Here is a 144,179-nt window from a genome sequence, read left to right as displayed (position 1 = left end):
TTTCCGATGCTCGTGACCCACAGGTTGAGTACCGCTGCTGTGGGGTGTAATATGAAATAAACCCTCTCTTCTCCAAGTTGCTTTTGATCATGACATTATCACAGCAACGGAAAGCCAACTAGGACATATGGCAAACAATTATACCTCAGCATTGTTTCTGGGTCCCATTTATTCAAATTCATGCTCCCATGGTGTCCCCCAACCTGTTCTCATGATGACATTCACCACACTGCTTTAGACTTGTTTATGTACCTTAATTCCTCTTAGATTAGATGCAATGAGAACAAAGACTATGCCTCACTCATCTTTGTCCCCTCTGCTCTGTACATAGTGGCCTGCAAATGTAGGCAGAGGACCCCAATCTGGAAAATCTAAGGCCAAGCTCTAAAGTCCAAAACATTCTGAGTGCTGACAGAACATCGCAGTGAAAAAATTCCACCCCTGACAGGTCACAGGCAAAACAGTGGCATTCTGAAAACACTGTACAAAATCATTTTCAGGCTATTAGAGACAGTGTATATAAAACCTAATCAAAGTTTGTGCTTGGGTTTGTGTCTCATTCCCAAGACGACTCATTATGTTGCTTGTAAATATTTCACAAATCTTTAAAAAATAACTAAACTTCTAATCAGTTCAGATGAAGGATACTGATCAGCATCAAAGTGTAGATTTCTCACCAGTGTTTCGTGAATGATCAAATATTTCACTCCTGGGACTTTGGGAGTATGGAAGCTTTGATTGCCTTTGAGGAAGTAAACCAAACTCCTGACTACTCGTGTTCAGTATCTAAGACAGAATTTAGCTTCTGCTTACGATAAAGATAGTTGAAAAAGCTATCATTCCCACCTTAGCAAGACAAAGAATCCAGGCAATCTACGAAACTGTAATCGTAACTTTTCTAGAATGCATTAGAAAGCGGAGATTACAAAGCACCGCAGCATTCTCAACTCTGAAGAGGGGCAAGTCTGGAGAAATGGCTGACACACACTGTATCTCCTGTGGAAGGGCCTGCATGAGGGGCTGGAGGGAGGGGATGAAGCTGTCTTCAGAACAGGGTGAAGGAAAATGGCCAAAAGTTCAGCAAAGGCATCATAAAGGTGAGGCACAGGCTAGTACCCTAGGTAGGTTAGAGCACTGAGGACCTTCAAGGAGATTGTGTGTGTGTGTGTGTGTGTGTGTGTGTGTGTGTGTGTGTGTGACTGTGTGTGTGTACCTGTGATTCTGTGTGTGTATGTGAGTGTGTGTGTAACTCTGTGTGTGTGTGTGTGTGTGTGGTATATTTATCCGCTTGCTATTTTCCAGTTTTTTTGTTGCATGTTCAAGAGCAATATTTGAGACAAGACAGGAAACCGTCCATCCACAATTCCCTGGCAAAGGAATATTTTTTTTTCTTTTGCTTCTAAAAGAAAAGCATGATGTTTGTTATAGAGGAGATGCTGTAAAATATACAGGTATAAAAACTCTTTGCTGCCACAGGCACTGGGGAGTTTTTTTGAAAATGATACAATACAGATGTATAAAAACCTCATCAGCACCATGGCACTTGAGCACCCATGGCACTGGAGGAGTAAGAAGTGCCTTTGTCACCAGGCTTGCCAAGGTGTCTCTGCTCCTCTAGTCTCTCCTTGGTGTGGCCCATGTTCTCTACCTGTCTCAAGGAGAGTGCCATCAGACCTTAGCTGCAAGGGAGTCTAGGAAGGACAGGTATTACGATTGTCATTGGTGGCTTTTCTTTTGTTCCAGATGAACAGGCATTCAAGCTATAGTTCAGAACTCTATAAGTGAGTAAAAATTGGGAGTCAAAAATCCATTTGGTAATACTGTTAGTTTACCATTCAACTAGAAACAGAACATCAGATCCCCGTTTATTTTTTCATAGTGACAATACAATTTTACCAAAATAAAAACTGTTGTTCTTTTGTTTGGTGTGCCCCTGCCCTCTTTTATTTATATATCCCACTCAAGCCTTGCTTTGTGTTCCTTTGTTCTTCTGGGTGGGTGTCCTTGTTGTAAGTTTGAATAGCATAGAGTTTGCATTTGCTAAGATTATTTAGTAAATGATCTGATTCTGAGAATTCAGCAAGTACTAAATTAAAAATTATTATTCTTCCCATGGAGAAGCACATACATGTTTATGTTTACCTTTCTGAGACCTGTAGGAGGAAAGTGCAGGAGTGATATGTAGGTGGTGCAGATATTTTGCATGTGCAGTTGTTAAGATATATGTGGCTCAAAATATCCTTTGTGACAGAGGGAGAGATAGAGGGGGGAGGGCAGAGACAGAGATTGATCTAAAACATCACAAGTTCCAAGCCTCTGCATGTGTGGAATATGTGTTACTGGAAACTCACTACCCTAAAAGTACAAGATACGATCTAGAACCATGTTTGGGAGTGCCTGGCAGCCTGTGAAGACTGCTTGGTATATCTCCAGTCGGCATTGCCCAAATTCCTAGAACCTGTGCCAGCTGAAAAAACAAAACAAAACAAAAAAACCAAAAATCCAACAACCAAGGTCTTAGAGTGCATTTTTCTCATTCCCTTTCTACAGCTAAAAAGATGCTAGAGGCTTAGAGGATAATTTGTAATTGCTGAATAATAGTCAAGAAGGGAGGTTAGTTAGCAAGAATCCTTCCAGAGCTGCGCTGGTCTTAGTTGGAACAAGAGAAGAATTCTGTGCTCTGTGCTTCCAACAGCCTAGCTCCGTGGGTATGACCCACCACTGAGCTCAGGAGGTCCCTGGGCCTCTTTCTTTCTCCAAGAAGGGACTGAGGTGGGGGGGGGGGCTTGTCTGAAAATCACACTCCCTCCAGGATCCTGGAAACAGAGCAGGATATCACAAGGCAGTCTGGTTGGAGGAAAAAGACCAGGTTTGCTTGCTTGGCTCCCTTCTGCTTACCCCTGGGGAACAGTAAATCTTCTGTGGCTGCTGAAAGACTTCAATTTGGCACCAAGGAAAGCTTCTTCTGGTGATTAATGTGTTAGATGGTTTCTGTATTTCAAAGGCAAGCCAGCAGTAGACAGCAAGTGAATAAAATTGTTCCACATTCTCTCTACTTTCTGATCTCATTTCCTTGGAGAATGTTGTCTTATGACCTTCTCTTTTGTACAATTCTGTAATCTCGCCAAATTAGCATACCATGAGCCTGTTTTCCCCATGACAAGGGGCATGAGGGACCTTCCTGAAGGAGTGAAGTGGGGAAAGATTGGGGAATTTTTCCTTATATTCACCTCTCTTTGTGTTTGGGGTGGTTCATAATGAACATATGTTTTAAATGCATTCCTTGTCGGGTATAGGCCAATTTCCTATACATTGTAATGTCTTGGATACCCCTGTCTGTTGAAGTGGTGGGCTTTAGTGTTCACAGGTGCAGAAGCTGAGACAGTGCCCCTCCCGCCCCCCGCCACACACACACACACACACACACACACACACACACACACACACACACACGGGGGGGGGGGGGGAGAGAGAGAGAGAGTGCTCTGGTAATAAAGATATCAGAGGGCACTGTACATTAGTCGGCTTTGTATTCCTATGACAAGATAGCTCACCTATTCAAACAAAAAGAAGAAACACTGAGGCAGGAAGTTGGTTCAGTAATAAAATTCTGGACATGTAAACATGAGGACCTGAGGTTGGATCCCAGACTGACCTGAAATACAAGGTGCAGGAGTACACATCTATAGTCTGAGTTGGGGTGGTGTGTGTGTGTGTGTGTGTGTGTGTGTGTGTGTGTGTGTGAGAGAGAGAGAGAGAGAGAGAGAGAGAGAGAGAGAGAGAGAGAGAGAGAGGGAGGGAGGGAGAGAGAGAGAGAGAGAGGGAGAGAGAGAGGGGAGTCATCTCCCTGGAGCTCACTGACTAGCCACCCGGGCCAAATCTGTGAGCTGCAGGCTCAAGTGAGCTCTGTCTGAAAACTTAAGGGGGAGAACAGTGGAGGACCACACCGGACGCCAACCTCTGGCCTCTGTATGCAACTGCATATATATGCACCTGTAAGCATTCATGCTTGCACACACAGGAGCACACACATATGCTCAAAGAAAGAGAAGAAGAAAGGCTCATCTGGGTTCCAGTTTCAGGGGCTCTGTTTCTTCTGAGCCCATGGGAGGTGGCACAACATGGTAGAGGAAGCAGTCCACCTTGGGGTAGCTGAGAGGCAGAGGGATGAAGAGGAGAAGCTAAGAACGCACTATCCTGTTCATGGACTTAAATCCCTTCTACTAGCTGCCATCTCCTAAGAGGTCATTATCTCCCAAGAGCACCACAGGCTGGGGAGCAAGCCTTCAACAGATGGGCCTTTGGCAGGGGGCAGTCAATACCCAAACTATGCCCCTTGAGGAACAGCAAATGCAAGGGACGACTTAGTCTGAACTTTTCTCATATGTCAAAAAACAAACCTTCCAAAAGGAAGTCACTTGTTCGCAGGAATCTCTTCAACAATGAAGATGAACAGAAGAGGATGGCGGCTGATGCCACTTCCAGGCAGACATTGTCACAGACTACCACCTAACCTTCTGAGGGCCTCTGTGTCTTTACTTCCAATCATTCACTCTCCTCTGATTTGCCTACAAGCCTATTCTCTTTTCTTGGGGTATGGGAGCTTCTCGATGTTCCTGAGTTGGAGGAAACTGCCTCTTTCTTTGTACATAACAAACTTCTAGTTCTTTTTCCCGTTGTCAGTTAATTTTGTAAACTCAATTATCACGCCCCCAGAATATAGAGGGTGAATGTTTCACCCAGTCCAGTCCAGTCCACACAAAACATAAATATGTAATAAAATAGAAAGTGTGAGATTCTAACATATGAACTTGGAACACATATTCAAACCATAGCACTCAGTATTAAAGAAATTGAGCATTTGCTAAAAGAGGGAATTTTAAATTAATAAGTCATGTCGAATTAAGTCTTGATCCATAGTCCTACCCTATTCCCAACTCCAGGAATCTGAATCCAGTGAGAAGCTGTTCGTGAAGAACGTTGTAAGTTGTATCGTCTTTACATGACTGACTTGGAGGTGAGCCACTTATAGCCATCCATGTCATCAAATGTATTCGGTGCTATGAGTCTGTTTTATCATTGGACTAGCCCAGTGAGAGGCAAAAGGAGAAGGTGAATGAACACAACACGGGAGATCATATGGAGACCCAGGACTCTTCTTACTGTTGCTATAAGGAACTGGGGGAGTAGCCATAGTCAGCATGGCCACCGTGCACATCAGGGACCCCCTAGCCTCTCATCCGCACAAAATGACAGAGCTTTTGTCAGTGACACCAGTCAGCCTGGTAAGTTCAGCATCTGAGTCTCTTTCCACTTAACCTGAAATGACTTTGGTTTGTACGAATGAGCGATATGTCTACTTCCAACGTTTGACGTTTCCGCTTGAGCAGCCCTAGGCTTACACGGACCAACACATCTGTCACTATTGAGTTCCCATCTGACTCCTCTGCTGGGAAGGCTAGAGGACAGAACCAATATGAGAAGACGGACTCAACAAGGAGAACTGAGCAAAGCATCTAAACAGAAAGCTACCGCCCTCTCTAAAGACCATAAACCCACGACAAAGAGTGTGGAGGAAACTGATAGTTGAATAGGCAAGAAAATTCAAACATCTAAGTACATTTTATTTCATTTACTGAAACAGCATCCATAGCCGCAAAGATTGCTGCATATATACAATTGTTTTATTGATTGTACACTCCCCCGCCCCTGCTTTCTTCTTATTTTTTTTTAAGTTAGCATGCAAAGCAATGGGTTCATTATGGCTTTGTTACACATGTGTGTCATTAGGTTTTCCTCTCTTCCTATCTCCACCCCACTCTGTGCTCCTCCCCCCTCCATCTGGGTCCCTGTCGCCCATGAAAGCAGTCCTCCCTACCCTTTTCATGGGACATATATTTCATTACCTCTCTCCCCATTAAGATCTCTTCTCCCAAGTGTCACTGTGTCTGGATTCTGGTCAAAGTACAGAGAATGTCAATGAAGTGCTCAGCCATGGAGGTGACACCTGTGTCGCCCCACCCCCACCCCCACAGTTCAGGAACTGTCACAAAAGAGGGGGAGGAACAATTCTAAGAGCCAGAGGTTGGGAAGGACCAGAGAGGAACAGTGTCTTCGGGACCTGAAGGACCCCTGCACTAGTGAACTCACCTTGGGCACCAGGTGCACCAGAGGCACCAGCCTGGAGGGGGAGTGGCCTTAGCCTCGAGGGGGCGGGGCACAGTATGGAGGGGGCGGGGCACACAAGACCCCACCTCTGTTGAAGAGTGTTTTCTTAAAGAGTGTGGCCCCTGTCAGGTCAACCGTACCCTAGGAGATGGCCTCACACTCATAAGCGGCACAAACTAGACTTAATGAGTTCTTAAGAAATAAAATAGGACAACTTGGAAAGGGGTAACGAGATGGGGAATATCTGGCAAGAGGTAAGGGGAAGAAAAGGGCGAATTTGACTAAAATATATCATATGAAATTCAGAGAATTAATGAAATATGTTTTAAAAGATCTCTTCCCCTATTACACATAAAATTTTAATAGATAGAGCGATTTCCATTTTTCTTTGTGGTGCATCCCCCTTCTCCTACCCTCAGAAGTACAATGCTTGTAATGATACATAATAATGTTTTAGAAAAATAGGTATTTCTAGTTTTCCCCTTAACTAGCACTTAAACACTTACCTATTTTTATTCTTAAAATTTAAATTGTTACGAAAATGTTTAAGGATTGAAAACTTTTGTTGGTGGAGTTTTAGAGACAGGGTCTCACTATATAGCCTAGCCAGTCTGGAACTCACTCTTCAGGCTGGCCTAGAACTCAGAGATCCACCCGTCTCTGCCTCCTGAGTGCTGGGATTAAAGGCATGCACCAGTAAGTTCAGATTGAAAACCTTTTAAAATTATAGCAAAGTTCAATAAATAATTTATAACTATACAGTTACTTTCCAAGATCTCAAATCATTGTGTGTGTGTGTGTACATGTGCAAGTGTGTGTGTGTGTATGTTGGTAAAAACCAAACTCAAGACCTCACTCATACATGCTAAGCATACTCCCTATCAATTAGCAACACTACCAAGTCATTTATCTTCAAATATTAAAGTCACATATGCTTATATATGTATCCAACTTGAATGTGTCTGCATTTTGGGAGAAATTTGCTACTGAAATTTAATATAAACAAAATGAGCAGGCAGAGGACTGTGGGTAATGCCATTGGTTAGTCATTAGCATGTAGAGTAGAGCAGCTACCTGCTGTCCATTGTCCCTTTGTCGTTCTTGTGCTGAACATCCAAACTAGGGGCTCTGCCCACCCCAATTAAGTACTGACTACTGACCCACACACCAGGAACCAACTTCTAACCCCGTATATATGTTATGTGCATTTCAGATCACTGATCCTAGAGACAATGCTTCCAAAATGTTTGTTTGCCTAGTCCTTCCTAACTGCGTACACTCCAATTTCTGCTTTATTTTTATAACCTTGCTACTCTGGTTCAAGTTTTATTTGAGGATTGAAGAGAACCTAAATCTGCCACTTTAATAATAAATATCACATTCGGTCCATTTTGATGAGTAGAAATATAGTTCATATAAAGAGGTAATATAGAAAACAAGGTATAAAACACTAGCCATTAAAATGACCTGGCAAGACATAACCGTACAACAGAAGGATTGAATCATATATAATGGAGCAATTTAAATACCCTTAAATTCAATTACCAACAAAAGACATTTAAATGATAAAAAACAATTAAATAGTAAGAGGTGAATATAGGAAAGAAAACACTGGAGATTGACAAGATCAAGGAAACTAATCATTCATTTACTTACCAACTTATTCATTGACTAAAGTGTTGATTTAGAATAGTGGTTCTCGATCCTGCCCCCGACTTCCCTTCTGGACCAGAGGTGAGTATCCGGCCCAACCCGGACCCCATCCCTGGGCACCAGCCACTCCGGGAAGACCTGCCCAACTTGGCCCCAGGTTCTGGCCACTGGGCAGGTCCCCTTCTAGCCCCACCGGGAGGGATCCCCTTTTCCAAGCCCCCGGCAGCCCCTGCAATCTCCGTGCCCTGCCCCCACGCCCATCTGCCCAAGACCCCAGCCACTTCCTGAGACTTAGAGACCGGTCCCCAGCTCCCATCCTGCTCCCGACTTCCCTTCTGGACCAGAGACTTCTGATCCAGATAAGAGCTTCCATCCTGCCCCGGAGTTCCCATTTGGACAAGAGAACTCCCATCTGGACAAGAGAGAGAGACTTCCTGAATCTGTCAGCTCTTTCTGAACCAAGTACACTGATAAGACCAAGAAGGAACCACAAGGAGATGGGCAGACGTCAAGGCAGAAGTACATACAACAAAATGAAGAGCAATACAACATCACCAGAACCTAGCCCGCCTCCAACATCTAGACCTGAACATCAAAAATTGGAAGAAGCAGAAGAAAATAGCCTTATGAGTAACATCATGAAGAAGGTAGAGGCTTGTGTAGAGGAAAAGACAAGAAAATGGGAAGAACGCTGTAAACAACTAGAGGAAAGGGCAAACAAATTAGAAGAAAACAATAAAGTCCTGCAAGAAAGCAATAAAGCCCTCCAAGAAAACAATAAAGCCCTCCAAGAAAACAATAAAATCCTGGAAGAAAACAATAAAGTCCTGCAAGAAAGCAATAAAGTCCTGGAAGAAAACAATAAAGTCCTAGAAGAAAACAATAAAGTACTGAAAGAAAACAATAAAGTACTGGAAGAAAACAATAAAGTACTGAAATAAAATCATGAAAAAGCAATGAAACAAACAAAGGAAACAGTCCAAGACCTGAAAAGGGAAATTGAAAAAATAAAGAAGACACAAACAGAGGGAATGCTGGAAATAGAAAGCCTGAGTAAAAGATCGGGAACTTCAGATGCAAGTAAAACCAACAGAATGCAAGAGATGGAAGAGAGGATCTCTGGCATTGAAGATACAGTAGAAGAAATAGTTTCATCAGTCGAAGGAAACACTAAAGCCAACAAAGCCATGAACCAAAATGTCCAAGAAATTTGGGACACCATGAAAAGACCAAACCTACGAATTACAGGGATAGAAGAAGGTGAAGAATACCAACTCAAAGGCACAGAAAATATATTCAACAAAATTATAGAAGAAAACTTTCCCAACTTAAAGAAGGAAATGCCTATGAAGATACAAGAAGCCTATAGAACACCAAACAGACTAGACCCCCCAAAAAAGTCCCCTCGACACATAATAATTAAACAACTAAATGTACAGAATAAAGAAAGAATATTAAGAGCAGCAAAGGAAAAAGGCCAAGTGACCTATAAAGGCAAACCCATCAGAATAACACCCGACTTCTCAATGGAGACTTTGAAAGCCAGAAGGACCTGGACAGATGTAATGCAGACACTAAGAGACCATGGATGTCAGCCCAGACTAATATACCCAGCAAAACTTTCAATCATCATAGACGGAAGGAACAAGACATTCGAAGACAAAGCCAGATTTAAACAATACCTATCCACAAACCCAGCCCTACAGAAAGCACTAGAAGGAAAATTCCAACTGAAGGAAGTCAGATACACACTTGAAAGCACAGGCAATAGATAAAGCCACAACAGTAAACCCCAAAGAAGAGAAGTACACACACACTACCACCAAAAATAACAGGGATGAACAATCACTGGTCGTTAATATCCCTTAATATCAATGGACTTAATTCACCTATAAAAAGACATAGACTTACAGAATGGATACGAAAGCAGGACCCATCTTTCTGCTGCATACAAGAAACACATCTCAAATTCAAAGACAGATACTACCTAAGAATAAAAGGCTGGGAAAAGACTTTCCAATCAAATGGTCTTAAGAAACAAGCGGGTGTAGCCATCCTGATATCCAACAAAATAGACTTCAAACTAAAATCAATCAAAAGAGATCAAGAAGGGCATTACATCCTCATCACAGGAATGATCCACCAAGATGAAGTTTCAATTCTGAACATTTATGCCCCAAACACAAGGGCACCCACATATGTAAAAGAAACATTACTAAAGCTTAAACCAAATATAAAACCCCACACATTAATAGTGGAAGATCTCAACACCCCACTTTCACCACTGGACAGATCTTCCAAATCAAAACTTAACAGAGAAATAAAGGACTTAACTGATGTCATGACCCAATTGGACCTAAAAGATATCTACAGAACATTCCATCCTAACAAGAAAGAATATACCTTCTTCTCAGCACCCCATGGAACTTTCTCTAAAATCAACCACATACTTGGCCACAAAGCAAATCTCAACAGATACAAAACAATTAGAATAACCTCCTGTGTTCTATCAGACCACCATGGTTTAAAGTTAGATTTCAACAACAACAAAAACTACAGAAAACCTACAATCTCATGGAAACTGAATAATGCTCAGCTGAATCACCAATGGGTTAAGGAAGAAATAAAGAAAGAAACTAAAGACTTCCTAGAGATCAATAAAAATGAAGACACCACATACCTAAACTTATAGAATAGTGGTTCTCAACCTGTGGGTCATGACCCCTCTGGGGGGGGTCAAACAGTTCTTTCACAGGGGTCATCTAAGACCACTGGAAAACACAGATATTTATATTATAATTCATAGCAGTAGCAAAATTACAGTTACGAAGTAGCCACGAAAATAATTTTATGGTTGGGGGGTGGTTCACCACAACATGACGAATTGTATGAATGGGTTGCAGCATTAGGAAGGTTGAGAACCCTTGATGTAGGACAAACTTTGCAGAATGTTATATGACATTTCAGAGAATAGAAAGAGAAACAAGGGAATAAGAAGTTGTAATTGGAAGCTAGTAGGTTTTCTGTTACAGGAAAGTGATTCCAGAGGTAGGGTTCAATGTGTTTCTTGCACACGTGAGAGAAGGCATTAGAAGGTGTCCTCTTCTAGAAAAGGGAGAGATCTTACAGGCAAGACTGCAGATTAGTGATGGCGCCAATGACTAGAATAAACACACACGGTCACATTCTTTCACTTGACACACTGAGAAGATGCGGAAAGACTCTGAAGGCAGATTGGCCAGAACCTAAAGCTTTCTAGAACCTAGAAGACAGGAAGTCACTCCGTATTGAACCCTTTATCCACACCAGTTGAACTAGCAGTTGTCCTTCCGCCACCCCCCCTCCCCGCCTCCCCCCTCCACCTGGCCCTTTGTAGCAGGCTGCAGGACCCCAAAGAAGGAAAATGAGACAACAAAGAAAACAATGAAGAGGATGGGGAAAGAGATGTTCTACATGACTTGACTTAGGCATCTAATGTGACTTTGTCAGTACAGTATCCAAACTTAGGGGACTACTAAAACGAAGGGGGAACATGATCTCTCGACTCCATCTAGTGTTACAGTTTGAAATGGCATCCGTCTCAGGCAATTCTCACTTCCCAGTTACCTAACCTGAAACTGAATGAGGAACAGGATCAAATCAAGTTCTCTGTGGGCAACTGTGAGAAGCGCTGCTACGAAGCAAAAGATGCTAATTTCCTAGCATCAAGTGAATCTCCTCGAAGCTGTTAAGGCAATCCTTACATCTAAGGCAAGACAGCAACTATATCGTGCCTTGGAAGCAAGCCTCTGGCTGCCAAGAGAGTGAGAATAAACATGGCTTAGATGGTGGCCTTACAAGTCAACTTCAGCATCAGGTGATTGTACGCATTCTTGTGTGATTCTAGAGGTAGGCGTGAAGGGCAGGTAGAAAGAAGGAAGGAAGAAAAGGAAAAGAAGGCAGGCATGGTGGGACCAGAGGATAGAGAGGTATTATATCTGTTAGATCACAACAGACCCCCTAGCTGCCTTTCTCTCTCAGAAGCCAGGCCATGTTTCCTCTGCAGCTATGGTCTGCACCTCCCCTGAAGCTCTGGTCTCTATCACTCATGGAGGTAACAGGAGTTTGTAAACAAATGTTCTTCCTTAATTCCAACAACTCTGATGTATATTCAGAAACTGGCTTTGAGCTATGCCAAGCTACTCCCACTCCTGGGGAAGCATAGAAATAAGGGATTTCTGCCTCTCTTTCTGTCTCACACATTCTTACAGTCTCCCTTCATTTTAGGTCCCCTGCCTCATGCTGTCCATGGCAATCAGCTCTTAATCTTTCACCCTAAGCTGTCTTCCCTAATGTTCTCATAATGGCTAAAATTCCCTTGCCATCAGGGTTCCACCATTTTGCTTCTGGTGTGATGTACTGTTTTCATAACGCTCTCATACCTCTGGGCCCAATTTTGGCCTTCATGATTTTAAGGCTGTATCTCCTAATACAGCTCATGTCTGAAGGGCAATTGTGTCTGCTCCTTTCCCGAACCTGCTGCTCCTGTTTCTAACAATCCATATAATCATATCTAGTGAAGACAAATGGATAGCTTCAGTAAAATACATTGCCATAAGTCCACTTTATTAGAGTAAGTTTGATGAAACTCCATTAAACAGGATAGTAACAATGGCAATAGTCACTGGTTGAATATTTGTCATATGCTAAACATGTCCCTATGCTATTTTATTTAATCTGTGCAATGGTCCTCTAGGGTAGATATTATCATTATCATTTTTCACATGTGAATAATGAGGCTTCAGAGGATTAGTGACCTTCCTCAAGGTCACATAGTCATTAAACAGCAAAATGATGATGTGATTCTCTACCTTTCTCATTATAAAACTCTGCTTTGCTCTAACGGATTGTATGTTTCTTTCTATCCAAATGCTTTGAAGTCAGGACCAATCACAAGTCCATACTTGGGATGCTTAATCAGTTTCCTGTTGCTTTCATTAGAGTAGTATTATACAATGCAACAATGGTGCAAGAAATTGGGTAGCTGAAATGGTCATTTAAAATGTGGATCCCAAGTCATAAAGCCATGGTTCTCAGCCTGTGGGTCATGGCCCCTCCAGGGGTTGAAACAACCCTTTCACAGGGGTCATCTAAGACCATCAGAAAACACAGATATTCACATTTGATTCCTAACAGTAGTAACATTGCAGTTATGAGTAGCAATGAAGTAAGTTTATGGTTTGAGGTCACCACAACATGAGGAACTGTATTAAAGGATCACAGCATTAGGAAGGTTGAGGACCACTGTGATAAAGCAAAGAAAAGTTAACTCTGTGCAGCATTTCTAAATGTCAGGATATAATTAGCCTCTGTCGATCACATAGACCAGCTAATACCAAAATATTCACTATGTGACAAGCATGCACTCCCAAATTGTCTTTTCTGCAGAAACTCTACAACAATATCAATTAAAGTTTCAATGAATACATGCAGAAGACTGTTGGTCAACACAGTTTTCTTTTGAGGTCTGCAAAACATCCTAGAAAGGTTTGATTTGGGGCAAAAATATCTTTTATTGCTGAAGTTGTTCAACTTGACAACATTAGACCTACTACATAGCACAATATTGAGATATTTCACTTACTTTTAGAATGTTCTAGTTGATTTTTCTTTGTCAAAAATTAAGGAGACAGTCATTAGTAAATAGCCCACAAAGAATGAAAAGTATATTTAAGATCTACTCTGTTATATGAGAGACCATTTTAAGAGTCTAGCTAGATAATAGGTTTGTATATCCTAGGTGACAGCTGGAGAACACTGGAGATGGGCCTTTGAATGCCTCACCCATTCCCGGTTCCAGTCCATTCTTTCTGCTTCCTGTTTGTTCCCATTGTCTACAAGTGCCTGCCACCACAGACGGATGCTTTCTGTGATTTCTTCTAAGCCATAATGAACTGAAATCCCTTTGAAACCATGAGAAAAACATTCCTCCCTTATTTATGTCAAGTCCTTTGGTCTGTGTGATGCCAACATATTCCTAACTATATTCACCCTGCAGGACACTGAGCTGTAAGTCTTCTTACCCAATAATCATGTCACACATTGATCAGTCTCTCTCCTCACCATCTCCTCTTACTCTCCCCATCACTGGTAATCATCGTCCTGCTCTTAACTGCTAGGACATCAACTTTTAAAATTTGCCTTTGATGTGGTCCACGGTTTTTGATTTGACTATCCAGTTGCTCTGTCTTGTTTCTCCTGTGGCAGCTGCTGCTGTTTGCACATCTTCAAAGTCCAGCCATCTTCTCATTCATTTATTAGGAAATTGCACACAGACATGACAAGTATGGAATACTACAGAAGCGGTCCTGAGAAAACGTAATCTTCCTTCCACCCAGAGCTTCCCAAACTGCTTAGAAGCAAGTACTGCTCATGGAGTCTTACATGGCTTTCTAGACATTTACTAAGAATGTCAGAGAAGACAGATCTTCAAACATACATGTTTTTCCTTCCTTCCTTCCTTCCTTCCTCCCTTCCTTTCTTCCTTCCTTCCTTTTTTAACACAAACCAAGTCATACTTTATATCATTCTTTTCTGTAACTTGATTAAGTTATTTGATACTATGATGTAAAATCTTTCTGAAAAGAAAAATATAAGTCCAGTTAATTCTATAACTGCTCGAAAGGGTATTCTGCTTATTAAGATAGCATAGGCAGCCACCTATTAATATAATAGAAACATTTTAGCATGATTTATTTTCCTTGGTTTCCAGAGTCGCATCTATGAGACAAATTCTCTGAAATGAACTTTCTAAATTAAAGTCATATTGTAGGAACTCCTTTGTAAGCACAAAACAAAACTCACTCTGAACAGATGAATAAAATATGGTAATATTTGATAGTTCAGTTTTGTGTGGTTAAACCCAACACTCAAAAATAACAAAACAATAAACCAGGCAAAAGGATATCTTATGGGACAAGGGTAACTTATTACCAGAATGAAGCTGTAGTTCTATGCTTGCCTAGCATCTATGAGGCCCAAGATTCAATTCCCAGCACTGTTGGGGGAAAATGACGTCTTACTAATTATAGGGGAGTGGATACTAAAACAGTAAAAACTGGGCGGATGACACAAGCAGGCACTCTAGTGAGGAGGAAATACAAATATGAAAAAAGTATTCTGCTTCATTCAGTTAAAACAAGCAAACCGCAATACGCTATTTCCCAGTTCCCGAGCTGTCAAAATGTCAGTCTGTTTAAGAATATGAGAACAGCTCTCAAGACATTGTGGGACAAATGACATTCCTTTGAAAAGCAACCAGGTAGTCAGCATAACAGATCTATGAGATCCAGAAGCTTGCTTTGAAGTCTCAATTTTTCAAGTCCCTTAAAATCTTCAGTGAATACCCTGTCAGTAATATCTCTGACAAATCTCCTTCTAAATGTACTGAAATTATTTCATGACATAGGGGCATCTATCTGTTACACTACAGCCAAGCTAAAATCATTTGCTATTTTCCTATCTATTATTACTAATAGTATCTATTATTACTTTGTGAGAAACACTGAATTGTTAATCTGATGCAAAGTTTTGTTGTTGTGTTGTTTTGTTTTGTTTCATTTGAGATAGTCTATCTACATGGACATGTCTGCCCTAGAACTCACTGTGTAGACTGGGGTGGCCCCAAATTCATAGAGATCTGTCTGCCTCTGCCTCCTGAGTGCTGGTATTAAAGGAGTTCATCAGCACACTCAACTGCAGTTTTTAAGATGGTCACAAACTATGCTACCCAACTGACTTGTTTCAAAATTTGAGTACCATCTTTCTAATTCACCTATTTGAATAACGACAACAATTTACTGAGGCTATTCTGTATGCTAATATTTAGTTTAATTGTCCTTAACCCTCACAAGCAATTATGCAACTTGGGTAGATTGTATCCAAATGACAGGAGAAAATTCATGCTCAGAAAGAATAGAGAATAATATGTCAAAAGTCATAACCTACTTAATCACTGAGGTATGGCTTGAATTTTGTTTTGCTCAGTTCCAAAGGTCATGCTATTTCTATGACTCATCTTCCTTTCTTAATAGTCAGATCTTATAATTTATATACAGAAAGATTACTTTTACCATTGAGTCGCTGCAACCAAACACAGTGGGTTTATATCTTGGTGAGTGCAAAGGCAAAATCAGCATAGCAGGACATAGAGCATAGAGAAAGCTTTATTACCCAGAGCTGGCAAAGAAAACACAAGGCTCACTTTCAAAGCAAAGCCCTCTTCAAACAAGGAAGCATGGAGATTTTATTTAGGGAGCCTATACATATCCATGCACTGTTGGGCTCATTCCTAAGCACCCTCAGCTCATCATTTCAACAGAAAAGATAGTAGACAGTTTTCTGTAGCTAGAGTTTTCCTGCTTTGCCCACAGTCAGGACAAATCTTTGTTACCCGCCAGTCCCACAGCTGCTCAGACCCAACCAAGTAAACACAGGGACTTATATTGCTTACAAACTGTATGACCATGGCAGGCTTCTTGCTAACTGTTCTTATAGCTTAAATTAATCCATTTCTATAAAACTATACCTTGCCACGTGGCTCATGGCTTACATATTCACATGCTGCTTGTCCTGGTGGTGGCTGGCAGTGACTCCTTCTGCCTTCCTGTTCTTTCTTTTCTCCTCTCTGTTAGTCCCGCCTATACTTCCTGCCTAGCCATAGGCCAATCAGTGTTTTATTTACTAACCAATCAGAGCAACACATTTGCCATACAGAATATCCCACAGCAGTTTTCTGTTGTTGTTGGGTTTGGGTTTTCTTGTTGTTGTTTTGTTTTGTTTTTCCATGCTTACCTCAAAGTCAGGGAGCTCATACATAAAGGATTAGAGTGAGGCACAGAATTGTCTCTGGGCATACATAGCATTCACCCAAAAGTATTAGCTGAAAATGAAGGAAAGGCTAATTAAAGGTACATTAATTAACACAAGAGTCTACTCCAGAAGGTACCTGCCTTGCGTGGTAACCTATGACAAAATAGGTTTATGTCAAAAAGTATTATTGAAGAAAAGAAGACATGGTATTCTTGAAAGTTCAAAGGTGGGCATTTGGATTTTCTTTTTCTTTTTTAATTATATTTTTGGGATTTTATTTATTTCTATTTTATGTATATGAGTGTTTATCTGATTATATGTCTTTGCATCTCATATACAGTGTTCCAGGAGGCCAGAAGAGGGCATTGGATTCCCTGGAACTGGACTTATATAGATGGTTGTAGGCTGCCATGTAAATGATTGGGAAATGAATCAGGGTCCTTTGGAAGAACAGCCAGTAATCTTAACCACTAAGTAATCTCTCCATCCCCAGTAGAAAATTCTTTTGAATTGAATTTCCAAATCACATAAATAATAAGGATGTTGAGACCATCCCTTAAAACCTTTGACAATGTAGCCTCAGTTTTGTTATAGTCAACACTGTATGATGACCACTCCCATAATTTTTAATGGACATTTTAAAAGGTTTTGGCTACAACAAATATACGTAACATAGAGCTTGACCTTTTAACCATAGTCGGTGCACTATTCAGTGTCATTAGCACATAATTGTGTGACCATCAGCACCATCTGTCTCAGAGCTATTTTGCCACTGAAGACTGACATGTTAATGAAGTTGTGTTGCCTTATGCAACCAACCACTGCTTCCCAATTCTATGAATTTGACTATTCTAATCAATGAGGGAACTATGCAGTAATCTTGGAGTCAGCTTTATTTCACTTAGTATAATAATGCTTTCAAGGTCCATGCATGTTGTGGTGAATACAACATGAGGATTGCATTTCCTTTTCAAGCAATCTGACTTATATACATCCTACATCTTGTTTATCCATTTATCCATTGATAAATGTGGGGTATTTTCACCTTTTGATTATTATCATTAATGTTGTTATAGTCACCACTATTCATACATCTGCTTAAGCCCTTTTTTTATTCTTGCAGGTATATCTAGACATTGAATTTCAGAATCATGCAGTAATCTTGAGACCCTAAGATATCATTTTCTGTGATGATGCAATATTATGAAAATATCTCTTTCATGAATGTGACTCCAGACCTCACAGCCGTAGTTAAGAGTGCACCTTGAAGTCACTGAAGACTTAAGGGCAGGTTAAACAAACAGTCTGAATACACAGTAGAACAGCAGCCTTAAGTCAAATGGATGGAACTAGAAAATATCATCCTGAGTGAGGTAACCCAGACTCAGAAGGACAAACATGGTATGTACTCACTCATAAGTGGATAACTAGATGTAAAGCAAAGGATAACCAGACTGCAACTCACAACTCCAGGGAGACTAGCTAGCAAGGAGGACCCTAGGAGGGATATATGGATCACTCTGGGAAGGAGACATAGATGAGATCTACATGAGCAAACTGGGAGTGAGAGGGGATAATGGAGGGCAAGGGATGGGGGATGAGATCATAGGGGGATAGGAGTTTCGAGCTGGGAGAGGGACAGAGCGGGAGAGCAAGGAAAGAGATACAGTGATAAATGAAGACATCATGGGAATAGGGAGAAACAGAGTGCTAGGGAAGTTCCCAGGAATCCACAAGAATGACCCCACCTTAGACTACTAGCAATAGTTGAGAGGGTGCCTGAACTGGCCTACTCTGGTGATCAGATGGCTGAATACCCTACTTGTCATGATAGAGTCTTCATCCAGTGAGTCCAATCGATGAGAGGGAGGAGGGATTCTATGAGCAAGGAACACTGAGATCATGATGAGGAAATGTACAGAGACAGTCAGCCAAACTAGTGGAAACACATGAACTGTCAACCAATGGCTGAGGAGGCCCCATGGTACTGTACTAGGCCCTCTGGATAGGTGAGACAGTTGTTTAGCTTAAACTGTTTAGGGGGCCCCCAGGCAGTGGGATTGGGACCCATCCCTGGTGCATGAGCCAGCTTTTTGGAACCTAGTGCTTATGGTGGGGCACTTTGCGTAGCCTTGGTATAGGAAGAAGGGGATTGGACCTGCCTCAACTGAATGTACCAGGCTCTGCTGACTCCCTATGGGAGACCTTGCCTTGGAACAGGTGGGAATGGGAGGTGGTTGGGGGGAAGGCTGGGGGGTGGGAGAGAGGAAAGGGGGATCTGTGGTTCATATGTAAAAGGAATAGAAAATTTAATTAAAAAAAATAAGCTGTGCCTTTTCAGTGACTACTCTCAATAATCCAACACCTATGTCTCATTGTATTAAGAAGGCAAATCTGTAAATAAATTGTTGGGAGCAGAGTCATGGACTGTCTCTGTACATTTTCCCATCATGATCTCAGTATTCTTTGCTCATAGAATCCCTCCTCCCTCTCATCGATTGGACTCACTGGATGAAGACTCTATGGTGACAAGTAGGGTATTCAGCCATCTGATCACCAGAGTAGGCCAGTTGAGGCACCCTCTCAACTATTGCCAGTAGTCTAAGGTGGGGTCATCCTTGTGGATTCCTGGGAATTTCCCTGTCGAACAGTATCTGAATAGGGGAGTGAGGATTAACAAAGAAAGAGGCAGAAGACAGAATCGGGAGGGCTCTTAGTGAATACTGCAGCATCCCGAATTTATTTCTCATAGCCTTTTTATACCCAAAGCAAGGTGGGCAAACGACCTCCTTACCATGGTTCAAGAAACAAACAAGCATAAACACCTTCTTAATTCTCACAACATCTAGTAACCATGCCTTTAGCCAATCATCCTGTTATTCTGCTTTGAGGAGCAAAAACAAGCTTGAACTCTCTGACCTTAAGTTAAGATGGAATCAAGCCATGAGCTGGAGTTACTGTGGGCTCCCACAACAAATAAAAAGGATGGAAAGATACTAGTTAAAAAAAAAAAAAAAGAATTGACATGTGAAAGTTAAAACATTTGGACATTTCCAGATGGAAGAGAAAGGTGAAAACTGGTAGGCCAACCCTGCCACTGCCCAGGAACCAGGGTTATGACTTGGCCCACCCCAACATCCACCCCATCTGTGATCTGCTGGAGCACGTGTAGGGGCCTGACTCTCAGACCCAAAGGTTCAGGATCTCCACCACACAGGGCAACAACAGGATATCCAAGAGGAGCCTCAGTAAGGGCCCAGCATTGATGATGTAGTAGAAACCAGAGGCCTTGAACCAGACCAATGACTCTTTGCAATGAACACTTGCAAATAAAGATGTACAGACAAAGGGGTTTACTGCGTGACTTACTGTGTCACACTGTAGCTTCCGTGACATGATTTTTAATTTTTTCCCTTTTTTTCTTTTAAATTTTGTTTTATTGGGGGAAAGTTTGCAGGGGCAGAGGGCAGATGTGAAGGGACAGGAAAATGAATGGATTAGGCTGCATGATGTAAAAGACATGTTGAATAAATAAAAAGAAAGGGGGAAAAAGATGGTTGGGTGTTTCCAGAACGGAAAGGAGAAGCAGAAGATTCACGCAAGTTGTGAGGGTCTGAGTAAGTGATTTAAGGTATGTGGAAAGTGAGAGTTAGAGAAAATGCATATAATAGTAAATTTCCCAAGTCCAAAGTTCAACATGTCAGTGTTAAACCTATGCTTAAAATCAATGACATTTTCCTAAGTTATTAATCTACTACCTGTGACAGTTACAAGTGCTGGCTACTAAAGCTTGACCAACACAATAAAAAAAAAATCAGACACAGGCTCAAAAAAGATTAAATTTCCTTTGGTCACCTAAAGTTTTCTCACATTCATGCTGATAATTTTTCAGGCTCTATTTTTGGCTCAGTGGAACACACGTCTGATTAAGCTGTGTAAGGACGGCTTTCTCTATGATGAGATCGCAAAATTGATTCAAGTGGACGGTGGTTCTGCTTATATACCCAAAGCCTCCGTCATGTTTTTGTCAACTCTAAAAAGCTCATGTGTCTCATGACATTCTCTACAACTCTCAGAGGACATGTTGTGATTGAGCAAGCTCACTTATTACTCAAAAATCAATCACACAATCAGCAAAGGGGGAAATAAGATAACAGCTCAGGAGCAACTAGCCAAAGGAGTTTACCCTTCAAATTTTAAAAATTGTTTCTCTTCATCTTTCCTTCTGACACCTATTAAAGACAACATCAAAATACAAAAAGCTTTATCTAAGCTCACGACTTCCTGTAAACTCTCATAAGGACCTAAGGAAGGTCTGGGTCCAAGGTCTGAGTCCTGTTTCCTTCAAATCACTTGGAGCTGTGCTTTCTCCTGCAGATTTTCTCTGGATACCAACATGATTGGTAAAGCCACTTGGTGAGCTGGCACCAGGGGACTACAAACTGGTAATAAAGAGGAACACTGCTTGAATATCAACTGCATGCAAACAGCACGGTGGGGGAGTGCTGAGGGTATCCTGCTCCTGCAGGGAAACATGTTGGGCAGTGGTGGGCTAGGCAGATGTATGCCATGCGGGCATAGTGGTGGTGGTGGCAGCTGCCAGTAATACACAGTCCAGATGCTGCATCTATGTGGAAAGTTTATTATAATAGAGAGATTAAAAAATAAAAAATAAATAAAATAGAGAGATAAAGAGGCAGAGAGACAAAAAAGGGAAGAGGGGGAGGGGGAGAGAGAGGGAGATGCACACTTCATGGGAGGAAAAGCAGAAGGAGAGAGAAAGGGGCAGAGTTTTTCCTTAAGAAGAAACTTCCACATCAGGATGCAGGGTGGCCCCCAAGGGGTAGTATCAGAATATTAACACGTCACTTCTAATTCTTACCCCCTTAGCCAAACTTCCTCTCTTTAAACCATATCTTCAACTCCTGGCTTTAAATCTAAGATAACAAGTCCATGGCTGGATTCCTGCCACTCTGACTTACCAATGACATGGAGGGAATTTGCTTTAGAATAACTTAAGTATGACATGGGACACTACACACAGGAAGATTCATCAGAATGATTATTGCAGCTCTCCCAGATGTTACCACTACCACAGTAACCTTATTCAACCTCCTAAAACTACAGCAAATGTCAGTTTCCATCTTCAAAATGCCATGACTAAACTACAAAAACAAGCCCATATCGGTCAACGAATCCCTAAGAGTTTTAATGCCCTGAAGCTGCTGCCATGTGGCTGGGAAACCATCAAGAGCACCAGGCCTTGGGGACTGCTTCTCTTGTCTTCACCTCCCCAAGACTGGAAGTGCAGGTGCGCGCCTTCTGCTAGCTGTTTGAATGGAGGTACTTGGGATTTCATGACCTCAAGTCCTTGTGGTTGTGTAGTTGTCAAGCACTTTACCACCCATCCCAGTTCCACGGCTCTTATGCCTACTTTTTAATTGGATTTTTTTTTATCGTTGGATTATAGTATTCTAGATATTGATCTGTCATCTGATATTTTTGGAAATATTTTATTCCATTCTCTGGACTGTCTTTCAATCTCTTGAAAGTATCTTTTGGTATACAAAGGTTTTACTTTGGATGAAATCCAGTGTATCTTTATTTTTTTTCTTTTGTAACTAATGTTTTGGTGTTTTATCCAAGAAATAATTGTCAGATCTAATGCCATGAAGGTTTACCCTTGTGTTTTCTCCTAAGATTTTTTTTATAATTTTAGCTTACATTTTTATTGCATCTATTAATTTATTTAGTGTGTATATGTACACATGCATGTATGCATGTGTGTGTGCATGCATATGTATGTACATGCATGTGCATGTGTGCGTGCCATAAGGCACACACATAAGAAGGCCATAGCAAACTGGTGGGAGTCAGTTCTCTCCTTCTACCTTCTCCTGAATAAGTCTTGGGGATTGAACTCAGGTCACCAGGATCGGCAGCAAGCATCTTAAGTTTAAGAATTTGAGTCACACAGAATGGGAAAATTTTTTTTTTATCAACTATACATTTTCTAGAGGGCTAACATCAAGAAAACAAATAAACCAATTAAAGATATGGTATGGATATAAACAGAGAACTCTGAACAGAGGAAGCTCAAATGACTGAGAAATGCTTACAGAGGTGTTCAACATCCTTAGCCATCAGGGAAATGCAAATCAAAACTACTTTCAGATCTTACACCTGCTAGAATGGCCAAGGTCAATAAAACAAATGACCTATACCCCAGAGATGCTTCATCTTACCACAAAAAAATGCTTAAATATGTTCATTGTTGCTCTATTCATAATAGCCTGAAATTGGAAACAATGAAGATGTCCAGTAATGGATGAACAGAAAAAAATGTAGTACATTTACACAATGGAATATCACTCAGTCATTAAAAAAATGAAATCATGAAATGTGCAGGAAAATGGATGGCACTAGAAAAAAAAAAAATCCCGAGTGAGGTAAACCAGACACAGAAAGACGAATGTGGTATGTAGTCTATGTAGTCTATATATGTGGATGTTAGCTGTTAAATCATTGATTAATAATATACCACTGAGGCTAGGTATAGAGCAAGGGACTAGGAGGGAGGGAGAGCTGTCCCTAGGAAGGGGAATGATAAATAGATAGTTATGGATGAAGGAAGGGTACGACTAGAACAGGAATATTAAATAGGAAAGGGGAGGGAAGAGGGGACAGGGAAGCTAATACAGGAAGAGACAGCTAAAACTAAGGCCACCTGTGTTGTATGGAAACTTAATATAGTAGAAACTTTCTAAAACATATACATATATGAAGCCAATCTAAACGAAATCTCCAAATAATGGGGGACACAGAGTCCCAACTGGACATCTCCAGTCATCAAATGAAGCTTCTGGTAGCAAAAAAAAAAAAGTTGTACTTCAATTTCTTGGCCAAAGTAGTCCCATGGGAACTCCCAAACACCCCAGGATATTGCAAAGGCTATTGGTGGCTCTCTCTACAAACTGACAGTAAGTCCTATTGCTGAAGACAACAACTCATCAAACATGAAAAAGTCAAGGTGGTACCTATCTAGAACCTTCCCCCCATGGACTAGTTTTTATTGTACTGAGAAGTACTCTACATGCTATTAAAGGAGAAAGGTAAATACCAACCCAGCCACAAACACATCGATCTACAAAAGTGCCTTGCCTGTAGCATATGCTAATGCAACAGTGGCCCAAAGCTTATGGGAGCAACCAACTCATATTTAATTTGAATTAAAACCTATTCCATGAGATGAAACTCATACCCAACGCTGCTTGGGTGGCCAAGAACCCGAGACTAGATAGAGCAAAGACCCAGGGGAAAACCGAATACTACTGTTCTGGTAAAGGAACATAGCAATAAATTGGCTCCTAATGATGGTCTGTTATAGTTCCTTGCCTTGCTCATTCATCATCAGAAAAGCTTCTTCCTGCAGCAGATGGGAACAAATACAGAGACCCACAGCCAGACAATATGCAAAGTGAGAGATACTGGAACACTCAATCCTAAAAGAGAGGTCTCCATCAAACCCCTCTTCTCAGAGCTCAGAGAACTCTGAAGAAGAGACAGAAAGAACACCAAGGAAACAAGGTCCTCTAGACACATCAGAGCTGGCACACCTATGAACTCACAGAGAATGAGGCAGCATGTACAGGGTTACAAGGGTCTGCCCCAGATGAGGTCTTAAAGCTGAAAGGAGAAGTGGACAGGTGCCCCCATCCCTAATCCAGAAGCTATCTCCAATTGATAGTCGCTTGCAAAAGAAAATTTAGTTTCCTCCAAGCGAGTCTCACTGGAGAAACAAACCACTCTTAAGGGTAGGCCCATACTCAGCAGTAGATGGTCAACACAAAATGGATTGAGCAGCATCTTGGAGGTTCTTTGTCTCATAGTGTTGTCAGACCTTTACACACACACACACACACACACACACACACACACACACACACACACACCTACCTTACAGGCCCTTTGAATATATATTATGACCTCTGGTTTTGGATTGTTATGGGGTTCCTGTGTGGGAACATTTTTTGTCTCTGCATCTGTATATTTCTTGTGCTTTTCCTTTCTCTCTTTTTCTTGTTTGGCTGTTTTATCTGATTATGATTGTTTTGGTTTTAAATTTTATTTTATTTTAATATTATTCTTTACATGCCTGTTTTTTTTTTCCTCATGATATCTTCAGGGTTTCCCCATGTAAGATCATCTCACGGGCAGACAGAAATCATTTTACTTCCCCTGTCCCAATTTGGGCTATTTTTATTTCCTTTTTTTCTTGCCCAATCATACTGGCTACAACTGTGTAGACCAGTGTATCGAAATACACACAAGAGAAGATCAGGCTCAACCACAAGTTCTGTGTGGCAGACACTGGTTTCCTTTCAGAAGGGAAGTTCAAATGCAACTCTGTTTAGTAGCAGGAGTGAGAGTGAAGAGGGAACATGCCATTTCCTCTCTCCTTGAAAGTCTCGCTAGGTTCATGGCTTTGGTTGAGCCAACTGAAGTGTGATGGGCAGAAAAGGAAGTGCCTCTGTTGAGAGGAATTGTATCTTTACCCTAGATCAGTGGTTCTCAACCTTCCTAATGCTGCGACCCTTTAATACAGTTCCTCATGCTGTGGTGACCCCCCATGCATACAATTATTTTGTTGCTACTTCATAACTGTAATTTTGCTGCTGCTATGAATCGTAATGTAAATATCTGATATGCAGGCTATCTGATGTGTGACCTCCAAAGGGGCTGGGACAGGTTGAGAACTGCTTCTGTAGAGAAAGGCCTTAGAAAGATGTGCCCGCACAGTCTCAGATGAGGGGAGCAGGGCAAATCCTTTTTGAAGAGAGACTCTGAAAGGGAGCAGCAAACACCATTGGCAAGAATGGCCTAGCTGTTTAAATTCCTGGTTAAGGGCACGGTGATCACATTAATGGCCATGGACAATTTTAATGTTGCTGAGGCACAGTTTCATGCTGGCTTTCTGCTTACAAATCAATGAATCTCTTGATTTAACCCCGTGTGACAGGCTCAGGAAAGTACAAGTGTGTGTGTGTGTGTGTATGCAATGAATTGAACCTATGGCCTTGTACAGACTTGTCCAACACGTGACCACTGAAATCCAACCCTAGTCTGTTACTCTTTTGTATTAGCCTGACTTTTCACATTTCAATTCCTTCCATATGTGGTTAAGTGCCACAACGATGCAGTCATTTTTTGGTGCTGGTTGGGACCAATCTCATGGGAGGAAGCATTGTCAGAGTTGAGTCTTTCCCTTTGGAAATGTCTGATTTGACCCATGTACAAGATTGAAAAGATTATTCCCTCAAGTGTTCACAAGTCTAGACCAGTATAGACATACTGCTTATGGAAAACAAAAAGGATAATCAAGTCTCCCCTAAAATGTTTACAATACACTTATCACATTGACCGATTTAGAAAAAATTCTGCCTTTTTTTTTAAAAAATTTTCTTGTGGTAAGGGGTTATCAAATCATTCTGCTATCATGTTACTTAATATGTAAATTTTATTCCTATACACTGTCATAGTATAGGTGAGAATGTTACAGGCCATCACTCATAAAAGGCCAAATTAGAATCTTTTATTTTTGTGTATAGAGGGGGCCATCACAGCAGAAGGACTCTTGGTGCTGAGTCTCAGGGGCATAGCGGTTTTTAAAGGCAAAAGATCACGTCGACCACAATCACATCAATCTGGGATAATGGTCAGAGTGACCTTGCATCTGATTTGGCAGAACATCGCCGTTATTTCTGACACAGCATGACAATTCATTTTGATTTACACCTTTATCAGTTATTTTAGTTTATGTTTAATTTGTACAAACATAATTGTATCAGTTCCTACACCTGGACCAGAGTCAGGGTTGTGGAAAATCTCAAATGTGCTGCCAAGGTGGATGTGGCTGTTGAGGCAGGTGTAGGCTGAGAAGCATCTAAATAGACACATGATAGAGTCAGGACAAGATGATGTTACCTTAGTCATTTTGGCATTGAATAAAGTATGATTTTAAATTTTAAAAAATTTTACAATAAAATCACTAGATTTGTTACTAGTTATATAGTATCCTTGATTATAAAAATTGTTTGTAACTTAAACAGTTGTAAATACTCTTTATAAAAACACTCCTTATAATGTACTCTAGCTTATTGAAAATTATTATTCCAGACAGACAGAGAAAAACAATGGGTCTATAGCTTAATAATGTAAGATTTAATAATGTAAGATTTCTGAAACAGTTTAAAAGAGACAGGAGGCAGAAAGAAAGGTCTGACCTGGCAAAGGCAGGGCCACGTTTATTCACCGCAAGGGGGCATATTCTCATCCACGTGTGTAGTTCAGAAACGCCTACAGAAAAAGATGGCTGCAATCAGGGCAGAAATGACGGCAACAAGCGTATTGGTTTTCTCCTGTAGTGCCTTCCTTCTGGAGTTGCTTTCCCTGGCCGTATGGGAGGCTGGCAGTGTAGTCTTTTAGGAGGAATATAGAGGAAGGATTTCCAGCCCCAGTGCTGGCGGGGACTAGGGTAGGAATTTTTTGGTGCTAGTTGGGACTAATCTCATGGGAGGAAGCATTGTCAGAGTTGAGTCTTTCTCCTTGGGGTGGATAGAAGGCCTCTGTTGGGACCCATAGGTCTGGGGGGAGGGTATCTGAGAAGTTAGCCTCCCCTGGATGGTAACCTTAGCCCATGTGTCTCTTTAGGTAGCATAACAGAGTCTTATTTCCCAGGTTCTTCCAGCATCCCATGAAACATAGTCATACCTCTGTTGTCTCCAATCTCTCAGTCCTATGGCTATGGGATTATAGTTCCCTATTGTGAACTGTTTGGGAGGGACCCCTCTATCTAGGTATATATAGTTTTTGGCATGCTTCCAAGAGGCCTCAGTTTCACAACCCCATTTGGTACAATGGAAACCCACACCCTCCTTCTTATCTGGCTACTGACAGTGTGCGGGCGTCCCATGTGTGGGGAATGCATTGAACTCAAATTCCCAGATTTCCCTCTCAAAAGGTTCCCACAACCATCCCGCAACCATTCAGTAGTTTAACTGAACTCTAAAAGTGGGCATGAAAGAACAAAGGTCTACATGGAACTGGAGTTTGCTCATCCATAGTTAGTTTGACTATCACCTTTTCTGTGTCTGTTATTCTTAATTCCCACGGCCTGATACGAGGAAGATGAGGGTTGTAGCTTTCATTCCCATACTGAAAGAGAGGAAAAAGATGAACATTGTGTTCCAGGTTACAGTCTTATTTTTAAGGGGTCTGAAGTCTGAGTGACAGTCCATAGGTCATCATCCTCAGTGGCCCTTTCATAATTGGGAAAGATGGAGCCAAGGGATGACACCAGCCATGTTAACATCAGCTGGAATGGTTAGGATAATTGGGTAGGGTCCCTTCCAGGAAGGTTCCAGAGTCTGAGTATGGATCTTCTTTACCAAATCAAGTCTTCTGGCTGGGGCTGGTAGGCGGGTTCAGAGGTGGGAGACAGTAGGATTCCCTTCACAGACTGGTCAATAGCTTGGCAAGCTTCCTGCAAAGTCCACAAGGACTTGAGAGGGGAGTGAGTAGAAATTTCTGCCTGGAGGCTATCTCTGAGTTTGGGGAGGATGGGAAGTAGTCTCCCAAATATAACTTTAAGAGGAGTAAGCTTCTCCTGGTAAGGTCTTGAGCAGGAAGAAGGGGAGGATGTTGACTAGTTTCCAGGACCTATTTGGTCTATTTCCCCAAGAGCTTTATTCATCCTTTCTATCCAACCTGAGTTCTGTGGCCTATATTCACAATGTAACTTCCGATTAATATTTAATACCTTTGATTTTGAGTTACTGGGGAGGTAGCCCAGCAGTCAAAATGCCTCCCACACAAGAATGCTTGACGATCACATTTGGGATTCCCAGAACTCAGGTAAATGGTAGGTGGATAAAGGGGCTTGTCTTATAATTCTAGGGCTCAGAAGATGGAGATGAGATATCCATAGCAGGCTGGCCAGCTAGGCTATCAGTAGTAATGAGTTCTGGGTTCAGTTGAGAGACCCTGCTTCAATGAATAAAGTGTAGAACAATCAAGGAAAATACCCCAAACCAACCTCAGGCCTTGATATCCATGTGTGCATATGTGCATTTGCATCCCCCAATACACACACACACACACACACACACACACACACACACACACATTCCAAAACATATACACTTGAAAAAGAAAAAAATTATTTATTTAAAGCCATTTACTAGTCAACCAACATTATAGCTAACCTAACATATCTGTAAAGAATCATAAAGCACAAGAGAGTATAGGGGAAGTATATATATATTGGTTTTTCGAGACAGGGTTTCTCTATGTAGTTTTGGTGCCTTTCCTGGAACTCACTTGGTAGCCCAGGCTGGCCTCGAACTCACAGAGATCCGCCTGCCTCTGCCTGGGATTAAAGGCGTGCGCCACCACCGCCCGGCATGGGGAAGTATATTTTACTTATCTAATGAGGCATAGCTTGTCTCTTCATTTCTAAACTGTAAAATGGTAGCAATATGTTTAACAGCTTTTCTGCAATGCTGGCAGGACTTGTTGAAGAAGGTCATTTCTCCAAGTGACGTTAGCTGCAGAAAGTTGAAGAGGATTGGAGGGTTGTCTCCCATGCATCCAGAGAGTTGGTAATTAGCTGCCTCCCAGTGCTCTGGGAGAGTGTCCGTTCCCTTCCACACATCCACAGCACAGCTAATCTGGGCTTCTTATTGAACAGCAACCCAATTCCAAAAAAGCCTAAGAGAAGTTGGCGTTCCAAGAAGATGAGTCTCAAACACTCTGAGCACTTTTCAGGCCTTAATAATCGATTCAGAATCAAACTTCGCTTCATGCTGACAGCCACTTGGTCAAAGCTCGTTAGATAGCAGAGCCAAGTCAGTGCAGGAGAGGACCATGCAATGGCTGAATCCTGAGAAGAAGACTAACTCTTCAGAGACTAGCAAGAGTAATGCTCTACCGTGGAATAGTGACTAGAGACATATAGTACAAAAATGCAGCTCGTCCTGTTTTCAAAGAACTCACAGAGAAGAAATCTTGTCAATGCTATTAATAATGTTGGCATCCAGGTAGATAGGGGACAATTATTTACTAAGGACAACTGTTTATGGTGTTGAACTAAAGATGTTACAGCTCAAAGTTAGAAGAGTGTAATCATGTGCCCAGTAATCACAGGTGTAACCAACTGGACCCTGGGAATGGCAATTTGCACCAAAATGCAGAAATTACTTCTTGCTTTCAATTCTGCATCCATTCACCTTATTCACTTTGTCCTCCACCCAGAGCTGTTTTATTACTAGTTGACAGAAGGAACCACTGTCGTAACGTGTGGTAAGTCCTTAAGCACCCCTCTCTCTAGGTTTCAAATCAAGAGAATCAGGTGAGGTGGTCTCTCTGTTTCTCGTACACTTTATTACGTTTTTACTACATATCAATCTGGTTGTATTTTTTTCACTGTGCGTCTGTAATGAAAAGGAAATTGAGTTCATTCCCTTGCAATCACACTTCTTTAACCAACTTGAGTCCTCAAAGTTAATTGAGAAGGAAAGAGTTAATCTGAGCTCGCCTCGGAGCAAACCTGTTTGATGCCAACTGATGCCCAACTTGTGGATACAGTGGGAAACTGGGTCTGCTTGAGCAAGAAGGGCTCTTTGTGACAGCCAGTGTTGGAAGAACTCTGCCCTCCCTCCCTCCTTCTCTCCCTCTGTTCCTTTTGACCTCCCTCCAGACCTACTTCCCTCCCCACCCCACCCCCCTTTGTTTTTTCCTGGTTGTTTCTGGGAGTTCCCTTATTGCTCTTGAGACAAGACCTCTTTCTGTGCCCTGGATGTCCTCAACTTTCCCTGCTGGAAAACTGGATGCCCAGTGTGACCAAGAGAATAAGTTCAACTTTGCTCATTTTGCAAGGTTGTAAAGAAAATAAAGTCAAGTAAGTGACTGAATGACTTTCACTTTGTTTAGGCATGTCTTCCCACCCCCGTTTCCCTCATCCCCTGCCCTGCTGTCCTCTCACACAACTCCAGTCCCCCAACTCTACTCTCACCCCCAGTCCCAAGCCTTTGACCACACACTACTCAAATCTGACAGTTTTGCAAGGATCTGCAACCCACCACGGAGAAAGGGCTTGGCTCGGAAGTCCTGAACTCATTAACTTCCAGAGTTCCACCCACAGGCAGCTGCGGGTTCCTCCTCTTAGATCTTTCTACCTAAAGTTCAGTTCGTGACTATTTCAATGAGTTCCAGGAGGTCACGAAAAAGAAACAACAAAAAAGGTAAAAGTTTAACTATTTCACTGATAATATCCTGTGTTGCACCAGATATGCTAAGCTTTCTCTCTCTCTTTCTTTTCTTTTTTTTCTTTACCTTAAGTTTCACTTTCAGGTTTGAAGGAAATGTCTGACTGAAAAAAAAAAAAACCAACTCTGAATGAAAACTATAAGGGGATGCAGGATCTCTGGCTGAATAAAATCAGAATGCTCTTGGCTTTTGACGTTAATCCACCTGTCTCCCATCTGGGGAGTGAAACTGTGTCAGAATCACACAACAGAAGAAGGTAGATGAACAAAAGGAGGTAGATGGTACAGGTATGAGGGGAGAAATGCACCTTAATGCCAAATGCAAATTTAGCCACAAAAATCAAATCTGACTTTTGTGGTAAAACAACAATTTTATGAAGCAATTAAAACAAAAACTATTTCCTCTGTAGACTTCTGTTCTTGGAAAGGCGTATTAAGAAAGCTTCCAGAGGGATTTTGTAATAGGCTTTAAAAAGGGGGTGAAAGTGGCTCTGGGGTGTGCAGGGGGGAGTAAGTAATAAGTAGTAATAAATGCAATGAAAATATATGTATATGTGTAGTATACAGTATGAAATTCTCAAAGATTAAGTAAAAAGATTATATTAGAAATTAAAATGCTTTTTTTTTTTTAAAATGCACCTTTTCCTTAAAGAAACAAAATCCTACAAAGTTAAAAACTCCTTTCTTCTATTTAGTTGCTGTGGGGAGCTGACATTTTATGATAATGTACTTGAGAAAGAAAGAATTCTCGTATGTTCCTAGGAACTAGTGGCTGGCTTCCTATTCCAGAATAAAAGAGGGTGGTGGGAGAGGAGGCAGGCTGTTCAGGAAGTTGTAATGTAAGGTTGGAAAACGGGCTGCAATATTATGGGCTAGATGGGGAAGAATAGTCAACCTTCCACGTATGGCAGTTGTTTCCCTGACTCTATAATGTTATGTGTTTGATATGTTTCTATATGTAGGTGCTGGTATATTAACTTAGAAAAAGATAGCAACATGTTTATAAACCAAAACATAAATCGTGCCTAACACCAGGTATTCACTCTCTGCACTCTCTGTCTTAGTCATATTAGGGTGCAGTCTTTCCCTCGAATTAAGAAATATAATTCTGTGTGCCTTCAAAATTGCTTCCCCAAATGCAAGGTCTCTCTCCTACTTTTCCCCTGCCTCTTTTTAAGAATCATTCAGTGGTAACTTGTTCTTCATTCTCTTTTCGTATTTTTGTTTGTTTGATTGAAATGTGTCAAATTACTGTCTTCTTAGTTGTTCAGCTGACTGCAGGGTTTGGAATTTAACATTTTTCTTTCCCCAAATGTTCTGGAAGCTTTCCTTTACTGTTACCTATTAACTCATGTTACTGATGAGCAGTTATTTATAAAAAATGAATCTCTTTCCTTTGGAAATAATTAATGATATAGTCACCTTACAAAATGTTTAGGATTTGTACCCTGTGTGTGACTGTGAGTCTGTGTGTGTGCGCACGCATATGTGTGTGTGTGGGGGTAGCATTCTGAATTTCCTAAGATTTTATCCATGACTTCCTTTTTTCATACATCCTGCTTTATTAACACTTAGTGGATTTTTTTTTCTCTCAATGAAGTATGTTTTCAGATTGGGAATGTTGTTCAGTTACTCAGAGATACAGTTTGTAAGTCCATCAGTCCTCAGTAATTCTAATTTCTATTCACAGCCTTACCAGAGGGGTAGATATCACCTAAACAAAGACTGGAATACCTTACAGGGATTGTACCCATAATCTGGTAAGCAGGGGAGAGAAAACCTTATGGTAGTAGGAGGAAAACTTGCTAGTTGTCTGTCTCTTACTTTGACAACTAATGTGTAATGTAAATTTTATGAAAGGTACATATGTATAAAGAAAGCAGTAAATATCATATGATCACTGGGGGTGCATGAACTGTATACTTTGAGGGAATGGGGAGGCCAGTAATTGAAACACATATTGCAGGTAAATTTCAAAATTAATGCACCAAATAAAGGCAGCCATATGTATGAGAATGAATTAGGTTCCATCCTCTGAAGTTATAAGAACAATCTGTAGAGAGAGCAGTGGTTGCTTCTGGGAGTAATGTTGGAAATTAACTGGGACGGAGACAGAGGAATTCTCTGGATTTGAGTTACACAGATTTATGCATTTGTCAAAAGTCAGAGAATGTATACTTAAAATGCTTGCATTTTACTATGTGAAAATTTGCATTGGCTAACAAATTCGGTGCAAAAGAAATGCTGAAACTATTGATGAGAAAGTAATCTGTTGAGGGGGAAGATTGATGTTTGTGGTACATGTTTGGGAGCTGATGATACAGGTATTTGGATAGATTATTATATCTGTTTTAACACAAGCAGATTCACTGTAAAATTCTTTGGATTGTCTAGAATATTTAAGAATACTTTTTTTGCTTCTCTTTTTTGCTTGTTTTGTTTTGAGACAAGGTCTCACTTTGTAGCCTTCACTGGGCTGGAAATTACCTTGTAGTCTAGCCTGGCCTCAAACTTACAGCGATCCACCTGCCTCTGCCTCCAAAGTGCTGCTGGGATTAAAGATATAAGATATTGTATCTGGCCCTATTTAAGAATTTTTATGCAAAATTTTGGGAATTTGTTGACCTTAAGATATCTATATAATGGAGCATTTTACAGCAACAAAAAATGAGAAATGTCAAGACATGATGAGATGTGGATACATCTTAAAAACCTCATATGGAGCAAAGAAAAGAATGATGGATCACAGAATGATACACACATTATCCCTGTTAGCCATGGGAATGTGTGTAGCTGGAGAGTTTCTCTCTGGGTCCTGCCAAGTCCTCGCAGTCCCGCAGCCCACTTATAAAATAAACACACAGATGCTTATATTATTTAAACGGTTTGGCCTAATGGCTCAGGCTTCTTGCTAGCTGTTCTTATATCTTAAATTAACCCATTTCTATTAATTTATAAGTTGCCATGTGGTTCGTGGCTTACCATTATCTTAACATCTTCTCATGGCAGCAGCTGGCAGCATCTCTCTGCCTCAGCCTTCCACTTCGCAGAATTCTCCTCTCTGCTTGTCCCGCCTATACTTCCTGCCTGGCTACTGGCCAATCAGCACTTTATTTATTAACCAAATCAGAGCAACACATTCACAGCCTAGAGAACATCCCACAGCAAATGTGTTCTAGGACCACAGTGAGCGCCTGAGAGCATCAGGAATATCCAACCCTACATATACCAATTTACCTGTATATTCGTGCCTATGGTGAAGTTTAATGATAGACCCTTTTTTGATATTATAGTCTGGTAAAAGTTATATGGCTGTTCAGTCTCTCTGTCTTCCTGTCTCTGTCTGTCTCTCTCTTTCTCCCTAAAAATGCCCTAATTCCTCATTGCATTGTAGTAATATTTTGCATCATGGCTGCCACAAGTAATTGAAACTGTAGAGTGTAAACCATGCTAATGAGGGACTGGTGTAATGTAAGATTTTATTAATACTTGATACAAAGGCAGGTAACCTTTTGTATAGGAGATAGCATTGTTTGTGTTTAGGAAGAATGAAGAATTCATGGGGTGGGCATGACAGATTTCTAAAGCACTGGAGAAACTTTTGTTTCTTGATTTGAGTAAGCAATTCTAGTGATATACCTATTGAAAATTCAATAATTTGTACATTTGTGATTTGTGCACTATTTTGTACACATTTAAAATATAATTGCTAAAATGAAAATCAATCAGGGTAGGCCTCATGTGCAAAGATAAGCTTATGTCTAAGAATATGAAATAGAAAGATAGAAGAAGGAAAATGCAAAACTTGATATGGAGGACAGGATTACACAGGATGACCAATATCTGCTTGAAAGCATTTCCAAAGGAGAGAATATAGAAAGTGTAGGAAAGGAAATTGTCATAGAAAAAGAAGACTATAAAAGTTGAGGGAAAACATGAACCTTCAGACTGAAAACAGTAACAATAGACACATTTTGGAGGAAAGACATAACTTGAAATATCCTTGTGAAATTCCACACTACCACCTTTAAAGAAAAGACACTAAAATGTATAAAGAGAAACTGTTAAGGAAAAAAATTATATAAAGGAGGAGAAATCGGATGTATATCAGACCTATTAGCAATGTTGGAGAGTAAAGAGACAAGGAGATGATGCTTCATGGTTTTGTGTGAAATGTATTTTTAAATGTATTTTTATTTTTATGAGTGCTTTTCCTACATTGTATATGTACACTATGTGCATGCCTTGGTGCACATGGAGGCCGGAACAGAATGGAGATCCCCTAAAACTGGAGTTACAAATGATTGTGAGTTACCATGTGGATGCTGGGAATTGAACACGGATCTTTTAGAAGAACAGAAAGTGCTTTTAGTTGCTAAGCCGTGTCTCTAGTCTCGTGATATGTATTTAAGGTTTATATTCCTGTATGAAAAAGCATAGCGCCGGGCAGTGGTGGCGGCGCACGCCTTTAATCCCAGCACTCGGGAGGCAGAGCCAGGCGGATCTCTGTGAGTTCGAGGCCAGCCTGGGCTACCAAGTGAGTCCCAGGAAAGGCGCAAAGCTACACAGAGAAACCCTGTCTCGAAAAACCAAAAAAAAAAAAAAAAAAAAAAAAAAAAAGAAAAAGCATAGCAAAGCTCATTACTTTGTTCAATTAATATATGCTAATAAAAATTAATAAAAAAGGAGTCTGTACTCCAGATAACCCATGTATCAAAGTTATTGGAGACAAAAAGACCACAGATCAAACTTTCAAAGGCCTTTGAATTTTGTCAGTAATACTTCAACTCTTTTCTTTTCATTCTTAAACCAAATACTACCAAAAACCAACCCAAGGGCATCTCAGAACCCAAAATTTTCTGTTTAGTTTTTAAAGGAAAACCAAAAGCAGTTTGAAAGAACTCTAGACTCTGCAGATGGTCCTTTGTCACTGTTTGGGAACAATGTAGGTTGTCACAAACTGTGAGGGGAGCCACCTGCAATTCATGCTCAACCAGTGTGAATTAATGAGCAGCTTTGTGTCTCTTGCTGAGACCCTTACAGTTCAAATTCTCCACACTTTGGCGTTTCTACTGCCGTGCTCTTGTCCAGTGCTTAGCTGTGAGTATCTCATGAGAAATTCGGGTTATTCATTACAAAGTAAAATATTAAACATAGAGCATAGCTATAATCATGTGCTCTTAAAATAAAAATAAAAACTTACAAAAATGTTTGAATTTGAGAAAAAAAAAACAAATCATGTGCTCTTAACTCCCAGTGTTATTACTTTGGCTGAATAATGGTTTTAGCATTACATTGCTTATCCTGAGAACCAGAGGATCATCTCCTTTGGTCCTCACAGTTACCTGTGGAGAATTTCATCTAGATCTGAGAAATGAATTAACTTGTCCAAAGCTACAAAACAGAAGCACCATTATCAGAACGCAGGTCGTGTTATTCCACGGTCTGTCTACTCCCTTCACTGTGTTCCTCTAAGTTTCACTGATTCTTCAGTGAATATTGACTGATACAAACATCAAATTATGAATGAAATTTCCCAGCCTTTGCTTTTGCTAATTAATCTAAATAACATTTTTTTTCATGCTTACTCACAGATCCAGACCAAAACCCCTAACATTTCATATCTTAGCAATATTAACTGGTGCTATACTAACAGTTACAGGAATTTGAGGATGGAAAAATGTGGTAAAGACAGAAGAGCATGCATCTCCTGTGTTATCAAGTAAGGCATCAAGAAATTCTGTGTCGTCAGTAGATGAAGAAATATAGTTTTATGTAAATGTAACACAAATTGCTAAATGGTCTTTTTAATAAAAAACTCTGGAGCCAGATATTGGGGTGAAAGTTGAAAGATCAGAGGGCTAAAACAAGCTAGCCACAAGTTCTTACCACTGGCAATCCTCAGCCCAAGAGAGACCTACTTCCTGTATATTCTTACCTTATATACCTTTCTGTGCCCTGCCATCTTACTTCTTCTCTCTGCCCTGCTATATCACTTCCTGTCTGTCTGTACAGACCTCTAGACCTCTATGGTTAACTAGGGCTGGGATTTAAGGCGTGTGCCACCACATCTGGCACTGTTCCCAGTATGGCCTTGAACTCCCAGAGATCCAGGTGCATCTTTGCCTCCTGACCTCTAATGCTAGGATTAAAGGTGTGTGCTATCACTGCCTGACCTCTATGTTTAATAGAGTGGCTGGCTCTGTCCTCTGATCCCCAGATAAGCTTTATTGCGGCACACAAATAAAATATCACCACAAGTAAAGTCTTTTAAACTATAAATGCAACACTATATTCGGTGAAGATAATCACTATAGAAAACTAGTAAAGAAAACAAGAGAAGGGTATAGTTAAACTCCTAACATTTAGAGTAGGATTAAAATTGCTTCATATCAGTAACTACATGGGTGAGCCTGAGGATAGTATGACCAGTGAAATACACCAGACAAAGGAAGACAAAAATCCTGTGTTTATATTTCCTTTATAGGGCAGAATCATGAAAGGGTGTTCATCCTATCTAATACTCTCCTTCGGGGGACTTTTGTCCCTGTGGGTTCTTTGTGCATCTTCCACAAACCAGTGCACTGTGAGACATGAAGTAGCTGACTGCAGCCATTTGAAGCTGACACACATACCTGATGACCTTCCTGCTAACATAACGGTGTTGAATCTTACCCACAACCAACTCAGAGGCTTACCACCGACCAATTTTACAAGATACAGCCAACTTACTATCTTGGATGCGGGATTTAACTCCATTTCAAAACTGGAGCCAGGACTGTGCCTAACACTCCCTTTGTTGAAAGTCTTGAACTTCCAACACAATGAGCTATCGCAGATTTCCGATAAAACTTTCATCTTCTGCAGGAACCTGACAGAACTCTATCTAATGTCTAACTCAATACACAAAATTAAAAGCAACCCTTTCAAAAACCAGAAGGTAAGAGGAGTATGTCCATTTTGTTCTAAGAAATGCAAATGTAATCTAAAGTTACATGAAGTTGAGTTTTCAAGTTACTGAATCCTCAAAGTCTTCATAGCTATTAAGGTAAGAGTACAAACGCTGATCAATCCCTCTTTGTGACTGCTGGGGCACACCTGTGCATGTGGGTACTGTGATGTAAATCTGCTCAAAATTACAGTCTCAAGTTGATTGGAACATTAAGAACTCTCCCTCTCTTGTATTGTCTCATTTGAAATAGGACTCAGAAGAGAGACATCATCAGCAGAAATGCATCTGACTATCCCATAGGGAACATAGAAAATAAACTCATGGTGCTGCTGAATTTAGGATGTGATGTAGTAAGAAACACAATGAGTCCAAATTCTGACTTAAGTAAAAGTAAAAAGTTGAAACAATAGGAAAGCAGACTCTTTGGCTAAACATTGCCTACCCTTTGGAGTTTAAGAAGTCTTGGAACATTGCCTTTTCAGTGGCTTCCACCTTTTTCTTTTAAATGCTTTGCTTGAATTTTAAATCTATGAAAAGTATGTGGTATTAGCTAGTAACCTCAGCAACTCCTAACTGCTTTCTTTAAACCAAAGACATTTGTAAAAGACTTGTCTTCTTTGTTTTGTGGCCTCAAATAAAATATTGAGTCTTATTCTTTCTCAGATGCCGAGGACATAATGTACTACTTTAAATGCTCTGAGAAGCATTGATAAAGTGATATGTTGGCCAGTCTTTGAGCCTCCTTAAATCATAGTGTGCAGGAAATTCCTTTCAATGCAAAGATCTCAAAATCTGATCAGAGAAATTACTAGAGAAACATTTTTTTCTTTTTAATGCATACATGAAAGTCTTATTTCTTTAATATAAATTCCAGTTGATGTTCCCCTAACAGGCATCAGGGTTTTCCTGCCTTTTTGCCTGAATTTGAAGCTTACAGGCAGATGCCCTGATACTCTGGCTTTTATAACCTTCCTACTCCCACTTCCAAGACGTTCCCTGAGCCTTAGCTGTAAGGGTTGTGTTGTTTTCTCTTTCTTCCTTCCTTCCTTCCTTCCTTCCTTCCTTCCTTCCTTCCTTCCTTCCTTCCTTCCTTCCTTCCTTCCTTCCTTCCTTCCTCTCTCTCTCTTTCTTTCTTCCTTTCCTTCTTTCCTTTCTTCCTCTCTCTTCCTTCCTTCCTTCCTCCCTCCCTCCCTCCCTCCCTCCCTCCCTCCTTCTTTCTTTCTTTCTTTCTTTCTTTCTTTCTTTCTTTCTTTCTTTCTTTCTTTCTTTCTTTCTTTCTTTTTCAAGACAGGGTTTCTCCATGTAGTTTTGGTGCCTGTCCTGAATCTCACTCTGTAGACCAGGCTGGCTTCGAACTCACAGAGATCCACCTTGGCTCTGCCTCCCGAGTGCTGGGATCCAAGGCATGTGCCACCACCACCTGGCTGTGTTGTTTTCTTAAATGAGTATTTTCTTCTTTTTTTCTATAACTAGTTTCCAAGATTCATGAATTATGTTTACTAAGCCATGTAGCTATCCTTTATAACATAAATAAATGCTTATAAATAAGTAAGCCAGTTTATAAGCTTAAATTCTTTAACTTGGTGAGAGAAATAAGTTGATTCATGAAGAAATTAAATCCTTACAAAAAAGGGTGGGTTTTTTTTGTTTAATTGTTTTAAATTGAAATAGAATTACATCACCTCCCCCTTTCTACCTTTCCACTCATCCCAGCTACCTTCCCTCAGATTCCTGTCATGTGACCCCAACACTTTCATGGATATCCTCTCTTTGATTTGCATTGTTACATATGTATGTGTGTGTGTGTGCGTGTGCACGTGCACAAATATATAGAAATATAACTCACTGAATCTGTTTTTGTTGTTTGTGTGTACATTGTTTCAAGGCTGCCTGCTCTGCATTGGACAACCCAATATGGGGACTCATCATCACTGGGAGAGGATGAACTTTCTTCTCCCAGCAGGCATTAATAGTTCTTTGTCTAGGGATTGGTTCCCTTGAAATTTACCCACTTTCATGTAACATGTCTATTGATATTGTCATTTCTCTGGTCTTGTTTATGCAGCCATGTATAGGAGAGGCTTTTTCCACAGCAGACTGGTCCAAAAATTGAGGAAGAATGGGGGGAAAGACTGTAACAACAGTGGCATTTTTAATTGCCCCAAAAGTTACCATTCCTTTGGAATAATAGAAATCGGTCAGTTTTTCCTTTGGGATTTACCTCCAAGAGTCACACACTTGGAGGGAGTTGCTTCTGGTGTCTCTCATGTGCATGTATCTACTTTTCACTCTCAGAATTTGACCAAGTTAGATCTGTCGCATAACGGTCTATCATCTACGAAGTTGGGAACTGAGGTCCAACTGGAAGACCTCCAGGAGCTCCTGTTATCAAATAATAAGATCCTTGCACTCAGAAGTGAAGAACTCGATTTCCTTAGCAATTCATCTCTGCAAAAATTGGACTTGTCATCCAACCCACTTAAAGAGGTGAGAAGTGGAGGTGAAATTATTTCCTATGCTACCTTTAGGTGTGTGTAATCCCTGTGTTGCACAGATGGGAATTTAGGATTTCCAGTGAAATAAAATGATAAGCTCTGCCATGTCTTTAAGACATCATTCAACACTTGCTGTTGGGGGTCACTGACACCTTCATCAGAAAGAGTTGAGAATTGCCCGTTGATGGGGTCAGTTTTAATTCCTGTGCCATTGCAGAACTGTTCTTTGATTTTTGAAAAGACTCTGACTTTAGTTTCCTAATTATATTGTGGAAATCAAACTCCTCCTCCTGAGATCTCTATACAGACGAAAACACTATGGTGGCCGCCTACTTGGGTTAGCCACGCCTACTTGTGTTAGCCACGCCTACTTGTGTTAGCCACTCCTGCGCAGGCTTTGTCTTTAAATGTGTGATGAGGTAACTCATCCAAGTGATCTGTGCTTCAGCCTTCCAAACCTATACTACCTGATGGAACTATGAGGCAAAAGAATTTAGTAGTACATTTGGCATACAGCAGTTCTTGGTATAAAAAATTCCCTGTGATGGAATATTTCTCAGTTACCTTGCTCTTCTTTGGCCCATGATCTTCGGCTGAACTATTTTCATGCACATCTATGTATATATTACACACATTTGGTGCTTTTGAGTCCATTGAGTATTGCTCATATGTATGTGTTTAGAACTGACCATGTGGTATCTCTGGGGAAGACTGACTCTCTTTCTCTCACTAGTCATTAACTGCCTGGAACTCTTCATCTAGGGTATTTACTAGTTACAAGAATATGGGGAGTTATAAAACTATTTTTCAGATATGAGAGACCATGAAGAAAATTATCCTGAAAGAATACGGAAATAATTTGTCTATGTTACTCTATTTTTAAAATACATTTTCTCTGATTAGAACAATTATTGACATAACCTTATAAAATACATAAACAAGGAGTATTAACAAAAGTCACTTAAAAGTCTATCATCAGAAACAAACATTGCTAGTATTTGTGTATATATATATTTACAATTCTTCTCTAAATAATTATAAGAATGCCAACCACAGCTTAATCTCAGAACACTTAACTCAGTACCAACACTGTGAAAATGATTTCTCTATATTTTGTATGTATATACATGCTCTTCTTAATCAACTTATTTTTACACAAAAATAAATTAAGACAAAGAAGGTCAGATGATAGGGTAGCCTTTCTGGTACCTTACCCAAGACTATGCTCTCTCCACACCTGTGCAATATTGACTCTTGGCGGCAAAATAAATGTCCTATCATTGAGCATCTCCCACACAATTAATAATTAAAAAAAATCACCTTAACTTTCAAGTCTGCAAGCAATGTTCAGGTGAATGTACTGTAATTTAATAATTGCCTGCTTTTCATTTTTGACTCCCTTTAAAAAAGCAATAAAGCACCTTCTTTTCATCTTCCTAGTTAGTTTTGCTCCATTAGCCCACACTTGTTACAAGCTACCTATGAGAAATCTAAGCCCCTTTGCTTTCACATTAAGTGCAAGCTCTGGCTACCACCCTCTCTAGAGTCCCTCTTCGAGTACCAGGACAACTGAGGCTTCTGATAATGGAATGTAAGTCAGTGGAAGACCGCTGAAAACACTCTCATGAAATAAAGTAAGAAGAAAACCTGGAAAGACAAGACCAATAGCTCACTTTAGAGTTCCAGAAGAGAAACTACATGTCACTGTTTCATGACATGTGGCCACAGAAAGTGGTCACCAAGACAGACTCAGGGTTTGCCCCTTTACAGTTTTCACACAGAGTTTATTAAATGCAACTGGGTTCGGTGTGGTTTAGGCAAAATGCTGGGAGATGCAACCTTACCTGGGAAGCCAGGGAAGACCCTGGGTTGTGGGTTTAGGTGGGGTGGGGGTGTGGAAGTGGTTACAGGCCCAGAGTGAAGAAGGAACCATTCACTAGAGGGATAGAGTGGACTGCCCTGCCCAAGTCATTTGGTGAACTGAGCAAAGATGCACTTTAGTATGCCCTTCAGAGCCTGTTACATACTGGTTTTTGTTTGTTTGTTTTGAACCGTCAGTTTTCTCCAGGGTGTTTTCACGCAATTGGCAATTTATCCGCTCTCCTTTTGAACAACGCCCAACTAGACCTCCACCTCACGGAGAAACTCTGTTGGGAACTTTCAAACACAAGCATCCAGAATCTCTCTCTGGCTAACAACCAGCTTCTGGCAACCAGTCTCGCGACTTTCTCTGGGCTGAAGCAGACCCATCTCACATCGCTGGATCTTTCCTACAACAGCCTACGCGATGTGGGTAACGATACCTTCTCTTGGCTCCCACACCTTAGGTACCTGTCTCTGCAGTACAATAACATACAGCGTTTGTTTCCTCGCTCTTTTTATGGACTTTCCAATCTGAGGTACCTGAATTTGAAGCGAGCATTTACTAAACAAAGTATTTCACTTGCTTCTCACCCCAAGATCGATGATTTTTCTTTTCAGTGGCTAAAATATTTGGAATATCTCAACATGGATGATAATAATATTCCAGGCACAAAAAGCAATATGTTCACGGGCTTGACGAGTCTGAAGTATCTAAGTCTTTCCAAAACTTTCACAAGTTTGCAAACTTTAACAAATGAAACGTTTTTGTCACTTGCTCATTCTCCTTTGCTCACACTCAATTTAACGAAAAATCACATCTCAAAAATAGCAGGTGGTGCCTTCTCTTGGTTGGGCCAACTCAGGATACTTGACCTTGGTCTTAATGACATTGATCAAGAACTCACAGGCCAGGAGTGGAGAGGTCTGAGAAATATATTTGAGATCTACCTGTCCTATAACAAATATCTCCAACTGACTAGCAATTCCTTTGCTCTGGTTCCCAGTCTTCAGAGACTGATGCTCAGGAGGGTGGCACTAAAAAATGTGGTAATCTCCCCTTCCCCTTTCCGCCCTCTCCGTAACCTGACTATTCTGGACTTAAGCAACAACAATATCGCCAACATAAATGAGGACTTGTTGGAGGGTCTGGAGAATCTAGAAATCCTGGATTTTCAGCACAACAACTTAGCAAGGCTCTGGAAACATGCAAACCCTGGCGGTCCTGTTAATTTCCTGAAGGGCCTGTCTCGCCTCCACATCCTGAATTTGGAGTCTAACGGCTTTGACGAAATCCCAGTCGGGGTATTCAAGAACTTATTTGAACTAAAGAGCATCAATCTAGGATTGAATAATTTAAACATACTTCTACCATCTATTTTTGATGACCAGATGTCTCTAAGGTCATTGAACCTTCAGAAGAACCTTATCACATCGGTGGAGAAGAATGTTTTTGGGCCAGCTTTTCTAAACCTGAGTAGTTTAGATATGCGCTTTAACCCATTCGATTGTACATGTGAGAGTATTGCCTGGTTTGTTAACTGGATCAACCAGACCCACGCTAACATCTCTGAGCTACCGACTCATTACCTCTGCAACACCCCGCCTCAGTATCATGGCTTCCCGGTGATGCACTTTGATACATCATCCTGTAAGGACAGTGCCCCCTTTGAACTCTTCTTCATGATTAATACCAGTGTGCTCATGACTTTTATACTAATGGCATTGCTCATTCACTTCGAGGGCTGGAGGATATCTTTTTACTGGAATGTTTCTGTTCATCGGGTTCTTGGTTTCAAGGAAATCGAAGCACAGCCTGAACAGTTTGAATATACAGCATACATAATTCATGCCCATCAAGACAGAGACTGGGTTTGGAAACACTTCTCCCCAATGGAGGAACAAGACCAATCTCTCAAATTCTGCCTAGAAGAAAGGGACTTTGAAGCAGGTGTTCTTGGACTTGAAGCAATTGTCAACAGCATCAAAAGAAGCAAAAAAATCATTTTTGTTATAACATACCATCTATTAAAAGACCCTCTGTGCAAAAGGTAGGTGGGTTTTATGAATGTTTACGTCTGCACTCATTTTTCAACCGAACTTGCAAAATTACTACATTGACAACTCATAAAATTTCTAGCAACAAAATTAAGGGGGAAATTCTAACTCTTAGTGAAAGTACAAATACATTCCACAAATAATTTTATATTGTTAAGCTTTTAACTTTTCTCATCTACTTGTTAGTTATCTAACTATCCATTTTAATGTTCTATTTAGATTCAAGGTACACCATGCGGTTCAGCAAGCTATTGAACAAAATCTGGATTCAATTATATTGATTTTTCTTCAGGATATTCCAGATTATAAACTAAACCATGCACTCTGTTTGCGAAGAGGAATGTTTAAGTCCCGTTGCATCTTGAACTGGCCAGTTCAGAAAGAACGGATAAATGCCTTTCATCATAAATTGCAAGTAGTGCTTGGGTCACGAAATTCAGCACATTAAATTTATGTGGAGATTAAGTTGATAAAGGGATATATCCAATTTATAAAGGTCCATCATAAATCTGAGTTTTACTTGAAAGTTTATGTTTATATGTATAGATGATGATGTTGTATCATAATTGAATTTCATTTTTTGAAATATTTCTTATTTCAGGCCTCTTATCAACAATTGTTTTATTTACCTACTCCAAACAAATACCTGGGCAGTTAAGAGCATCCTCTGTTAATGACTTCACAGTTGATCTCTGAGGTGTATCACAGCTTCAGAGGGGTTTTAAAGTAGTCTTTATATAAATAAAACTGAGAGTTTTATAGGTATAATTTATTTTTAAGATGGAGTTTTACTATGTAACTCAGGTTGATCTGGAAATTACTATGCTGGAGTTTGACCTTGAACTTGTGAAATTACAGAGATCTGCCTGCCTCTGTCTCTGGAGTGATGCCTTTAAAGGCATGCAGCACTACACTCAGCTACATGAGATTTTATAACACTCACATTTTGAGACACTTATAGAACGAAAGATAACTGCTTTTATGGTACAAGCCTACTTCAATGGGAACAAGAGTAAAATATTTAGAAAGAGTTTTTCTTTTTTTTTTTTCAGTTGAAAAGCTTTGTATTTTATTTTCATGTTGGTTTTGATAGATGTTAGGTAGCCTTGAAATCTGCATACTCAAGAACAGAATATTTTCATAATCTTCATAGTGTAACAGACCCCCAGACCTTAACACAACTGACTCCATGATGGAAGTACCATTTAGGCCATAAAACTCAGCATGAAGATCAGCCAAGATGAAAAGAAAGGCCTGATGGATTCATCAGTCTGTAGTTCTAGGAAAGTCTCTAAATGTACTAATCTTGCTTTTTGGCTTTTGTAGTTCTGCTTCTGGCTCACTGTTCTTCTTAACTGAAGTATGTCAACCCAGAATATGTTCTTTGTGCTTAAAAACTGACCCTGAGAAAGCCTCGGGGCTACCTACACTGAGATCCTAAACACCTAGTGTGGTCACTGACTAATAATAAAGACTTCCTATTAACTTAAACCCATGTTCACACAGTCTTCTCTGCTGGATATCCCACAACAATAGATGACTTTTATTACTTGATAAAATAGATATTAGAATAAATACTTGCATTTTCCTAATATTTGTGTTTCTTTTGCAAGAGAATTTAAATAATTTTCTTAACCATATTATAGAAAGGCTTGCTTCCGGAACATTGGTCCATAGATTGTCTTTGTGTAAACAGCATTTCCCTCCTTGGGTGACAGACTCAGGAAGTGGCTTTGGTTGAGTCAGTTGGTCTCTGTGGGATTCTTGGGCTCTTAACTTATGAAATTATAATGAGATATAAAACCTCAAATAACTAGAGATGATGATTTGGGTATAATATATTTTTATATATAGAACATTCCATATGAATATATTATATCATGAGATGATACACAATGGGTAACTTAGCTCCTAGGAAAAGGCCATTAAATTAGGTTTTATCTTTAATAAAACAAAGCCTTTAGTTTTGTTTTCTGATAAAAAGAGTAAACATCTTGGAAATCCACATAAAATGATTTTCAAAATATCTCTTGCTCTGGTACTGAGACATTAGAGTGTAAATGAAAATGTTGAGTCAACAACCACTCCGCTGACAGTGTAGGCCATCTCTCTCCACTGTTAGGCTCCTCTCTTGTCACATGTACCCTTGAGAATGAACTGACTGTGGAAATCCCACATGCAGTGTTTGGAAGAACGAACAATCAATGGTGATTAGGAGAGAGGTGAATAGGTGTAGAAGGCTATAAGAGGTGGCATTTGCTCTGCCCTGCAAGTAGCAGGGAGCCTTCCAGCAGCAGATAAGAACAAAGATTGGGAAATATGCTCTTTACTCAGTGCTGAATGCCTACAAAAGTCGCTTGTAATTGTGTTGCATGGCAACTTTACTTATTCTCTTCCATTTGTCTTATTTGTTCACTTTTCAAAATCAGTATGGACTTAATGTAAACTTGTATTTTGTGTTAAAGAACTATTAACTTAGTATACTATTTGATGGTTTTGTTCAAATTGTTTTAGTATTGGATTTAGGGAGCCCTTCTATCCCTTGTGTCTCTTTTTCCCTTTGACATACTGCATCATCCTCTCTCTCTCTCTCTGACGTGTGTGTGTGTGTGTGTGTGTGTGTGTGTGTGTGTGTGTGTGTGTGTGTAAATTTACTTGTTGGAATTGCATTGTGCTTCAAAGTAATCCTGGATGTTCCCTTGCTCCCTGTTTAAGCAATCTGCAAGGAGTCTTGAATCCTTTCAATCTAGAACAGTATTATTACACCTTGTTAGTAAGTGAATGCCTTCCGTGCTTCCAAAGCAAGCAATGTGAGTGAAAATCAACTCATACATATGTATGTATCTATAAATATTGCCATATTTATACACATCTAATATGTATATTAAATTAACTAGTCTGGATGAACAATAGTGCATTTTGGCGTCTCCAACTCTAATTGATCACCTTAATCTTTGCCTTGCTTTTCTGTGGCCATCCATGCTAACGGAGATCACCATCTCTGTACTTAATCATGCAATTCTATATATACCAGTATCAGAATTGCTAACCCACATGCTGGGGAAGGCAACTTTCGTAGCTACACTAAAAAGCTTAAATACAATGCCTTTTGTGTTAGTTTTACATTCTGTTTTCTAAAGTTGCTTCAGCTAGTATTCGCCCCTCACTCCCTTCAATGAGGTTAATATTCTTTTGTAATATTGCTAGATTCTGTTGTCAGTCTACACTCTATCCTGTGATTTCTGATCTCTGGAATTGTTTGGGTTTTGTTTGCATACACAAAAGCTTTTGTATGCTTTGTGTGATAAGGTTTCATGGGTTTTGACAAATGTATAACATATTAAACTTCATCCCTTTGCAATCTTATCAGATAGTTTTCTCACCCTAAAACATGCCCCATGAATTATCATTAAAAGGGGCTGAGGCAGTAACTTAGTGGTTAAGGGTGCTTGCTGCTCTTGCAGAAGACTTGAATTTGGTTCTCAGCACATCGGTCAGGTGGCTTTCAACCACCTATAACTTTATCTGCAAGAGATCTAATGCCCTCTTCTGGTCTAGGAGGACATCTACATGAAAATGTGCATACTCACACACAGACACATACAGAAACAGAAATAAAAATAAGATAAAATTTCTAAAATTATTTATTCAAATTTGGCTTCTCTTGGAACCCATATCAACTATGGCCTATTTACTAATTTTGTAGGTTTACGTTTTACATAATGGCATATTGGCATATGAATAAAGTCTTAGTGTGTCGCTAAAAACTTCTGAGTTCATTGACTTATTTGGAACATTGCCATTTGCTGAATTTAAGGAGCCTCTTGCTGACATATTCAGGTGCTTGGATGTAAACATGTCAGCACTCTCAGGGCTGAGTTTCCATGCTGGCAATAAGCAGTTTGAACAGAATCAAGGCAGACTACACAGTAGACAGCAAACTGAATAGCAATCACAGAATAGTGCTGCAGAGCTGTGTCACAGCAGAACATCACATGACCACTGGAAACCATGGAGACTAACACGGCCAATGGGGATGAGTGCTAACTGTCCTTTGCTTCTTTATAATCTGGTCTCCAATTGTTAGCCAATCCTACAGAATTAGCTGTTCTGATAGCTCATTGAGCACTACAACATATCTGAAAATCCCACATGAAGATGAAAAAGAGGTATAAATCCTATCTTGGGAATTCCTGTCTTCCCTCCACTTCAGCTCATGAATAACCCCCTCCTTATTAACCTTGATAGGTGTGTGGCTCACTCTGAGAATGCACTTGTATCTTAAGCCTGCACTTTTGCTCTATGATAAAACCTCCAACCCCCTTCTTTTGTCTGTCTCTGGGTCTTTCCCAGACTGTTTTGAGAGCCAGGGAACACTGAATAGGGGTCTCCCTCTCATCCATCTCTCTCTCTCTCTCTGAGGAAACCTCACCCCTTACCACTTATCAGTTCCCACTTCTGAAGGAGTCTATACAGTCTGAGCCTACAGTCATCCATAGTGTGACTCTACGAAGAAAGATTTTAATTTTCACAATGTCTACCACCATTACTTGTTAATACTTATTTCTTCAGCGTTTTAGGTAAGATTTGTTTTGAACTGAAATACCCTCCTCTATTTGAGCATCATAAGACAAACATAGTACTTCTTAAACATAATAGATATAACTACTTCTTCTCTTCTTGGTAATATTGTGTGTGCTGTCTATCAGTAAGCTTTACTCTTCACTTACGTATTTTCAAATTATTTTTATAAATTAATCATTGATTTATAGGAGATGAGAAACATTTTTTTCTCCTATTTTCTTGTCTGCTTTAAGATGGTTGATCAAATGGCCAAATTTAAACTGAATTCAAATATCTTTTTTTACTGTTGCTTAATATTTAATAAAGACACAGAGAGTGATTTGTTTAAACAAAGTGTATACTTGCTTATACAAATAAAACTAATAAAATGTGGACACTCTGACTTGTATTTGACCTACACAGGAAGCAACATCCTAAACATCTATAAACTGCCCTTATAATTGTTCTCAGGAGGAGTCTTTATCCCTTGGGTTTAAGACAAAGGGATTGAAGGAAAAGGATGTTTGTCTGACTTCCTGCTCAGTGTCTATAGAGGACCAGGACCTGTCTTGTTTAATACTCCCAGGTGCCCACCATGCAGTCTGCTCACTCCAGCTTCTTGTTCTGCAGTTTGCAAAACAAAACTCACTTGGATCTATGTAAAGTTTAAGATAAATCCCAGTATTTAGATTTTGCATAAAAATAATACTCTTTTCAACTGGGCTAAAAAAAATAATTGAATGAATTTGTGAATGAAGATGAGACCACTTCAATGCCTTTTATTTAAGAATGTCTCATCATCATTTAAGCAAGTACCTCAGGTTGCTTACAAAAGAGATATAGTAAATGATGTTGACCATTAGAAAATATAAATAAAAGTGTCCTACAATCTCTAGAAATGGGAAGTAGGTGAGTAGTTGTCTGGTCCTGGGGCCTAGAACTAGAAATCGACTTTCAACCAATCCCCCCCCTCTCCCTCCCTCCCTCCCTTCCTCCCTCCCTCTCCCCACCCCTCTCTCTTCAGTTGTCTTCTCCAGAAATTCTGGGAAACAAATGACTTCATTACCAATTAAGTTTTTAGAGCAAGAATATTTTAGTGATGTTAAGTTGCTCTGGTCAAAGATAATGAGGATCATCCATATAGGTGAATAAGTTAATAAATTATGATCTACTCATTGCAGTAAGAAAGGAAGCACATTGTGGGAACTTCCCTACATTATTTACTGTTCTCATTGCTGTAACAAAATATCTGGCAACATGAACTCAAGGATGATAGGGTTTATTATTGCAGGAGGTGGGGATATAGTCTGCCATAATGGAGACGGCACAGAGGCAGGGGTATGAGGCAGCTAGTTTCATTGTATCCAGTCAGGAAGCAGAGAGAAATGAATACCAGTGCTGATTTCACTTTTTTTTCTTTACCATTTTATTTAGTGAGAACTGCAGGTCATGGGCTAGTGTCAGCCACACATAAGGGTGGGGCTTCCTTATTGAGTTACATCTCTCTGGAAATAACACAAACAGACATGCTCAGAAGTGTGTCTTGTAGCTGATGGTAAGTCTAATTAAATTGGTGATACAGATTAATGGTCATACTCAGTAAGAAGGTGCTGGAAAGAATCTAGTGTTGGAGTAGGGCTTGGTATGAATAGTTTCAAGAAGAGGAAAGTGGAACAAGGGTAAAGTAATTGCTTAAGAAATTGCAGCCAGACAACCAAGAGAAGAAGTCTTCTGGATTTTGAGAGTGGTACAGTGAAGTTTTTGTCCAGACTAAGAACCTATGAAGTGATCAGGCTGTATTTGGTTTTACAAAATAGAGTGAGCTTGCCTGAAATTAGTGTATCTGTTTATGTCCAATAACAGAATAAGCAGCCTATCCTTGAGTACCAAGCTAGCTTCTGATTATTTAGGGACCTCTTGTAGTGAATACTTGGTTGCAAGTGTTAGAAACTTAAAAGTTGTTTAGATCAAAGTGGATGGTGTGTGGTACATCCAAGATAGGAAAGGACGGGTGTTAAGTGTTCAAAGATGGTTAGAACGCAAAAGAGGTGGCACATCTTTAATCTCAGTACTTGGGAGGCAGAACCAAGGAGACCACTATGAGTTTGAGGCTACAGTATAGCAAGCCTCAGATGAACCAGGGTTCCATAACAGGACCTTGTCTCAAGAGAAAAAACAAACGTGGATAGAACTAGAAACTGACACACCACCTCATCCAACATTTACTTTTCAGTCTGGGCTGGTGTCATTGATGTGTCCCTCTGGGATCATGGATAATCAGTGCTGATATAACAAGACATCTGGGTCTGGGTAATTTTTTAGCATCATATTTTATTAACTCTTTGAGAATTTCATACTGTGATAGCTATTCTTGGTTGCCAATTTGACTATATCCAGAATGAACCATAATCCAGAAACGGAGGGCACACTTATGATCTAGATCTTGAGGCAAGAAGACAGCATGCCTTTAATCCAGACATTGAGTCTGGAAGGCACACGTTTAATCTAGGCCACACCTTCTGCTGGAAGCCAATATGAGGACAATGGAAGGAGGATTTGTTCTTTGCCTGCATGCCCTTACCTTGTCAGCACATCCAGAAGACCAGCTGGGACACCCAGCCTCATGGGACCGAGCAGCTACTAGGTTCTTGGACTTTCCACTCACAATTAGCCATTGTTGGATTAGGTGGACCGCAGCCTGTAAGCCATTCCAGTAAATTTCTACACACACACACACACACACACACACACACACACACACACACACACAGAGAGAGAGAGAGAGAGAGAGAGAGAGAGAGAGAGAGATTCAATCGATACTTTTTGTGACTCTAGAGAACCCTGATTATATATATATATATACCTTGAAACAATGTATTTTGGTCCTATTCCTGCTTCCACTCCTCCCAGATTTACCCCTAACTCCTTCCCAACTTTACATTTTGTCTTTTATAACCTACTGAGTCCAAGTGTGCTTTCCATATACTCATAGGTATACAGCCATCCTTTGGAACATGCTTGACCTACCAGGGCCCACACACTTAAAGAAAACTAGCTCTCCCTTCTCCAGAAGCCATCAGTGCAAACTGTTCATAGCTCTTCAGGTATAGGGACTGATAAGTTCCTCCCTCCTCTGTGTTGGAATGTTGACTGGCTTGATCTTGTACAGGTATTGTGCAATCAACTACAGCATACTCCAATGTCATGAGTGCAGTAGTGGTCCTGTTGTGTTGTGAAGATAGTTTGGTTTTGGCCCTCCCTGACATCTGTCCATCTTTTCTCCTCCTCTTCTGATATGATCCTTAAGCCTTGGAAGGAGAGACTGTGTGTTATAGATGTCCCATGTGCGGCTGATGACTCCACTGATACTTATTCTCTGTACTTTGACCAATGTGAGTTTCTGTGTTAATCTCTATCCATTGCACAGAGAAATTTCTCTGAGATAGCCAAGAGCTGCACTAATCTATGGGCAGAGAGATATGAATTCAGAGGGCAGTTTGATACTATGCCCATTTATCAAATTAATAGTATCATTTTCAAGCAGGGACCTAGGAGCTCCCTGCTCTGAGTTTTTTGCCAAATTCACAGCTCCAGGCATGTGCTTCTTCCCATGGAGCAGGTCTTAAATCTGATCAGAAGGCAGTTGTGTTCTGGTTGAATTTTGTCGCCGTGATAAACACCATGACCAAAAGCAAGTTGGGGAGGAAAGAGTTTATTTAACATTACACTTCTGGATCACAGTCTATCACTGAAGGAAAAGAAGGCAGGAATCTGGAGGCAGGAACTGAAGCTGTGATGATGGAGGAGTACTACTGAGTCATTCTTCATGACTCACTCAGCTTGCTTTTTTGTACAAACCAGGACTGCCTGCCAAAGGGTAGCAATACCCACAGTAGACTGGGTCCTCCCACTTCAATCATTAATCAAGAAAATATTCCCACAGACATGCCCACATACCAACTGATGGAGACCATGCCTCCATTGAGTTTCTCTCTTCCAGGGTGACTCTAGATTGTGATTTGCTGACAGAAGCTAACCAGCACAGTTTGGTCACCCCCATAATACTACTCATGCCACTGTTTCACTCATGGGCGAGTCTTGACACACAGCATTGTTGTAGCTGACAACATTCACATCTGGGTAGGACTGTTGGTGACTCCCCCCCCCCAACAGTTTACAATTCTTTCTGGTACTATGAAACTAAATGCTGGATAACTTTAAAGAAAAAAAAATATGTTTTGTGATTTTGGCGGTTGAAAAGTCCCAACGTAGTGACATCAGTATTGATTAGAGATCCTCTAATCACAGCAGGATAGAGAAGGAAAAAGCAAACTCAAAGGTTCTACTAGGCCTAAGCATGTGGGATGACCTTGCAATTATCTGAGGTACTTCCATGAGACAACATCAATCCATTTATAAGGGTGGAGCTCCCATGCCTCCTGCTAGAACCCAGCTTCTAGGGGCTTCCCACTTCAACACTACTACACCTGAAAGCCAAACTTCCAGCGCAGAGTTTTAGAAGAGAAACCACTTTCCAACCACGGTACTCAAGATCTCAGCAAGAATGAATGCTTTCCTAGTCCAAGTTTTCAGACCTCAGGGAAAGAGTCCTATTGGCCTGGCTTAGGCTGTAAGTCAGTATTTCTCTCCTGCAGTCGACAGCACCCATTAGAGTCATGTGGATAGGGTGGCAAGAAGGTAACCCTTCTCTAAAGTAAGTTCAGTTCTCCGGAGAGGGGAGCCTTGCTATCATGAGGTTATGTCCAGCAGGTGAGACATGTGTCATTTGCTCAATAATCTAGATTTGGTAAATTCCAAACAAATTTGTGTCACTCTTCTCCTATCAAAGACTTTTTTTTAAAGCAGTTACATCATTTAGGTAAAACGTCGGGCTGATGATAGACCTTTGGAGGCTTGGTTAGGTAGCACACGTTAGGGTTTTTATTGCTGTGAAGAGACACCTTGACCATGCAGCTCTTACAAATGAAAACACTGGGGCTAGCTTACCATTTAGTCCATTATCATCATGGTGGGACATGGCGGTGTTCAGGCAGACATGGTGCTGGAGAAGGAGCTGAAAGTTCTACATCTTGACCTGAAGGCAGTAGCAGGAGTAACTGTGTCACACTGAGTGTAGCTTGAGCAAAGGAGACCTCAAAGCCCACCCCTACCCCCCCCCCAAGTGACACTCTTCCTCCAACAAGGCCACACCTACGCCCAGAAAGCCACACCTCCTAAAAGTGTCATTCCCTCTGGGGGCCATTTTCATTCAAACCACCACAGCACAAAAGGGAGACTATTCTCAGGGTCACACAACTCTAGCCTGGTGATACCACGAAAAGCATAATCTCCTGCAGAGGGAGCTTTTTACACCCCTACAGCTAGAGTCTGTGTTACCCTACAGGAAGCCCTTGCAAATGATAGTAGGGTACTGGAGGGCAGGCTCCTTGAGCATGAAGTTATAAGACCCAAATATCAGACCAAAAAATGAATCAGTGGGAAATGGCAAGCTGTGTGGAAAGATGACGTCCGAGCTGGCTTTTAGAAAAGATAGGGTAAGGGAGCTGCTTGGCAAACTGTTAGAGTTGACCCCGTGGACACAGAACAAAGTTTAAATGACTTGCTATGTCATTTAGTACGGCATTCAGGGCTTTTTACGACTTCGTGGAAATCATCCGTCTATTTTGATTTTTTTTTAAACTGTAGCTTATTTATTTTTCTCCTTTTCTTGGTTAAATGTGCAGTTCTAAGAGTGAGTTCAGATATCCAGGTACCATCCTGTCCTCTACTTCTTTTGAATCACACCTGTTCTTTAGGATTAAAACATTTGTTTTAGACTTTAACATTGAGTTAGAACGAGACACACACTGTTGTTGGTGCAAGGAACTACCAAACTGTGGCTACACTTTTATGTTAGCTGTATGACTTTGGAGGCTCTGGGACCATGTCTTCCTCCCTCACCTCCTACCCCTCACCCATGACCATTCTGTGCCAGGGGTTTAAAGGGCTGTTTTGCCTAGCCTGTTTGGGGAGAAAATGATCTCAAGTGGGAAAAACACTAAGCCAAGTGAGATTGCCCTTCCTTGGAGAAACTGTTTCCTAAGCAGTTGTAGGAAAAACAGTCCCTCTAGACTTTGCTGATAACAGTTCAACCTGGCAGCTCAGTGCTCAGTGCCTCTGGAGTCTCTTCTGACATCATCCATCTCAGGTGGCTTCTGTGACACTATGTGACCTTGAGGTTTGTTCTCTTTTATCCTATCCCAGCCTAGAGAGTAGAGCCAACAGGATGGTCCAGTCTCCATGTATTTGCTTGTTAGGGATATTGGTAATGCCTCAACACACTAATAGAGTACATAAAAGAGAGAGGTGGTATTTAAGGGGTGCTCCAAGTTTGTGTCCAGGGTGTCAGGTTTCCTGCTGATCATGGCATAGAGGATTTTGAACAGTGTACCTTTGAATACATCCCAAAAAGTGTCACAGTACATACTCCAAACTTTAAGGATAGAACCAGCAGTTTTATGTTATTTCTCCCACCATCCTTTTATTCTTACTTCATTTTATTTACCTCTAATTAATCTCTGTTCTTCTGTCTTTCATTTTCCTGGATTTAGTTGTACCCTTCTGGAGTCATGTTGCAATGACTTGGGCGTGATTTGTGTGTTTCCTAAGAATCTAAGTGTTGAGAAACTTGCTCCACAAGGGGGTAGTATTAGAGATGTAATGACAAATTGAAGAGGTAGGTCCTGGCAGAAGGTCCTTGGGTCAGGCTTTCAACAGGGACTAAAGTCATTCTTACATGAATCTATATAGAGGATATCTATAAAACAAGCAACAAGACCAGCTCCTTGTGCTGTTTCCTGACTTGAAAGGGGAACCTTCCTTCATCGATGCTCTTCCAGCAACCATTTTTCATGAGACCAGCACCTCCACCGTGCCATCTCGACTCTCAACCTTCAAAACCATGAGTGCAATAAATCTCTTTCCTATAAAATGATCCCACCTCAGTTAACTAACATTTGAGAAAATCTGGGGAGAAAACAAAAGCAAGCATATGCACATAGCAGCTATTATTCTTTTATTTTATGACCCCACAGAAATCCTATGTATGCCATGGCCAGTATCATCCAGAAGTGTGATAGTTGAGTTTGAGAAGATTTAATGACAACATTTGGAAGGATGAAAAAATGCTCTGTTCCTGAGTGTTGTGTACAGAGAATAACGGGAGTTGTGAACTCATGGTTTCCCTTTTTATTGGATAATAACAGATGATTTACCAACTGTTTAATTAACAGTTTCTCAAGAGAAGGAGCATCTCACTCGGCTCAGTGTTTATGATGGTAAGAGTTTTCTCTGGTGCATCAGACTGAATGCACTTCAAAGGTGCTTTCCTTTGTAGCAGATCCTGCTTATTTCCCATACAATGAGCATCACTATCTCTCTTGTACTGTGATGCTTAGATTGTTGAGGTGTCAATACAAGAAGCAGTGAAGCCCTCCTCTGATGCTAGGGGATGCAGCTGGTCATGTTAATTCTCTTCATTGATCATTAGTTCAGAAAGGTCTTTGATCTAGTTTTCGTCAATGAGGCCCGAATGAAAGTTAGTTTAAGAAACTTCTGGAAAGTATTTTGCTCCCCAAAAGACAGTGTGAACTAAATCTTTCTCTTGCCTTAAATGTAGCTATTTAGGAAAAGGTGGCTGGTGTCATAACACCCTGACACTGTATGAACAAAAAGGAGAGAAAGACCTTGAGTCTCTGATGACATGGATAACTTACTTCAACAATCCCAGAACAAACAAAGGATGGGCTTTCTGTCCTGTGAGCAACTTGAGCATCATGTTGGGTTTATAAGGGCTTTAATGATCTCTACTCCATAAAGAAATGTAACTCTCACAAAATGCCCCCTATTTGAGACAGGCACTTCAAAAGCAAATTAATTTCTCTTGTTTGTTTTTATCAAATGTTAAGTTTCCAGAACATAAAATTTCTTCCTAGAAATATCATTATAATTTACTAATACTTTCTTAATGTTGTAGCTAAACATTAGAAGAAAAATAAAATCTAACACTTTGACATTCCTAATAGCCTAAAATGAATACAGTCCCAGTACATGAATGATTTACTTTCCTTGTATTATTCTTGAAATAATGGCTCAGGCAGAGCATCATGGTCCATCACCTAAGGCTTGCATCATGAAAACTGCATGCTGCTGGTAATTAAGGATTAGCCTGGTAGCATCTCACATCTGTCTGAAAAGCTGTTGACAGATGAACAATGGGTGTAAAAGACCCAGCATCTCACTTAGAAGGGTTTGCTTGCAATTATAGGTCATTTTCAAAGGCAGTACCTGCAAACAAGAGGATCAATCATTCATCCATTGTCCACCCCTCCCCCCTTTTTTAAAATAAGGCTAGCTTTTCAGAAAGCCATATCCACCATTTAACTGGAACTGGTACTTCCTACAATGCCACCTCCCTTTCAATTGTTTTCTCTATGGATTAGAGACTAGTGTTATCATCACTTGAATTTATAGCTAGCTGTTTAGAGCCTATATATCTACTGAATACTCTTCTAGAATTACAAGTAAAATAGTGTGATTGTGAGGGCTCCTCTCCAGTTAATTAACACCCTAACCATTTCCTAGGGTTATCATAATAAATTACCACAATTGGATGGCTTAAAATAGCACACTTCTGCAGGCTGCAAATCCTGCACTGGTTATCTGCAGAGTTGTGATCCCTTGGAAACCTACAAGTCAAGATTTTTCTCTTCCTCTTTACCCTGGATGGTAATTTTCAGCTGTGGTGTCCCACACCTCTGTCACCACATGGGTTGAAGTATTCTCCCGTGTGACTGTTCTTAAAACCCTTTCCTCTTCAGAGTACATCACCCTATTTGATTAGGGTCCATGCAAATGACCAGATCTGAACTTGATTATCTTATAGTCCTGTCACCCAGGTTTTTGTCTTATGGTTTCATCTGAGGTCAACTGTGATCCAAAAATATTACTGTAGTATAAATAGGATTTATATGAGTGTATGTTTGTATGTATGTATGTATGTAATATACATGTATATACTATATAGGTATACACATATACACACACACATATATATACTATATAGGTATACACACATATATATGTATATATATATATATATATATATATATATAGAGAGAGAGAGAGAGAGAGAGAGAGAGAGAGAGAGAGAGAGAGAGAGGGGACAAAGGATCAGCCATTCACATAGCATTTATTGCAATCTTGAGGAGTTATATGAAGTAGTTCAATGCTCTGATGGACTTACCACACTTTGGGGACCACCTGGGAAGTTGCAGCATAAGGGGAGTGACAAGAATATAGGACGTGGTGTTGGCCAGTGCCAGCCTGCTTCTGGTGGCCTTGCATTCTTCTAGAGTTGGCACAGCTTTTCTGGTCTGGCTCTGGCACCTCGGTCTCTATGGTCCACCACTGATGCTCTTGGTTTATCTGCCACTCACTCATCCCAGCCCTTATTTCTAATCCTCCCATGTTGACGGCGACATACCCTTCCTAGTTTCAGAATCTAACTAGGACCAGGACCTTATTGCTCACTCATTTTTTCGTTCTCTCTGCAGATGCTCACTGAAGTGGTGGTCCACATGCTGCACTTGTTTCTCAGGGCTTTTACCAGCCACAACCTATGATAGATAAGAAACTAGTTTTTGTTCTGTTTGTTTTTCTATACTTCAGGAAGAACATATCTCTTTACCTCCCGGTGCTTAAAGAATCTTGAAATTTGATAAAAAGTGCCTCTGACATTCTCATTACTAGGGTTGGAGGTGGTAAAAAGATCATAACCAGTTTTCAATATGATAGGCACAAAATGAGCTGCCTATAGGAAAATGTGAAGCTTGGCACTCTTATTGTGCTACAGTTTGATAAATACCCCGACAGGACCATGTGCTGAAGGCTTGGTCCTCAGTGGATAGTGCTACTTTGGGAGGTGCTTGAAATTTAGGAGGTGGAGCCCACCTGGAAGAAGTGGGTTTCTGGTAGCATGCCCTTAGGAGTTATGTCTTGCCAGGACCCCGTTGACTTTTGGTTTCTTGCTACCAAGAGGCAGCATCATTCTTCCAAATGCTCCTCTAGATGCCTCATCTTAGGCCAAAGTGATGAGACTAGAGCAACCATTACCTGACATCTCTGGAATTGTGAGCCAAAATGTATTCCCCTCCTTAGTAACAACAAGTAAAGAAGCAAAGTAAACTAATAGGCATGAAAACATGGCTCAGAATCCCATTTGTTATCTTGCTAAAGACAAAATTATGTAGAGGTCAAAGCTGAACCTTCCTCATATCAATGAGTAAACCCCTGTCCATGGCTTATGCAAAATCTTTACTCAAAACAGACCTCACCCTGCTGCAAGTGTTCACAGGCCTACTCTATATATCATACATATTCTATCAAACAAGATGAAATGCCATTGTTCCACGTAAGCCCTCTTGATGTCTCCAGTGAACAGAAAATAATCTCGGGGTAAGGGAAGATGACTCTGTTTCAAGCATATTCCTTCAATTCGCCTTCTTGCTCACCGGCCCCACATTGGAAAACCGATTCTGAGCATAGTCCATTTGGCCTTGTCAGACTGAATGAGTTCCTGAACCTTCTGGAATTGATGCTTATGCTTGGAGGGATCGTGCTCAGTGTCCTAGCTCCTGGGGAGCCTGAGGCTGTCAGGATGACAGAGAAATTTGAAACTGTTGCTTTAAGGCAGGAGTCAAGGAGGGGAGCTGCTGTTTCTATTGTGGATGCAGCCCAGGCTACAGTCTGGAGTCCAATTAGCAGGGAGCTTAGCAAGGGTTTGTTTGGCTTAGCAACCGCCTCTGCTGCCCCAGGGGCCAGCCAGGGAGGGAATCTCCAGTGAGCTCAGGCCATAATCTGTGCACCAAACACTAGTCCTCTTCTTTATCTCCCTGACCTTGTTCCTTTAGAGGGCTCACTACCCCGTGAGACAGGAGGGATTGCTCCTTGTAAAGGGTGGCCCGTGTCCCTTGGTCACAAATTTAGCAATCTGTGGATCCATTGGAGAGGGGCTGTCAGACTCTTGAGGAGCTAAACAGGTTGCTGTGGTGGAGAAAGAAGCCTCAAGCGCCCTGTGTGCCAGGACCCCAGGACCACGATCGTCCCCCCCAGGGCCGCCTGGTCCAGATTGCTGCAGGTGGCGGTGGATGGAGCCCTGCAGCCCAGCGCTTGGTGTCCTTGACCTCCCTGTGGTGGCAGCAACGGTAGCCTCTCCAGGAACAAGGCATGAAGGTCGCTGTGTTGGACCTGGGGTCTCTCTTTGCCAAGATCTTCAAGACCTCGGGGTCCTCTGCGGTCCCCAGCCACCCTGGAGGGTCGACGGCCACAGGATCAGTGGTCTCCGGAGCCAGCACGTCGCTTAGTGAGGCAGCGACCCTAACTCTGCTCCCATCGCTGCCTCCAGACACTACAGCCTCACGGGAGCCCTCCACCCCTCTGCACCCTGCCTCGCACCCCAGGAGCTCCACAGCCACCCACAGGGTGGAAGCAGTAGGGTGCCCGGGGTCTGTGCCCAGCAGCCCGGGAGCATCCAGAGTGCCGCCCGTAGCCCCGTACAGCGGCTCTGCGGGCTCCGTGGCATCAGTGGCTGTGCCCGGCCCAGGCACTGTCTGGGCGACCCTGCCCTCTGTCTCCGTCCCTGCCGGCAACAACAGCAGTGCAGCCTCGAGTCCAAGGAACCCTCGCCAGCCGCTGGGTCCCGGAGAGCGAGAGTCCAGCACGTGGATGGCCCCAGGGCCTGTCCCCAAAACTCTGTTCTTCACCCTGCCGGACATCGGAGAGGAGTGGGTCTCTGACAGCGACTCCCAGGACGACCCAGAAGGGTGAGTCGCAGTCTGTCAATCTTGATCCCCACCTGCCACACATCTCTTCCTAGGTTCATTTCCGCCCCGTCCCAGGATTTCTGGTCTTTTCCAACACAAACTATGGGAAGCTTTTCCTTAACATTCTCAGAGTGAACTTCTATTAATCTGGGGAGAAGAGGAGGGGGAGGGGGCGGGACGGCATGCTAGGTCTCTGCTACCCAAAGCATTGAAGTCTAGATGATGAGTCGGGTTTTCACAGGGCTTTCTTCAGCACCCCGTCTTTGCGACAGAACACACGAGTGTGCCAGTGACCCACTCTACACCAAAGCAGCAACGGTTTGATTTTAAGAAACTAAGAAACGGCTAAACAGCAGCTCTTCCATAGTTTCTAAGGATCAGCCAAAGTCTTTCTGATCCCAAGTGGAATGGCTTTCTTTTCTGTGACATCTAGTTAATTTACATATGTATCGCATCATCCAATACAAAGGAGACCTGTGATGCTTAGGATTATGTCTCTCCCAGGGGTCTTGAGTTCCACCTTGGGCCCTGAATTACTATAGAAATGTGAGCTGACTTCACCTGAATGGGAATTGGAGGCTACTTTCCTCAGTGAATTCTCTCTCTCTCTCTCTCTCTCTCTCTCTCTCTCTCTCTCTCTCTCTCTCTCTCACACACACACACACACACACACACACACCCTTTTGAAATCAAGAGCACAATGAACACATCATTCTTACAAAAAAATTCTAGACTAGCATGACAGTGGATTCTATTTTTTAGTGAGAAGAGCATATTGCTGTTTTTAAGAGTGTACTTTTTTGTCTTTTTGAATGCTTATAGAAGAAAGGTAAGACGGTCAAAGGCAGACCCCAGTAACCCATTTTCTGACAGGTTTCTGCGTGAAGAGTTGGGTGGCATACCTCAGCCATTTGCCACAAAGTCTTGACTGAAGGAAGTTTTCTTGAAGACTGACTCTAATTCATTCACAGTGTAAATAGGTACAGTTTCACAAAGTGCCCGACATCCTTATCGATGCTTAAGCAGGGCATTATGTAATAGTTAAATTAAGCCATTCATTTTAAATATTATATTCCAAAATTTGTTTGTCAACCAGTTATCTGCCCCCACTCCTCCAAGGAAAATCAATTGCACTTGGAAAGCTGCTCCAATTACCTAAGGAATTAAGCCTTTGTTATTAGCAACTGGTCCTTAACAGTTATACAGTTAATGTTTTATGAGCAAACAGACCAATGCAGTGACCTTAAACTCTAGGCTCGGCACAAATAGATACTAGAACAGGCAGAATAGCCATGAAAGGAAGTGACTATTAACCTTGATTCCTGCACATATGAGTTCGTGTTTGTATTTTCCAAAACCTTTGCAGTAATTATTTTTTTAAATAACGGCATTTGGTGTTATTTGCAGAAGCTAATCTGCATTAGCAAAGACATCTAATTTTACTGAAAGAGAAGAAACTGAGTCTTAGTTGCTTCTAGAAATAAAATGCACTGAAGGTGTGTTTTTTCAAAAATCTTCCCAATGATGCACCTGTACTTTATAGCTGAAGCCAAAGGTATCAACAGAGGCACACAAGCCACAAGCCTAAGCATATCATTTTCTCTATAGATATGTATTTCTTTTCATCACACCTAATTCTTTTCTCAGTGAAACGTAGAAATGAAGAGGAACAGGCTGATGTATTCTATATTTTTCCTTTATGCTGTTTGTAATATGGAATAAGTAAACATTATCAGAAAATGAATTTAGATTATCTCCTTGCCGGCTCACCTGTCAGGAGATACATGCTGCTGCTGGTCTGCTTGATCATAATATTAAAAATGAACACTAAATTTTCAAAAGCCAATGGACACGGGAAGAGAGGCATGGTTAATGTGGAGATAGGAGGAGGCAAAGCATGACTAGGGAGAATGTGAATACATGTAAAACAAATAGGAACACATCCCTGAGAGATACAGACCCAACTCTAAAACCGTAGCACTCAGTTATAGAAAAAGATCTGAAATCCTGGTTTAGGTAGGTAACTAGAGAGAGCCACACAAAGAGAAAGAAAGTCAGAGGGCAGAGGCACACAGAAGATAGGTGGGTAGATGATAGGTAAATAGACGGATAGGTAGATACATAGAGGATAGATAATCGACAGACGAGTAGGTAAGTAGATAGGGCTACCTTCGAGTCAAGGTGGAGGAAACTGAGCTTTCTTTTTTTGTCTTGTTGTCTCACAGCCCTGGATATGTATTCCAAACCTCTTTATGTTTGCCTCCACCTCCTTCCCTGTACGTGTTCTCTATATACTGCATCCCATTTGCCTCATTTCCCACCAGCCCTTCACTCTCATTTTTCACTTCTAGTTCCCTGTAAAGACCTTATTGATTTACTCTACAAATGAAAGAATTCCTAGCAATTGATATAACAGGTATACTAGTATTTAACACCAAGAAGGAAGAGTATCTCCTTTCCTGTGATCAACCTCTGAATGTTTAGGAAAAATAGAGACTGCTAGTCATTACCCACCCTTTATACAGAAATTGTCCATTTTCACCCCACAAAATTGTGATCCAGTTACGTTTTATGTTCTTTATTAGATAACCATGATGCTTATGGTAATACATGCTCATAAAGACATTTAGTAAAAACATATTAAATGAATGAATGAAAATATTTTCTTCCTCATATGGTTCATTTTCATGAATTCTTAATCTCAAAAACAAAGAAGCAATTTAATTGTCTTTCTTTTACCATGATTGTTCTTAGGCCTTTTTGTTTTGTCGTCATGATATTTTCTCAGAGTAAGTAATGCTTTCTCCTGGGACTTGCTGTTCCTCAGCAACGACTCATAAGCTCAGCCTACAAATGTTAAGTGGCTATTACATTCTATTAGTCATATGACTATGTCTTTCATTAAAACCTTTCATTAAAAGTCATAATCCTGGGCTAGAGAAATAGATAAGCTGGTAAAGTGCTTGCCACACAAATTCAAGGACCTGAATTCCATCGCCATAAAGTAAGTTGTGCACATAAAATAAGTTTGGGGTGATGCCATGTGCTTGTAATCCCAACACTGTGAAAGTGGACGCAGTCAAATAACTGGACCTTGCTGATCCACCTGCCTAGCTGTATCAGTGAGCTTCAGACCAATGAGAGACCCTTTTCCCAAAAACAAGATGGACAGTCCTTTGACTTGCGCATGCGCGCGCGCACACACACACACACACACATATACACATGCACACACACTTGCATGCACACACACATGCATTCATACACATGTATACACGTATGCTGACAAAAACACGAACACACAAACTTACATGATTTTCAACATATAGCTTTTTTAAAACATAAAACAATTTTCTTCTTACTGCTTAGAGACAGTAGCTGGCTTCAGCTTTAAATTGTTCTCCTTGTTATTTTATTTAAAAAATCTTAAAACTGTGTCTGAGCTAGTGGTTCGTCTCCTGCTGTATCTTGATGGAGCAAGTTTAGGTGTTTTTCTATGTAATAGTCTGTATACACAGCATGTGTATGTAACAACAACCACACGCTATGGGGCCGGGATCCTTTCAAGTTGCATAGTAGCAACAATTCACCCAAATTAGTACACGTTTTTAGTGCACATATTAAAGTCAGATTAAAGTAGATCCAAATTCTCTTTTATGGTTATTTTTTTTTAAGGAGTCCTAACAATACTAACAGCTATTCACCTCACTCAACTCACTTTCTCTTCCATTAAACTGGAAATAATAATCTCCAGTCAAGGATACTGTCGATGTTAAAAGGGGCAATGTATCATCTAAACGTCCCTAGTCCGGTGCCAGCCTTCACAGCTCAAGGCTTCCCTGTGCCTGTGGATGTTGCTGGCACACCTGGAAATTATTCTCATCTTCCCACCTCTTGCTTATCCCAGTCTTTGACCTGTTGGTTGTCTCAGACCTGCTTTTCACTTCTTCACACCCCTGGCACAGACCCACTCCATAAACAGCTATTGCTATTATTTTAGAATGTTCAGTGTTCTGAATATAGTATTTATCACTCACAGTTAGCATCCTTTGTACAAGAGTAGGGTTTCCTGCTACAATCTTCAGTAAAAGTTAATGTTATTTTCCAACATGAACTGTCAACCTATATATTACAAATACCTATTCTATATATAGGATCTGCAGGGAGTTAGACTTTGTCAGAGTATGAAAAAGATGAATGATCCAGGAGAGGGTTCAAATGAATCTCCAAGAGCACAGAGCCAAGAAAGAGGGGTGCCCATAAATCAACCTGGAGGGCAAGGGAGGTGTCAGGGAATCTGACTAAAAAAAAAAGAAAGAAAATAATTGAAATTGGGGCATTTATTTACTCAGGATTTGGGAGAACATTCTAGCAGACTAAATCTGTGAGACAAAGCATAAGGGTGCAAAATAACATGCCATGGGAGGAGATGACATTACTAGAAGCCAGCTTTTATGAGGAATTTAGAGAAAAATCAAGGAGAACCTTGGCTACCAGGTTGTGTTCAGTTAACAAGGGAAGAGTGACTGATGTGTTTATGCAGAGGAGAGGCACTGGCAAGACCCATGGTGTCAATGTAGACCCACATAGAAAAGTCAGGACCAGGCCAGAGACAGAAGGACAGCAGGGACTTGCTGGCTGCCAGCTTTGTTCCAGATTCAGTGAGAGACTACGTCTCAAGGTAATAAGACAGAATGAAAGGACACCAGTCACACATGTGCGCATACCATACCCACAACACACAGATACATGGAGGAGGAGAAGGAGGAGGAGGAGGAAGGGGAGGAAGAAGAGGAGGCCATTGTCAACACTGGAAAGGGATAGGAGTCTGGACACAGATATAAAAACTTTAGTATGACAACTATTACAAGATCTTGCAACACAGAAGGAAAAAAAAAAGGAAGCTAGAGGAAGAGATGATAATACTTTCATGTACAGGAGGAGAATGTCATTAAAAATAAGGTAATGAACACAAAAGAAGTAGGTCTGTCCAGAAGATGAGGAATTCATTTTGTGATGTATCTTGAAGTCTCAGGTAAATGTCTAGATAAGCTGGGAATTTTTGACACAAATTTGGAAGAAAGGTAAGGTCTGGATACATAGACAGCCTTCCAAGTAACTGATGATGGGTATGCACAGATTATGGATTCTCTAATAGTTGCCTTATATTACACATAATACTTAATGTTCTTTATTTTTATCCCTGGATAGTTTAAGATCTTTCAGAATGAGAAATGTGTTTTCCTTGTCTTGCTTGACCAATATTTCTCTAGTTACCTCTGTCCACAAACATAAGCTAAGAAAAGCATTTGTAAACTTCAGAGCAACTGACAAAGTAATTTTATTGATTATAATAATAAAGTATTTTAAATCATGTTTTGCATCTTTTCCACCATTAATTTATTTGTTATATTATTAAGATATCTGCAATTACTTAAAAACATTTTTTAAATGCCCAAATACTATAGACAGTTTAAGGAGGGTTAAGGTAGCCCTTACTAGATATATTTTTACTACACCAACAAAAATTTCAAGATATCAAGAAAAAGGCAGCTAAGTGATCATACCTTGCTCTCTTATGTAGGTGGAAGAGTAGTCAAAGTGTATCCTGTAGTTGAAGGTTTTCTGGACACAGATATATGTCTTCTTAATTGCTCAGATAACTTGAAATTGAGGATGCTTAGCCATGTCGATACAGATGCCAGCCAAGAATACAGAGAAAGGAATTACTGATACTTTATGCTTTGCTCAGAGCTGATAATGTTAATTAACAGCCATGTGCTATCAGTCTCTATTAGTCATCTCAGCCCCCAATGACAGTTTCTTTCCTAAGTCAGAGCCTACCTAAATAATTGCAACCAAGTAAAGCCTTTGACTTATGCATGGGACGTTCTTGCGTTACAAATATGTGGTCTGTCGCTTAAAACTAGTGGGTAATGGTAATTCTTATCTCAAGCATTCTATGTCACAATGAGGTCATTGGCTTTGTGTCCCATGAGGGGGTTTCCCCATGACTTAAATTTAATTTGTATTTAAAGTTTGGATGCTGCCAAAGGGTGGAAACTGAAACTCTGTTGTCTGGGATCATCCTTGCCTTGGCCTAGTCTGGAGCCATGTTCTGATGTGTTACACGAGACCAGGAGATTCATGGAGAGGTGGAAACCCATTTGTTATGTGATGTCTTCTAACATCACTGGATTCCCTGGTACATCTTGTATGGTCCTTCACCTGGATGAGCTCACAAAGGCCCATCGCATTAGAAGTGTCTTCCCCCTTGCTTCTGTCACATTCTCAGGAGCTGCTGGAGATGATAGTCTTGTGCTTTATCTGTTTCATGAAACTACTCAGAACAGCAGCAGCAATGATGACAGCAAGAACATACAGAAAAACACATGTGCAGACACTCATGCACACGCACACACACAGTCACATATGTAAACACATACACATGCAAACACATGCACACAAACCATGCAATCACACATACACACAAGCACATGCACATGAAAACACATGGACACACACACACCTTTTATACTTCTCAAAACATGGGAAAGAACCAAGAAAAATGAAAACACATGGGAAAAAACAACAGCTAAATTCAAGTATTCTTGTATTCTTGAATTTAACTGTTGTCTTTTAACCATAATACAGAGAACACTCTTGTCTCCTGGGTAGAGTGCAAATAACTGTTTCATTTCATTTGACAATAGCAGATCACATAAAAGTGTTTGGATATACAGAATTTTATAATGTATGTACAAAATCAAAAGTCTCTAAATATTTTTGGTTTTTTCTTTCTAAAGATTTTTATGGCCTAATAAATAGCACCACATAGACATACTTAGTAGGATATGACTCATAAAATACTGTATATGCTTTATTAAATAATCAAATGAACACTGTTAATTAATACCATTGGAAAAAATCAGACTCTGCCCATTGATTCTGAAGAAGCTAATAAGGGATATCATATTTTATTTTAAAAAAGAAGCTAAATAAAGCCTTTGCAATGATTATATATATGAACTTAGAAAGGAAGGTCTTTGATAATGACAAAAAAAATGTTACAAAGGCTTTCCCTATTGGTATTTGTTGAGGATAACTACAGCTAAATAAAATATATTTTCTGGTGAATATATACATATACATATACTGAAGAATATATATACACATATGTATCTATATACATATATATTCTTCCCAGAATTATTGTCTCCTTCAATTCGTATTATAATTTTTGAAATTGTTTTCAAATAATGTGGCTGTTTGAAAGTGTTACTAAAATGGATGAGGACGAAGCCCCTCTGGAAGCTAATAGTTTATATCTATGTGTCTGCAGAACTCTTGAAGAAAAGTCTGTATTGAATAAAATAAGTCACTATCTACAAATCAACACAATAATTGCTAAGTCAGTTACTTAAAACAAAGCACAGAGAGCTGTAGTGCTACCATATTAAGCACATTCTAAAGAAGCAGGTAGCATTTCCCCCAAGAAAAGGTCTACTTGGGCAGATGTGTGTTGCGCTTACCAGTTTTACCATTTTTCTAAGTGTGCTGATGTGAACATCACTCAAATATATACTGTACAGATATTTAAAATAACAGCCAGGGGGTTCATTGTCCACCAGTTACTAAATGCTACAGGGGGGCATTACATACATTCTCAGGAGCCCTCAAGTACACAAGGCAGTAATACATTCCCATTTACAGATGAGGAGACTGGGCTGAGAAAGAATAAGAAATTGTCTATTTTCATACAGCTGATAAAAACAGAAGATTCAATTCTAGGTGCTCACATGCATTCACAAGCCTCCTCCCCCTGACACCCCCCCCATACACACACACACTCACACGCATGCACATTGGGGTATTTTTGTATGAATTAATTCAGGTAGAAAAGACCTAACTCTACTTCTCTCTACTATAAAGAAATGTGTAATAGTTTTCCTGTAACAAACTGATTTTTAATGGAAAAAGTTCTGAAAAGGAAAAAGTCACTATAGAAATCTAAAAGTATTGTCTCAAAATTATGTAGCTATTAGTGCCAACAAAGACATCACATAAGGCACTTAGGTTTTTTTTTTTTTTTTTTTTTGGTTTTTTCGAGACAGGGTTTCTCTGTGTAGCTTTGCGCCTTTCCTGGAGCTCACTTGGTAGCCCAGGCTGGCCTCGAACTCACAGAGATCCGCCTGCCTCTGCCTCCCAAGTGCTGGGATTAAAGGCGTGCGCCACCACGCCCGGCTAAGGAACTTAGTTTTGCCTATATTGAAGAGCAGACTAAAACACCAGTCACTGTATAGTCACAACTTTTTAAAAAAATGCACTTTATAGACTCACTTCTGGTTCATTTTTAGTTTGTACACACACACACACACACACACACACACACACGCACGCACGCACGCACACGCACGCACACACACGCATGCACGCACGCACAGAGATATATATGTAACACTGAAACATTTTACTATACTAATAAATCAGATAATGAGTAAGTACTGCTTCTAGAAAAAAAGTGAAAAGGAGAAGCAATTGGGTAGATCCCAGGCTGGGGGAAGGCCATCCTGGTGTGTAAGCATTTTCTCAATTAAAAGTTTTACTTAGGAGTCAGCATTACAATCAAATATTGACAAGGTGCTGATATTCATATTTGCCTAATGAGGATTTATGGGAGATCATTTTTGACCATTGATTTCTAAAATAAATGAAACAGTTTTGAGGATCTAAAAAAAGCCCAGTTTTTTAAGTTTCAAAGATTTATTAACTAATGATTTTAAAAGTATAGCAATTAACTCCAATTCTTTATAATGGTTTTTAATAGATGATATCAACATCACACTGAAAGCAATGATGTCAAAGAAATACAGACAGCAATGACTAAGTTCTGGTGAACACAGGTACACATGATGGACACCGTAGCGGCCACTTCTCATGTGCAGGTTTGGGGTTAAAATAAAGCATGTGTGGTTGCCATTCTACATCCAGCAGTTGTTTTGCTGAGTGTAGCGGGAGTTTTGTCCAGTCCTGCCTGGCCTATTCTCTCATCTGGCTCCATTTGATCTCTATTTTTATCCTTTTGTCTTTGTGTTAACCTAGTGATGGAGTCCAACCTTGGGCTTGATGAATATGTTTGCCTCCTGATAGAATAATTCATTATATGTCTGAGAACACTAACTCATATATCCCTACACTTAATCTTGCTGAATTTTCTGTCAACTGTCCCAATCAATCCAGATCAAGCTCACTGACCTTCACAAGACACTGACCTTCTGGATGGCACCATGTCTATACCTGTCGTGTCTACTTAGGAGACGTAAATAGCTAATACTTCATTTCTCCTATTTTCATATCAGAAAATGCTTATTTAATGCCTTCAAGTTAATTGTAAATATTTCTGATAAAATGTCCATAGCAGGAAGAAAGACACCATGAAGGAGTTTAAAATACAAACCTATTGCTAAAGAAACTATAAGATGAAGAATCCAGAACATGGGGTACTTTACATGGCTGCTCTTAGCGGTTCTTTCTTACAATGCTTTGGTGCCTGCAGGCATGCATGTCCTTCTGGACCTCCTGTGGCTGCAGTCTTCGTAGAGGAGAACAGCTCAGTCATGTCTTTGACACAGGGCAATGATGTTACTTTTCTGCAGCTGGTGCAGGAAACCTTGGAGACATGTGGAGGACAGTGTGTGTGTCAGCTGGCCAGGGAACGGGAAGCTCTACCGTAGGTGGGATGTAAATACAGTGAGGCATTTTCTCATGGGAGGAAGAGGGAGAGTTACTAGGCACCCTTGTAGGGGGCTGTTGTCAAGTGGAAGTGAGATAACCACACCAGGGACTTAGCACAGTACTAAGTTATAATGTAGGGGTTTAATACACGAAAAGTCATAAACATTAATATTGTTAATAGTTGAAGGAAACTTTGAGAGAAGGCATATTAGCATTTTTCTTACTGCCATGACAGAGTTTCTGACAGAACCAACTTACAAGAGGAAGAATTTATGTTGGTTTGCAGAGGCAAGTCCAGACCAAGGTTAGAGTATAGCCCTCAGTGACCTACAGAGTAACCTACATCTGGTGGCTATGTCCTCAGGTTCAAAGACTCCCTAGGCTCCCAAGATAGCACCGTGAGCTGAGGGACAAGAGTTCAAACATGGGAGCCTTTAGGGACAAGTCACATTCAAACCATAACAGATTTGAGGGCCACAAATAACCATAATGCTTGGAAGCAAAGACCAAGAAATAGTATTGGATGGAGAAAGAGACGTTGAAGAAGCAACTTGCTATCTTCTTATATATAAAGGGTTCCTGGGCCAGTGAAATAGCTCAGTCCATCAAGGTGCTTCTTTACTGTCAAGCCTGACAACTTGAGATCAATCCCTAGGACAGCAAGTTGTCTGTCTGGCTTCCACACCTTGACCCCAACAAATAAATAAATACAAAAATACACAAATACATAAATGTGAATAGTTTTTTTTTTTTAGTCTAAAGGATTAATTCATTGTGTTCTGTAAACACCATATTTTCCATAGGACAAGAGGATGGGCTGCTCTCCAGCTCCCTGGAAGGCTGAATAATAATGACGTTAAAAAATTCCAACCGTGGCATTTCTGCTTTTCCTATATACTTTGAGTGGCATTGCCCTTTGGGATCTGGAATCTTGTTAATAATTTTGTTATTAAAAAGAGATTTTTAATATAAATTTTTGTTATTAAAACCTTTTGTCTTTAATAATCCCATTTTAATAGTTCCCACAAAGCAAAAGTTTTTCACTGTTGTGTCCTTACTTTCCTAGTTCATATTAAGCATTCACGAGCAATTGTTAGCATATTTGCTTCACTTAAACCCTTAGTCTCCCCAGGAAAATAAGGGCCTGTAACTAAAAAGGGTGCTAGAAAAATAGTTTACTCCCTTAAGCAAATCATGGACAAAGTTAATTCTACTTTTCTGGGAGGGGGGTCCCACCTTACCACTAATTTTGACATTCAAAACTGTGATTTGAGATGACTCATGAGTAAGAAGAAATTACACTCTGCAGCAGTTATTTTAGGAATTTCTGTCCTTTGGAGAGATTCCACTAAATATTGTAAAACAAAGGAAATGCAGAATCTTCTGTGGAAAACCTTAACACCTACTGTTATTATCTTCTTATAGTAAAAACAACAACTACAACAAAAATCACAATTTTATCTTTATCATGGTGAAGAGCTAATCTTTATCTAATGGAAATGCATCTGCTGTATTCCAGAGCTTATTTGCTCACAGAAGAAATTGAATTCATTGGGTGGTGGTGGTGCATGCCTTTAATCCCAGCACTCAAGAGGCAGAGGCAGGCAGATCTCTGTGAGTTTGGGGCCAGCCTGGTCTCCAAAGAGAGTTCCAGGAAAGGTACAAAGCTACACAGAGAAACCCTGTCTTGAAGAAAAGAAAAAAGAAAAAAAAAAGAAAGAAAGAAATTGAATTCAAGGTCAATATAGAATTCAATTTCTTCTTTATTATTTATCATATCTCAGTTGTTGGTAATGTAGTGGCACACTTTGATCCTAGCACTATTTGTGCGTATGTGCTACAAACATGCATTGAATCCACACATTTGCTGTCTTTGGTGAAAATGTTTGATTTTGCCCTGTAGCTAGAGTTTTCCTGCCTTGCCCACAGTCAGGACAAATCTTTGTCACCCACCAGTCCCACAGCCACTCAGACCCAACCAAGTAAACACAGAGACTTATATTGCTTACAAACTGTATGGCCATGGCAGGCTTTTTGCTAACTGTTTTTATGGCTTAAATTAATCCATTTCCATAAATCTAAACCTTGCCACATGGCGTGTGGCTTGTGGCTTACTGGTATCTTCACATGCTGCTTGTCATGGCGGCTGGCAGTGTCTCCTTCCGCCTTCCTGTCCTTTCTTTTCTCCTCTCTGTTAGTCCCACCTATACTTCCTGCCTAGCCACTGGCCAATCAGTGTTTTATTTATTGACCAATCAGAGCAACACATTTGCCATACAGAACATCCCACAGCATTGCCCCACAGTGACTATGAAACAGGAGGCAACTCGACTTTCCTTATAAATAATTGATGAGTTGTTTTTGCATTAATCCATGAAGAAAAGACTTTATGATTTGGTGGGGATTCTTTTGGAAGATGAATGGGCTTTCACAACACACGCAAATAATTGATGAGTTGTTTTTGCATTAATCCATGAAGAAAAGACTATATGATTTGGTGGGGATTCTTTTGGAAGATGAATGGGCTTTCACAACACACGCTGTACTATATTTCCTACAAAACTTACCTCTGTTTTACTTCCAGCCACCCTGGAATAGGTTGTTTCAGACCAACTACCAGCTGTGAGCAACTGCTAAAACTCAGAAACTTCAAAGCCCACTCTGAGTTAAGATGAGCTGTAAATCAGCCAGCTTGCCAGGCTCTGAAACCCAATTTCAGATCTTCTCAGTTCCTGATTGGATTAAGGAGACCTGCAGTGGCCAGAGCTCACAGCTCAGTCTGCCTTGAGAATTAAATGTAATAATCCTCTATGAGTGTAAGCTGCAAGCAACAACTCTGTACTGTTTAATAAGGACATCACTTACATATAAGGAAGAAGAAATGTTTACATGTGGGTTAAATGTTGGTACATATAATCATTCTAAATACAAGAGAGCCAGTGTGGGTTTTAGAATATCAGAGCAGGTTAGGCTTTCAGACAGGAAGCAAGAGTGAAAGTTGCATGGGCTGTTACATAAAGATACAAGGACCAGTCTATGAGAAGATGTAAAAATTCTTAATTTATAAGCATCAATAACATATACCAAAAATATATAAAGACGCATCACTTAACGATCCATGCCTGCTCTTAAAGTTTCCTCTACAGATGCAAGGAAAAAACCAAAACAAAACATGTTGTGGTTTCTGTCCACAGACCATGGCAATCAATATCAGATGGAAGAGTACAGGGATCCTAAAACACAGGGTGAGATCATTTTTATAACCATGAAGTGAATTTGTCCAATAGTCAAAACTGTGTTTTAGTTTAAAATGCAAATGCAAAATTTGAGTATATAAAAGACTAATATCAACGGTCAAGAGAACTAAAACTGGGAAGTAAGTCCAATAAATTACAGTGTACAATAAATTGCTTACACAGAATTCTTCAGAGTTAGTTTGTGCCAGGAAAATAATCCCAATTTCTTAGGAAAATCTGAACGATGAAATAGTTACTTTAACAGGTAGAAAATGTACTAGAAGTTATAGTAACAGCCAGCAAGGCAGCAGGATCCTGGCATTAGAGAGTAAGAGCAAAGCCGGAAGTAGAGGTTTATGTATATGGATGTTTGGTTAATGCAAAGTTGGTATTGTGGCTATTGCTGACAAAATGGCTGGATGTTCATCCACAGACTCCTTTGTTGAGTTCCTGATCCCCAGTGTTTTGGTGTTTTGAATGGGTTCTCAGGAAATAATAAGATTGGATGGGTGGGATGTACCTAATAGGATGTGAATTCTTATGAGGTGGTGGAGATCTTTCTCCACTCTCTATGTACACAGAGAGGAGCTTCTGTGAGCTCCCTGGGAGATGGTGACCTTCTGCAAGCTGAGATGTAGACCTTCAACAGGGACCAAGTCACTGGGCTCTTGATCTTGGATTTCCAGCCTCCAATACTGTTGGGGAGACAGATTCTTTGAAGCTTTCCTGTCTGTGGTATTTTGGTAAAGCTGCCTTATCTAGACAATGAGTGTTTTATTCTTCATAGCATATATTAATTGAACAAAATAGTAGACTTTATTATTACTCTTGCCTATATGAGTATAACGCAGTCTAACCACTTCCACCGACCGACCACTGCTCTCTTATCCTTCATCCTCTTCCTGCTAGATCTTTCATTTTCTCAAAGTCCCCATTTTTCTTTTTGTTTCCCCCACCTCTTTCCACCTGTGGTAGTTTGAATGTAATTGGTCCCCATTATCTCATAAGTAGTGGCACTAAAAGGAGGTGTGACTTTGTTGGAGTGGGTGTGGCTTTGCTGGAGGAAGTGTGTCACTGCTGGGGCAGACTTTGAGGTCTCTTTTGCACAAGCTTCCCTCAGTGTGTCTGTCAGTGGACTTCCTCTTGCAAGATGTAGCACTCTCAGCTCCAGCACCACATCTGCCTGCACACCATCATGCTTCCTGTCATGATGATAGCGGACTGAACCTCTGAAACTGTAAGCAAGCCACCCCAATTTTCTTTATAAGAGTTGCTATGGTCATGGTGTCTCTTCACATCAATAGTAACCATAAATAAGGTACCACCCCTTTCTACTTTCATGTCTTAAACATATATTCTCCATATGAGAAAAAATAGACAATTTTTCTGAATCTAATTTTGTTTAATGATTCCATCCATTTTCCTGCAGAATTCATCCTTCTAAATCACTGACTAACACTCTACTGTATGTATGTATGTATGTATATATATATGTGTGTGTGTATACATATGCATATATGTATTCATATATACATTATATGCATATATATTTATACATAGACCCACTGTTCTAGAAGAAAACTTAAAATAATCATGCCTGGGGATCATTAAAGATCACTTTACCAACAGGGCAAAGTAATTCCTAGCATGAAAGATTTATAAATTGCACTATATTAAAATGAAGAAAGTCTTTTCATGAAAGAGACCTCTTATGGGGAGGTTTTTAATTACCCCAAATAAGCTTTGTAAAGCCAGTTAGCCCTGGAATTGTGATTAATTGCCAGAAATAGTCTTTCAGAATTTCTTTTGGGGTTGAATTAATGTTTGTTCCAACTTTACTGATCATCTCTGTGAAATACAGGAAGACAGAGACCTAACTTGTTACTGGGTAAGGGTTAGAAGCAAAGATCAAGTCACTACTCACAGCAGGCGCTTATTAATAATACTTTCCTTAGAGTTGTCATATCCGAACAATATTATATTCCAGTTTCATCTACTTATAAATTAATGTGAATGGGTGTCTTGTTCATTGTCTTAGGCAGGGTTACTATTGCTGTGATGAAAAAAAAAAACATGATCAAAGCAAGTAGGGGAGGAAGGAGTTTGTTTCATTCAAAGTTCCATATAATAGTTCATCACCAAAAACAGTGAGGGCAGGAACCCAAGCAGGGCAGGAATCTGGAGTCAAGAGCAGATGCAGAGGCTATGGAGGAGTGCTGCTTACTGGCTGGCTTGCTCTCTATGGCTTGCTCATAGAACCTGCCTTCTTATAGAACCTAGCTAGAATCACCAGCCCAGGGATGGCACCATCCACAGTGGGCTGGCCCCTCCCACATCAATCACACATTAAGAAAATGCTCTGCAGTTGGATCTCATGGAGGCAATTATTCAACTGAGTTCCCTCCTTTCAGATGACTCTAGCTTGTGTCAAGCTGACATACAACTAGCCAGCACAACTGACCCTTTGTTGTGCACAAACTCATCACTATTAACCTTTCCTTTCTTGTTCTTCTCCAAGATCACTCACTAATATCAACATTTCAATCTAAATATTCTATTTTAAAAGTCACACAATCTTTAAATATTCAAACACTTAAAAACTCAATCTCTTTAAAATAGTCTTTTTTTTTTTTTTAAATCCAAGGTCTTTTAAAGTTCAGTCTTTCAACTGTAGGCACCTGTCAAATAAAAACACTTTTTTACTTCAAGAGGGAAGAACCAGGACACAGTTACAATCAAATCAAAGCAAAACCAAACACCAAAAGTGTAAATAACCCAATGTTCAGTTATGTGGAATTTACTCACAGTGTTATGGCCTCCTCCAAAGGGCTTCAGTCACTTCTCCAGCTCTGCCCTCTGCAGCACACACAGCTTGTCTTCTAGCTCGGGCAGTCTCGACACCACCATTGCTGTTGTTCTTGGTGGTTATCCAATGGTCCTGGCATCTCCAAAAATGCTGGGGTCCCTTGCCGCAACTGGGCTGCACTTTCACTGATAGCCTCTCCTCAGCTTTCTTCAGGGACTCCAGGATTGCCACATAGTGCCAAGCCTCAGCTGCTCTCCATGACCCTTTCATGCCTTCAAAACCAGTTCCACCTGGGTGACTCACATTACCAAGTTCCACTGCCAGCATGAGGCACAACCTTGGCCACCTCTGGAACATAGCTTCTGTGTGCTTCCTTCTGAAACTCCACATGCCAGGCATCCATAGTTTGCAATGTTCTCAACATTTTTTTTTCTTCCAAGCTCCTACAGAACAGCTCGCTGGGGTCGCAACGCTCAATGGCGTTTCTAGCCCAACGTTCCAAAGATCTTCCATAATCTTCCCCAAAACATGGTCAGATCTGTCGCAGCAATACCCCACTATCCTGGTACCAACTTGTCTTAATTAGGGTTACTATTGCTGTGATGAAAGACCATGACCAAATCAACTTGGGAAGGAAAGGGTTTCTTTCACTCCCAGTTCCATATAACTGTTCATCATCCAAAGCAGTAAGGGCAGGAACTCAAGCAGAGCAGGAACTAGAGGCAGGAGCTGATGCAGAAGCCATGGAGAAATATTGCATATTGGCTTTCTCATCTTGGCTTGCTCAGCCTGCTGTCGTGTAGAACTCAGGACCACCCACCAGTCCAAGGATAGCACCACCCACAATGGGCTGGGCCCTCCCCCATCAATCACAAATTAAGAAAATACTCTACAGCTGGATCTGATGGAGGCATCTTCTCAACTGAGGTTCCCTACTTTCAGATAACTTTTATCAAGTTGGCATAAATATTAGCCAGCACAGCCACTTAACCACATGTGTGCTATGCCTAAGGAGGCCAGAACAGGGAGTTAGATCCCCTGGAACTAGAGCTCTAGCCCATTCTGAGAGGCCATGGTGGTGTTGGGAATCAAACTCTGGTCTCTGAAACAGCAGCCGGTGCTCCTAAGTGCTAAGCCATCTCTCCAGTCATTCTATTGTGTTACATTTAAATGAAAGGAATACTTTCAAGGCATCCTTGCCTCTGAGACTAGCTTTGGGATGCTGAGGCTAGGATATCATGGCCTGAGGCCAACCTAGGAAACATAAATAAATGAAGTTCAGTAATGTCTGATGTTTTCTCCAGGGAGGGTGCTGCTTTTGAGACAGGATTTCAGTGTGTCTCCCAGCCTGGCCTCAAGTGCTGGTATTGGAGGCATGTATGCAAGCTTTTGCTTTTTATAAACTTGCTTTTGTTTTGCATTCTATTATGAAGGAAAAGCAAACCCTCAAATTATTTTACAATTCATTGTCCCTTAGAATTCTAACTTTTCCTTTTTGTAATAGATCTCTTGTAGATTTGCTCAAACTTTTAGAAATCATGACTACTCTTGTGCTCACATAAAAGGAAATTCATATAACCCAAATGAATTCCTCAACACTAATTATTACTAATTATTATTATTTTCAGTAAGGGATTCCACGGACCCTTTCTCTGCTTGGCATTGGAGGCCTTTGTTTCTCACTCCCTGTGTTCTGTGCTGGCAAGAGACACAGGAAGGCGCAAGAATGTGTTGAGAATCAGAGCCACAGCTGCCTCATCTTCCAGCTGCCTTTGCAGCTGTGTGGGGATCCGGGTCCATGTGCTGATGCTGAGGGCTTTGGAGAATGTTATCTGCTTCCCCGCTGTTCACTCGTTCCTAGTGTCCATCTTGGTAAAGATCAAACAGGTGCCTTTGTTACTTTCTTGTTGTATTGCTCCGATAAGACACCATGACCAAGGCAACGCATAAAAGAAAGCATTTAATTTGAGGCTTATGGTTTGAGAAGGTTAGAGTCCGTGACGGTGGCAGGAACCACTGGGGCTTCTCATCTTGGTCTGCAAGTAGGAGGCAGGCAGCGGTCAGGAAGGGCTCAAGTCTTTTGAAACCTTTGGTCTGCCTCCAGTAGTACACTTCCTTCTACAAGGCCACCCTCTGTGTCATTCCCAAACAATCCCCACCAAGTGGGGAACCAAATATTCAAACTTAGGAGCCTATGGAGGTCATCCTCATTCAAACCACCATGTGTCCTGCATTATTCTTAGAACTTCTTTCAAGTTGGGGTTACTCTGAAAGCTGGGGGGTGCGGTTTAAGATTGTAATAAATACACATGTCAAAAGTATCATTTTAACCATTTTTAAATACAGTTGGGGAGTTCGGTAAATTTTAATGTTGTGCAACTGCCATCACTACCATCCATCCCCCCCTCCACCTCCCCTCCCCTATGCCTCCTCTCCCCTCCCCTCTCCTCCCTCCCTCCCCAGAAAACACCCCTATGCTTTCTTCCTCTGCCTTACACAGGGAGAACCTTGTATCATTTTTTTTTCTTTTGTGTCTTGCTTAGTTTACTCAGCATCATGCTTTTCAAACTCTAATTCACGTTTCTGTATTTACTGCGTGTACCAAACAGAGCATAACAGTTCAATGAATGTGAAGTGGGGGTGGTGGATGATCTCTCTCATGTTTCATGACAAGCACTGCAAGATTCTCACCCAGGTGTTTGGTGTCCTGAGACGCTGTAGATGGTAGACACACCCCAACCTCTGGGTTAAAACATGGAAAGCAGTGGCCTTTATTTTCTATTCCCAACCTCTTGAGCATTTTTGTGGTTGTCAACCAGAAATACAGTTGTATGTGAGGTGTTTTCAGGCCCGACTTTGTGCTAAGGGCTGTCTGTGCATGGTGGAGGAAGCGCAGAGTCTCACTTCTCATGAGGCAGGAAGCAAATATCGAGTGCACAGTCAGCCCTAGAGTCTTGTAAACTCAAGTTCTCCTTTCAGCTTTGGTCAGCGAAGGACCCCTCGGCAAGAAGAGGAACTTCTGTGTTCTCTCAAGTGTACTGTTCCTGAGCCCTAAGTATCCCCCCGTTATCCTGGTCTGATGCAGAATCCAGTGGTTCTCTTCTATGGCTGAAAAGAGCCTTCTTCCGCTCATGTTCCCACCCAAAGACAGAGTGGGTATTACTTAGGGCAACAGTAGCAAATTATGCGAGGAAGCCTGGCTGGCCATTTCATGTGCTAGAGCTAGGGTTTGTGTGCCTGGTCTGGATGACTGGTGGTGGGCCTTATTTTCTTCTATAATAGGAAAGCTTCAGTCTGGTCCTCTTTATCATCCATAACCAGAAGGCTAGGGCTGGCAAGATGGCTCAATAGGTAAGGCTGCTTGCCGTCACTCCTGAAAACCTGAGGTAGATCCCTGGACTCACACAGTGGAAGAAGAGAACCAGCTCGTGCAAGGTGTCCTCTGACCTCATGTGTGCCCTGGAGTGCTTGTATACACACACACACACACACACACACACACACACACACACACACACACAGGTATGCATGCACGCATGCATGCATGCACACACGCATGAGTCCAAACCCAACAATGACATGGTTTCTGGGCTCAAGTCCTTCGAGGGGTAGGGTGTGGTTGTGAATGGGACAGAAGGATAGAATCATCAAGCAGATGAATAGGAGTCATGGTTCTCACGGTCTCAGCTTGGGTCCACAGAGAGCAGAACCCCTGAGATTTTGTGAGAAACCCAAATTCTCACCCCATAACTGCTGAAATGGAAAGAGTAAGGCAAGGTCTGGTGACTCCTTTTTCTGACAGATACTCAGGGGATACAGGTGCAGGTTAAAAAAGGAGACCTGCAGAACTCAGTTGTGATCTGTGGGAACAAACGTCAGCGGGCACATCACATTCTGTACGTAGAGTCTCCAGATTCGGAACTAACTGTAATACTTACGTTATCTCCATTTATAGGTTTTAGAAAGCATTTTTGTGCTTGTCATATTTTAACAGGGCTTTGAAGCTGAACAATAGATTTTGAAGAGATTATATGGTAATGGCTATAAGTATGATTAAAAGTACAGAGTGAGTCTCCTTATGCCCTACAGAAATGCTCCACAGAGTTGTATTCAGGCTAGGCAAGGCAAACCAGTATGAGGAATAGGTTCCCAAGAGCCACCCCAAGTGTTAGCAACAGCCCCTGCTCCTTTTGTTAGGAGTCCCACAAATAGACCAAGCTACATAACTGTCACATGTGCCTAGGTAAGTCCCATGAAGGCTCCCTGGTTGTTGGTTTAGACTTTGTGCATTCCTATCAGCCAGGTTAGTTGTTTCTGTGAGGTTTCTTATGATGTCCTTGACCTCTCTCTGGTTCCTACAATCCTTCACCCCTCTTTTCAGCAGGATTCCCTGAGCTTGGCCTAATGTTTGGCTGTGGGTCTCTGCATTTGTTTCCATCAGTTACTGGATGAAGCCTCTCTGATGACCATTGGGGTAGTCACCAATCTGATCACAGGAGATGGCCAGTCCAGGCTATGCATCTACTATTGCTAGGAGTCTTAGCTGGGGTTGTCCTTGTAGATTCATGGGAGTTTCCCTTGCATTAAGTTTCCACCTGACTCCGAAATGCCTCCCCTGCCACTCATTTCTTTCAGTACTCTCTCCCTCCAACCACACCCAACAGGATTCCTCAAGTTCCCATCCCCACCTGCCCCCAGTCTACCCAGGATATCTCTTCTATTTCCTCTTCCCAGGGAAATGCGTTTTTGTTACCCAGCATCTCTGTGTCTGTTGTTGTAGCCTGGTTATCCTTTACTTTATAGCTAATATCCACTTATGAGTGAGTACATAACCACATTTGTCTTCTGGGTTTGGGTTACCTCCCTCAGGATAATTTTTTTCTAGTACCATCCATTTGCCTGCAATTTTCCTGATGCCATTGTTTTTAACAGCTGAGTAACACTCCATTGTGTAAATGTACCACATTCTCTCAACTCTGAGATTCTTATACCTGTCAGAATGGCTAAGATCAGAAATACAAATGACAGCTTATGCTGGAGAGGATGTGGAACAAGGGTAACACTCTCGCATTGCTGGTGGGAGTGCAAATTTGTACAGACACTTGGAAAATCAATATGACATTTCCTCATAAAATCGGGATCAATCTACCTCAAGACCCAGCTATACCACTCTGTGGCATATACCCAAAGGATGGTCAATCATCCCCCAAGGACACTTGCTCAACTTTGTTCATAGCAGCTTTATTCATAATAGCCAGAACCTGTAAATGACCTAGATGTCCCTCAAGCAAAGAACGGATAGAGACAAATCTTAATAAAGTAAATAAATTAGGTCAGAATGGGCCAATTTGGATAAACTACTTGCCCTTGGAAATTTGCAAAATGTTGTTGACCTTGTTTTTCTCTTCTTTATAAGAGAGAAGAATCACTGAGGATAGTTTTGAAGCTTAGAAGTAGGATACTTACTGAATCTACCCATGGCAGATTCTAATACCATGACACATCCTGTGTGTTGTGTTTGCCAGATAATTGCCACAGAAAGGGTGGTTTCTGATCTACATAGGATTCTGCAGCTATTCTGGAATGAAAATTTAGTAAATCTTAAGTCTTGGAGAAACAAAATAGCAAAAACTCAAAAGACAAAACAATAACAAAAACTTGTAGTATTATGCTCAGTGCAAGGATTATAACGACAAAAAAAGGGTTATGGCGCCATCTATTGGCTCCCCTCCAGTGTTCCATGACAATGATTTCATGCCAGAGTCTTGGATAACCAGCAATAGGAGGAAAAGAATAAGGAAGGTTAATGTAAGTATTTTTAAAGTACATTTTTTTCAAATTTTACAATAGTTTCATATTTAAGAAGTCTCTATTTTTAACATCCATTACTATGGTACATTTGCCACAAAGAGCCAATCACCATTGATATTACTATTAACCAAACTCATTTTTTTTCTGATTTCACTAGATTATTAGGTATTAGTCAATTTTCTCCAGAAAAAATAGAACAAATTGGAAGTGTCTCTGTGTGTGTGTGTGTGTGTGTGTGTGTGTGTGTGTGTGTGTGTGCAGCTGTGCCTATAAATGAGTATTAATTTATAAATGTGTATTCACTTGTTCTCTTCTGAGCAGTGGTGGACAGTCTAGAATATGGATTCTAGATTTTTTAGATCCATTGAATGAAAAGATTTTTTCACTTTACTACTCAAGCAAGCAGTGTTGTTCTAGATGATGAAATTGGAGCAAGATAGATGTGAATAAATTAAAATGGAACTATTTGGGTGTTGAAGAGAATCCACAGGAAATAAGAGTCAGGGCAAGAGATATGAATAATTAAGCAGTCCCAGACAAGGCACGAACTAGATGATCATTGTCTCAACTCAGATCCTGCACCTTGGTCATCTAAGCACCTGAAGGTAAGACTGTTTCTCTAGGCAATACTAGGAAGTGGGCTCTGTGCAAGGATCAGATCCTAGACAGCGATGAAGCTAAAGTCAAGGATTTGGCTTAGAAGACCTCAGAAATAACTGAAGCATTTTCACATGGCGTTCAAAACTCAAAAAAGCCTATCAGAAGCCTTAAGATAAACCCAAGGGCCGGATAGCAAATAAGGATGTGGCTTATAATTAACTCGGTGAAATCTGATGACATTGAAGTCAACAGCAATGTGTAACAGGAGAGTTGTGTTGGTGGCGTAGTAGAAGACCCCACCATCATGGACTAGAAGGAAGCAGGCTTTTGGATTCCTTACCCAAACTTCTGGGAGGAAGCAGGCTGTGAGGCTACTCAATAGGTCGCAATGGCACAAGTGTTTTCTCCCTGATGATGAGAGCAGAGGGTGGAAACTGCAGAATAAGGGCCGGGGAGAGGACAGAGAGCAGAAGGGAATATTCACCGGGGAGCTGTCAGCCTATGCCTGCCGGTGCCTCCCACTGCTGCGTTTGTGGCAAAGAGGGTCAACACAGTTCCTCCATCCCCACCCTGCTGTTCACTCTCTGGGTAGACGGTGGATTGCTCCCCTTGTAACTGGAGCTTTCAGGGCCAAAATCTGAGTGAGCTCACATGGAGCAGGAAACAATCTTGATAGCATGTCTGAATCCTGTCGACTGTGAACATGGGGAAATGAGTTTTTATATTTTTTAAAATTAAAATATGATTACATTGTTTACCCCCATCCACTTCCTTCACCAAGCTTTCCTGTGCACCTCCCCCCCACTCACTCTCAAATCCATGACATCTATTTATTTATTTATTTATTTATTTATTTTTTGTTTTCGAGACAGGGTTTCTCTGTGTAGCTTTGCGCCTTTCCTGGGACTCACTTGGTAGCCCAGGCTGGCCTCGAACTCACAGAGATCCGCCTGGCTCTGCCTCCCAAGTGCTGGGATTAAAGGCGTGCGCCACCACCGCCCGGCTGACCTCTATTTTTTTAATTGTTGTTATATATACATACAGATGTACGGATAAATAATCCTAATTATATAAGCAAAACCTGTTCAGTCCATATAATGTTACTCATTTGTATGTGATTTCCGGGCTGACCATTTGGTATTGGATAGCCAATTTTGAGCTCTTCCCTGGAGAAGACTCTTTCTCCCACATTCAGCATTTTTTTAGTTGCCTGTTTCTTTGAGGATGAGGGCAATGGACTTGCTAACAGGAAAGGGCAGATTTTTTGCAGCTGGAGATTGCACTCAGGGTCTTATACATGCCAGATCAGCAGTTTACCACTGAGTTGCACATCTAGAACCATCGTTTCATTCCAGTAAGTTTGTTGTGTATTGGTATTCAAAAGTAGATATCCGGGTCTCTCTCTCTCTCTCTCTCTCTCTCTCTCTCTCTCTCTCTCTCTCTCTCTCTCTCTCTCTCTCTCTCTCACACACACACACACACACACACACACACACCACACAAATGAACGTGAGTGCTCACATTGGTAATCTCAGTGATCACTCAGGACTGCTACAGTTGAAGGCTAGCTCGGGCTACAAAGAGTGAGACCTCATCTCAAAACATGCAAGAGAGCAAACCGTGCATTAAAAATCCAATGAGTCAAACAGCAATGATGCTCTCTGGTTTACAGTAAAATGACTGTTTGGCGTGGTTCGCATGACTTGAAGCATCTGTTTGCAGAGAGGCGGCACAGGAAAAGATGCTAATCTTGTGTGTCATGGGACCTAAAGCTCCGATTAATTGAATAATTGATCTTCCATTGGCTAGATCCGAGACTTGGTTATTTTAAACCTCTCTTGCCTTCTCACTTGAAACCTTGCATCTCATTGATGCGGGGAGGAGGGATGTGAAAATCTCCTAGGGTTCTTTGCCTTTCTCTCAGGAATCGATGTGCTATTTCGGAGAAGCTAGGTTGGAAGCACCAGGGCTTGGGAAACCCAGATTTTAAAGAGGACTATGGGGTTGGCTCGGGGAGGCCATCAAAACTCTCCTTCCTGTATAAAGAAGTCTGTGGTCTGCCAGAGCAGGGACCAGCTTTTCCAGCGGTCCTGGCCGGAGAGGGCGGGAAGGGGCGGGGAGTGCCGGCCACCATTCTGCCCACTCCAGTCCGGGCCGAGGCGGGAGGCAGGAGAGATCCGAGGGTCGGGAGACCGCGCTGCGCCATCCAGCCTCCGCCGGACCTGAGGGTCCCCAGCGAGAAGCCGTGGCCGGAGCCCCGCGCCCCGCCGCGCCCATGGGCCCCGCTGGTCCGGCCGGGAGAGCCGCTGGCTGCGTCTTTGCGAGCTCGCGGGTCCCGGGCGCCCCGCGGCGGTGGCAGGAGCAGCGCTAGCTGGACTCGGGGCGCAGGGCTGGGCGGGCGCGGAGCTGAGGCCCGGGGGACGCGGGGACATGCTGCAGCCCTCGCCCCGCGTGGGGCTGGCGCGGGGAGCCACCGCACCGGGGTGCCCAGGCCTCGAGGCTCCGGGCCTGGCCTGTGGGATCCCGGCCAGAGTCTGGGGCTGATTGTGATTGGGTAAGTTCACCGGGACCGGGTGTAATGAGTTCTAGATCATGGCTTGTTTTCCTTTTTCTCTTGTGAGAAGTGCGTGTTTATTTCCCCCGGTCTACAAAAGGCGAGATCCATCTGGTCTGTGCGTTCCTTCCTGCATTCATTCATGAAATTGTGGCGTGCTGACATCAGCAGGCCTTCCCAAATGACGTTACTTCATGGCTTCTCAAAGAGGCAATTATGGTTGCTTCTGGGGCTTCGGAAGACCACCCGTGGGTGTGTTTATTACAAAGTCTAAAATCAGATCCTTGCTGGCTGCAGTTCGGGGGTAGAGGGCTTGCTTAGCTTGCATGAGGCCTGTGCTCAGCACCCAGCCCCGAGGGGGCAAAAAACAAAAACAAAAAAAAGGAACTCTAGTGCTCTGCATTTTAATCTAGAGACTGTATCCATTGTATCCATTTGAAATACTCCTTTCAAACAGAGAACGGCGTTTTGAAGGCTGTGCGGATCTGAACTTCCACAGGGCAGTTGACCCAAGTTTTGCAGGTTATCAAAAACCCACCTTAAAAAATAAAAGTGAAAACAGTGTAAGTCCGGTGTCTGGAGGAACTACTGGAGATGACTATTCAGCCCTAACTTTGATGAGTCAGCAAGTTAGGGCATTGCGGTTCCATTCAGTCCACCCACCTCTTGGTTTCAATTGTTCACAGAACAAAACTGTTACTATCTCTAAAATTTAAGCGTCAGGAAAGAACTAACATAAAATTATCAAGTGTCTGTATGTTAGATTTCATAACTTTAACAGACATTGCACCGGATGTAAAAGCATTGGATATGTCCTGTAATTTGCATACTTTTTTTCAGGCTGAGTAGATTATGTAGGAGTTGGTAGCTCACGGGGGAGTAAGATGTTCAAAGCTAGGCATGGACTGACAGATCAGTGATTGGCTAGAGAACAGAGGAACCTAAGGGCTAAAACATAATATAAGAAACAAAGACCCTTTAGGCTGTGGTTTGAATTCACCATGTTAGTACCTTCTGCTTCCTGTAAAGTGCTTGTGTTAGCCATCCTGCTGTGAGGTCACGCCTATCTTCTCCATGACCTTGGAGTCAGTGATTCTAGGATACGAGGAGGACGACTGCTGTATTGTCTACAGTTTACGGAAGTGGGTGTTGACCTTAAGATTCCATGGCAGGTCCATGACACCAAAGTTTTAATGTTTCTGAATGGCATGTTAGCTCACATCTAAATCATACTCCTTAATGTTCAAAATATATCTACTTGGTGTAATGTTGGTTGATCATGGAAAAGCTGGTCTGTAGGAATTTCTATGACCACCTAAAAGTTGATTCATGATGTGGGTGGTTTTAAAGACCGTCTAGAAACAACTGAACCGTGCCAACAGAAAGTGGCTTATTAGCATAAGAGTTGCACGGAGGGTGTGGCTCAGTGGCAGAGCATCTGCCTCACGTAGAGGGTCTCTGGGTTCAAGCCCAACTACCTCAGAATAAAGAAAAGTGTAAAGCCTTATACTAGGCTTTGTCCTTTCCTTTGCTCCTCTTTAACATCTTTGCCTCAGAATTATTTAACTGTACCTAAGAGATATAAGTAGTAGGAATGGAAAACAACACAATTCTGTTCATCATTGTTGTACAGACAACATCAGTGGAAGGCAGAGATGTTCTTGGCTAACCTCTGCAGATGGCGTTAATTTTTTAAAAGAACTCCCTTTGTTGTAGAGGACTCTAAGAGTGTAGGGAAAGGCAGGGCAGGTTCCATTTATATTAAAAATACAAATGTTAAAAGTTAGGTACCACTTTAATCAAAAGCAATGCCAGTCTTTATTTTCAAAGCACACTGAGTGGTGTCTTCATCTCCAGTACTGAAAGTTGGAGTCTTCTTCCCCCATCTTAAGTTGTTTTATTTGTATGGACCTTTATGATTCCTATTAACAAACAGAAGTGGTTTACTGCTGCTCCACATGCAGAAGATGTTTAGATGAGGGGGAAGTAAATGTTTTAGAAGGTTCATTGAAAAGGCATGTTAATGATTAACACGAACTGTACCACGTTGGTTTAATAGTTTACTTAGGTTTTAGATACTCTAATTTCCCATTCCATTTTAATATGTCAGAGTCCTTTAAAACTCTGAATGCGCACCAGACAACGGCAGTAAGATGAGATGTTTGAATGCCTTCTGAGTGATTCAAAATAATTTGGTGTCTTTCAGAACTGATCTGGGATTAATGATCGCTGGCTGTCTTCGTGCTCTCTGGGTTTTATAAGTACAAAGAGGCCTGGTTAAGAGACAACATGGACCCGGCTCATGTTCCACTTGCCAAGCCCTAGGCCTTGGAAAAGCACTATGTCAGAAGTACTGCCAAGTAGCAGGCCACTTTGGATTTTTTGACTTTGTCACAAATAGCTGTTAATTATGTTTTCATTATGTAAATATTCATGTAGGTTATTGGCGACCTTGATTCTAAGAAACATTAAAATAAGGGGTTCCTGGGCCTCAGTGGCAAGGGAAGAGAAGTGGCCCTGGACAGCAGGGGATTATGAGTCAATGAAGGACAGGGGATCACGTTAGAGCCTTGTCCCACTTCCTGGTTTCCTTTCTTTTCAGAAGAGGGCTTTCGGAAGGACTCAGGAGACACAGCTCTGTGAAGGGCAAAGATCCTCTACCTACAAATTTTACCCGAAACGTGCAGAAAGCCATTGACAAATATGCCAGGTAAGAAGTAATCGTCTTCAATGCTGCTGGTGGCCCAAGCAAAACACGTGCATAATAAATGTGGGGGGGGGGGGGTCAGCCGTAGGGATCCGTTACCAAGTGACTCTGAAGCCAGTTTGCCGCGAACTTGGCAGACACATTTAAGGGAATGGGGGAGAAGAAGTGAGCCTAGAGAAGTCAAGTCCGTGCAGGACGTCCACTCCTCCCAGCTCACGGGCTGCCTGTCACCTGTGTTCCTTCCCGCAGTGAGTCCGCCTCATCCTTTTCATCCAGTGGGAGTCGCACGCCCACGGAGGCCCACCACTCATGGCCTGGCTCCTCCACTCAGAGTTCCACCACCGAACTGTCGACAGAGAGGAGCTCAGTTTCTTCTTGGAGAGATGACGTATGTCTTTTTATAATTTCAATAGCACGCGGCTGTGGTGTATGGGGAAGTACCTTCTTGTAATTTACTGTTTTGTGTATGTGTGGGTGGATGGAGGATGTGCATTCAACTGTGATGCTCATTCAGAGGTCAACTTTGAATATCTTCCTCTATCACGCTCCACTTTTTTTTTTTTTTTGGACAGGGTCAAAAACCTGGAGCTAACCCAGGGATCAGCCTGTCTCTACCCCACCCCCCGCCCCCCCACAGGACTGAAATTAGAGGTGCATGCTCCCACACCGAGCTTTCACTTGGGTGCTCAGGATCCAAGCCAGGCCCTCACTTGACACAATGACCTACCTCCCCAGCCCTAAGAATTGCTTTCTTATGTTCAGAAAGAATCTGTCTACATTTATCTAGGCATTATTAAGGATATCATACATGATATATATATATATGCATTTATACTATTACATGTGAAAAGTATCAAAGTGTCAAAATACAGAGAAAAATAAATTGTCTGATTAACTCCTAGCCCAGAGTCTTAGCTGTTGTCTATTTTGTTTTTCCCACAACTCTATGCCTACCATTGTACTTCACTTTAAATAATTTCCTATAGCTAGAAATTTAAGACAACACCTTGACAGTTAACGCAAGAAAGAGAAAGTTTGGGGAAAGCACCAAGTATGAAGCATCTTCATGATTAGAGGACCCTAGGACCCCGACATGTGCTGTCCCCCAAGCCAGACATTTCACTTTTGCCTTCTAACCTGAGACAAGCCATCAACTTGAACCCAGTGCTGGGTATTTTTATGACTGTGGGATTCTCAGATGAGTGAGTTATTTAGCTATGGTTCTGCGTTTGCTAAGATTTGCAGAATCCTAAGTCTCCTTCATTCTTCCTGCCACCTCATCCCCCGGGATGATGGCTATGTACAGATGTGCACCTGTATCTATGAGGGACCTTAGATGAGCCAAAACTGATGTTGTAAACCTTATCTTTATTTAACAGTTGATGAACGAGAGGCTTAATATCATTGCCATCAATCAGCTGTCATCGATCAGAAAAGTAAACATTGGTACACTGGTCTATCTGGCTACAGAGCCCACACTTTTACCTTGTTTTACTCCTTCTTACTTAGTGGTCTTCAGTTTATAAGTATTGATTATGAAGACCATGTTCTATAACTTTTAGTGTGGTATCTATGTGATGAGATCAGGCATTTCAGGGCACTGTGGCCATAAACTAACAGGGTATTTGAATATGTACTTCTGTTTTAGGAATTTGACAAAGTCAATGCTCAGAAAGTCCAGCAGCTGTTTTGGGAGGTTGAGGAAATGCTATTCGAAGGGAAAGTGAGTCCCCAGACCCAGAACCTCCTGGCCGAATGCAGTGAGTGGGCAAGAAGATCCCTCCATCTCAGGTACAGAAATGGCCATAAACGTCTTCCGGGATGGAGTTCTGATCTACACACAATTGATTTCTGCTTTTTCAGCCATTGTGACTGAGAGCATTTACCCAGTTGGAGTATTTATCCAGAACTCAGTCCTTTCTTGACAAGTCACACCTTTTATAATAGGTCCCAAGGAAACCTTGATGCATGGTGGTATCACATGCCTTGATTTGTCAGAAGCAAATCCAGGTCATTCTCAGAAAGATGTCATATACATGGCAGATGCAAGGCTCTGAGGAATGACCCTTCATCTCCACATTCACTCTGTGTGAGTGACAAGCATCTGTCATCACTGAGGGCACGAGTCTGTGGGGGTAGGGAGACAGTAACAGTGGTGCTCCAGAGACTGAGTGGTCATTTGCTGAAAAACTGGCTAGATGATCCTATTCTCTCTCTACTTTTCTCCACATAAGAGGAGACATTTATGGGTGAAATTATTAAGGGAATTCCATGTAGTAAAAAGGGAGGTTTATTTTGTGGGGTAACTCACAAATGAAGGGATAGGTAACAAGGTCTGGGAAAGGTGTAGCGCAGTCCGGCGGTGTTCTCTGGAGAACTCTGCTCCGTCTACCTCCAGTGTCCAGGATCCAGGGACCAAGAAAGCCGGCCCATCCGGATCTTGGGTCTTCAGGGTCCTCTCTCCACCCCGCCTTGTAGGCGTGACAGTTACCGAAGCCTCAGTGAGGGTTGGAACTTCCAGATCAAAGCTGGAATGGATACCCACTACAGACATTTATTATTATTTTTTTATATTAAAGGTGGAAAAATGTAGATTTGGTAGAAAGGAAATACTGCTTTCTTCACCCAGTCTTGCTTTGATCTTAGGGGAAAATCCATTTTAGTGTTTTCGAGTTCTGAGCTGAGAAGAATGAATTAGAGTACTAGCATAAATATACATGACTTTTCTGATTAGCTTCTCCAGGGAACTTAAAAAAAAAAAGATGTCTTCGCTAGCTGTGGTGATGTGTGCCTGTAATCCTGGTGTTTAGAAGGCTGACAGGGGGTTGTGAGTTGAAAGCCAGCCTGGGATACATAGCGAGGCCATGTTTAAAAAACAAACAACAACAGAAACCAACAACCAAACAGCCAACAGCAAAGAAGTCTTGCGTAAGCCGTTTTAAGCCATTCTTCATGAGGCCTCGTCTTAAAGAATACGCCATGTGCAGAGGATAAGTGGTTGTGGGTGTGTACTTTTCTGGGCATGGTGCACTTCCCAAAATGTCGGGCCACCGGGCTTCTATCTCTCACCATCATCTTACGTCTTACTACAGAAACCCAGAAGGGACGATAGAAAGGAGCCTAAGCCAAGTGTATGTTTATGCATTTTATTCACTGGGCCTATGCAGCTGTTGCCTGTTTCTCTGCGCGCTTCTTTGCCCTAGATTCTCAGGTCGGACATGCATTCTCTCTAGACCATCGCCATTCCTGCAAGGTGACTAGGATTCTGATTCCCACCTGACCAACCCCTAAATGAAATAAGTGGCGAAGGCGCTGGACACTTCTGCTCACACCCTCAGTCCAGACTTTGAACAGAGCCCTTCTGCTTTCTTCAAGCCTGAGCTTTTTCTCCGCCACCATGGCAGTTCCCTTGACCCGGTGCACGCTACACCACATCCTGTGTGTGTCCTTCAGAGTCAGCATTGCATCCTGTTTAAAATCATGAAACATTTTTCCCTTGTCTGATTAAAAAATAATAATAATACTTCTCAGCTTCTTAGCTTTTCTTCCCCTGCAGGCTGTTAGGGAGGCAGCTCGTCCCGCCAAGTGATGAAGGTTTCCAACATTTCCAGGGGACGCTGCCTAGTTCTGCTACCCACAAACCCTTGCCTCCTGTTCCTGACCACATCAGCAGCATCAGAGAGTAAGTTTATATATGTAGCATGCACAAAAAATAAAAATAAATAAATATTTTTAGGCGGCATGGTAGTGCACACACACGTAATCTGAGCAGAAGGATCGGGGAATATTTAGCTACTTTGCAAACTTGAGGTAAACCTGGGCTACGTGACACTCTCTCTGTCTCAAAAAACTTAACCCAAAAATATTTGTTAACATTATTGTACCTCTCCTTGTTTAACTCGTCCATGAGCCTTGGCTCCCACTAATTTGCATAGAGATCCAGATTTTAGTGAGGGACACTGTTTTTCACGCAATGCTTCCGATCCTAGATTGATTCTTCGCCTTTAGCCATGTTTGTGGGTGCGTACATGCAAAAGACACATGGAATAAACACATAAGCATGGGGGGGGCGGTCAATGTCCATGTATGTTTCAAAGGTCCTGAAAAGTTACCTCATGCAGAATCAAACACCTCCCTGTGATGGGTTCCGAGCCTCCAGGCGTACATGGAGGAAATGAAACTCCATCCTGTTGTCTTTCGGTCACGAATGTATTCTGATGACTCCTTTGATGCCATTTGTGCGTATGGGAGGTGGTGCTGTCACATCCCCTTATAACTGCAAAGAGGGTGTGCTTACATATTCTGGCTTGTGGTTTTTAAGAAGTCTTTAAAATTTTGTATGCTCTGGGGTTAAACGTTCTAGAAGGAAGCTGGGAGTGGTGGAAGGTACTTGTAATTTCGGTGCTGGGAGGTGGAGGCAGGCAAGTTCCTGGAACTCACTGGTCAGGCAGCCTTTCCTTCTAGGCAAGCTCCAGGCTAACACATCTCAGAATATAAGGTGGGTATCTCTTGATCCAAGACCCCTAGTTGTCCTCTGGCTTCCACATTCAAACACAAACACACACACACACACACACACACACACACACACCTGTTTGCATAGACATGGAAACACAGATGCACACACACACACACACACACACACCTGTTTGCATAGACATGGAAACACAGATGCACACACACACACACACACACACACACACACACACACACACACGTTCAGAACATAGGAATTTTGTCAAATGTATTATCTGGTGATGTTTCAGCGATTGTGTACCTTGTAGATAACTTACAAGCCTATCACTGCCATGTAAGCATTACATCCTTTTGTTCTGCAGACTCCCATGTAGGTTGTTTTTGCTCCTAGGTTGTGTATCTCTGGTTCTCAGATAGTCCCTGAGGCACTTTCGGCCTCTACCCTGATAGACTCTGATGATGGCACGGAGGTGAACGACCCCACATCATGCTCATCCCTGAAAGAAGAGGTGTACCACGTGGATGGAAACATTGAAGAATATTTTGCTTTTGATGGAAAACAGGAGTAAATTGAATTTTATTTGGCATACTTCATAGTATAATACCAGTTCACCATATGCTTGTAATACTTTGTGTCTTTGTTACTTACGGAAGATTCCTGTCCTTTTGAGAGAAAGATACCCCAAAAATTTTAGGTCCTGGCAGGACGTGGAAATGCTAGAGCAGGGCATTTCTTTCTTCTCAACAATGTGGAGTTCTGTCTGCCATGCTAGTGACAGTTGACAAGGACATTAGAGCCTCATGCCCTGCAGCTCCAGGTTCCTTACACTTAGCTTCCTGGGGGATAGAGAGGAAGTTCCAATATTGGTGCTAAATGCATATTTTCTATCAGACAACAGTGATATATCATAAAAATTTTCCTCATGATTCCAAAGCAATACATTCAAAAGTCACTGGGTCCTGAGCAAGTCCTAGCAAATGCATGAAGTCACATGGAGCATCATTTCTGAGCACCATGGCTTTCAAATAGAGATCTATAGGAAAGCCACAAAATTCATTGAGAGAGAAATTATATAGATACTTTTGAATTGTCAGTCCATAGATAGATAGATAGAAACAGACAGACAGATAGATAGATAGATAGATAGATAGATAGATAGATAGATAGATAGTTAAAGATGATGGATGGATAGATAGATAGATAGATAGATAGATAGATAGATAGATAGATAGATAGATAGATGATGGATGGATGTATAGATAGATAGAATATAGATAGATAGATAGATAGATAGATAGATAGATAGATAGATAGACAGATAGATGATAGATTAAAAACACATAGGTAATTATTTCGACCTTAACCCTGGCTATTTTAGTAATTAGAGTTGATTTCATCCTTAGTGGAGATGAGCATCTGGAACAAAACTCAACACTCTGCCGCAGGAAGTGGCGTCGACATGGGCTTCCTCCCATATCCCCTCATGACTGTATCAGAGATGCTGTGGCAGCAGAAGTATTTGATCATGTTTGGACCAATGTGATAGAACTATTGGAAGATCTCATTCGAAAAACCTGGGAATCTGCACTCACAGGTACCGATATATATATATACAGAGTCTGGCTTCCGGGGAAGAATAGAAAAGACCACACCATCACAGCCCTCTCTCTCCACCTTATGTTAGGGCTGGACCCAAAACATGATTGCAATAAGAAGTAACCATTCTGCCTTATACACAGGCAATCTTTGATCACCTAAAAGGGACATCCTTGTCCTGGAGAATCCTCTTTGTCCCTCTGTATAATTCGTTCTCCTACCCCTGATAAGATCATTTCAGTAACCAGTTGTCCCCTGGAGTCTCTGTCCTCTGCTGCAGGGTTGTTTGATCAATGTCTGTAGCATAAACTCCTGGTAACTCAGGACATACATTTCCTGTTGATTTTTTTCTGTTGACACAGATGAAAAAAAACATAAAGGAAATTCGAAAGTAGCTGAAAATAGGTCTTCACATGTGCTCATGTCTCGTCTCAGCACTGATGTTTCCAGTGTCCCCCCATCCCGAAGCTCTGAAACTCTGCACACATCCTTGACGCCCCACTTTAATCCACCCCAGGTAGGTGCACTGATACTTGGTCTCTCTGTCCCTTTATTTTTATGCCTTTTGCATCTGCTTGTGAAGAAGAGCATTATTTTATTCACTTCTCTCCCTCACACCCTCCTGTGCTTGAGGACACTGGATAGCTCGAATCACTATGCTTGAAGGTGGCTTAAACAGAAAAACAAAAAAACAAAAAACTTAAGACAGCAATGTTTGCTCCAAAAGGATAGTAAATAGCTTACAAAAAAAGTACATGGTTGTCTGTCAGTAAGATTAATAGTAATGTGGTTGTTTCTTGGTGTCTAAGAGAATCACAGCTTTCTTTAGTGAATTGGCATCGATTTGAGATACAGAACTAGTTTCTACATTTTAGGAGAGCAAAACACCATTTTTTTTCTAAATATTTAGCCATCATAAACCATCTCCACCCCTTACACTGAAGTGGAAAACATTAATGAGTATTCACAGAGTTCATGGAGCACTTATTGTTTATATTATATGTACCCTGTTAGATGTTTTGAGGAAGATACATGGTTGAATGAAACCAGTCACTAACCTAGTGAAACAAAACTGTGGCACAGGGTCAGATAGCATACACTCTGTGAGGGATGGGGAAGGAAAGAAGAGAAGGAGGGAAGGAAAGAAGAGGGAGGGGAAGAAAGAAAGGAAGGAGGGAGGGAGGAAATTGAAGAACTGAGGAGAGAATTGTGTGTCTTGGTTAAAGATGCAGGGTTGACCTTTGTAGAGGTGACACCTGAACAGGAACATAAAGAGATGAACAGCGTGGGTGGGGTTTTGGTTTAGGCTATTTCAGCCCCGGCATGGTTTTGTGTCAGTGAAAACAGATGTGTCTGAGACCAGTGTTTGGACTGAGAGCTTAAATGACAGAGCACTGGAAGCCACAGGGTACTGGAGCAAAAGCAGGGGAGTTAAGAGACAATGTGTGTCGTCGAGGCATTGTTTCGTGTGATAGCTCTTCCACACATTAGTCTCTATATGTGTTGAGGGTAAGGATATATGGTCTAAGGATTGTTTTCGGGCTCCTCTTCTAGAAGTACAGGAGAGATCACAGCACAGAATCTACGTAAGCCCTCAACGCAGCCTTTCATAATTTTGTCTTTATTTAAAGATGGAGTAGCAGGTGAGGCTAGAGAAGGTTGGCTTGTTCGTGGGAATCTTCGGGGTAGCTGGGAGTCTGAACATGATGCCTAACTCTTGTGTTGGGGAGCAGAGTAAAAAGGCCATTCGCAAGTTTTGCTCCAGAGCTACACACCCTTAAATCCCCTACACACACACACACACACACACACACACACACACACACACACACACGAAGCAGTACAGTTGCTAGGTGAGTGGCTAAGGATTTGTGCTTTACATATAGGGTGCAAGTCTGGAGCCTGACATAACATGAGTCCTTCTTGCAAAAGCTCATTGTAATTCTCTGTGTCGTTGGTGCAGTTGGAAGTTCTAAGCATTAATGGATTTGAGCCATTCACTAGTGTATCAAATAGACAGTTGGTACTGGCTTCCGCTATAACTACATGCTATTTATATACTCCATTTAATTAAATTGCTTTAGATTGTAAGTTTTGTGGGGCCCAGAGGAAAATTCCATACCCTTTACAAAGCTGTGTAAGCCTAAATGATGAGTAACATTTGTTAAACTGAGAAAGAAAGAAGAAAAACAACAACAACAACAAAAGCCAAAATAGTAATATCAAAAAAAAAAAAAAAAAAAAAAAAGAGAGACAAAATACGGATCTAGCATGGAGTATATAAACAGAAATCCTTCATAACACTGAACAGAAACAGGCCTGAGTGGGGCTTGTAGTTCGGGATGAAACTGAATCTTCCAGTCTGGCTTTGCTGTCTAGCCTAAGACCTTAATGATAACCGTTCTTTGCTTTTCCTCGTTAGAAGTAACTTTTAAAGTTGCTACTTGCTTGCTATTGCTTTTGGTCTCTGATACATTCAAATAATACCCCTTGCTTTGCTTCATATGAATACGAATTCTATGAAGGTGGCATCTATATTTGTATCTATTTCTAAAATGCTACCTCTCTTACACTTTCCTCTCACCGGCTAATTGGTGCCATTTACTGCCTGCTAATTCCCAACAGGCATCTATCAACAAAATGACCTGGATATTGATTTAATGATGCTATTCTGTTTTTAGTTTTCTCAGCTCCATCGCTTTTCTAGCAACTTCTATAGTGATTTGAGTGGCGTAATGACGATTCAAGCCAAGCCGCTGCAGCAGAGACCCACCTATTTTGCAGATAAAACACAGTAAGTATTAAGAAAGAACTACTCTCAACCATTGCCAGTAGTCTATCGTGGAGGTATCTTTGTGAATTTCTGGGGACCTCTCTACCACTCTGCTTCTTCCTATTCCCATGGGGTCTTCATTTATTATGGTATCTCTTTCCTTGTTCTCTCACTCTGTTCCTGATCCACTGCTCCCCTAAGCTCTCTTTCCTCTGACCCTTGCCCTCTATTACCACCACTCACGTCCAGGTTGTTCATGTAGATCTCATCCATTTCTCTGTGATTGGGTGATCCCTGTGTCTTTCTTAGGGACCTCTTTACTAGGTAGCCTTCCTGAAGTTGTGAATTACAGTCTGGTTATCCTTTGCTTTACATCTAGTATCCACTTATGAGTACATACCATGTTTGTCTTTCTGAGTCTGGATACCTCCCTCAGGATGATATTTTCTAGTTCCATCTATTTGGCTGCAAACCTCATGATGTCATTGTTTTTCTCTGCTGAGTAGTACTCCATTGTGTATATGTACCACATTTTATTTATCCATTCTTCAGTTGAAGGGTATCTAGGCTGTTTCCCTGTTCTGGCTATTACAAATAATGCTGCTATGAACATAGTTGAGCATGTATCCTTGTGGTGTGATTGAGCATTCCTTGCATATATGCCCAAGAGTGGTATAGCTGGGTCTTGAGGGAGGTTGATTCCCAATTTTCTAAGAAAGTGCCATATTGATTTCCAAAGTGGCTGTACAAGCTTGCATTCTCACCAACAGTGGAGGAGTGTTCCCCTTGCTCCCCATCCTCTCCAACATAAGCTGTCTTCAGTGGTCTTGATCTTAGCCATTCTGATGGGTGTAAGATGGTATCTCAGAGTCGTTTTGATTTGCATTTCTCTGATGATTACGGATCTTGAGCAATTCCTTAAATGTATTTCAGCCATTTGAGCTTCTGTTGAGAATTCTCTTTTTAGCTCTATAGCCCATTTTTTTAATTGGACTGTTGGGTATTTTGATGCTGGGACACTTTGCTTAGCCTTGGTGTAGGGAGGAGGGGACTGGAGCTGCCTCAACTGAATCTTCCAGGCTGGGCTGAATCCCCAGGGGAGACCTTGCCTAGGAGGAGGTGGGAATGGGGGTTGGATTGGGGGGGAGGGCTGGGGAATGGGAGGAGGGAAGACAGGGGAATCCGTGGCTGATATGTAAAATTAAATTAATTATAAAATAAAAAATTTTTTTTAAAAAGAATTACCCAGCATGCAAGGACAGAAGCAGATTCTTCTGGTATGAGCCACAAAATGATCACTGCTGTGCTGGTATGAGCCACAAAATGATCACATGCTGTAGGTTGGAAGGGATGAGGAAAGGGGACTGGAGCTGTGAACTCTTCCTCTTTCGGACTTTCCTATTGGATTATCAATCTTTCTCCTCCTGCTTTTCACTGACATAGCAGTAGAAATGTCCATTTCTTCTGTGGCTGTGTGTCTCCTGCCCTCGGGAAACTTAGGTAGGGGTACTTAACCGACATTTCCTTCCCCAGGAACGAGCAAGATGACAGAGTGTCTGGGGCAGGGGTCGGCGCATCTTCACGTCACCGATTGGGCCGCATCCCAGACCCTCGGGGACCGCTGACTTCTGCCAAGAAAACACCAGTGCATAGGAGACTCCCTTCCATTGCTTCAGACGCACAGAGACTGAAAACCCCCACCGTCTATAGTGATGAAATCCTGAGGGGAACGAAACTGTGAGTCTTTTTTTTTTTTTTTTTTTTTTTTTTTCATGGCAGACTGAAGGCCACAGGGGCCAGGGGCACTTGCCAGTTAGGGTTGATGAACTGGAGGATCTGGTGAAAGGTTCCTCTGTCAGATTTTACCCCCAGATTCTTCTAAATGAGTTCATCTGTTGGATTTTGTTCCAGCCATGTGAGTAGCTGGAGTAAAAGCCCATGCAAAGGCCTGAAGCTCAGGCCACTAGGAAAATTAAACTGATGGTAGGTGAACTTGGGTTAATTTAGTGGCCCCCTTTGTAAAATGGATCGTTAATACCTCTAAAATTACAAAATACGTTTTATGGAGGGGTTTAAGTAAAATAATGCATGGTCTTGCACTGGATACTAATGTTCTGGTCAATTACAGACCAAGTATATGACAGTGGTCACTTACGATTGCCTTGACTCCTGACATCACAGCTGCTTGTGAAGGTCCACTGTGTGACGTTTGCACATAACGGGATGACCTGAGGCTGCATTGCTCAAAGTATTCCCATCGTTGAGCTACACCTGGGTTATGTAAAATGCTTTAAAATCAGTAAATAAAGGGCCAGGGTCTGGAGAGATGTCCCAGTGGTTCAAAGTACTGGCTGCTCTTCCAGAGGACACAGGTTCGATTCTCAGCACCTGCATGGTAGCTTACAGCTTACCCATTCTGGCTCCAGTCCCACATGATCTGACTCCCTGTTCTGACCTCCAGGGGTACTGTGTGCATGTGATACACTGACATGCAGACAAAACACCCATACACATAAAATAAAATGAATCTTTTTGAAAAGTTTAAAGGAGTGTTTTTCACTTTTTTTTTTTTTTTTTAGAACAGAAAGGGCTTTCTTAGGAAATAACACTAAAAGCTAATGAGCAAATTATTTGTTTCTTCTTTCATCACAGAACTCCAAGGAGCTTCCTTCTGACTACTTACTTGTCAGGAAATACTGTAATAATAACAGCTGTTACTTTATTATTATTGTTTCTAATCAACATCCAAGTAAACTATAATTATTCTGTACTACAAACCTCCATAGTATGCCAAATCTAAGCTGAGGAAACAGGCTGAAAGAAGCTGGAAACATCTTTCTTGCTGATGATCAAAGCTCTTGAAGGCATGGCTGGGGTACCCCCAGTCAGTCAGTTGCTGAACTTTTCAGGAAGCGTCCACAGCACTTCTTAGTTACTTTTCTGTTACTGTGAAGAGACACCACAACCAAGGCCACTTATAGAAGAAAACATTTATTAGGGCTCATGGCTCCAGAAGGTTAGCGTCCCTGATGTCATGGCAGGAAGTGTAGTGGCAGGCAGGCAGGCAGGCAGGCATGGAGCTGGAGCAGTCGCAGAGAGCTTCCATATGATCCATAAGTACGGCAAGGCATGAGACAGAGAGGGTGAAGGAGCTAAGGAATGCCATGGGCTTCCGAAACCTCAAAGCTCTCCCATGGTGACACACCTCCTCTGACAAAGCCATATCTCCTAATCCTTCCCAAACAGTTCCACCAACTGGGGACCAAGTATTCAAATATCTGGGCCTACAGGCATGTTCATTTAAACCACCACAGCACTGCTTTCAGCTTTCTGGGTGTCAGCTTTGGGCAGTTTGGGTCTGCTGCCTGTATTAATTTATTTAAGCACTGTCCGTTCACCTTTTCTTTTCTCACAATGGTCACCTCTTATGTTTTCTTTATACCTTGCCCATGTCAGCAGCATACTGTCAGCTCCAGTCTTCATGAGGTTCACCCTCTGGCTTCCACCCAAACCCACTCTGTTCCCTACAGAAATAACTCTAGACTCCTGCATGGTGTGTTCCCTCTGCTTTGACCTCTTTCTCTATATGGATGTTTATAGTGTTATTCTTTCCGCTGCCACTAATGAGTCCTTTTAGGTCATTGCCCTTCACTGCTCGCCTATGGGATGTGAATGCCACAGATAAGCTGGGTATCTACATGTACAGCAGTGTTTTGTATGTAAGAGTCCAGGTTTTGCCCCTTTGGGGAGACCTCTCCCTTTGACAATATGTAATCATTTACCGCTCTTTTCCCTTATCGTGATTCTGAACTGCTTTTTCTTCACCCATAAGCATCCAGGTTTGCATCCTCTTACTGCTAATACTTCATATCTATTTGTTCTTTCTTTTCTTTGTTTTTTGTTTGTTTGCTTGTTTTTTTGAGACAGGGTCTCTCTGTGTAGCTTTGTGCCTTTCCTATAACTCACTCTGTAGCCCAAGTTGGCCTCTAACTCACAGAGATCCGCCTGCCTCTGCCTCCTGAGTGCTGGGATTAAAGGCATGCGCCACCACCACCCGGCTCTTTTCTTTATTATTGTTATTTTGGTGCTGATGATAGAATCCAGGGCTTCATCCTAAATCCCTACCACTAATCTATACCCTTAGCCTTGGTCTTCACCATTTATTGAACCACTACTTTTTTTTTTTTTTTTTTTACCAAATATTGATGAATATGACCCCAACATCAAAAATATGAATAGAGAGGCTGGAGAGATGATTCAGTAGTTAAGAGTACTTGCTGCTCTCCCAGAGGATCCGAGTTCAGTTTCCAGCACCCAAGGTGGGCAGCTCAAACTCTTCTGTGTCACAAGCTCTGGGGGATCTGACACCGTAATCTGATCCTTCTCACACACATGTGGCAGACACACAAATAAACATAACTAAAAATAAAAATAAATCTTTTTAAAAAAGTATACAAGTCAAGGATCATTTGAGTCATAGCATTGGTTAACTTCCTATCAATTTTATGTAGACATTGACTGTTTCTTCCCTAGTATTTTCCCTCTGTTCTAGAATTACCTGTCATACAATGCATCACTTTGTTATATAATTTTTTTCTCTGACATTGTAACATTGGTATTCCCCACACTACAGATTTTTGAAAGAGTAATTTTAATGACCACAAATTAATCAAATGGCTATATGGTTATTTAGTATTTGCTATTGGTGAAATTTCCAATTTGTTGTTTATATTATCAGTGTGAAGTATAGTGGACATTTTGTATCACTCTTAGTAAGAATACCTTTAAATTGTTTCCTACTGGAACTGTCTAGAAGCAAAACTGTCAGGTCAAAGGTTATGAATATTTTTAATATTCATATTTTGCCAGGATGCTCTTTAGAATGCCTGTGCCTGTGTATAGATCCACTGGCCGCATAGGCACCTCTCTCTGTAGCCTCTTCTCGTCAAAAGTTTACTACTTTGAAAAGGCCATAATTCCATTACTAGTGGATAAATTAATTCAAGTTGTTTCAAAAATATCTATTTTTATACAAAAAAAAGAATGGCAGATTTTTAAATACTGATGCCTGATAGGGATACTCTCCTGTCATTACTATATTTTAGTTAGGATTTTATTATCAAACCACCAAAAAATGAACTTGGCCACCAGTGTGTGAAATTCAGAATAAAAGTATCACCTGGACATCACAGCATCAAATCTATGAAAAATGTAGGAAATGGATCACAGTTCTTCCTGGTGGCTATCATTCTTCTGACAAACAATGTTTGCTCACTAATTCCATATTGCTTTTTAGTATCTTGAATAAAGCTTTGCAATTGTCCTCATTTAAGCTCAGTACTTTTTTTTTGTTTTGTTTTGTTTTTTTTTTTTTTTTTTTCGAGACAGGGTTTCTCTGTGTAGCTTTGCGCCTTTTCCTGGAACTCACTTGGTAGCCCAGGCTGGCCTCGAACTCACAGAGATCCGCCTGCCTCTGCCTCCCGAGTGCTGGCATTAAAGGCGTGCGCCACCACCGCCCGGCAAGCTCAGTACTTTTATAATTAATTATATTCTTCATTGATGGTTCCACTCCACCAATCTCTATCTCTAATAGATTACTATTCAGGATTAATATTAATTGATAGATTAATATTTAGAATCTATACCACAGCACCTTATTATATGCTGGATCATACTGTAGGGTTGCATGGCTCTCACTTACATTGTCCTTAACTTCTCAGATCCTTTGGGGAGGATCTATCCTGAATATGTATAGTCTGCATACTTCCTAGCATAGCTGTGTACTCAATAGATCAGGCTGATACTCGTTGTTAAACATGGTCAAGGTGAGTGGCCTTGCTTGCCCTGGCTTCATATTTACCTCCCTGAAATGCAGTTTGCTATCACTGTTTTTAGAAGGGGTTGTAATCAGTAGCTCAGACTGTCCCCTTCTCTTCTGTGTGCTCTGGTGTTTACTTGTATGTTGTTGTGTTTACAGGCAAACCGGCATTGACCACCTGCCTTCCTCAGCAATTCCAGCCTCCCGGAGCCGGTTACCCCCAATAGGCGCTGAAGCTGGGGAGCAGAACACAGCAGCTTCCGGGTCCCGCCCTGTTTCTGTAAGATGAATTCCATTATAACTGCAACCATTTAGACAGTCTGTGGGAAAACAATCTTGGCACTCAGAGAAGTCAGTCACATTGAAGAGGGATCTAGTTGGCTGTGTTCAACATGTCTTCATAATCCACGTCTAGACACTGAATGGCCTGTGAGAGTCTCGAGAGAGTGAGGAGACTGATTCACCCTTTTAGGAAATAAACCTCAGCTTGAACTAGATTGGAAAGCCCAGGCGTTAAGGAAAGACCTGAAATTCTGGCTGGTGTAGTGCGTAAGGGCGAGAGGCAGGCAGGTCTGCACTTCAGTGTGGCCGCACAGGTCCTGTGACCTGATGCACGTTACGTCCATGGTCTTCCATCTTAGTTCTCACTTCAGAAGTGTAATAGCCATTCCTGCATCAAGGACTCCTGACAAGCATCAGATGCATTCATAAACTTCAAATGCCTTGCACAAAGTAAGAGCTCAGTAAATCGTAATCGATGTCCTTTACATCTGCTCCCATTTTTATAGCTAACCTTTTCCATGTTTGTGCAGGCCAGAGGCCAATCACCCAAGCCAAGCTCTGCCACGCAATCATGAGGGTGGGGAAGGAGTGTTTCTGGCAGTGTGGATGACCAGGCTTCTCCCAGACTCACAGTAATCCCTCCCCGCCATCCGCCATACACACTTTACTCTGCTATAAGCAACTTGTGTCTGCAGGGCACAGAAGAGTTCCAGTTGTAGGAACGTAAAGCAGACAGAGAGAAAACAAAAGCGGAGTTTGTCTCTCACACACACCTTATGCAGTGCTAGGACCCATTCCTAGAAGGCAAGCGCTTTGGAGCTAGACTGTTGAATCCTAGGATAAAGTAATCAATGAAGGCAGATGTCACATAAACAAGTCGATGTTTCAAAGTGCACTATTACATTTCTAGTCCAATTTAACGAGTACAACTTTCTGCGGGTAAGGTCTCTGGGCCCCATTTGTATCCCATTACACTACAGCTTCATTGAGCTAAGTGATAGGGACACATACTTCACACACAGACTCATGTTTAGATGTGTCCACAGCAAAGCGTACACTTAGCAATGTGCACATCAAAATGTTCAGATAAGTGGGTGATTGGATACATGAGTGAACAATTGAAACATTTATAGGTTTCTTTTGCTGTCATGAGGATTGTGTTTGTTCTTTAAAAGAACATGTTGTCTTCCACTTAGTACAGGGGAAGGCATCTGCAAAACCGTGTGTTGAGCGCGATGCCTGACAGTGTCGAAAGGTCGCCTCTTCGAGAAAGAACCATTGTCCTGGAGCAACTTTCAAGACCCAGCACCACACATACCTTCCGGGTAGGTTCTGTGTTGTCTCTAATTTCAATTTTAAATAAAAAGCTGAAAACAATACAGCTCACCCCATTTTTCTCTTTCTCCTAACAGTCAGATACACCAAGAAAAGGTTCCCTGACACCCATGGAGTTTGTTGCTCACACTTGGACAGGTCAAAGTATTTTGACAGGTTAGCATCATCTACGTGTAAAGACAATGGTATGAGCTGGGTGTGGTGACATACTTCTGCCATCTGAGTGTTCCGGAGGCTGAGGCAAGAGGTTGGAAAGATGGAGGCCACTCTGGGCTACACAGTGAGGGTGTCAGAGAAAAAGAGGGAGGAGGGGAGGAGGAAGACACACACACACACACACACACACACACACACAGAGAGAGAGAGAGAGAGAGAGAGAGAGAGAGAGAGAGAGAGAGAGAGAGAGAGAGAACAATGGTGCTATTCATGAGATTTAAAAATCTCAGAAAATGAAATTGAAGATTATCCATCTCGATGCCCCTGCATTGACCATGTAGGAAGGAAGAGCAGGTGTGTGTGGTCCACAGTTGGCCTGACCTCAGACACCATGCCAGACCATCACTTACCAACTGCTGAGTGGCAATGAGAGACCTGCTCTTAATCAAGCAGGATCCTGCTCTCCTGAAACAAAGCACAGGCTGCCTTCGGAGAGGCCGCCATCTCATTCTCCCACTGTGATTTCAGTCCTGCTAAATGAAACCCTTATTCTGGATCCTCCCTGAAAAAAATCCACTCTGACAGCGCTTGAGAAAATTAGTAGAGGCTTCTTAAATGTTTTGCAGTGTAGGGTTTGACATAAAAGTACTTATTCTTGGCCTAGTGGCTGAAGGAAGTTCTAGTGGGATGGGGACCAGTGATGTTTTGATTTTTAAAGTGTTGTCATATTTTTGTCCATGGAGGGAGCAGAGCATGGGATGTACATACCTGTAAGCTCGGGCACGTCCCAACCTCTCTGGACAAGGTCTTCTGTTTTATGTCAAGCCACATGGGTAAAATAATCCCTGGAAAAATCCATGACAAGGGAATAATAGCTAGTTGCTAGACATGCACCATTTGCTCAGAATTATAAACCATTTGTGATAGGGGCAGCTGAAATGTTAAGTAAATGTATTGTTGGAAGAGAAAATTTTAGTAAGTCATAATTCTAAAATTAAATTAGGTTAGAATTGCATAACACATTTATTACTGTTTTATATCAGCCTTCCTTAGCCTAGCGACATCACAGATTTCACAAGTTTTGTTTTAATGAGACAAATCCAGAGTCCTTTATGTATAAGGTAAATGGGCCTACCACTTACCTACACCCTAAAAATTGCTTTTTGGGAAAGTCATGCTAGATAGCCCAGGCTAGCCTTGAATTTATGATAACCTCCTGTCTCATCCTTCCGGCTGCTATGAGCACAAGTATGCTGTGCTCATGGATGCTTTAGACCCTTAAGTCTTTTGTTGTCCTCTTGTTTATTGGCTTTTTGATGCTTTTTATCCTTCCTGGCAGAATTAATTGACATCATTAGTGATGATAGTGCTCTGTCTTAAGGGCAGCCATGTTTCATGGTGTGTGTGTGTGTGTGTGTGTGTGTGTGTGTGTGTGTGTGTGTGTGTGGTATGGTGTGGTATATGTGCATGATGTCAGTTATTCTCCTCAGTTACTCCTCTCTCCTTTTATTAAGCCTTGGCTGGCCTGGAACTCACTATGTAGACCAGGCTGGTCTCAGACTTGCAGAGATCTACCTACCTCTGCCTCCCAAGTGCTGGGGTTAAAGGTGTGTACTGCCACACCCAGTCACGTGACTTTCTTGTGAACTCTGCTTCCAGCACAAACCAGGAGCTTTCTGTTTGTTCTGTGGTAGGAAAAAAAAAAATGGAGATGGCTATCTCAAGTAATGGGGGCCCATCTTTCATGACTGGCACAATGATTCAGAGGTACCTTCCATCTCATCATCCTGGGCCTTAGACAGATGTCTGCAGCAAAAGTTCTTGTAAACCCCTCAGCTGTGGGAGAATGCATCCCAGCTCCTGGGTTTGGTTGTGGGGTGGGGTAGAGGATCCCTTCCAGTTAATCAGGATTCTCCATGATGGCGTTTGCACATGACTACTTTGTAGTTTATGTAAACATGACATTAAATAATTTTTTTTTTTTATTTTTCAAAATATGGTCTGCAGGGAGAAGACAGAGCAATCTTTGGAGGTTGAATTTTAATCTCCCTCTTTCTTTTTTTTGGGGGGGGGGCGGTTCAAGACAGGGTTTCTCTGTATAGTTTTGGTGCCTGTCCTGGATCTCACTCTGTAGACCAGGCTGGCCTCAAACTCACAGAGATCTACCTGCCTCTACCTCCTGAGTGCTGGAATTTAATCTTTTAAGGCAAATGCCTGTGTGTCTTGTGTTTCAGGTTCACAGTATCTACCTAAATCTTACCAGAGAACAACTCTGACATCGAGAAAGAGGTTCCAAGTGGCGTCGTGATGTCACTGCTCTGGAATTAGGGACTTGCTGGAACATGTGAGGCCTTGGCCACACCACTTGTCGCTTGAAAAGCGTAGGAACAAGTATTACCTGGTGTATGTACTCACCTCTGTCTGACGGCAGGAGATGGTGGGACACCCAAGAGAGACACAAGTGAGGAAGTACTTAGTTTTGAACACTCGCTTTGTGAAGAGAACAAAGGTTGAACTCCGTAGCCCCTACGGGACGCGTGCCTGAAGCTCCTTGGGACCCAGTGCTTTGCTCAAAAGACCCTAGTGTGTCCTCAGATTCCCTCTTTTCATCACTTATACCTACGATTAGTGTTCACACGCTGATAATACAGGTGCATTCCCTAAGAATATGCCATTTTGTAACTCTAGACCATCACGTATATTTTGGTCTCATTCTCTTAATGATTCCATCCAGACTAAATAGCAATCATATTTGAGACAATTTGTCCATTTGAAAAAGATTCTGGTTCTGCTACTCGTTGTGCTGACTTTAAAATAATTACTGCATATGCAATGTATAAGGCGACGGGTTTCATAATGAGACTTCTCAGACCTTTGTTACCACATGGTTAGTCCTGAATAGCTGAGAAACGCCTTGCAAGCCAATTGTGTTAAAACACAGCAGTAAACTACTTTTCATTGTCAAATTTAGACAGTGCATTTAAAAGTCTCCCACATTTGAAGCTGAATATATGCATAATCAAAATCTTTTGCATATGGTTCTAGCATTAACATTTAAGTTGACGTGTTTGACGACTGGACAGCTGAGAATTGTAGCACCAGCATCCTTACGTCATCCCAGCCTACTCTTTGCTCTGACGTCACTTTTTCGTTAGAGCCTCCCTGAGTCCTTGCTGAAGGCAGCAGCTCTCCCCACCCTCGGCCCTTTCTCCACTCTGTTTTCTTCAGACCGTAAGTCCCCCCTGACTGTTACAGTCAGGGGAGTGGAGAACACGGAAGAAATGTCCATTCGAGGCGAGGCCCCTTCCTGGTACTTCATCCTGGTTTATTATCATACACACACATCCCTAATCAGCATAATTTTTTATTGGATAATTACACTACATCAGCATAAATCTTTTCACTCTAAAATAAATTTTACATACGTACACATGTATGCATATACCATTTAAACACGTGAGGGATGGTTCTCGGCACATTTCCTGCCATAAGATGTGGGGATCGTTGTCTACTTAGAGATGTTTGGAAACTGACCTATCTGCGGTGAGCAGATGCTCATTGGATCTGCTCTTGATGCAGAACGACCAACCAGAAGTGACTTTGGAGCTTTGTTCTACAGTTTCTCCTTCGCTCCCTCCACTTAATGCAGCACCAGGACAGGGCAGAGAAGGGACACCGGTCGGTCGGTCTGGTGGCTGTATTGATCCTTCCTTTCAGATAGCCACGGGGCGCAGAGTGTCACTCTCTACGCCTAGGGAGTGTGTCGAGTGCTCAGTTTCTCACATAGAGGGGTTTTCTGGATTGATGAGTGGCTGGAGTCCCGCCCACCAGGTGCCTGGCTGGCTGCTCTGTGGTCCCTTATTACTGCTAAGAGGGCCATCGACTCCGCCCTCTCCCAGCCGTTCAGCCCACTTCGTATCAGTTCCTAGGTGCCATTCCACTGTTTCTCCCTCAACCCAGCGTTTAAAAAAGGGAGTTGGTGAATAGGACATATAAAGATACGATGGAGGCCCCAGGATAACAGTTTAATACTACTCTCACCGTGTTTGCCTTCAGAGGCTGGGAGGTGGAGATGTATTATTTCTATCAGCAGAGAACTGCAGTAAAAATAGAACCAGGTACGGTTTTTAATCTTCCAGGTGTTTTGATTGGAAAGCAAAGTAGTGCTAGAAGGCTATCTGGAGACTCAGAGGTCTCACCGATCCTAAAAGTGACCTTCTCCTGGGACTTAATTTCATGCCTGTGTTAAAGATATTTTTATTTATAGGTGAAATGAGATTGTAAGTTAGTAAATGATGCTGTCTAGACTGAAAAGGGAAAAATCAGGGGGGTGCTTTTACAATATTCTATTTTCATAAGCGAGTCTTAGGCTCTCTCTGGTAAAAATTGCAACTGGGAAATCACTTCTGGGAGAAAAAACTTCAGATGCGGGTTAATGACTCTGTGAATTAAAATATCTTTAATTTATCCCAAACCAAAGAAAGGGTGAAAGAATTTAAAAATAGTTCAAGAAAATATAACATTTAATGGAAAAATGGCAAGATTTCTGAAGAATATAAAAGGAAGCATGAATCTTTGTGTTTGTGTTACTCTGAACCAGGATGGAGTTTCTTTACTAACTGAGAGGTTCACTTTTATTGCCATAAATCATTTCAGTATATTTTTATTATCATTGTTTTCTTATAATGATGGATGATTGTTCAGTACTTTTAATCATTTAATTTTTAATAAAATGCAAAATGTTAAGAGTCCTCAGAATTTCATTGAATTCATAAAAACACCCTTACACTCCCAATTTTATGAGTTCTGCAACTATCTTTTATTTTTCAGTTTCTAACACAGACATTTGTTTGCTTCCTTCCTTCCTTCCTTTCTCTCTTTCTTGAGTTAAGGTCTCATATAATACCAGGCTTGTGGTGATATTGTGTCCCCCAAGTTATTGTGCACCCTAATAAACTTATCTGGGGTCAGAGAACAGAACAGCCACTAGATAGACATAGAGACCAGAAAATAGTGGCACTCACATGCTGTGGGATGATTTGTATGTCCTGTGGGAGCCCTTCTTGGGTTCCTTGTGGCGTTACCCAGCAGGTCTGTATAGAGGATGATTAGGACCATGGGCCTGAGTGCAGGTGTTTGAGATGATCTGCACTTGGCTGTGCTGGGGGATGGTCTGTATGTCAAGTTGTTCTGATTGGTTAATAAATAAAACCTGATCGGCCGTGGCTAGGCAGGAAAGATAGGCGGGACTAGCAGAGAGGAGAAATAAAAGGACAAAGGCAGAAAGAGACGCTGCTGCAGCCACCGCAATGACCAGAGACGCTGCAGCCGCCGCCATGACAAGAAGCATGTGAAGTCGCCGGTAAGCCACCAGCCACGTGGCAAGGCATAGATAAAAAGAAATGGTTAATTTAAGGTAAAGGAACAGTTAGCAAGAAGCCTGCCACGGCCATACAGTTTGAAAGCAATATAAGTGTCTGTGTTTACTTGGTTGGGTCTGAGCGGCTATGGGACTGGCGGGTGGCAGAGGTTTGTCCTGACTGTGGGCAAGGCAGGAAGACTCCGGCCACACTCACACCTTTAATCCTATCACTTGGGAGGCAGAGATCCATCTGGATCTCTGTGATTTAAGGCCACACTGGAAACAGCCAGGCATGGTGACACACGCCTTGAATCCCAGGGAGTGATGACAGGAAGCTGAAAGGTATATAAGGTGTGAGGACCAGGAACTAGAGGCTTTTAAGCTTTTAGGCTTTTAGCAGCAGTTCAACTGAGATCCATTTGGGTGAGGCCTCAGAAGTTTTCAGACTGAGATTCGTGGAAACAGGATCTGATGAGAAGTTGTTTTGGTGAGGTTGACTGTGGCTTGTTCTCCTCTGATCTTTCAGAATTCACCCCAATATCTGGCTCTGGGTTTTCTATTAATAAGACCATTTAAGATTCATGCTACACAGGCTGGCTTCAAGTTCTCTATGCAAACAACAATGGCTTTGAACACCTGGTCCACCTACCTCCATGGCCCAAGTGCTAGAATTACAGGTGTATGCTGCTACACCCAGATTATTCAATTATTTCTAAGTAGACAGCTAACTTTTCCCAGGAATTTCAAAATAGACAGATAGGTAGGCAGTGAGAAGGTCAGCAAGAGCAGGAGAGCGGGCAAGGGAGAGAGTACAAGAGTGCAAGATTGATTTGTGCAAGTTCCTTTCATTAATAGGTACTTCCAAAGAACACTTTGTTTTTAGAAGGTAACACTTCTGTAGCTGAAAGTTTTCCTGTGTCCCGCCCGGTCCGCAGCCGCTCAGACCCAAGTAAACACACAGAGGCTTGTATTAATTAAAACTGCTTGGCCATTAGCTCAGGCTTAATACTGACTAGCTCTTACACTTAAACTCAGCCCATTTCTGTCAATCTATATGTTGCCATGTGTTCCATGGCTTTACCTGTGTGCCAATACATGCTGCTCCCTGGATGGCGGGATGGCGTCTCCTGACTCAGCCTTCCTCGTTCCAGAATTCTCCTTGTCTGCTTATCCTGCCTATACTTCCTGTCTGGCTATTGGCCAATCAGCATTTTATTAAACCAGTGTACAAAAGCCTTATTCCATAGCACACTTTTGTGTTGTACTCATCAGAAATATATTATTCTTCCAAATAGTAATTACTGTGTGTTAAATGTTTTTCTTATCGGACTCAACAAGACAAAGGTTTTGCTTCCAGAGAATCTAGATTCTAGGGGAAGAGATAAGCAGTAGACAGATTAAGTAGAAGCGGCGGGGCAGCCAGCCATCAGCAGTACACAGAACCAGACAAGAGAAGGTGACTGAGCATACAACTTCATGTGGATAATCAGCCAAGGCTGCATTTTGGAGGTCATACAATCAAAGGCCCAAAGATGAGAAGATCATCCATGGAAATATGTGTGAGAAGTCCAGAGTGAGCATTAGCACACAGGAGCAACACTGGGAATACTCAGGAGCAGCAGAGAGGCAAGGAGAGGTAATGGAGAGGTAATGGTAGAGAACAACCCACAAGATGATGTCAGAGCGGTAGCAGGGTCTGAGTAAGATGCTTTTGTGGCATCATGAGTCATGGTCAGAAATGTGAAATTACTTCGGTTCTGAGGATGAAGGGATCTTGGACGAGAAATCCTCAGGTTCCAGGTTAGATGGCAGTGGCTAGGCAGATGAGGAGCTGATGGCTTTTAGATATGTTTTGAAATTGAGCTGGTAAGATTTGATATGAAGTGTGGTTGCAAAAAGGATCAAGAATGACTCTAGAGCTTTTGCCTTCTGCCTTGGAAATACAGTAGAACGAGAAAGAGAGCAAGAAGATAAGTATTGGGGCATGTTAGAACACACTGTGCTTTAGATGTGCATTAGAAGGTGAGGTAAAAATGTCACAGTATTTGGATAGCTGGAGAAGTACAGACTGGAGGTATAAAGTGAGTACTGTCACCATGTACACCTGTTGCCAGACCCCTAATGTGAATTAAAAGTCTGATAAGGAAATCATGCATTTAATTTACCTACCATACCTGCTAGTTAGCTTACCTTGAACTTTCTCAGAACACTGACACTTTACATACTGTTGGACAAAAGTCATCTAATGCAAAGCCTTCTTTAGTACCTCCTACAAAGTATTGAATACCTGTATCCAAAATGTGCTGGCAATACAGAGCTCCATAAGTGATGGTTGTATGTTCTTATGATGACACAACTAACCTGTTACGGTTACCCATCACTATACAAGACTTTTCACCAGCCATGGAAAAGTCAAAATTTAAAGTTCAAGACTGAGTTTCTACCAAAGTGAAATTTTTAAAGTATCATTGTAAAGTTGAAAAGTCATTGCTGGGCAGTGAACATCAGTACTGTCCATAGATGGTATTATATTGTAAATCTATGGGATTACCCAGGAGGATGAATGTAGAGAAATAGGGAGACCATTCTGAATCTTGAACCTTTTCAAATCTGGGGTGCAAAGATGGTGTTATCTTTTAAATGGGTGGGATTGCTTGAACTGTCTTTAATAGTCAATACACTAATTTAAACAGGGAGTATATAATGCACCAATGAAGGTGTTTCTCAAGTGGGAAAAGCCCCCTTCTGTATCAAGTGATCTTCAGGAAGGGAAGTGTCGAGACACCTCCCTGTTGGGTTAGATCAGCTCTGTGAGGCTGACGACCAGGCAGGAATGGTCACGCATGTCACAGACCCACTTCTTCCATATCAGCAATGCAACATGTGCCCCAAAGAACACGTTACACTTCCTGGTGAGGATTCCAAGGGGCAATAATGCTGTGTGCTTTGTTGTCACATGGCTGTCCTGTGGGAGGGTGTTACCACACATCTCTTACACTCCCAGCCATCGGATGTAGTCTGAAACTTCAGTATTATAAGGCAGTATGAGAAGAATCATTACCTCAGAAGGAAAAAAAAAAAACCTGGAGAATGATGAAGCGGACAATCTTTTTATTATATTATCACACACACCCCCATCTTCAATAGCTCTCCTGCTCATCTATCTACAAACTGGCTCACCTTCCCCACCCTAGGGCCAAATCTTCAATACCCACCCTCCTTGTTAATGAAACACTGAGAAACTCCTAAGCTTGGTGTCCGGTCTCTGTCTGTTCCACCCTAAATACACACATGAGCTTGAACTACCTCCCTGAAAATGGCCAGTGCTCTAAGGAGGGACCCTGAAAGTCTAGTACAAATCATGCCTTTCCTTGTTTGGGAACTTTCCTGTGCCTATATCCTTATTTGCCACTTACTGAGACATATCCCCTCCCGTCTTTGAAGAGACAGGTTTCTACTACTATTCTTGTTTGTCCACAGAGATTAGCATATCTTCTACTCTTATAGCTGTAATTGACCTTACAGCTCAGCTCTAGTCCTTTAAAGGGGAGGAAACCAAAGCCCATGAGACGTACTTAACAACGCTCAGTAAACACATTATTTCGCAAGGAAGTGATTCAATAATGTAGAAATAAAAAAAGAAGTCTGAGTTCCCCTCCTCCATAGCAGTTTCTTTCCAGTGTAGTTGCAAAGAAAAATTTTTTCCCATTATATTTACACACTAATGATATATTGATGTGTGTGCATTACATACCATAAAGTACAATAAACACAGTAAATTGGTACAATTCTTGAAAACAGGCAATTAATAGCAAGGCTGCACATATACACCATCTAGGACTCCTGCTCCTTGGCACATATATTCAATTGAAATACATACATATTTCAAAAGAGTCCAAAGATGTCTGAGAAAAGGGACACTCAACTATTTACAGCCTAGGAAACTTGCAAACAACAGAAACACCTATGTCATGATGTTTTATGACATAGATTAATGTTCCGCATTCATATATGGATAAATATACTACTTTGAATTGTAATGTAATAATGCATATTCTGCTGTACCATTTGTTTCCTTTTGCTCTTCCACTTAATAGTTTACGAACTTCTCTTCAGTCGGTGCATACTAATGGCTCTCTAAAAAAGTAACTGGAGGGGAGGGCAAGATGGCTCCGCTGGGCAAAGAGCTTGCCACCAAGCTTGACCACCTGAGTTTGATCCCCCACACCCACATGGTGGAAAGAGAGAACTGTTGTCCTCCGACCCCCACGCTCTCATGCCTATATAAAATGTAATAAAGAGAAACTTCCATTGAACTGAGGAAAGCCCTAGATGTGTTTTCTCCACACCACAGAGGCCGCACCGGTGTCTGTGGGCAACCGATGAAGTCTCTGTGAGAAAATAACTGAGGAAAATGGGAATCAAGACAGTCTTTGCACTTCAACTTTTCTTGGCACTCGACCTAGTGTGCCGGGAGGGACCTTCTACTAGGAGAGGACACTACCAGTCCTGCCCTTTGGTAAGGAGAATCCGGTGTAGAAAGAGGAGTGGTGTTCGGGCTGGGCACCTCCACCTGCAGTCAGAAAATAGGACCTCGGGGGAGGGCGAGCTTCTGGCTGGCCTTTCCCTTCTGCAGGCTTGGGTTAGCTGCGTTTTGACTGTGCGTCATAGCTATTGTTCCTTTCCCAAACCTTCCGCATCCCTTCCTCCATCCTCTTCCCATCTAAAACCTTACCTTTCCCTCTTTTATTGCCCCCCTTCCTGTTCTCTCAAGTTCTGGCTTTCCTGGACCAGAGGATTTGGGGGGAAGTGCCTAGAAATCGTAATCTCCTTTAGCTCCAGTGTCTCAATCAGTCAGCTGACGCTCGCTGGACATGTGGCTTCCCTAAAGTTCTAGGTCACCGGAAGGTGGTTGCTGTGTCTGACCCTGAAGCAGAAACCATCTGCCTTGGGCAACCAGCCCTGCCTCCTAGGGCAGCAGCTGCTGCTGTAGGTTACGCAAGGACAAGTGAATTTGGAATTCCAAAGACTGCCTTTCAACGCCCATGACTCTTCATTTGAATTATTTTATTAAAATTTTAAACTTTATTTTACATACCAACCACAGTTTCCCTCTCTCCTCTCATCCCGTTCCCTCCTCCCACCATCTTTCTGCCCCTTCCTTCCCCTCCCCCACCCCCATCCACTCCTCAGAAAGGCTAAGGCTTCCTATGGGAGTCAACAAAGCATGGCACACCAAGTAGAGGCAGGACTAAGCTCCTCCCGGCTGCATCATCAAGGCTGAGGCGAGGCATCCCACCACAGAGAACAGGTCCCCAAAAGCCAGCTCCTGTGCCAGGGACAGATCCTGGTCCCACTGCTAGGGGACCCACAAACTGACCAAGCTACAAAACTATCACCCATATGCAGAGGGCCTAGGTCGGTTCCATTGCAGGCTGCCAAGCTGTGGGTTTCCCCATCATGATCTTAACCCCCACCCCACCCCCAAGCCCCGCGCGGGTTTGCTCACATAATACCTCCTCCCTCAGAGGTTAGGAGCACTGACTGCTCTTGCAGAGGTCCTGAGTTCAATTCCCAGCAACCACAGGATGGCTCACACCCATCGGTAATGAGATCTGGTGCCCCCTTCTGGCTTGCAGGCATGCATACAGGCAGAAAGAACCCTGTATTCATTTGAGATCCGTAATCCCTCCACACCTGGCGGGGGAACGCTGTTGCAAAATCCTCAACAGCCCACTTTAGCCGGCCTCAGGGCGTCCAGAGCCGGTGATGTGAATTTCTAGTTTCTTCTCCATCGACCAGCTGAGAAACTGTCCTAAATTCGACCTCCCCTGTCATCTTTCCACACCCGGAGTTTCAAGTGCGTTCTGAACTTCAGACTCAGAAGCTGTTCCGGGTCTTTCTTTTGCTTTCGCCAGCACCCCAGAGGCTGGGCGTGGATTACGTAGGCTCCAGCGGCGCATCGTAACAATCCAAAAGCGCTTCATTTTTAGCTTCAGAAACTTTGTCCCCAGGGTCTGGCGACGGCGGTGGCGGCGGTGGCGGTGACTGCAGAGCTCCCCGGCTCCAGAGCAGGAAGACCCGAGCGGACCGGACCGGACGTGTCCTGGGTGCTCTCGCTGAGCTCAGAGCTCCTGCATCCCGGAGTTCCTGCATCCCGGAGTTCCTAAACTGGTCCCCTGACCCTGTCACTTGAACTTGGAGCAAGACCTCCGTCACTCCGCTGCACCCCGCAGCCGCGGATCGCTGCCAGCAAGAAGAGAAGAGTATCAGAGAGATGATGTGGCTCTGGCTGGGGCTCATCGGGCAGAAGCTGTTGCTCTGGGGCGCGGCGAGCGCGGTCTCGGTGGCCGGCGCCACTCTCCTGCTCAACATCCTGCAGATGGTGGCGAGCTACGCGCGGAAATGGCAGCAGATGCGGCCTATCCCATCGGTGTTCCGCGCCTACCCCTTGGTGGGACACGCGCTGTTCATGAAACCCAACAGCACAGGTAAGGATTTGCGCAAGGTGTCTGTACTCTGACCCGAAGGCTGCTAGGCTCCTAGTCAGTCTGGAAAGCCTGTCTACCGGAGTTCTCCCCACCCTTGCCACACTTGGGGTCCTCACGTCCCCGAGACCCACTTTCTCTTTGGCTGCTAGGAGAAAGAAGAAATCTTTCACCCCCTAAAGAATAGATGCCCAGGTCTCCCAATTCCTGTTTCCACTCTCGTGCCTGCCAAATTGCTCTGTGTCTCTCCCATCCTATAAGGAGCGTAGGAAACACTCGCGTGTCTATAACAGACTGCAGTATTTCCGAGCTCCTGTGGCTCCCTTGGCCTTTTCTTTTTTCCCCGGTCTTTCAGAAGTCTCCTTCCTCCTGCCTTGGTTTGCAAAGTGTTAAGGAGGAAAACTCCCTTGGAAAGCTGCACCTGTCCTCAACACCAAACTTCATGCCGCTCCCCTTTGTCTGTTAAGAAAGCAGGAGAGCAGAGGTTGTTTTGAGGCTCGCCACCCACCTGGCCCAGACATTGTTTGACTTGACCAATAGTTAAAATCCTCTTGGTCTTTGTATTTTGATCCTTCTGAGGAAGTTTTGTAAGGCTTCTTCAGCAGACTCTCTGCCTGAGCCTTGAGGCAAATTTTATGGCCAGTTTCAAAAACCTAATTTATTGAAGAATGATCTTAAAAAAATAAAAACTCGAAATAATCTTTTAAAATGTTTTATGCACTTTTTTTGTTCTATTGATGTAAAAAAAAAATACACATAGTGGTATTTGTGGTTCCCTGTTGGGATAGTGCATTCAATCTTAACACTTAATTTCCATGCCTGTGTAAGTTAGGATGCCCAGAACTGAGGAGATACATCCAGCACGGCACATTTTAAAATTCCTGCAGCAGAACCTATCCTTTCTTCAGATTAATTATTAATAGTTGCTTTACAGGCCGGTCATCAACTTTAAATATTTTTAAGGTCCTTTATTATCCTTTCTGTGACCCCCGACAAAAAAACGAACCCTCAGGACAACTTGCCATGAATAAACTGGGGACATCACAGGAAAGTATGTACCAAAATATTTTCTAGCAGAAACTCAATTAAAGTTGTCACTTAACAATCGACATGGCTTATATTAGAATTTACCCACCAGCACATGTAAGTATGTTAAAACCACATTGGTAACGTTCATGCTGTTTAGTTGTCCATACTCAAAAGGAAGCTAAACTTCCCTTCCACTCTGCGACTTGAAGGTATATCCTAACAATGCCACTGTGAAAATCATGGAAGACAAAATTCAAAACTCAAAATGCCCATTGGGGAATAAACGAGCTATTTTTAGAAAGCCAGATTCTCAGGAAACCATTTGGTGTTTGGTATTTCTGTCAAGTACAGGGGAGTACCATCGTGTTTAGTAGAATGAGACCCAGCAAGGCATTATTTTGAGTGTAAAGGGTTAGTGGCCCAGCTAAGAAAAACTCATCTTTCACATGGGCAGAATCCCAGCATCCAACCCATCCTGAGTACAGAAGAAACAATATAGAAAGCAACTGGTGTCCCTCTGAGCTTTTCTTCAGTTACCCTGGTCATCAGAAGTCCAGGCTTGCAGCCTTCAGACTTAGTAGTACTTAGGCAAGCCCCTGGCTTTCCCCAACACCTCTTCCCCAGTTTTCTGTGCATACAATTTCATTTTGCATCTCTCACGGCTGTTACTTCTGAAGGTATAAACTGCTCAAAGATTCAGAGTTCTAATTCATCTTAGGCACTGGTTTGGTTTTTGGGTTTTTTGTTTGTTTGTTTGTTTTGTTTTGTTTTTGCATGTTTGTGTCAACACAAGAGCATTACCACAAGGTCGGCTTTTGGAGGAAGCACTATGTGTGTGTATGAGAACACTGAAGCCTCCTCAAAGAATGAGAAGATCTGCATGCACCAAAGAAAAGTCTCCTTGAGGTCTCAGCTCTTTGGGCATCTGCATTTCCCCATGGTGGGATTTCATCCATGTAGTCATCACACTTCTGTTTGTCTGTCATGACATTTCAAATGCCAGCAAATGTGCGCTGAGGTGCAAGCCATTACAGTGGTGGTGATGTGTTTATACGTTTTCATTTTGACCCATTTCTTTATGAACACAGTTAATCTGTTTATGATTGTCATTAATACGTCTGTGTGTTTTGATTATAAGACATGCATATGACTACTTATTTTAATGCATAAAGTGGACCCTGAGGCATTCTAGTGTTTTTATACAGTTTTCAAGTAAATCACTTTCTGAAATTTTAAGGAAATATCTTTTATATAATTTTTAAAAAGTTATTTTTCTGTAATTTTATTTTGAGGATGTTAGTCCTTCAGAGTTTTAGCGTTTAGATATTTTGGTCTTTTCTGAATTTCCTCATTTGGAATTATAAATGTTTGGGATCCAAATTCTACTTGGAAGGGTCATAACCTTAGAACCCCTCCAACTTTACCCTTGGTAAGACTCATATTTTGGGGAAATGCATGAAAATCTTTAGAGACTAAGGCGAGATGAAAAAGAACTTCGAGCTGATGGGATTCCTTAAAGTCCTTCTTCTTGGAGTGACTCTGAGTGAGGAGAATGGCCACTCACAGAGGGACGGCTTATTTAGTCAACAAGTGCTAGACTAGTGGGGGAGAAAATTATTGCTCAGTTTTCGGTTATGAAACTGACTTATTTGGGAAGTTGTTGAGAACTCTCTAAGCTAAGAGTTTTGTTGCTGTTCTTACTTGTTTCATTTATAGAAGTAACCATTGCAGTTAGTTTAAGATTAAAATGTAATTTGTGCCAAATTTTCTGATCACTATCTAAGATGTTCTTGTTTACAGTAAGTCCTTTAAGTGCCAATCAAGCATTTATTGAGACCTTTTGTACTCAGTATTGAGCTCAGCAAAAGAGGGCCTATCAGAACACTCTAGGATGGGCTCTCTGCCCTGAGCTACTCTGTCCCTTACGTAAAAGGCTGTGCCTTTTTTTCTGTGGCTGATGTCCAGATTCAGGCCTGGGTGACCTTACTCTGAGTATTGCATGTAGACTCCAGCTGCTGGCCTCTGAACTCTTACATTTGCCCGTCTTTCCTGTTAAATAACCAACTTTCCCAGTAGGGCCCAATTCTGGGACCTGACTCCCTCCAACCACAGATTCAAATGGCCTCGTCTTGCCACCACATCAGACCAAGGCAGACAGACGGTAAATGTGGAACAGAATGCTCTGAAACCAATGAGTTGATAGAGCCCACAATTTAAAAAATACTTTAATACATATATACACATATATGTATGTATATATGTGTATCAGAATGCTCTGAAACCAATCAATGAGTTGATAGAGTCCACAATTTAAAAACTATTGTAATACATATATACACATATACTTATGTATATGCATGTATCTGTGTGAATGTATGACACATATGTGTGGGTGCCTGTGGAGGCCAGGAAAGGATGTTAGATCCTTGCAGCTGGATTCAAGGTAGTCTGCTGTGAGTGGTGGGAATTGAACTTGGGTCCTCAGGAAGACCAGAAAGTGCTTTTATCCACTGATCCATTTCTCCAGCTCCAATTTTTGAAAGTTTGAAGTAATTTCTTAGTTTAAATTATTTACTAATTCACTGTGTATGTTTGTGTAGGTGTTTGTACCACAGTGCATGTGTGGAGGTCAAAGGTCATCTACTTGCAGTCAGATCTTTTCCTCCCACCAAGTGGATCCCAGGGATCAAACTCAGGTTATCAGGCATGGCGGCAGTGGATAAATTTACTGGCTGAACCATCTTCCCAGATCTTTCCCTGCAGTTTCAACAATGGTTTTTTTTTTTTTTTTTTTTTTTTTTTTTTTTTTTTTTTTTTTTTTTTTTTTTATCTAAGAAGCATTTGGAGTTTCTGGGGTCTTGGGACAAAGCCAGGTTCTACCATTTTCCGGCTCCATGGCATCGGTACTGATTTATTAAGAATGTACATTTTTACCACACCAAATCCTAATAATTATCTTACGATAACTTACATTATTGTTGTATCTATTTGAAGGACAGATAATATTTTTAAATAACTTTACAGATACAGGAATGTTGCAAAACCCATGGGGGCTCACATCCTCTCCCAGTTTCCTTTAATGGTGATATATCACATACCTCATATATTTGTTGAAAGGAGTTAATGAAACTTTGTACAATTCAATGAATAAATTCTTGTCTCCATTGAATTAAGGACAAAACATTTTTTTTTCTTCCAGACTTTTTCCAGCAGTTAATTGAGTACACAGAAGAATTTCGACCCCTGCCGATCATTAAACTTTGGATTGGACCAGTGCCCATGGTGGCCCTTTATAAGGCAGAGAACGTGGAGGTGGGTATTTACTATTACAGTGGATAGTGCACTCTATAGGCTACGATGTAAGAAGTTCATCAGGACACAAGGAACAAATACAGCTTCAAATTTCATTACACTCCATCCACAGGGCATTTCGCTCAGGAGGCACTGGGCAGGCCATTCAGTGATTTCTTACTGCAATTCAGTTGCATTCCTGGGAGAATAACTCCCCAGAGCTACACGTATTCCTCACTAGGTCTCAATATACTTTTTCTCCTTTTGAAAGAAGTCTTCTGAGAGGGAGATTTCTATTGTTGTTTTGGGTTTTAAATGCTTTGTTTTGTGTCGGAGATTAAATCTAAGGCCACTGCACGTCATGTTCTTCCATTAAGGTCTACTCCTCTTTCTGTTTTCTAATTGTGAGACACTGAGTGGCCCAAGGTGGCTTTGAACTCATCCTGTAGTTCCAGGCTACCCTTGAACTTGTCTGTAGCTCTCCTTCCTCAGCCTCCTGAACAGCTAGTGCAGTGGCCCTGCACCAAGCCTGGTATACCAGGCAGTTTCAAGAGTTCAAAATTAATGAACAATGAAATAGGGGTGTTTTCAGGGTCTCATATTATATCAATGATAAATATATTATGGTACTGAGGATGTGGAGCATAAGGAAAAGAAACCAAGCCCTGGAGTTGTTTGCCCGGTAGCAAGCCTGGAGTATTCTGACCTGACAGCTGGAACAGAGGCTGTCTTAGTTATTTAGTTCTCCTGCTTGTGATGAAGCACCATGGCCAAGATCAAGTATAAGAGAAAGATTTTAGTTTGGGGCTTACGGTTCCAGAGGGTTAGAGTCCGTGACTATCATGGCAGGGAAGCCGCAGGCAGACAGGCATGGTGCTAGGGCAGTAGTTGAGAGCTCACATCTCACCCCACAAGAACTGGGCAGAGAACTAACTGGAAATGGCATGGGCTTTTGAAACCTTAAAGCTGAACTTCAGTGGCACACCTCATTCAACAAGGCTACACCTTCTAATCCTTCTCAAACAGTTCCACCAACAGGAGACCAAATACTCAAATATATGAGCACATATATATGCCATTTTCATCCAAACCACCATAGTGCTATTCTCTCCATTTATTAAACCGTATAGTGAATATGGTATTGAGAAGGCATGAGGAACTTTTATCTTAGTCATCTTTTATAGGATTTTCCTAAAGTGAAAAATTGTCTTTCTAACCCTTTTGACTTATTATCAATGTCTACCCACATGCTTCTTTCAACATTGTGTGTGTGTGCAGGTGTGTATGAGGGTGGTGTGTGTGTGTGTGTGTGTGTGTGTGTGTGTGTGTGTGTATGTGTGTATGTGTGGGGGTTGTGTATGAGGTGTGTGTGTGTGTGTAGGTGTGTGTTAGAGTGTGTGATATATGTGTGTATGTGTGAGCATTGTGTGTGATGTGTGTGTGTCTGTGTGTCTGTGTGCCTGTGTGTTTAGGTTGGGGGGTATATGTCTGTGTGTATGTATTGCTCTAAATATCTTGCTGTTTTCAGGGAATAGTTTTAGGTCTAGTTACTATTCTTAGGCACACATAAATTGTTCTGAGTCAGAGGCATGAGCGGGTTACAAAAAATAGGGAATATGGTACATTCAAGAATGCATTTGGTTAAGCTTATAGAAGTTAATTACATTGGGAATCAAAAGTAGAGTAAGATTGATTCTTTTGTTTTTCATAAAGGTCCATTTATTCTAAACATATGGAACACTGAATACACAGCATGTAAGCAGAATGAAAACATAGTCATAAATGATCTCCAGTCACAGTATTAACTTGTTACAGATGGGGTGGAAGTTTGATTTGTAACTGCAAGTTATAGGCAGCATTCTCAGAAAAATTATTCCTATAATCCTGCTCCCTCAGCTGTATTAAGGCACATCAATCAAAGTGGCCATTGATGTTGTTGGGTTGGTAGTAGTGGACTGTGTTGGAGGAGTGGCATGAATTAGCATTACTATAGTTTTAGTGATTCTTGGAAAAGGTGGAATGCCTTTCAAACTCAGGAGAGGGGCCCTCTTCTGCATTCAGGTTGTCTTCTGGTGCCAGTCCATGGCTTTTACCAGTCACACTGAGGACTGGAGATGGTCTGGTAGGAGAAAGCAGAGACATGGAGCCATAGCTCCAATTAATGGGTGGAATAGGATGTAGCTATTTGATGAGTTCTTGAGGGAGTTTATATGAAACCATGTGGGTTTTGTTGTTGTTTTGCACTCTCTCTCTCTCTCTCTCTCTCTCTCTCTCTCTCTCTCTCTCTCTCTCTCTCTCTCTCTTTCTCTCTACAAAGTTTCTTTGTGTAACAGTCCTGGCTGTCCTGGAACTCACTCTGTAGACCAGGCAGGCCCCAAACTCACAGAGATTCATCGACCTCTGCCTCCAAAGTGCTAGGATTAAAGGTGTGTGCCACCACCACCTGGCCTACTTGGATTTTTAAATAAAACTTCGTGCTTCTTAGTGGTATTTTCCCACAGGTGTCAGGGAGGGAAATTGAGAAATACAGAAATCCTTTAGTACCCACTTTAATTTTTGTATTTGAGTTTTGAATAATAATTGGGTTCATTTAATTACGGCTTGTCCTTGGCAGTTGTATGGAATGTCACGGCAGACATAAATTTCCAAAGTTGGCAAAATGAGATAAAAGTTTTATCTGTTTAAAAAAGTTTAAACTGTTTTAATTTGTTTAGGAACCCCATTACAGAGAAAGCAGAGAATAACTATCTAGAAACAGTTCCAACAGATTCGTAGGGTTTTGTAGTAATATAAAAACTTGAAAAAATATCAATGCCAATGTGAATAAATTGAAAAGAACAAAGAAATGTATGTGAGTTATATTTATTAGCCAAAATCATTAGGATGAAAACCATGGGAGTTAACTCCTCTCAGGGTGGTGGTCCCCAGTGACTGACAGTTGGTATGGGACTAGATGATTTGCTGATCCTGTTTCTATGATAACTGAAGTTATTTTTGGAAAGTTTTAGCTCCTTCACAAAGGGAGAAATGGAAAGCAGGAGTCTGTTGAAGGAAAGACACAAATAGGTGTCAGCAATTTGGTTTTCTTCTGTGAGGGGCCGGGCACTCGTGTATGGATTGAATAAGAACATGTTGGGTTTGTCTAGAAGGGGACTTCAGATAGTGATGACAAGAAGGAGTCAAAGGTATGAACCAAGGTGGCTTGAAGCAAAAGTGGAATGGCTTGAGCCACACAGTGAGGATCTCTTAGGAGATGGACAGGTTAATCAGGGAGTTGTCAGGAAGCAGAAAAGGCAGCCCAAAGTTTTGCCCATTGGGTGGTAGTGCCTATAGAGTTCAAAAGAGAGTGCTATATCCCAGCATCATAGTGCTAAGCAATGGCCCCTTTTGTCTGATTTGTTGACTCGGTCTGATAAAATGGTCAGTGCATGAGAAATACGGTGAGTATTTATGAGAGAAAAGGCCTGTATGGGAAGTCATACAATTGTATATGAAGTCTTTATAGGAAAGGAGGTGACTAGAAGGTTGTCCCCCAACCCTGTAAGTGTTATTTTCTATTCTTCTGAGGTCAGTAGCAGAAAGTGATAGTTGTTTCGAGACATGGAAGGGATGGACGGTTTGATGCATCTCCGTTGAGTGATGGTCACTCTTTTGTTGGTTTGGGGCAAAGGTTTTTTTGTTGAGGTGTATTGGGAAAAAATAACCATCCTAAAATGACTGCAGTGGTGGTTAATTGTCCAATGGCTGCTGTAAAGGGAAGAGCAGTATCGGAGATAAATAAATAGAGGGAGTAAATCTTATCATTGACAAGAAAGTGGGTTGTTGTTCTAAGGCTTGGGCTACTAGCTGTGGTCATCTGAGGTGAGTTTAAGTCAGTGTCCTCTTTAAGAGACACAAAAGGGTGAGACAGAGCTACATTGGGAGTTTCCAAGGAAGGCCAAAGCCAATTGATAATGCCTAAGAGCTGTTGAAAAGAATTTAACATTATCTTTTTTGGGCGGTGGGGGTGGGGGGGGTGGGGAGAGACACTTGCAATTGATGAGGTTTGATGAAAGAATTAGTGACAATATATCCAAGATAATTTTATGGAACAGTTAGCTGAAGTTCGTCTGGAGCAAGCAGTAAATGGAAGTTTTATCATGAAGCTCGTAAACTGTATAAAACAATTAGACTTGTGTCTTTAGTAGGGGAAGCTAGTGAGACATCCTCCATCTAATGAAATATGTAAGTCTTAGGAAATTTGTGTTCAGTAGGGTGGGTTGCCTTATTTGTCCACCATTGGCAGAGGTAGGGTAATGAGACATAGGTGTTAGATAATTGAGAATGAGCACTGAAAAGGCCAATTTTTCTGTACCATCAAGGTGTAAAGGAATAATAAAACAAACAAACCTTTACATCAGTCACAGTATCATGGGTGTTGTGGGGGACCATGGCAGGAGAGGGAGTTTGGGGGAGTAGGCAACCCCGAGGCTACTGCCAGAATTTGATTCGTATTGGGGACATTATTTTCAGCTCTTATGGGGTTTGCCGGGTTAATTTATTAATCGAGGTGCTGGCAAGTTGTTGAGCCACGGTTTCTAAGTCTCCTTTTCAATGGTTACCTTTTTTAAAAAAGGTGATTAAACAGACTTTAAAAAGCTTTTAAATTTGCATCCGCAGAGAGACATCATGCCCAGCCTTCACATCCGCGGTTGTGGCAAACCCGCTATTTTCAGGTGAAGACAAGTCTTTAGCTCTGGATGGACTAGCAGGACAAGGGAGGGCCGAAAAAGATGGAAGATTGGGCCCAGGAAATATGTGTGGTTCAATAGGAGATGGGGTTTTGTTTTTGTTTTTTAATTCTCTTTTCTCTTGATGAAGCTGTGTAGCTAGTCTAATTTGGTTCCAAAGAGTGAAATGTTTTTTGTTTTTTTTTTTTTCCCCAAGTTTCTGAATCAAGGGTTCCATGGCCAGGGTACCAGGGGCAATATTTCTGACTAATGTTTAAAAGCTCATAAATTGGCTTTAGTGATGCCTTAGCTCCAGCTTAAGTGCTGTGAATAAATTTAAATGCAGGAGACAAAGAACTCCCCACAGTGAACAGAAAAGTCAAAGCCAATCAAGGGACTCACCTTTTCATTTTCCTCAGCTCCGTTCAGTCCCCAAGCTTGGATGACAATTTATTTGTATGCTTGAAACTCTGAGCAGATTTCTTTTAGGAATGAGAACTAAATGAACCATAGAGAATAATAAATCTTGATAACTGATCTGAAAAGCAGACTTAATCTAATGGTCTTATAACGGTGGTTATTTTGATGTCTAAGTCCCTCAATTTTTTTTTAAATCCCTTCTTAAGGTAATTTTGACCAGTTCGAAGCAAATTGATAAATCATATATGTACAAGTTCTTACAGCCGTGGCTGGGATTAGGACTCCTCACAAGGTAAGGCACTGTCTGATGTTTTTGATAGAAGCACTCTAAGAATTAAGAAGTCTGCAGTAGATAAAAACATGTGGTGAGGGGAAGCCTTGAAAAGCTAGCAGGCAGCCAGGCAGCGGCAGGTAAGGACATAAATCAGCCTTGATGTGGCACCTGGAAATAAACCTCTTCCCCAAGGGAGGGCTCAGCCAGGAACAGGCATTTAGTAAACTCTGTTTCAGGGTTCAAACAGCAGACATAAAGGGTGGAGTCAGAGCATATGGGTGTCTGAAGACCGAGGCTTACGGAGGGGCTGTTTTTGCAGAAATTCATCTTAGAAATGGACAAAATGTTCCCAACATTTTCTATTTTGTGAAAGTAATTTTAAGTATTAACATCATAGAACGAGTTCCAGGTATCGACACCGTGGGGAATTACTGAGACCATCGTATGCCATCCTCATTCGAATGAGATCATTGCGGTGTCCTGGTCGAGGCTGTTTCAGAATTCCGTTGACTGGGCGGGCTCCTGGCTGCTGCCCTGTGGCTTTACTGCCCTCTGGTTTATTATGATGTGTCTGTCCTGCTTGCAGTACCGGGAACAAATGGCGCTCCAGGAGGAAAATGTTAACGCCCACATTCCACTTCACAATTCTGGAGGATTTCTTAGATGTCATGAACGAGCAAGCCAACATATTGGTCGATAAGCTTGAAAACCATGTCAACCAAGGGGCCTTTAACTGTTTTTTTCCCATCACTCTTTGTGCTTTGGATATAATCTGTGGTAAGTCTGATTGGTTTATGCCCTGAAAATCAAATGGCCTGAATGGAATATTAGGATTCCGTGGGTATGCCGAGCGGTGGTGGCCCACGCCTTTAATCCCAGCACTTGGGAGGCAGAGCCAGGCAGATCTCTGTGAGTTCCAGGCCAGCCTGGGCTACAGAGTGAGATCCAGGAAAGGAGCAAAGCTACACAGAGAAACCCTGTCTCGAAAAACCAAAAAAAAAAAAAAAAAAAAAAAAAAAAAAGATTCCGTGGGTAGGACAAATGAGGGCGTTGGTTGGGAAGGACCCAGGATCCTTCAGGGTGGTGGTATTATAAGACTCTCCCCAAGAAGCCACAGCCGTTCCTAGGGTGATGACCCTGTAGTCACCATGTCACCTTGCCTGGAAGGTCCAGGGGAGAGGATGACAGGAACTTTAAGTAGGAGGGGTGTAGAAGGGCAAAGGGGTGTAGAAGGGCAAAGAAGAGCAAATAGAAGATAACAGAACAGGCTTCACCTGTCTCTCAGTGTGCCCGGCCACACAACAAACACAGCTGGCTGTGTGGTAAACTGTGGCTACCATCTGTATTTGCAGAAACAGCCATGGGGAAGAACATTGGAGCGCAAAGGAATGATGATTCTGAGTATGTCCGTACAGTGTATAGGTAAGTGTGTGAGTGTGTGTGTGTGTGTGTGTGTGTGTGTGTGTGTGTGTGTGTGGTCTCTTAACTTTCTTTGAAATTGCTATTGATTTGGGCTTTAAAACCATTGCTAATCACATCTATGTGGTATTTTGATTGTGTTTGAAGTGCAATTTTAAACTAAAGGGTCACTTCATCATATAGGCATCAGCTTTAGCAACAGGTAATTGTTACAAATTTACATTATGGTATATCTGAGTGCTACAGAAATTTAAAATCTCTAATTACTCCCTGATGCCAAGTGACAAAAGAAAGATATAAACAATCCTAATAGCCTGTCAACTGTTTCTATGGATCAGTTATGAACACTCTATAACAGTGGGTTGTGACCCCGTTGGAGGTCAAACGACCCTTTCACATGGGTCACATGTCAGATACACTGCATATCAGATATTTATATCACAGTCATAATAATAGCAAAGTTATAGATATGAGGTAGCAACAAAATAATTTTATGGGTGGGGGTCACCACAACATGAGGAACTGTATTAAACTGTCGCAGCATCAGGAAGGTTGAGAGCCACAGCCCTAGATTGATTCCACAGTGCTAGCAGTGATCATTACCACTGTTTTGTGTGCTTTTCTTTTTTTAATTGGGAATTTTAAAATACCATTTATTTTCTTCCATAGCTTCTGCATTGAATTGGTGCTGATTTTGCAATCCAGGCAGTCTTTTATTAACTTTAAAAGTATGTGGAGTTACTCACCTACTAAGAGGTGGAGCTAGGATTTGATTTGATTTATACAATCTTATTTTATCACTCAATTTCATCCTAACAAGTATTTACTGATCGTCTATGACCAGCCAGCCACTGTATATAGTCAGTTATCAAGTAGCTTCAAATTGACACAGACCACAGAGTGGTATGGGAGGTGGCCATTGAGCCAAGAAATAGAAATTTAGGAATTTTAACAGTTGTTGACAAAGAAAAGGATCAAGTTGTTACCAGGTTGCAAAACATGGATTATGTTCTAGAATATAGTGTCCAGGAAAGGCCCCTTCAAAGCGCTGTCACTTAGACTGTCCTGAGGGAGATTGAACAGAGGTCTGACTGCCCTGTCATGTGAAACAAGAGGCAGGTGCTGGAAGCAACCCCGTGACAGATTGCTACTTAATATGCCATGTCTTGTAAAAGACCGCTTACGTTTCTAAACCATATTTGTTTATTTTGTGTGTGCATGCATGAGTGTGGGTGTGCATGGAAACAGGACAGCTTGTAGACGTTGGTTCTTCCCTTCTTCCATGTGTGTCCCAGGGTTGGAACTCAGAAGGTTTCTTTACTTGCTGAGCCATCTCACTGGCCCCAGAGTTTTTAATGTCTTCGGAAGAGTGGTGGAGTAAGAGCATAGAGCTTAGAGGCAGACTTTTATCTAAACCTTTGGCATAAATGCTCCCACATTCCTGGGAAGTTGTGAACTTGTACTGTAGAAACAAAAGCACTGGTCCTCTGCAGGTTTCATAGTGGATTTTCACTTCTCTAATACAACCATTACTGCTTAAGCTCCATGCTATGTCTAGTAGTCTATTGTTCCACCATGTAGCATTAGGCATGGATCTTTATTAGCCTTGAACACTAGTCAGCATCATTTCATTTATTGCTGTTATCAAGGCCAAGCTCCAAAGGTTGGGGGATAAACTTTCTGATATAAAAGGTACTGTTATCTTGTTTATAGGATGAGTGAGATGATATATCGTAGAATCAAGATGCCCTGGTTTTGGTTTGACCTTTGGTACCTTATGTTTAAAGAAGGACGGGAACACAGAAGGGGACTTAAGATCCTACATACTTTCACCAACAATGTAAGTTGTGTGTTGTTGTTGGTATTTTACTCTTTTTTTGAGGGGGTGCCACCCAGCTCCCAAATAAATCACACATGGAGGCTTATACTTAATTGTAAATGCCCGGTCTTAGCTTGTTTTGTTTCTTGCTAGCTTTCCTTAACCAGTTTATCTTTTGCCTCTGGGCTTTTCCCATTCTCTTAGTTCTGTAAATCTTACTCTTACTCCCTGGCTCACTGTGTAGCTGAGTGGCTGGGTGGCTGGGTGGCTGGCCCCTGGAGTCCTCCTCCTTCTCTGGCTCCTTGATCTCTTTTCACTTCCCAGATTTCTCTTCTATTTATTCTCTCTGCCTGCCAGCTCCATCTATTTCTCTCTCCTGCCTTGCCATTGGCCGTTCAACTCTTTATTAGACCATCAGCTGTTTTAGACAGGTGCAGTAACACAGCTTCACAGAGTTAAGCAAATGCAACACAAACAAAAGTAACATACCTTAAAATAATATTCTACAACAGTTGTGTGTGTGTGTTCATGTGTGTGTCACTGTGTGCATACATTAAAATATACAAAGCATAGAATCAAGTGGAGTTAAATGACTTCACAATGTTATGCAGCTATTACCAAAAGTAGCATATTCTTTTTTTTATTTTTGGTTTTTCGAGACAGGGTTTCCCTGTGTAGCTTTGCGCCTTTCCTGGAACTCACTTGGTAGCCCAGGCTGGTCTTGAACTCACAGAGATCTGTCTGGCTCTGCCTCCATTAAAGGCTAGGCTCACAACCAAAAATATAAAAGTAGAATATTCTTAAGTTCAGGATTTTTATGTTTTTTTAATATACCCAAATGTAGGGTCATGGAGTAGAGTATTTGTTCCATAAAAGTTAAATAGAATAGTAATGCCAAAATGATTAATATTATATTTAAGTTACATGTTTAACTGGCATCAATGAAATACTTGCTGGGTGTCATGTGCTGCACCCAGTGTTGAAAATAGAGAAATTAGTTAGACAAAGATGTTCCCTACAGTACTGGAGAGCAGTCTAGGAGAGGAGGTTATCCATACATATCCATACATATCCAATGTAACCATAATTACAGAGCATTCTATGGACTTATTAATATATTAACAAACAGGGTTCTGGGTGGAAGAGAAAAGAGATAGAGATCTGTACATAAGTCTCTTGGGAAATGTTTCGGGAAGGCAGTAGCTCTCATATGAAAGGACATCTAACGCAGCACATAATATACTTCAGTGAAAATTAATTTGATGGTACTATTTTCTTTGCAAACTGAAAATCAAACAGATGGTAAGGGTTTTGTTTTAAACATAGGATATCCATCTTTGGTTGAAGACATGTTGATCAAAAAGCAAGGTTTAATTGAAAATATAGAACAAATTGCAATGTGGTGAAATTTTCCCACTGAAATGTACCTTTTCTTTGCTGTAACTTTTGCTTAAAATATATTGGGATTGCCTCTTTGTGATAAAGACAAGCCATCAATGGGTCATGTGACTAAGCCAGTGGAAGTTAAGTGAATGAAATGCTGCCTTGAATTGCCCACAGTGTAATCACCAGGATTCAGGAGGAGAAGCAGTCACATTTTATAATCACATTTTCCCTCTAAATGTAACAATATCAACATCAGTAAAAATAAGTAATGAAGTCCAGACCTCATAGTACGATTCATTTTGAAAAAAAAAATATATTGAGACATAAACACTTATAAATTCCTCAAAGAAAACATAGTATTTTGCTCCTAAATTTCTGAGAATACATTCATTTAAGTGTCTTCATAGGAGGGTCGCTCAATGACTCAACAGGAAAAAGAAAGTATACATGAGCACAGCAGGTGTATGGACTGTTTTTGTTGTTGTTGTAGCTAATGAACATTCTAGAATGCTTGCCAGTTTTCTTAATCTGGGCGGGGGAATCAAGACACAAAGGCAGACTCTGCTGAGTGGATGGTGGTACTTGAGATTGTGGGGAGACACACTAAAGCACAGATACAAAGCATGTCCGGTGACAGGTGACATGGGGACAAATGAAGGAAAGTCAGGTCCAGAGAGAGTGTTAGGGACCAGGGTAGGCGTGAGCAGGGAACGATCTCTTGTGTGGCTATCACCTGAGACCTGAAAGTGGCATGGGATCCAGTCCCATGAGCACTGGAGGGCAGGGCATTCTGGGCTCAGTGAAGAGCAAGCAGGCAGGGTGAATTGGCTCATCAGCTATCGGTTCATTAGCTTCCTATGTCCTTTCTCCGTAACCAGATGCAATCATCAAGAGGTGTCTAGAATTAGTGCATTCTGTGGCTGTCTGCTCTCTACCAGTTACACTTCTCCTCATTAGTTCCCTCCCATCCCCAGGGTTTAGTAGACAGCGACTCTGTTCCCATGTTAGAAAGATTGCAAAAATAGTACTTGAAAATTATGGGTTTGACCTAACATTAAACTCGTATTTAATAGTTTCACCATGTGACATTCTTAGCGTTAACCAAAGGCTTTGTTGCTTTTTCACAAGAGCCTAAGCACCGCTGAAATAGAAAGAACAGGAAACGTTTGGGGAAAAATAAGTTAAAGAAGCCAGCATATTTCATTCGTAGGAAAATGTACCAGTAAGCCTCACCCAAAGTGTGAATTTTGTATTCAACGTTATTTATATCCTGCAGGTCATCGCTGAACGGATCAATGACATGAAGGCGGAGGAAGACTATAGGAGTGCTGGCAGGGGTTCTGAGCCCCCCAAGAGTAAGCGCAAGGCCTTTCTTGACTTGCTTTTGAGTGTGACTGATGAGGATGGCAACAGGTTAAGCCACGAAGACATCCGCGAGGAAGTTGACACCTTCATGTTTGAGGTAATTTTTGTTGCCAGGTGATTTTCACCATTGAAGCATTTCATAGCTCAGGTTTTACTGTGGTGGAGACACCTGCTTAACACACACACAAGAAGTAGGTTTCGTCCCCAGCACCACGGCAACAAACAAACAAAAATGGGCAGGGAGGGTGCTGGAGAGATGGCTCAGCAGCAGTTAAGAGCAGAGGACCGAGTTCAAGTCCCAGCACCCACATGGCAGCCTGCAACTGTCTGTAACTTCAGTTCCGGGGAATCTGGTATCCTCACACAAACATACATGCAGGCAAAACACCAATCCACATAAAAATAAAATTAAAAAAAAAACTCCACAGAAATGGGACCATCAAGGCAGCTCAGCTAGGGAAAGTGATTGCTATTAAGCTTGACCACCTGAGTTGGATCCCCACAACCGACATGGTGGAAGGAGATCTCTAACTCCTACAAGTTGGGCCTTTGATCTCCACATATGTGCCATACTATGGAACACACACACACACACACACACACACACACACACACACACACACAAATACATGTATTTTAAAACACCTCCAGTTTCAATGATTGTCAGAATCACAAGCAGAGATTTTTTAAAAACCAGTCAAATACTGAAGCAGCTTAGTATAACTGGAAAAATTTAACAACATCTTCAGACATTATAAAATTTAAGAACAGGGTGATGATAGACACATTATTTTTTATTGAGAAAATTTAAGGTCCCCCAGACTTTTCCCAAAAAGACAAGAAACTCTACACTGTCCTCAGTTCCCTATATCGCTTCATTTCTTAACCTCCCCAAACAGGTCCTTTTCAGTCCTTTTAGAGTCTAGCACATAACTACTGCTGTGGGTTGCTTTAGACAAAGAGAATCTAACCAGTTTGTGATTCTAATGGGATTTCTGGAATGTTAATATCTCTTTAAAACCCTTCTTGCAAATATGCTTTAAATATTATATGAATATTACAAAGAGTGGAGCTTTCTACATGTGTGTTGCAAAATTAAGGTTTCAGAAAGTCCTATGATGTAGCAACAGCCTCCAAGTGGGGGAAAGGGACACATGCTTGGGATTCTAAAGGGTCCCAGAGTGCTTGGGCATCACATTGCATTGGCTGCTCTGCCTCCAGCCCTCTGGCTGTACTTCCCATACTACTGACTTGGTTTAATTTTTTTTATTTCATTTCTAACTGGCAAATAACCACTGTTTATGCTTCTGGAGTCCAGTGTAATGCCTTGATACACATACATGTTAGTGAATGTGCACATCATGTTAATTAATGCATCCATCTCCTTCATATACTTACCTGATTCTGGAGTGGGAACATGCTACACAATACATTGTAACTAATTATAACCCATCACACTGTGCAATAGATTATGATAATTCACTGTTTACATCTGAGATTCTGTGCTTTTTGAGGATCTCTCCTTCCCGTCCTCCCCTGCCACCAGCCACCAGCCACAGCCTCTAGTAACTGTCCTTCCACCCTGAATGCCTATGAGTGAAATTATTTTCAGTTTCTCCATGTTGGTGAGATCATATGTTACTTTTCTTTCTGTCTTGGCTTACTTTACTTCCCATAATGCCCCCTAGATTCATCCATGTTATCACAGATAACAGGATCTCCTAGTTTTTAAAAAGAGAATACATACTATTTTATTATGTATGCCCTACAGTTTTAAAGTCTAATTACCTGTTGATGCACATCCCTGTTGTACAATCTATATATTCTATATAGTTCTTATCAGGATTCTAATAAAGTTTCTCAGAGAATAGGAAAACCAATCCTAATTCATATGAAATCACAAAAGACACTGAAGAGCCAAAACAATCTTGAGCAAAAAAGAATGAAGGAGTCATATTGGTTACTTTAAAAATACACTACAAAGCTGTAGTAATCAAAAAAGCATGGCTATGGCATAAAAATATACATGCAGACCAATGGGATAGATTAGAGATTCAAGAAATAATTATGCATTTGTAATCATCGGATATTTGACAAGGGTTCTGAGAATACACAATGGGAAGAATCTACATTAGATGGTGTCTGGAAAATTAGATAGCCACATGCAGGAGGATAAAAACTGACCCTTATCCTACCCTTTAAACAAGAATTAACTCAAAATGAATTGAAGAGGTAACTGTAAGATATGAAATTGTAAAACCAATAGGAAAAATATGGGGAAAGCTCCCTAAAGTCTGGTCTAGGAACTGATTTCTTGAAGATGACTTCCAAAAGCAGAAATATGCAAATAGATTGCATCATCCATTCTTCTCCAGAGAAGGGTTCTACCATGTAAGTGAGCACAGCTATACTAAGGATTTGAAGACCTGGGCTCTTATTCTGTGCCAATGACCTAAATCAAATACCTCATATCATTCCAGCTCTAACTGATTTCCCTGTGTTGTAAAAAGAGACCTAGACTGAATCATGATTTTAAATTTCTTTCTTTCTTTTTTTTTTTGGGTGGCAGGGGCAGGGACAGGGAAGGTCATTGCTAGATTACTTGCCTCGTATGTGTGAAGCTATGGTTCAGTCCTCAACAAAGCAATTATCTTAACTACCTTGCTTGAGTTACTTTCTGTTGCTGTGATAAAATACCATGATCAAGAACAATGTACAGAAGAGTTTATTTTACCTTATGGTTCCAGAGGGTTAGAGTCAATGATAGTAAGGAAAGCATGGCCAGCCTGGTCTACAGAGTGAGTTCCAGGAAAGCCAAAGCTATACAGAGAAACCCTGTCTCCAAAAAAACCAAAAACAATAAAAAAAAAAGTACATCGAGAATCATAGAAGTCATATGAGCAATGCAGCAAATATATATTATCATCAGCATTTTACATTAAGCACTGAGATCTTACATCTCTATTTTCCCATGTGCTTACATATGCACATATGTGTATATGCAAACCCACACATCTAATTCCCACTAGTAACTATCATTTCCCTCTTTGTTGCACTGAGTCGGAGGCCCATCCTGTTCAATTACTATACTGAACCTTCCTCTATGCGCTGGATGTGGGCTGTTCACTCCAGGCTCTCATGGCTGCAGGTTTCAGCCATTAAACTGTTGAGATCGTGAGCCCTCCTCTTCCCACTGATGTGCCTCTGTCAAGTCTGCTGTATGTCTTGCTTCATCCATAGGAAGCTCAGGGGACAGCTCCCACATGCTTGAATTGGGCTTACATCCATGTATTGAAGAGAAGCCATTGAGTCATTAGGAGAGGGCTTCCTTACCTGACTCAGCAGAGAGCTGAGCAGCAGCACCTGGATCTTGTCTGCAGTCCAGAGTCACTTTGTAAAGGAATTGCAGGTGTATGGGAATGCCCCAGGAGATGAAAGGAGGAAGGAGTTGAATGCCTGAAATATGGAGAGGGTGGAGCATCAGCATGTCTCGACGGAGACCTGACTCCTTACCACAGGCCACTCTAGAGTTTCACAGCAGGGTGGTACAGTGTTGTTTGTTTTTGCTGTTTTGTGGGGGTCTGCCACCCAGCTCCCAAGTAAATCACAGAAGGAGGCTTAGTCTTAATTATGAATGTCTGGCCTTAGCTTGGCTTGTTTCTAGATAGCTTTTCTTAACTATAAATTATCCCATCTATCTTTTGCCTCTGGGCTTTTACCTTTCTCTATTTCTTACACCTTTCATTATTTCTTACTCTGTGACTTGCTGTGTAGCTGGGTGGCTGACCCCTGGAGTCCTCCTCCTTCTCTGGGTGCTTCCTCTTTTTCCTTCCTCCCAGATTTCTCTTTCTATTTATCTTCTCTGCCTGCCAGCTCTGCCTATTTCTCTCTCTTGCCTCACTATTGGCCGTTAAGCTCTTTATTAGTCCATCAGGTGTTTTAGACAGGCACAGCAACACAGCTTCACAGAGTTAAACAAATGCAACATAAACAAAGTAACACACCTTAAAATAATATTCTACTACAGTCTCTGTTTTGTCATCAGACTTTGTGTTCATTTCCTACTTCTACTTCCTTTGGGGAAGTTATTTTTATTTTTTAATCTCTAAAATATGAATGGTAGTAATGAACATTTCCTGGAGTTATGAAGATTCATTTCTACAAAATACTTAGCATTTTGCCCGAGACTCGCCAAGTACTAAATTGGCTACTAGCCAATTTCTTTAGGAGAGAGTATTCTAGAACCCCACAGATATTTCTTAGTGTCTAGCACTAGCAGAGGAAGCCTGCCCAGGAAGGAACTCAAAGCAGGACCCTGAAGCAGAATACTGAGGAATGCTGCTCACTGGCTAGCCTCCACTGATGTTCAGCTACCTTTCTTATAGAGCCCAGGCCCACTTGCCTAGGGATGGCACAGCACACAATGAGCTGGGACCCTTCCACGTCAATCATTAATCAAGAAAAAGGCCACACAGACATGTTTTCAGGCCAGTCTGATGGAGGCAATTCTTCAATTGAGTCTCTTTTTCCCAGGTGTGTCAAGTTGACAATAAAACCTTACCCGTATAGGAATCCTCCTGCCTCAGCCTTCTCCCAAGTGCTGGGATTGCAGAAGTAAGCCAACCCCACCCAGCTAAGAGGCTGTTGAGTATGTTTGTCTCTCACTGAGGTGAGCAGCTGCACTGAATGACTTAGGTTCTGCAGTCATACTGCAGCTGTAGATACAGGGGGATTTCAATTTTGTCCTCACACACACCCCAACAGAACTGTGCTTTTAAACGTTCCAACACCCCCTCCCCCTTGTATTTTTACAGGGTCACGATACAACAGCAGCTGCAATAAACTGGTCCTTATACCTATTGGGATCTTATCCAGAAGTCCAGAGAAAAGTGGACAAGGAACTGGATGATGTGTTTGGTACGTTGGGCCCCTTTGTTAGCTCTATTGGGAGCCCTAAGTCCATGGAAGCAGTGGCCATTCTTGATCCACAAAGATGGATGCCATTGTCATCAACAGGAGGCGCTGGTGTAGGACTCCTGCCTGCACCCGTCTCTTTGACAAGGCCAAGTGAATTTCCTAGCAGGCATTTGACAAGTGTCCTGACATGTAACTAACTATCCCAGAGTAGAAGCTAAGGATACACAGATCCATGACACTGCTCACAATGATCCTACTGCTGAATAGGTAAAACAGACACAGGCACCTACAGGTTAGATTCATGGGCTGTACCTTTGAGCAATGCCAAGAGGGTGCTGTCGGGGAGCCCAGGGCACAGGTGGAGATAGTTATGAGGGTAAAGGGAGGGTGCTTTCGTGTGACTGCATCCGACAAAGCGAGAGTGGTGATGGGGGATACAGCAGGAGGATTTGTTTCTACTCTACAGCAAGCGTGACCATCTCTAAAATATTGTCAGCACCCCAAGGAAAAGTTGTACTGCTGAACAGTCACGCATCTTTCTTCCCTTAGCCCCTCCCCTGGAAGCCACCATTTCTTACTTTCCATTTCTATAAATGGAATCACATAGGGCGGTGGTCTTTGTAATGTGACTCTATTAACATATTAAAATGGGAGATGGTCTTGTCTTATCTGGTTTCTGTTACTTAGCTGTATGCCTCATTTTATTTTATTCTCCTTGATGTTAGAATTCTGCTTTGTTGGTAGACATTTGACTTTCTGTGTCTTGGTCCCATGGTGCTCTGTGATGCTCACCTCCCTGAGTCTAGGAGGTGTTTTCATTGTATCCATTTATTTTAACCAGGAGGTGTTTTCATTGTATCCATTTATTTTAACCAGGCCAGTCTCTGCGCCCCGTCACCTTGGAAGACCTGAAGAAGCTTAAATATCTGGATTGTGTCATTAAGGAGACTCTCCGAATTTTCCCCTCTGTCCCTTTATTCGCCCGGAGTCTTAATGAAGACTGTGAAGTCGGTCGGTATCAGAGCAGGAGGGAGCGGGGGGGGGGGGGGGGTCCGTATTTCTCATGTCTATCTGGTAGAGTGTCCTGACACATCATTCTCTTTTGACAGCTGGTTACAAAATTGCAAAAGGCACGGAAGCGGTCATTATTCCTTATGCATTGCACCGGGACCGCAAACACTTCCCAGATCCTGAGGAGTTCCGGCCAGAGCGGTTCTTCCCAGAGAATTCCCAAGGACGCCATCCCTACGCCTACGTGCCCTTTTCCGCTGGACCTAGAAACTGTATCGGTTTGTATCCATGCGAGTGGGTTTGACCTTTCAGGCCCCACGTGATAGATTCTCAGGAGAATCTCTCACAAGAATCTCTGAAGCACGATGTGACATTACTCACAGGCTGTAGACTACAATGGGTTCCGTTTTCTTCCACTTTAGTTTCAAAATGCCATTGTTAGGGGCTGGGAAGGCCGCTCAGTTGGTATTGTGAAAGCATGAAAACCCAAGTCTGTCCCTAAGTGTGTGTAAAGCTGGCTGTGTGTGTACTTGTGACCCAGTGGTGGGAAGGCAGAAAGGGTGGATCTCTGAGAGAATACAGCAGAGAGGGCTTGGAATGATAGGAACTAAACCTTTCACCATTCAGCAGGGTAAGGTGTCGGTGGGTCTTCCAAGGTTTCTCTTTTGGTTTATATGGGGCAGCCTTCTCTTCGTGCGTCTTCATTTGGTCTTTTTCTCTGGGTGTGCTTGTGTGTTGAATGCCATGGTCTCGGCTTGTTTTGAGACCCACCGTAATGACCTCACTTATCTCATTTAAATGTAACCATGCAGTGTTATTATTTTTTTTTTTATTTAAGGCCCTATCTCTAAGGACATTCATAGTACAAAATGTTGGGAGTCGCGTGGTGTGGCGGCTTAGACTCAGAGGCAGGTGGGAATCTCTGTGAGGTCAAAGCCAGCCAGGGCTGCACAGTGATGACCTGTCTCAAATAAACAAAGGAGAGAAGGAGTAAAGAGTGAGAGAGAAAGGGAAGAAGGGAGGTGGGGGAAAGAAGGAGAGAGAGATAAAGAATATATTATTGGGAGCCAGGATTTCTGCATAGGAATTTTGGATTTAGTCATAATTCTGCCTATAACATAAAGTACAATCAATTTCGTGGTAGATATTTAATTATTTAGTGTGCATGGTATGTGTGGGCATGCCAGAGCTGGAGTGTCGATGTCAGAGGATGACTTTTGGAAGTTGGTTCTCACCTCCCACCATGTGGGTCTCAGGGATCGAACTCAGGTCATCAGGCTTGATGGCATACACCTTCTGCCTCGCTACCTCTGGAGTTCTAAAATACTGGAGATTTAGCTTTGTTATTGTGGTAGGAAAAAAAAAGAAACAATAAGACTTATTTTATTTTTGAAAGAATCGCAGACCCAAACAAAGGGCATTGCCTGACTGCCAGTCATGTACTTATGAATGCACACCCCATGCATTATAAACAATTTGGCTTTAGTATTTGCAGCTCTTTATCACTTATATGAATGCAAACATTAATGAAATGAGACCAGATCTATAAATATGTGGATGTGAGCCATGTCTGGTTACTCTAGAGTGAGTAAATGAAGGAGGCAATACAAAACCATCTAGAAGGGTGGGCAGCAGTTAAGAGCCCATATTGTGCTTACCGGGGATTTGAGTTCAGTTCCTGGCACCACCCACCCACATTGTGTGACTCATAGACACTAGCAATTCCAGGTCCAGGGGACAAGGGCCTTGTATTTACATGAACATCCTCTATCCCACTACATACACACTGATTAAAAAAAATTTTTAATCCAATCTGGAAATTCTCAGTTTAAATGAGCTCAAATTCATCTGGCTGTCAGTCATCCCTAGGTGTCCTCTGATACCCATTCTAATCTCAGAGTTGGTCCAAGACCTCTCAGAGATAGCCATCTATAGATGTGAAATCCTATTTATAAACTGGCATGGACTTGCATGTGAATACATATTTATATCCTCCATTATACTTAAATTATTGGCAGGTTCCTGTAATACTAGGAAGAATTTATATGCTATGAAAAATAGTTGTTCTTATTGCTTAGGGGATGAACAATGAGACAAAAGTGTATGCATGTTCAGTAAAGATGTAATTTTAAAAACTATTCTAACTGATGGTGAGTTGAACCCATAGGTATGGAATCTGTAGATGGGAGAGTTCATGGTATTGCTAAAGTAGATTGCTTGGCTGCCACAGCTAAGCAGACTCATGTGGGAGCAAACAGGATGCTCGGAAACTCTTCAGTTTTAGCAGTCATCTCAGGGATTTGGTCCTCTGGCCCACCTGATTGGGAAATGATGACTATGTTACAGCTTCTTGCATCTCAAATTTGAGTTGTGTCTATATTTCAAGTGATGGTCTTTACATTTACTTAAAGGTCAAAAGTTTGCTGTGATGGAGGAAAAGACGGTTCTTGCCTGTATCCTGAGGCGGTTCTGGGTAGAATCTAACCAGAAGAGAGAAGAACTTGGCCTGTCTGGGGATTTGATTCTTAGGCCAAATAATGGCATCTGGATCAAGCTGAAGAGGAGACATGAAGAATTCTAACTTGGTCCTTGAACTGTGACCTTAACATGATGAAGATCATTCCATCAGAAACATGGTATTTGCAATTTTTAGATTGTGAATCAAAAACTCTGAATACTTGGACATAATGTTTTTTCATGTCCCCACTGATTTTGGGGTCCAGTCCATCTCAGAGAGTTTTTGTGTGTTTATCACCAACATAGATGCCACGCCACACCAGCTCTTGGTCTCAAAGGTACTGTTAGCTCAGTTGGCACTGGAAATAAACATATAATAAAAATTATAACAGAGGGAACCATCAGCCTGTTCAATTTCATTTGTTTAAGTCAAAAGACATCATTTCAATGAGATTTCAGAATTAAGAAAACATTCTTGTTGACTCTGAAATTCATATGGTATCATGTGAAAATGGTGGGCAATCAAGCTCTTCAGCATCATGGGCTTAAGATTTTAGAGCCAGCGTCATTAGTTACCAGATAAGCAGTTGTCAGATCTCTTTCAAATTTTACCCTGAAAGGCATGCCAGGCACCTTGGTGACTGTACGCAAGGGTCTTCTTTCTATTTTTGGTGGAGTCACAATCACCTGGTACATCATGTCATTGGAAAAGATTCCTCTTGGCAACTTCCAACCTCTCACTGTACCTCAGAGGCTCCATCAGTGGCTTTTGAAGTTCAAGTAGCTACAGACGTTCTCTGCTTATTTGCCATTCTGTTAAGAGTGGGGGCATGGAATAAAGGGGGCAGGAAATTTCTGCCTAAGTTCTGCTGCTACTTGTGCTGTGGCTAGACATGGATTAAATGTCTACACTGGAGCCTCTCCACTGCCTTTCTGATACACGTTCTCTTACAATATACTTCAGCTTTATGGAACTCAGGACCAAGATTAGATGGATTAGAACTCAGGATATCTGCCTTCAGTGTCTTTTTTGTAATTCCTCTACTTTTAGAGGGAGAAAAAAAAAAACCTGTTCTTTCATATTTAGTTACACTGTAATAACACTTGGTTCAGGATTAGACATCTAATTAACTTAGTCCTTGCCAAGCTGAAAATTGAATCACATTCCTTGGACTTTAATTTTGTATATAATACTACTATTTCTCACGCAATGACTTTTAGAAACTTCTTTTTTAATAAATAATTTTTAACAGGATCAGTTGTGTGGCTTGTTTTGTTTTCAGTTTCCCATGGCCTAGCAAAGAAAGAAATGGAAAGGATAGAATATGTATCCATGAATCAATATCAAAGGAGAACAGGTATAACAAAGAGCATTTGGCAAGCCCCACACCATGGGTCATTCAGGGCAATATTACCAAACAGACCTGTTAGACTATCCAGAGACCTGCAGCGCACAGGACTCAAGCCCTAAGCTGATGAGAAAAAAAACAAAACAAAACGGGAAGGGAGCTAGATACTTGCTGTGAAGTAAAGCCTTTATGTCTGGCTTTAAGTGAAACGTATAGTAATGCCTTTTTGTCGGGCTTTGAGAGAAATGTTTCATCAGCAAAGCCTTTGCTATGTTTGGGTTAATCAGTAGAGGCTGAGAAATTGCTTTGAGGCTGTTTAAACCTTCAAGAATTGTTTCTCTGGAGAGTCTGCACTTAGCGCTACCTGAGAGCTTGCAGCTGCAACGACCTTGGTCTGAGGACACTCCTGGCAGACCTGGAGTTCTTACTTTTGATTATGCCTCATCCTAATCAAAAGAGACTGAGATTTGTGTGGGTTGTCTGCTCTCATGGGCAGAAAGAGCAAGATGATTTTGATAGCTGGAACCTTTCCCAGCCCCAATTAACCTTGTATATGTTTGAATAAAATGACTGGAGAGAGCTAGCCAGGTGTCAGTCTTTTCCAAAAAGGCTGAACCCCTCTGCTCCTTTGGAAAATGAAGGCTTAGCATCTTGGTGAGCGTCTCTCTACTGCAGCATCTATGACCGAACATCAAACAATATACATTGCTAAAGAGTCTCTGAAATGACTAACCTCACTGTCTAGAAATTGGGACTAAGTAGGAAGTCTCCTCCCAAAGGATTTGGAGTAGTTATTTGGTTTCACTTGTACAAACGGGCTTTCTCCCAATTTAGACCACATATTTAACCCATGGCTTATAAGTTTTTATATTTTTTTAAACAATTTACTTATTCTTTTATTTAGTATGTGTGTGTAGGTATGTGTGTGCACCGGCACACGTGTGTCACAGCATGACCTGCTTTCTCTGTTTAAGTTTTTATTGACCCAAGCATGGTGAAGGCAGCATTCTTCCCTGGGGCTTGTCCAGCTGGAGTTGGAGGAAAGAGAGGATTCATCTTCAGAAGAAACTCCAGGTCACGGATTTACCCTCTGGAGCAGCTTCTAGGAGATGGAATGAAAGGGAGGAGATGAAACAGAAAAGAAATGATGGATCTGAACGATGCTGGGTTCCTACCACTCACTCCTCAGCTACACTTTGGAAACCAAGGGCAGTGAACTGCCAGCTTGCTTTAGGAGAAGATTTTTTTTTCTCATAGCCCAAAGCAACTCCATGTTTGTCCATTCAACTTTGGGGTGAAGAATCAGGTCTCATTATTTGGACATCATCCTGGTTTTCATCTCATTTTCTTTCTGATGAAAATAATAACTCTCCTGTGGGCTGTATGGTTAGTGCAGATGTAGGCTAGCTCTTTCACTGCAATGGCATTTGATAACATGTAGAGTTTTTTTTTTTTAAAGTTCTACCATACTTTTTAGATCCATCTTAGAGTACAGCTAACTTGGCCAAATACACAATCTGGTTATCCTCTCCAGACTAACCCATCATTTCTAACTAAGGAAGGCTCATTCTAGCTTTCCTTATAAGTAGCTATATTACAAATTTCTGAATCAATTCCGTCTCCTGTAATTATTAACAGTGGGCTAGTTGCACCACCTCCCCCAGTCACATGCCCAGGAACTTCGGACTTTTAGGGCCAAATTCCACTTCTAAGACTCAGGCTATGCTCTTGCCACATCCACATTTCAGGCCAGGTTGTAGGTCTGAAGTCTGAAGCTTTATCAGGCAACGCCCAAGTTCCAGGCTGATCCCCACATCTCTGGACTCCAATAAACCTAGAGTCCAGGCCTGCTCCTCATGATTAGCAATAGGCCAGTTCCTCAGGATGCCAGTCCCAGAAGACCAAAGGCCCAGAACGACACTCATGGGATCAGGAGACACAGCTGTCCCCGCGGAGTCAGTACCAGGGCCATTTTAGAGCTCCATGATACCATGGGACAAGCTCCATGCCTCCCCATGGATCAAATGAAAGAAATGGGTAGATGTTGGTCAAAAGGTACAAAATCTCAGGCAAGACCAATGTTCTGGGTCCTGTCATCCTTCCAACAACATTATAATCAACAATATATTATCTACATACATGAAAACTGGTAAGAATTGATTACATGCTCTCACCACAAAAATGGTAAGCAT

The 144,179-nt window shown here is 41.7% G+C and overlaps 3 protein-coding genes across 8 annotated transcripts; all 3 read left to right on the top strand.

The window, feature by feature from the left end:
- The first annotated feature begins 30,478 nt into the window (after positions 1-30,478).
- Positions 30,479-45,952, top strand: Tlr3 (toll like receptor 3). Of its 5 annotated transcripts, none has more exons than XM_037211701.1 (8): positions 30,479-30,628; positions 31,069-31,283; positions 32,686-32,755; positions 36,590-36,717; positions 37,483-37,935; positions 40,243-40,434; positions 42,501-44,353; positions 44,580-45,952. In XM_037211701.1, exons 4-8 carry the CDS (start codon positions 36,697-36,699, stop codon positions 44,806-44,808), a joined length of 2,748 nt encoding a protein of 915 aa, XP_037067596.1. In that variant the 5' UTR covers positions 30,479-30,628; positions 31,069-31,283; positions 32,686-32,755; positions 36,590-36,696; the 3' UTR covers positions 44,809-45,952. The 5 variants fall into 5 exon arrangements, with proteins under 5 accessions (XP_037067596.1, XP_037067597.1, XP_037067595.1 ...); XM_037211702.1 differs by having other exon boundaries at positions 30,479-30,971; positions 31,069-31,252; XM_037211700.1 differs by having other exon boundaries at positions 30,479-30,971.
- A 13,860-nt stretch (positions 45,953-59,812) lies between these two features.
- Fam149a (family with sequence similarity 149 member A) lies at positions 59,813-109,240 on the top strand. Of its 2 annotated transcripts, none has more exons than XM_028881136.2 (14): positions 59,813-60,805; positions 88,150-88,257; positions 88,504-88,642; positions 89,903-90,045; positions 91,811-91,936; positions 93,122-93,295; positions 94,135-94,325; positions 94,690-94,844; positions 97,009-97,121; positions 98,634-98,837; positions 103,078-103,198; positions 104,397-104,525; positions 104,613-104,691; positions 106,926-109,240. In XM_028881136.2, the coding sequence occupies exons 1-14, from the start codon at positions 60,210-60,212 to the stop codon at positions 106,997-106,999; spliced, it is 2,352 nt and encodes a 783-aa protein (XP_028736969.1). In that variant the 5' UTR covers positions 59,813-60,209; the 3' UTR covers positions 107,000-109,240. The 2 variants fall into 2 exon arrangements, with proteins under 2 accessions (XP_028736969.1, XP_028736968.1); XM_028881135.2 differs by lacking the exon at positions 59,813-60,805 and adding an exon at positions 84,937-85,547.
- A 6,468-nt stretch (positions 109,241-115,708) lies between these two features.
- LOC114701165 (cytochrome P450 4V2) lies at positions 115,709-141,893 on the top strand. The gene is made up of 11 exons (XM_028881134.2): positions 115,709-116,544; positions 120,770-120,882; positions 126,197-126,282; positions 126,851-127,041; positions 127,617-127,686; positions 129,397-129,523; positions 132,165-132,350; positions 137,068-137,170; positions 138,047-138,181; positions 138,280-138,459; positions 140,593-141,893. The coding sequence occupies exons 1-11, from the start codon at positions 116,331-116,333 to the stop codon at positions 140,760-140,762; spliced, it is 1,575 nt and encodes a 524-aa protein (XP_028736967.1). The 5' UTR covers positions 115,709-116,330; the 3' UTR covers positions 140,763-141,893.
- Positions 141,894-144,179: the final 2,286 nt, after the last annotated feature.

This window comes from Peromyscus leucopus, chromosome 17 (genome assembly GCF_004664715.2).
Source record: "Peromyscus leucopus breed LL Stock chromosome 17, UCI_PerLeu_2.1, whole genome shotgun sequence".
In the NCBI taxonomy this organism is placed as follows: Eukaryota; Metazoa; Chordata; class Mammalia; order Rodentia; family Cricetidae; genus Peromyscus; species Peromyscus leucopus.
This window is presented reverse-complemented; position numbering and strand designations above follow the sequence as displayed.

Coding starts and splice junctions, on each gene's coding strand:
- Tlr3 (XM_037211701.1), top strand. CDS start 36,697: ATGCATCTCCTGTGTTATCAA. Junction 36,718..37,482: donor TGCATCTCCTGTGTTATCAA/GTAAGGCATCAA, acceptor TTTCCTTTATAG/GGCAGAATCATGAAAGGGTG. Junction 40,435..42,500: donor CATCCAACCCACTTAAAGAG/GTGAGAAGTGGA, acceptor TTGAACCGTCAG/TTTTCTCCAGGGTGTTTTCA.
- Fam149a (XM_028881136.2), top strand. CDS start 60,210: ATGAAGGTCGCTGTGTTGGACCTGGGGTCTCTCTTTGCCAAGATCTTC. Junction 94,326..94,689: donor CTGGGAATCTGCACTCACAG/GTACCGATATAT, acceptor CTGTTGACACAG/ATGAAAAAAAACATAAAGGA. Junction 103,199..104,396: donor CCGGGTCCCGCCCTGTTTCT/GTAAGATGAATT, acceptor TCTTCCACTTAG/TACAGGGGAAGGCATCTGCA.
- LOC114701165 (XM_028881134.2), top strand. CDS start 116,331: ATGATGTGGCTCTGGCTGGGGCTCATCGGGCAGAAGCTGTTGCTCTGG. Junction 126,283..126,850: donor GGATTAGGACTCCTCACAAG/GTAAGGCACTGT, acceptor TCCTGCTTGCAG/TACCGGGAACAAATGGCGCT. Junction 132,351..137,067: donor TTGACACCTTCATGTTTGAG/GTAATTTTTGTT, acceptor GTATTTTTACAG/GGTCACGATACAACAGCAGC.